Below are 144,179 nucleotides of genomic sequence, written 5' to 3' on the forward strand. Positions count from 1 at the left end.
CTGTCGGAGAGACGCCGGAGAAGGGAGAAGAGGGAGAAGGGAGAAGGAGAGAAGAAGGGGAGAAAGGAGAAAACGCAGTTCCCTTTGGTATTTTTTTATTCTTTTTCTTTTTTTTTAATTTTTTTAAATTTTTTTCATAATTTGTTTAATTATTTTTTTCTATTTTTTTTAATTTATTAAATTTTTTAATGAGGATAGTAATTTGAATGATAATTTTTAATTTAAATTAAAGTTAATTTTTTTTATTTATAATTATAATTTCTATTTTATTACCATTTTTTCTTTTTTATTTACTTCTTTTATGATATATTTTTCTAATTTAATTTATAATTTTTATAATTTAAAATTATAATTTTAGTTTTCTTCCATTTTTATCTTTTTGACATTCTAATTCTTTTCCTTTATTTAAAATATTTTTTAAATATTTATATTTAAATTTATTTAGTTATTTAAAATGTTATTTTTTATTTCAATTAAAATTATAATTTTTATTTCTTAAAATTAAAAATTATAAAATTTGCTCTTAAATTACAATTATAATTTCTATTCTTTTTCAATTCTATTTTTTTCTTTTTTTTTAGGATATTTTTATTTATTTACAATATTTTTTTTCTTTTCTTGAGATTATTTTTTAAAAAGTATTTTGAAATGGACAACATAATTTGAAATTATATTTTTTATTTGAATTATAATTAAAATTCTTTTTTTTGGAAATTTAATTTACAAATTTCTTTTTTTCAAACTTTTTCCTCATTTTTATTTTTTAAAATTTTTTTTACACATTCTTTTAAAAAAAATTGAAAAAAAATATCTAAAATTATTTTTTTAATTGGAATTACAAATTCAAAACTTTATATTTTAAATTTCAATCAAAATTAAAATTTATTTATTAATTTATAATTATAATTTCTATTTTATTACTATTTATTTATTTATTTTTTATGATATTTTTTTTAAATTTATTTTAAAATTTATATCATTTGAAATTATAATTTTAGTTTTCTTCCATTTTTATCTTTTTAGCATTCTATTACGTATTCTTTTCCTTTACTTAAAATAATTTTTAAACAATTATATTTAAATTAATTTAATTATTTAAAATGGTATTTTTTATTTCAATTATAATTATCATTTCTATTTTTTAAAATTAAAAATTTTGTTTTTCAATTACAATTACAATTCCTATTTTTTTTCAATTCTATTTTTTTCCTTTCTTTCTTTTTTAGGATATTTTTTATTTTTTTACAATATTTTTTCTTTTCTTGAGATAATTTTTTTTACAATAATTAATAAAAATATATATTTTTAAAGTTCAATTTACAAACTTTATTTTTGACATTTTTCCTCATTTTTTAACTTTTTAATGTATTTTTTTTTTATCAAAATTTAATTCAAATTAAATTTTTTTAAGTCACATTTATAAAATACCTTAAAAAAGAAATTGTAATTAATTTAATTTAATTTTATTCTTTTATGATATATTTTTTTTAATCTAATTTATAATTTTTATAATTTTAAATTTTTATTTTAGTTTTCTTCCATTTTTATCTTTTTAACATTCTATTATGTATTTTTTTTCTTTTATTTAAAATATTTCTTAAAAAATTATATTTAAATTAATTTAGTTATTTAAAATATAATTTTTAATTTCAATTACAATTATAGTTCTTATTTCTTAAAATAAAAAAATTATAAACTTTGTTCTTCAATTACAATTATAATTTCTATTTTTTTTTCAATTCTTTATGTTTTTATAAAATTTTTTTAGGCTATTTTTAAAATTTTTTTGAATCTTTTTAAAATAAATTAATTTTAATTAGAGAAAGTAATTTGAAATAATATTTTTATTTTAATTAATCTTTAAAATTTTATTTTTTTTAAATTTTAAATTATAATTCTTTTTTTTGATTATTTAAAAATTTTTATTTTTTTATTTTTTTTTAAAATTTTTGGGATAAGTATTTGGAATGATGTTTTTCAATTAAATTTCAAATTTTTATTTCTTTCATATTTCTTTCTCTTTTTTTTCATTTTCTATGATAATTTTTTTTTATTTCTTAAGATTTTTTTTGACATTTTTTAAAAAAAATTCGAAAAAAAAATCTAAATTTATTTTTTTAATGAATTACAAATTCAAATCTTTATATTTTAAATTTTAATTAAAATTAAAATTTTAATTTATTTATTAATTTCAAATTTAAAAAAAAAATTTTTTCCATTATTTCACGATTTTTTTCTTTTTTTTTTTGTGGGAAAAATTGAAAATGCCATCTTGAATGGCGTTTTTAAAAACGCCATTCAAAATGGCGTTTTTAAAGATGCCATTTCATTTGGTGTTTCATTTTTTTTTTTTTTTTTGGGACGATGCCATCGTGGAAAAAATTGGTGACGTGGAAGAGGGAAAAACGCCATTCAAAATGGCGTTTTTCTCTTTTGCATTAGTTTGGTAAAAAAGTTGGCTTTTGAATTATTTTGATATTTAAATTTTTTTTTTGTATTATTCTGAAAAAGTACTCTATACCTATGGTACTTTACCCTTTTCCAGTTCGTTTTTTATCCATTGGCCCCTCACTCCTTCACATGCTGAGCACGTGCTGATTCTAGTGCAGCTAACCTACAACTTACCTAGAGAGGCAATTCTAGGCAGTTAAAAATATGATATAATATGCTATTTAGTGAATTAACTCTGGTCTGATCTAAAAATAAATATGAATATTGTTTGATTTCAATTGCACCCTGCACAAGTGCAAGTGAAAAGAAAGATACCATTATCTTTATTGCATCTGAGAGAACTATAATAGGTGACACTGGATCCATCTGCCGGGTCCGGCTTGTCACACAGTTTTGTAATTCAGATGAATCATTAAGAACAAGTAGATGATCCTGCAGTGAAGTTGAATCGAGGATAGATTTCTGGCAAGCCATATTCTGCGCAGCCCTCACACAGGCAAACTATTTGAAGGTTCTCTATTACAATCCAACCCAACCATGGGAATCTGACACTGGTGATTTCTGATCTTCATTCCTCAAGTTGTTTTTTTATTGTACTTCGGTTTTCTGGCAGCTTTCTTCATCAATTTGACATAAATCTGGGAACTCTAATCCCAGTCGTGAAGATCATCGTTGCTTCCCTAAAGATCATGGATGAAAGATCATGACATCTTGGCTTGAAGGGCCTGTTTGGGAGAAATCCTGTGGGATCCAACAGGTGAGGGGAGCTTGGAGAAGAAAGAGGGCATTAGAAAGAAATCGGGAGGGTTACTGTGGGAGACGCAGAGCACGATCTTAGTGGGATCAAAAAATATGTCATAAGGACCTCGTCCGTAGGGCTGAGCAAATAACTGAAATCCGAAAAAATTGATCCAATCCAATAAACATCAGTTTCGGTCTGTTGAAAAATATAAATCGGATAGAATCGGATTAGAGTTTGTAAAAAATTGATTATTTACGATCACGTGCAGTTTCATATGGGTTAAAATAAATATTAGATCAGATTAGAGTTGGTAAAAAATTAGTTATTTACAGTCAGATTAGATTCCTACACTTTTAATCCGTATGAAATCGAATCTAACTGATGTAGTATTTCATAAACTCACTTTCATTTTTTGGACGGCGTCGTTTAGACTTCAATATTTTAAAAAATATCCCATCACTTATTTAGATTTATGCAAATATTAATGTTGAATTATTGAAGCACATCAATTTGAGATAATTCTAAAATAAAAATTTTCAAATATAATTATTTTTTGATAAGTAAATCTTCATTATTTTTATTTTATTTGATACTGTTTAAAAAATAAGATCAAAATTTGTAACTCATAAGATTTAGATTTTTTTTATATTAAATTGATTAAAAAAAATATATAAACTTAAATAGACTAACGTTGAATTTAAAATCAATATTGAATCAATATTGATGTTCAAACCGACACAACCCATCCAAACCCATTACAAACCATTCTTTTGGTTTCAAACAGTTTATACATGGTAAACGGTCGGCAGCGGGTTGAATTTTCTTCAACCCAATTGAATTCGATCAGATAAAATTTTTCTCACAATCCAATCAAATCTGATCCATGCTCAGCTCTACTCGTCCGGCTCTCTTGGGGCCGACACTTTCTTCTTCAAAATCCCCGTTCCCAACCAATCCCAGCACATCCGATAGCAAGTTTCCAAACACGTGAGGAGTCAATGCCTGCAAGATTTTTATTGTGTTTCGCATGAGATTCATAATGCATGATAGATTTACATTGAGCACATGACTCCAAATTCTCATGAAGAACTGCTTCCATAAATCCATTCCAATATATTCTAGCGAGATAAGTTGCTGATGGGAAAACTCTGACAGATCTCCATGACCACCCCCTGCATGCCCCGCCCACCCTCTGTTCCTCTTCGCCAAGCAACACTCGTCCTTTGTGATTCTAGCTGGGTAACCAAATTTGTTTTATTTGAAAAAAGGCTAAACAAGTTTGTAAGGGTAAGTTGCTGCAATTCCTCCAATTCAGCCAATTTCAGTAGTGAAGTACTTCGTAAGGAACTACAGTATTCATATTGGTTTCATCTGAAAACAATTGGAATTTTTTGGCGAGGGAACAAAAAGGATACAATGTCCTGACAAACCAAAAAGTACAAGGTCAGTCTTGTTACAGAGCTTGACCAGAAAATCATTGAAATGATAAAGAAAGTGCTATACTCATTAACATCCCTATTAAACAATACCCATCATCATTCCGATGCAGGTGGCCAACTTACTCGGATGAAATCAGTGAGAAGGCTTGGGAGATTTGTCTGGCAGGACATTAGCAGGAAGAATCAGCTCTGGAGGAACTTCATGAATTACTCCAAGCATCGAGTCATACTCCTCATCTCGGCGAGTGAACTTCTTACGCAATACCATCTCAAACTCGATCTCATCCAATGGTTTACCATTCTCAGAAGCATGCACCTGGGCCAAATTGGAATAGTTTGTTGCAGATTGAGAAATGAAAGCTATTTCTTCCTCAGGAACTTTGCTGGATTACCTGCCCATACCTGTCATTTAATTTAAAGAGTTCCGTCAACCAACAATTTTACAGTAAAACTGGAAGGCAGTCTATCAGACTAAAGCTAAACAAACAAATAATCTTTGAAGAGCTGTTTCTGTGCTGATAAGGTTTATTTGAACAGTTGAAGATTAACAAAAAAAATGCTTGAGATCTTAGAAATAGAGATTGGGAATTTCAGATATTTCTGATTAATCAAATACTTCTAAAATTTGTGTAAATATGAACAGCGTGTGAGAATGTATCACCACCAACCAAAGGTTTCCAAGAGTTGAATGATCAGGACAAACTTGCTGATAAGGAATATCAATTAGAACAACAATGATATATTTGTAACTGCAATAAATAAGAGGACTCTAGCTAAGCACAAATATTTTTGACAATAGTTAAAGAACAAATATTTGATTCTTGGGCTCTTCTGATCAGTGCAAGGCTGGGGAGATATGATTTTCAAAACAACAACTACTATATCATGCTTTGTCGAAAGCACCAGCATTTGTGGGGGTGGGGGTGGGGGGAGGGAGGGAGGGGGGAAACATAATTTATTCAGAAAGAAGAAGTTTGACGAAGAAACAGTTGACAACCTCCCCGCCTGGGATTTTTTGTATTCTGCCTTACAAGGGCCCGACCAGCAACCATGCCATGTTTCTCCACAACCACTCCGTCAAGCAGGGTTGCCCCAGTGCCAACGAAAGCTTCATCCTCCACAGTGCATCCATGTAAGACAGAACTATGACCTGTCGTCCAAGCTCAAAAACATAATGCGGAATCTTCTGAGCAGTTTTGTTAGTTAAATAAAGTATTGCAATTCGGATGTCAATTCAACACCAGAAAAATTATGAATATAGATTAGTCAAATCCGCTAAATTTATATCTTGTTACGTATGAATGCATGTGTCACGCCCCCGACCCGAGATTTGAATCGAGGGTCATGGCAACCGCCGCATACTTATAGAATACTTTTCCCATAAGCATGCAAGGCATCTCATCATGATATCTTCACAAACAGTTAAATAAATTTTTCTTTATTCAATAATCAAACCTTGGTTCAAATAACAAATCAAAACTAAGTGTTCAAAAGAAAGTAACTGTCTGACAAAGTCAATACTAAAAACAAAACTAAAGGTCTTGAATCAATTCTGAGAAAAATCCTAAATCAATGAGTTAACTCCATCTCTAATCGCTCTCCCAACCGAAATCCCGCATCATGCTAATTTTCTGGATCTGTAAGAAAAACATAAAACTTATCATGAGCTAAATAGCCCAGTAAGCAGTGTATACCTTTAACCGAATAATCAGGCAAATAATACTATGCATAACAAATCAATATGTAATTTCATGAAATCATAATCATACTGTCAATCATATATAAAAGTCAATTCATCATAATTTTTAATTATGCTTTTCTTCTTAAATTCATCAATTTCTTAAATTCTTCTTACCAACCATGACTATGACCACATTATCCCTGTGGCAGGGTCATAATACCGCGTATCTGCTTGCGGTGAGCTGCGAATCATCTGGCAGCCAAGTCCTTTGGAACCGCTGGTCTAACTGGCGGTTTTATCGCTGGTCTATCTGGCGACATGTCGCTGGTCTTACTGGCGACGTAAACCCTCAGGACAGTCAATTGCCAACGTATATGCCCCCATTGGCGGGGTCCTCAACACAGTCAGGTTGTCAATTTCATATTGTCTTCCAATTCATATATTATTTTCAAGAATAATAAAATTAATTGATATTCGAATCAAATCAATTATAACATTCTTTGAGATCATATATCATCAAAATAATTGTTCCACAAATAACTTCAATCATAAATAATTTTCTACAATTAACTTTCATCATAAATAATTTTCAACAATTATTTCAATAAATAATTACAATCGCAAGCATACATAAATTTATTTAATTCATAATTTATCAGATAAATTCAGTAAAAGTAAACTCTACTTACCTCAAACGTATTCCAATAAATCCACATAATTCTATAAAATTTCTTCCAAAAATTCTGTTCGTAGATCATATCGCGATATCTCATGATCAAATATCCACAATCCTATACAGAATCAATTTCAATAATTAGAAAGAATACGAATACCATATTTCAACGGTTTAGATTGGGTCCGATCATCTAATTTTATCTAATCAAAATCTAATTAGGACCTAAACGATCCAAAGTTTGACTATCAGATCAAATCAGATTCGAAGTGATAGGATCGAGGTTTCTTCATCGATTTCATAAAATCAAGTGGAGAGAGAGAATCAGAGGAGAGAGAATTCATGAGGTACAATTCGAATTGATCAAGTGACACAATCCAACATTACGATTGGTCCAATATCTCAATTGGTGAAATCAATCATGATCAAATCAAATCATGGCTAGATTGAAATCATGGATGATCAAATCTAAAGATTCATGGTCTGATTAATGTGGTTGCTAGTATGCTGTCTGACAATCATGGATCAGGATTCTTCATTAGAATCAGATCAGACTTATTAAAAGAAATTTCTTCATTCACTAACCTTTTTTTAGAGAGAGAATCAATCAAGAGAAAAAATATTTTAGAGAGAGAAAATTCTAGAGAGAGAAAACTCATCTTGAATTCTTCAGACAATATGATTCAACAAATTCTGATTGATCAGATCAAATCATGCTAAAATTATCATGTGGACAATTCAATAAGATCATGAGAAATAAAATCTAAAAATACTTGATCTGATCAAAGTGGATGTCGGTGTACCATCCGACGATCACGGATCAAAAAAATCCATCACGAGGATCATTTAAATTCATCATCATTCTTCTCAAAATTCTAGAAATCTTAGGAGAGATAATCTAGAGAGAGAATTCTAGAGAGAGAAAGTAGAGAGAGAAAGTCCAATTCTAGAGAGAGAAAATACCAGTTCAGGCTGAAGAGAGAGGAAAGAGAGAGAAACTCTCTTTCTCATATTTTATTATTTATATCATTATTTATTAATTAATTTAATGATTTTTCTTTTCTTTTCTTTTCTCTCTCTCTTTTTTTTTTCTTTTCTTTTTCTTCATGGAAGAGAGAGGAGAGAAAATCCTATTTATTATTATTATATTATTATTATTTTATTTTTCTATTTTATTTTTCCTTTTCCTTTTTCTTTTTTTTTCTTCTTTTTCTTTTCTTTTTCTTCTTTTTCTTTTCTTTTTCTTTTCTTTTCCTTCTTCTTCTTTTCTTTTTCTTTTTCTTTTCCTTCTTCTTCTTCTTCTTCTTTCCTCTTCTTTGGCCGAACGGGAGGGGAACAGAGGGGCGTCGCCCGTGGTCCGGCGGGCTGCAGCGGCACGGTCGATGGTCCGGCAACGGCGGCCGACAGCAGGGAGCAACAGAACGCCGGCGGTGAGGCTCGGCCGATGGGAGATTTAGAAAAAAAACGAAAAACAGGGGACCGCCTCCTTTCCACGGATTTCTTCGGTCATTGGCCTATCACCGGCGGCCATGACTTTTGGAAAAGACAGATAGAGGGGTGGGGGTCCAAACCTAAGGGTGAGATGCCGCAAACGACGGCGTCGATGGTCGGAAAAGGGTGAAAGATGACTCGGCCGAACAGGGAAAAAACAGGGCATCATTTTCTTCTCGATTTCCGACAAAGTCGGCGACCGACAATGATGTTTGGGGCCAGAGGGGAAACGGAAGAAGGAGAGGAAGAAAGGTTGGAGCCTTACCTGAGCTCCGACGGCGTCTTCGGCCTCTGTTTTCCGACGAGCACAAGAATAGGAGGCCGCGGCTTCAATCGGGAAAATCGGAGAAAAATCTCCGGCAATCATCGGTGGCTGCAGGGTCTACCCATAGAGGAGAGGGGAAGGGTTCTTATAGAGCTCGTCCTAGGGTCTTTCAATGGCCCTAGGACTCCGATTCTTGATCGGAGAAGAGGAAGACTCTGATCCGGAGTCTCCCTGCTCTGTTATTTTTTTTTTTTTTTTTTTTTTGGGCTTTGATCTGCTGGGCTGGGCTTTGGGCTTGGTTTGGGATATAACATTCTTCACCCCTAAAAAGAAATTTCGTCCTCGAAATTTTCATACCTGTAGTCTCGAAGAGCTGGGGATATTTTTGCTTGAGTCTTCATAGTTTCTTACTTGAATCTCATCCTCAAACATTTCAAAATTCTAATTCTTAATACAAATTCATTCTTAAATCATTTCATAAGAAAAAAGTCAATACATTAATATCAATCTGATACGGAACCATTTATTTTCTTATTCATCAAGATCAACATCTCAAAGATTTTCATATTTCAAGATTTCAAAATTATGATCTCATTTTCTGTAAAAATTAATGTTCAATATCTCATGACTCAAATTAAAATCAAATCTATCTCTTGTGAATAGAAGAGGATCAATGTCTCTATTCTTGCATAAGAACTTCATTCATCATCATCATTCATTTTTTTTTTTCAAAATATTAATCACTCTTAATTTCAACCCATCATAAGATAGGAAAAACATACTTCTTATGAATCATATGATGACATCCTAATCAATCAAAATTCAAAAATATTTTCTCTTATTCGTACTTTCAAAGGTTAAATATTTATCATTTCAATCTCATTCTCGAACTTTTGATATTTTATTTCTCGATGCAACTTCATCATTAAGTCATTTCATAAAGATTGAATCAATATCACCATTGTTGATTGAATCAATATCACTATTTCTAGTCATCAAAATTTTCTTACTCAAACCCTCAAACTCTTAATTAATCAATTCATTATCAAATTAAATTATAAATAACTCCAATCCATCTTTTGTTGAACAATCATCAATATCAATAGATAACCTCAATCTTTTTCATTCAGTCTGAGAAATAATAATAATCAAAAGAGTTCTAACTTCAAATTTCATTATACCCTGGAGATAATTATTTGAGTATACTAATCTAAGATCAAAATCATCATTCGATAAATAATCTCAAATTCTTTCTAATAAATAGAGAATTATAAAATTTAATTCTAAGATAGAAAAAAATTATCTCTAAATATTCTAAATCTAAAATCAAAAATCAAAGGTCCACTCATCCTAGAATTAGGATGCTAATTATTTTTGTAGCATAGTAGGTGGAAGCTCTACTTTTGAAAATCATATTAGGGATATCCAAAAATAATTTAAAATTTTAAAATATTATTCTTTCTAATATCAATAAATTTTTTGTATTAAGCCATATCATCTATCATAATTCTTTAACTCAAAGGGTCAACATTCCTGACTTACTCAAAGTAGTTCAGATTACCATGCTTCTACTGTGCACTCTGATCTAACAATCAAAATTTCTTAGGTTCACCAAAAAAAAAATTGGATCAAATTATTTTTTTATCCTCAAATTTCAATTGAAATCAAAGATTAACTTTCGATTCTCATTCATACCTTTACTGGTGTACAATAATCTTGATTAACCCTTGAGTCCAATATCATATTTAAACCATCATATAGATTTACTATAATCAATATGAATCAAATCTCAATTCTCATATCAATTCAATTCGATAATTTTCAAACCAAAAATCTTTATAAGTCAAATTAATGAAAAAAAAATCCTTCGATGCTCCACCAAATTTGGACATAATCAAAATATATAAGAATTTCAAATCATTATTTTTTTCTAAAATTTCTATCATCAGGATCTTCAATATCTATCAAATATCCTTTCATAACAATCATACAAGCTTCAAAAAAAATCAAATCTCCATTTAATAGTAGATTCAATTAGGGACCTTGTTAACAAAAGCAAAGGAACTCCATATCAATTTCTAAATCCAAAATTTTTAAATTGTAAATTCACATGGATCCCTTAATCTGAAATAAATATAAATCAGATCTTTTATCTTAATCTGAAGATATCAATTTTTCATTAACAACCTCAACAATAATATCAGAAAATCTCTTGATCAACTTAGATACGAAGTCTTTAAATTAAAATTTCATACACATCATGTAGTCTCTAAGAGACATAATAAGATCCATTATTTAGATCTAAGGATGATGATTAAAGATTCCAGTATGATGAATATTCTACAACCTCATAATCGATTTCATCAATAAGAAATAGGTTTCTTTACAATATCCTCAAATATACATTCATCCTAATATGCCACTTTATATATAATCCACATATCAAATTCAATTTCGATAAATATTCCAATCAAGCATCATAAAAAAAACTTTCTTAGCCCATTCTGGAATAACATTTTATCGTCAAGTCTTTATCTTGCTAATAATAGTCAACTTCTCAACTAGAAGTAATATCATAGTATTATTCTCACATCGAATTTGAACTTACGATTCACTTGAATAACCAATGATCAAATTAATAACCATAATGCACAATAAAATTTTATATCAATCCTTTTGTGATTACTTTCGATCAAGATCTAACTAATCATATCATGATCTATAGATCATCCATCATATTTCAAACTGCATATGTCATAATCTCTTGCGATCCTTTTATACATAATCTCATTATTTAATCAAAAATTTTAAATATTTCTCCCACTACAATCATCAAAGATCTACACTATAATGTCCCTGGTGTCTATCCACTTACACCCATTCTATATCTGATTCTATGTTTCATAATTAATCTACTTATGCTCTGATACCATATTAATTGTCACGCCCCCGACCTGAGATTTGAATCGAGGGTCATGGCAACCGCCGCATACTTATAGAATACTTTTCCCATAAGCATGCAAGGCATCTCATCATGATATCTTCACAAACAGTTAAATAAATTTTTTTTATTCAATAATCAAACCTTGGTTCAAATAACAAATCAAAACTAAGTGTTCAAAAGAAAGTAACTGTCTGACAAAGTCAATACTAAAAACAAAACTAAAGGTCTTGAATCAATTCTGAGAAAAATCTTAAATCAATGAGTTAACTCCATCTCTAATCGCTCTCCCAACCGAAATCCCGCATCATGCTAATTTTCTGGATCTGTAAGAAAAACATAAAACTTATCATGAGCTAAATAGCCCAGTAAGCAGTGTATACCTTTAACCGAATAATCAGGCAAATAATACTATGCATAACAAATCAATATGTAATTTCATGAAATCATAATCATACTGTCAATCATATATAAAAGTCAATTCATCATAATTTTTAATTATGCTTTTCTTCTTAAATTCATCAATTTCTTAAATTCTTCTTACCAACCATGACTATGACCACATTATCCCTGTGGCAGGGTCATAATACCGCGTATCTGCTTGCGGTGAGCTGCGAATCATCTGGCAGCCAAGTCCTTTGGAACCGCTGGTCTAACTGACGGTTTTATCGCTGATCTATCTGGCGACATGTCGCTGGTCTTACTGACGACGTAAACCCTCAAGACAGTCAATTGCCAACGTATATGCCCCCATTGGCGGGGTCCTCAACACAGTCAGGTTGTCAATTTCATATTGTCTTCCAATTCATATATTATTTTCAAGAATAATAAAATTAATTGATATTCGAATCAAATCAATTATAACATTCTTTGAGATCATATATCATCAAAATAATTGTTCCACAAATAACTTCAATCATAAATAATTTTCTACAATTAACTTTCATCATAAATAATTTTCAACAATTATTTCAATAAATAATTACAATCGCAAGCATGCATAAATTTATTTAATTCATAATTTATCAGATAAATTCAGTAAAAGTAAACTCTACTTACCTCAAACGTATTTCAATAAATCCACATAATTCTATAAAATTTCTTCCAAAAATTCTGTTCGTAGATCATATCGCGATATCCCATGATCAAATATCCACAATCCTATACAGAATCAATTTCAATAATTAGAAAGAATACGAATACCATATTTCAACGGTTTAGATTGGGTCCGATCATCTAATTTTATCTAATCAAAATCTAATTAGGACCTAAACGATCCAAAGTTTGACTATCAGATCAAATCAGATTCGAAGTGATAGGATCGAGGTTTCTTCATCGATTTCATAAAATCAAGTGGAGAGAGAGAATCAGAGGAGAGAGAATTCATGAGGTACAATTCGAATTGATCAAGTGACACAATCCAACATTACGATTGGTCCAATATCTCAATTGGTGAAATCAATCATGATCAAATCAAATCATGGCTAGATCGAAATCATGGATGATCAAATCTAAAGATTCATGGTCTGATTAAGGTGGTTGCTAGTATGCTGTCTGACAATCATGGATCAGGATTCTTCATTAGAATCAGATCAGACTTATTAAAAAAAATTTCTTCATTCACTAACCTTTTTTTAGAGAGAGAATCAATCAAGAGAGAAAATATTTTAGAGAGAGAAAATTCTAGAGAGAGAAAACTCATCTTGAATTCTTCAGACAATATGATTCAACAAATTCTGATCGATCAGATCAAATCATGCTAAAATTATCATGTGGACAATTCAATAAGATCATGAGAAATAAAATCTAAAAATACTTGATCTGATCAAAGTGGATGTCGGTGTACCGTCCGACGATCACGGATCAAAAAAATCCATCACGAGGATCATTTAAATTCATCATCATTCTTCTCAAAATTCTAGAAATCTTAAGAGAGATAATCTAGAGAGAGAATTCTAGAGAGAGAAAGTAGAGAGAGAAAGTCCAATTCTAGAGAGAGAAAATACCAGTTCAGGCTGAAGAGAGAGGAAAGAGAGAGAAACTCTCTTTCTCATATTTTATTATTTATATCATTATTTATTAATTAATTTAATGATTTTTCTTTTCTTTTCTTTTCTCTCTCTTTTTTTTTTCTTTTCTTTTTCTTCATGGAAGAGAGAGGAGAGAAAATCCTATTTATTATTATTATATTATTATTATTTTATTTTTCTTTTTTTTTTTTCCTTTTCCTTTTTCTTTTTTTTTTCTTTTTTTTTTTTCTTTTTCTTTTCTTTTCCTTCTTCTTCTTTTCTTTTTCTTTTTCTTTTCCTTCTTCTTCTTCTTCTTCTTCTTTCCTCTTCTTTGGCCGAACGGGAGGGGAACAGAGGGGCATCGCCCATGGTCCGGTGGGCTGCAGCGGCACGGTCGATGGTCCGGCAACGGCGGCCGACAGCAGGGAGCAACAGAACGCCGGCGGTGAGGCTCGGCCGACGGGAGATTTAGAAAAAAAATGAAAAACAGGAGACCGCCTCCTTTCCACGGATTTCTCCGGTCATTGGCCTATCACCGGCGGCCATGACTTTCGAAAAAGACAGATAGAGGGGTGGGGGTCCAAACCTAAGGGTGAGATGCCGCAAACGACGGCGTCGATGGTCGGAAAAGGGTGAAAGATGACTCGGCCGAACAGGGGAAAAACAGGGCATCATTTTCTTCTCGATTTCCGGCAAAGTCAGCGACCGACAATGATGTTTGGGGCCAGAGGGGAAACGGAAGAAGGAGAGGAAGAAAGGTTGGAGCCTTACCTGAGCTCCGACGGCATCTTCGGCCTCTGTTTTCCGGCGAGCACAAGAATAGGAGGCCGCGGCTTCAATCGGGAAAATCGGAGAAAAATCTCCGGCAATCATCGGTGGCTGCAGGGTCTACCCATAGAGGAGAGGGGAAGGGTTCTTATAGAGCTCGTCCTAGGGTCTTTCAATGGCCCTAGGACTCCGATTCTTGATCGGAGAAGAGGAAGACTCCGATCCGGAGTCTCCCTGCTCTGTTATTTTTTTTTTTTTTTTGGGCTTTGATCTGCTGGGCTGGACTTTGGGCTTGGTTTGGGCTATAACTGCATGAGAGTCAAATTTGAAGATTTTAGACTCCAAGGAGCATGCACCGTCAACAATTTGCGGATACACTCAACAAATATCAATCAGAGGAAGAAACAAATGAGAAAAAAATGAAGATATAACATGCAAAACATTAGAAAAGCTTAGTTGGATCAGTTGGTATAAGACGGTAAAGGAAATAGGCAACAGTTTACTTACCTACTGTAACATTATCTCCAATGACAGTTGGTAGGACCTTCCCACTTATGTTAGATTTTGCTACATGCACCAGAGAATTATCTTGTATGTTAGTTCCAGATCCAATGCAGATGCTGTTAACATCACCTGGAGAGAAAAAAATATTACAGAAGAGGTGACGATTGTGATTAGAACCAAGTAGACATAATCCAAATACAACTTATCCTTAATCACAATTTTGGGAAATCATTAGCTGGAAAGCATATGTAAGGGAGGGAATGAACAAGGTTTTTCCATCCAATTCGATTCTTTATGATCATGTTTGATTTTTTTTTTTTTTTGAAATAAGAAATTCAAGAAAAAAGAGTGCAAGTGACCAATATGCTCCCATTTAGATCAATTTTCCATGTTACCCACCATACCTGAGTAGTACCTACTGGCTTTGAGATGGGAGTGGAGTTATCAAGATACAAGCTTATTACAGGAGGCGATCCATGGCAAATCTCCATAATTTATATGGACATCCATCATTATCACATGTCAAATGAAGAGCATCAGTACTCTCTCCCTCTCTCTGGTCAAGGCTACCAATTTTGCAGTTGCATGAGATTTTTATATTCGTATAAATATGGGCTAACACCTAAGACTGTAACAACTCAAATTCAGATTTCCTATCTTCCTCCACACTGCTGCCAAAGCATTCAATACTATTGAGTTGAAGAAACCTGCAAATTAATTTTCACAATTTGAGAAACCATTGGTCAAAGACGTGTCCTCCAACACAACAATGGAAATCCAATCTATTGTGATCACGCTTGGAGAATAAATGCCAGATCATGTTCCAATTGAGCGATCAAGGGCCTGTCAGAATGCGAGTATAGATCATCATGCAATGAACTAATCCTTCGACTGGAAGTGAGGGGAAGGCCAGCAATGGGAAAGAAGAATTTCAGGGAAGAAGCTCACCTCACGGTCTCCACGGAGCCCACAATCGAAGAAAACCTGATTCCGTAGGCAAGGTATTTTACTTGATCTTGATTTTTTGTTGGAATCCCATGATCTCTAGACCACCCAGTGATTCTTCCGTCCCACCATTAACTCATTCCTAACAGCAACCTTAAATGGAAAAGTTTCAAGGACATTTTAGACCAAAATCCAAACAGCACGAGGGAGTATCTATTGGATCCAATTGCTTACAAGAAGATAAATGCATGCCCAAAAGTTGGGAACAAAATCCAACACTTTTAAGGACCTGGCATTTGTTGATTCTCTAGATCCGTTAATGTATGTCATCCAATATATTGTTAGCCTCAAGTTTCTGGAACAAGGTGCACCAGAGCTATCATCTGATTGTCTTTTTGCAAGGGAGATGTTTGTTCATCTCCCTCATCAAGTTCTGGAAATTTAATGGTGGGATACATGCCACACCATTGAGAAGTATTTTGGGACATGATCTGAGCAGTGGAAGCAATTAATGCATATATGTTGTGAATTGACAGGAATGCCTCTGGATCTTTTTAATTTTTTACCTTTTAATTTGCTATAATTAATTTTTTCTGCCGATTTTCCCAATTTCATTTTATCTTATTCAGTTCACATAATAAAAATATCCCAGACTCATACGAAATGTCAGCTGGTTGCGACGTGGCAGAACTTAACATAAAAATGGAAAAAAGGTTGAAGGCAAACTAGTAAGTATTAGGGCCCATAGACGGGCCAGCCATCAAGACAAAAGGAAAGGAGGGGAGGCACATCTCCCACTACACATCCTAAAACCCTAGGAAGAGCACCCATCTCTCCTTTCCCGAGAGGTTGAGAACATCATCATGTTTTGGGAGTCAATGAGTTGGTCTACATCTTTTCTAATTTTATTATAAGTCGTTTATGAGACCCTTGCAAGCTTAGCATTGAAGATTGGAAGTTACAAAAAAAGGCTCTTCTCCTTAGTTTTTTCTCAAATTAACACTGAAATCTATTTTTATACTTAACTAGATACTTAAATTTCATTAACTCTTGATTATTCTTCCATGATATGCAATACCTTGATTCATTACATATTATTTTTCTGTTTCATGCATGACAATCCTGAAATTCCACATTCCGAAGCTACAGATTCGCAATTCATTACACTTAAAACATCCTAATCTAGTGGCTCTGACCTCCATTGCAGGAATTTTCCAGGTTGGGTGGCACATCCACTTCAGAATCTTCTAGAAAACTCTTCCCTGCAACCACTTCCTAAGTGGTTTTTATTAACTTTTTTCCACTTTTTTTGCCATGAGAGTTGCTTCTCCATACCTTCTTTTGGTAACTAAGGTTCTGACACATTGAGTGAACTTTGGTGTTACCGAAATTTTTGGACAGCACTTAGAATTTTTCTGAAACCCTAATTTAATAATCCACTCTTAAGCAACATTGAGTCTACATCAGTAATCAGACTATATTAATTTGTTTCAAAGTGGTATGTTTCGATAATAATTGATATGCATCACCATACTAGCATATAATATAGAGGTCTAATCCAAAGTTTGCTGAATCAATACCAGAGGTTGTTCTAGCTGGCAACTGATTCCGTACAATATGGGTTCGTACCATATTATTCCGTAGAATATTGAAAATAGAGAGAAGAAGGGGGAGAGGGAGAATAGGAGAGAGGAATAGTGAGAGAGAGTGGGAGAGGGTGGAAGGAAGAGGGAGGGCTAATGGAAACCCAAACCCCAACCCTAATCCTAGTGGAGCAAGAGTGAGAGGGAGGGCGGGTGGGAGGGAGGGGGAGGGCCAATGGAAAGCCTAACCCGAACCCAAATGAAGGGAGAGAGAGAGGGGGGATGGAGGCAGGAACTTACCGAAACCCTTAAATGGGGAGGGCCGGAGGGGTTAATAAGTGAACTAAGAGGTTTAACCCTAAACCAGCCCCATCTCAAAATTATAGGCTGAAGGGCTGAACCATGTCGGTCCCTAACTAGTCCATTCAATACACACCAAACTAGTGTTAGAAAATTGATGTTTTCATCCATGCAGATTTTAAAATTAAAATACAGCAGAAAATTAGATTAAAACTTCTTTTAATCTAATTAGCATGCATTAGATCTGATCTACAAAATACCTAAACAAGATCCTTCATATGAGAGATAAGATTTAGAGATATGAAAATATGAAATATAAAGAATAAGATCCGATCTTATAACTTTGCGCGGGTAGTTCTTCACCACGATCTGAGATTCGTGGATGTTTTCAAGATTCCTCAAAGTTGCACATGTGTCCGATCTCTATAAGTATCTACACGGGACTGATCTCCATTTGGAGCCTCCAAAATCATCGGGGTGCAAGCTCCCTTGCAGGTTTCTCTCCTTCAGCAATTAGATTTGTCTTCTTCTTTCCATCTTTTTCCTTCACAAGTCCAAGGAAAAAGACAAGAAGATAAAGAGAGGAAGATGCGTGAACACCTTCACGCGAAAGAGGAGGAAGAAGAGAGGAAGTGATCCTCTTTTTCACTCTCTATGGCATCAAGAAAGGGTTGGCATTTTTTTTTCACCGTGAAAAGTTTCTCACGTTCCACTTTTTTTCTCACACGAGAATAGCCCCTTTTTTAATCCCCACACCCACCCTATCTCAAGTTTAATTTTAAGTTTGAATCAAATTCAAATTTTAAATAGGATAAGGATAGAGAGGAAAGAGAAACTCAGGTGCCCAATACTTGGGATGCACATCCTAACCTTTTTTCACGCACACATGAAGAGGAGGCACGCTCTCTTCCGCACTCCTTTCTTTCTTAGGTGTGGATAAGATAAGAGAGTCTCCAATCCGATGAGTCTTTGAAATCCTAATCCAATTCAAACTTGATTCAGTCCAATTCGAGTCAAATTCAATTAGAAATTAAAAGAATAATGTCCTATAAGCTAATCGCATATGAGATACGATCAGATATTTTCTGTATTTTATCTTCCAAACTCATATAATTGATATTGTTATTTAATAAAATAGGCTTCTCGATGCATTATATGCTGTATCTTATTATTATTTTTAAGATTATAATGAACTCCATAGGTCTGGATAATGATTTAAGGGCCGTGATGAGATCACGCCAGTGAGACCTAAATTCTTAATAGCCACGATCTAAAATATTCTCAATCATTGGTTCATTGAGTCGGGATTCAATGATATCGGTAAGACTGGCATGTCCTATGTATGCTCAATAATGAGGGTGGTTGATCTCATAATCACTTGTGTGGTGACACTAAAGGATGTGGATGCTTATTAGAGAATGAGTTCACTGAATAGACCTACGAGAAAATATCTAATAGAGTCTTATTTATATGTCAGCTAATAATTCTCTAGTGGGAGTTGTGTAAGTGATTATTTGACCTGAGATCGTCATAGTATCTTGTGTACATGAATCCATATTTTAGTTCACTTCCTAACTTGATTCTCTGATCCTTATGTGGGGTGTTCTGGATATGGTGAAGTATCCATAGAGATTGTGAGTGATCAATAAGAGATCAGTCACTCCTAATAAGGGGAGCGAACATCTTATGTAATCTCATAGGTCGATGATTCTAGAAGTCTTTGACCAAAGTAGGATGATAATTAGAAAGTGATTTCTAATGTATCATCATCTGAATCATCATCTTCTGATCGAGATACATTTAGATAAGCAATTGGGTTTGACATGTTTCCATACCCATAGCTTATCTGGGATGTTGTTTGACTGAAAGATTGAATTACACGGTAACTTACCATTGAAGGATATTTTGATAATTTCTATCAAATTTTAAATCTTTCGGATAGTCATGACACATTGCTAGATGTCAATTTTTACTTATGAACTCATTAAAATTAAAAAAAATTAATTAAAAAATTAATTAAGAAGAGTCCTAGTTGATTGAGACTCTTGAGCTGACCTAATCTGATCGGATTAGGATTAGGTCAAGAGTCTGTGTCTATTACTGACTAGATTTAGAACCCAATGGATCACATATTTTGAAATTTGATCTTAATCTGATTTAATTAAAATTTAATATAAATTATAGGGGTTAATTTGATATGCTAGCACATTGTGTCAACCCAAGTTTCTAATTTGGTTAAGTTCAAAGTGTTTGAGCTAAACTAGACTTGTTGCCTTTGACCTGATTGGATTGGGTCTATTTTAATTGGACTTTTATCCAACTTAAAAGTATTTCAAGTGTGGAAGGAGATCTCCACACCCACTAGGTTCCATGCTAAAAAATAATTGCCGCCCACCCTTTATTGCATTGAGAAGTGGAAGAGTCTTTCTTCATGAAGACTCTAATCCATCTCCTCATTTTTCTCTAGTTTCTTAATTATCACACACTGATTTTTTATGTGGGATTTATGAGATGCAGAAGAGGAGGAGTCCTTCTGTGTGAAGGCTCTTCTGTGCCACTTAAAGCCATGGAGAATTAATTCTCTATGTGAAGACTTAGAGCGCCAAGAGTTGGCGCCCCTTGGTGCTTCTTCACATCCTTTCCTAACCTATATATATGGGGCATCCCATATGGGTTAGGTGCTGAATTTTAGATGAAAACCAGAGCTATTTGGTGTGTGATAAGATAAAAAAATTTTGAGAAAAAGATAAAAAAATTGAGAGAAAAAATAGTAAGAAGGGTGGTGAGAAAAAATAGCAAGTGTTGCTAGCTTGTCTTAGGGTTTGATTTTTTCATATGTTGGAGCATAAAATCAAATCCTAGGTTGTGAGACTTTTGGAGAGAATTCTCTTGGTATGATCTTAGTGGCAAAATCAAAGACAATTGGATATTGGTGCGATCGTTCTTCGAGTTCGAAGCCGGCAGTCTTCTTGTGAAGAAAAGGCTGCGGTAGTACACTGATTAGGAAGGACCTTAATGAACTTTCGTATGGATCATCATTGGAGGACTTCTATTTTGGAGTCTTGTAAAGATCACCATCTTATCATACTGCTCGTTGGAGAAAGTATAAATTTTTATCTCATTGCTGAAGTAAATTTCAGTGTAGGGGTAAAACGGTAATTTTAAAACTTTTTCAAAATTATAATTTTATAGTAAAAATTATTAATTAATCTAATTAATTAATATATATTAACTCTACACAAGGATCTAAATATGATATATATAGCATGCATTTAAATCTGAAATTTTGAATTCTATAGTAAACATTTTACTGTTATGTGTTCAGAACACATTATCATTGTGTAGGTAATTGATCGCTGCAGTCTGATCACCATCAGGAAGGTCAGATCATCATAATGCAGCCACATAGTATGTCTGACCTCCATGGATCATCCACACGAAGCTTCCGATCTGATCGGCTCCTCACGAATGTTAGTTCGTTGCAGAACCCTTTCGATGGCCGATGCTGATCGAACTCCTTCGATCGGTGTTTGCCGACTCCTCGGATGCTCTGAATCATCAGCAAAAGAACTTGAGAGATTGATAAAGCTCTCCCTAAAGTTTGATGGGCTCACGATACTCGTAGCTCATTTTCTCACTTTCCAAACCCTAGGCAGAAACCCTAGGGTACTCTCAGAAAAACCCTGTGCCCTTTCTGTTTCTTTTCTTTTCTCTTCTTTTCTTTTCTCATGCACAGAGCCTTTCTCATGCCACCCTTTCTCTCTCAAAAAGTTGTGTGCATGCCCCACCTTCTCTTCCCTTTTTAAAACAGTGCAAGACCGCATCTTCACCGCATCTTCACCACGTGAGAGGATAAAGCTAGGTGGTTGCTCACTTGAATTCAAATCGAATTTGAATTTAAATGCCAACCAACCTATCCTTATCCACTCAAGGCAAGAGAAGAAGGGGGCATGGGTTCTTTGTGCGTGGAGAGTTTACACGAGAAAGTTTTTTTCGTGTAGAGCAAGTGGCGCACAAGTGGATAAGGTGGCGCATGGGATTAGTTGCTCATTCAAATTCAAACATCATTTGAATTTGAATGGCCAACTAATCAATCTTTATCCACACAAATGGTGCATAATGGAGGGGCTTGGGAAGGCTTCTGCATGTGAGAAAATTCACAAGAACTCATTTCTCGTGAATTCAAATAGGCGCAGGTGAGGTGAGGTGGCGCAGGGAGATAAGTCAAAGTGGTTTCAAAATTAAATCAACCTAATTGAACCATCCTTATTAAAATAGGTTAGGCAAAATTAGACTAAATTAAACCCAACACAATTAGGCTTAATAAGGCTCAATAAAATTTTAATCAAATCAAGAATTGACTAAGCCCAACCCCTGATCAGATCAGGGACCAAACCACCTTGACGATTAGGTTAACTCTTAACCTAATTGGGTCAAATCCAACTGAATCCAATTCAATTGAACTTGATCCAAAAATAATTACTCAATCAAATTGAGTTAATTAGCGATCAAATTACTAATTAAACCTCTCATAAATACTGAGTCCAAATTCGATGGGCAATCGGGCATCAAAGTCCATCGATATGAAACCCTGATCGAAGAGTCCCAAATCAGTGGGACTCTTGACCCCGGTACCCAAAATGTGTGAAACTCATGATCAGAGAATCCTGATTCTCGATCACAGAGTCCCAGATACGTAGGACTCAGAGTCTCTAAGTATTAGGACTCTTGATCGAAGAGTCTCAGTCCAGTGGGACTCTTCACCAGCCATCAGATCAGATAGGAACCTCTAATGTGTGTGACCCCGCAGGTTCGAACCTAAGCCGGTAGCACAGGAACCAATTCCTGTACTAATCAAAATGATCAACTAGCAATGATACCCGACATCTGGATAGATCGAATAGTCACAATCGCAACATTCAAAACCTACGCGAATATGGTTACTGTATAATTCATCCCTTTTGACCCCTGTGTATAGGACGACTCAGGATTAAACTGTCAACCCTGATCAAATCATCCGAATCATGCTCAACTCAAATAGTCCTGTGACTCCTCACTAGGACTATCCTGGTCAAGGTTTTGCTAAATTGAAACAAAACTGTACACAGCTCCTGAACTGGAGTGGTCAATCCCATCTTGACACACGCACCGACAAGTCAAGTACTTGACTACACCCAGCAGCCTTCCATCACTGAATTAGAAATTCAGGTAGTCCAGTGCCTAAGTGCAGTGAGTTGCTTTCAAGTCACTGTGGCAGTCTCAGGTTGGAGGGACAGTTATACCCATATCCCATCGGAGCAAATCTTGACAGCAGAAAAAAGCTTCGGAGTCGATCACGTTCAGTGCAGACGTACCCTTACATCTCACCTGTATGCCATACTAGTGTCTCCACACTCCGTGGTTAAGAGGACAACCAACCCATATAGCAGATAATGACCTATGCTTGATAAACATTGTTGTCATTGGTAACAATGTATCATTTGATCACGAACAGGTTTAAGGACTAAACAATAAATCCTCCTTTGTCGAGTCTAAATAGTCCTAAGGACTTTACCACAACACAGGAGTTCATTAGAAGATGAAATAATTTATGATGAAAAATATCAAAATAATTTTTATTAATTTATAATTTATATACTAATATAAGAAAGAGCACAACCGTCAACAGGCTGACGATTGGCTTTGGGATACTATTCCCAACAATCTCCCGCTTGGCCTAAAGCCAATCGGTGCAGTATCTAATATCCATCTTTGACTTGAAGTCGTCAAACTCCTTCATTGCAATGGCTTTAGTGAATGGGACGGTCAGGTTCACCTTTCTGTCGATCTTCTGAAGGTCGACGTCACCTCTATCCATGATTTTTCGGATAAGATGGTAGCGGCACAGAATATGTTTCGTCCACTAGTGTGCCTTTGGTTCCTTCACCTGAGCAATGGCTCCAGAGCTGTCACAGTAGAGCAGAACTGAACCAACAAGGGAGGGTGCTACTCCGAGCTTGGTGAGAAATTTTTTCAGTCACACCGCTTCTTTGACAGCATCTGATGCAGCGACATACTCTGCCTCGCAAACTGAATCAGCCACAGTGTGCTGCTTAAAACTCTTCCAGCAGACAGCCCCATCATTAAGGATAAAAATAAATCTCGACACACTTTTACTGTCATCATGATCAGACTAGAAACTGGAGTCTGTAAACCCCATAAGTCTCAAGTTCGATTCACCATAAACAAGCCACTAGTCCTTAGTATTTCTTAAATACTTCAGGATGGTTTTAACAACTTTTCAGTGATTTTCTCCTGGATCAGATTGGTATCTACTCACTACCCCTAGTGAGTATGCCACATCTGGTCGTGTACATGTCATGGCGTACATGATAGATCCCACTACCGAAGTATATGGAATACTACCCATACGCTCTCTCTCTTGAGGTGTTGACGGACAATCCCTCTTCGAGAGAGAAATTTCATGGCCTATCAGTAGATAGCCTTTCTTGGAATTCTCCATACTGAACCTCTTCAGTATAGTATCAATGTATGTGGACTGGGATAAGCCAAGCAACCTTTTAGATCTATTCCTATAGATCCTCATCCCTAGAATGTAGGAAGCTTCTCCCAGATCCTTCATGGAGAACTGTGACAACAGCCAAATCCTTATTCCTTGTAATGCAAGGACATCATTCTCGATTAAGAGAATATCATCCACATACAATACAAGAAATACCACTACTGGACCATTAGCCCACTTATAAATGCTGGACTCTTCTCCATTCTTAACGAAGCCATACGTCTTGATCGTTCTATCAAAACATATGTTCCAACTCCGGGATGCCTGCTTAAGTCCATAAATGGACCTCTGTAGTCTGCACACCTTAGACTCATCTGTGGATGTGAACCCTTCAGGTTGTATCATATAGACCTCTTCGTCTAGCTCTCTATTTAGGAAAGCTATCTTCACATCCATTTGTCAGATTTCATAGTCCAGATGGGCAGCTATCGCAAGCATAATCCGAATGGATTTGAGCATTGCCACAGGAGAAAATATCTCATCATAGTCTATACCATAACGTTGACGATATCCCTTGACAACCGACAAACTTTATAGGTCTCCACCTTTTCGTCTGCGCCCCTCTTCCTCTTGAAGACCCACTTACACCCTATGGGTTTTACTCCTTCGGGTGGGTCAACCAATGTCCACACATCGTTGACCTTCATGGACTCCATTTCGAATTTCATAGCCTCTAGCCATTTCTCAGAGTCAGATCTCTGCATTGCATCCATGTAGGTGATCGGATCCTCATCGTTTTCATCAAGTTCAACAGGATCGCCGTTCCGGACCAAGAAACCATAGTATCTGTCCGGTTGATGTGGTGCTCTACCAAACTGCCTTAAGGGTGCAGGAACAATGGGCTCCGGATCTGATCTAACCAAATCTGATTCAGGTTTAGCAACTTGTGTCGATTTTTTCATCTACCGAACTTCCTCAAGTTCGACCTTAGAGGCAATAGTCCCTTCACCAAGGAACTCTTTTTCCAAAAAGATTGCCTTAAGGCGGACAAACACCTTTTGCTCATTAGCTAGGTAGAAATAATACCCTTTGATCTCTTTTGGGTACCCTATGAAATAATACTTGTCAGACCTAGGTCCAAACTTGTCCGTAATTAAATGTTTAACATAAGTCGGACACCCCCAAACCTTAAGGTGCGAGAGTACTGGCTTACGTCCTATCCATATCTCATATGGCATTTTGGTTACAGACTTACTCAGAATCCTATTTAGAAGATAACAAGCTGATTCGAGCGCATATCCCCAAAGGGAGATCGACAGACCAGCAAACCCCATCATGAATTGAACCATGTCCAACAAAGTCCGATTCCTCCTTTCAGACACACCATTATGCTGTGGTGTTCCAGGAGGAGTCCACTGAGAGAGAATCCCATTCTCCCCAAGATATGTCAAAAACTCATTGGAAAGGTATTCACCTCCTCGATCAGATCGAAGAGTTTTAATACACTTTTCAGTTTATTTTTCTACCTCATTTCAGAATAGTTTGAACATTTCAAATGACTCCGACTTATGCTTCATTAGGTAGACATACCCATACCTCGATAGGTCATCTGTGAAGGTTATGAAGTAGAAATATCCACCTCTTGCACTTGAGCTCATGGGTCCACATACATCAGAATGTATCAGACCCAAGAGTTTACTAGCTCGCTCACCTTTTTCAGTAAAAGATGATTTGGTTATCTTTCCAAAAAGACAGGACTCACAGGTTAGAAGTGATTCACAATCACCAACTTTAAGAATTCCTTCTTGAGCCAACTTGTTTATCCTATTCTTATTGATATGACCTAGCCTACAGTGCCAAAGGTAGACTTCTGATATATTATCCATTCTAGGATATTTACCAGAGGTTTGAACCATATTAACAGGCTGTGATAGTAAGTAAATTTTATTATTTAGTTGTCCAACAAATATTGTAATACTATTTAAAATGATATTGCAAACATTTTTTTTATTAAAAATTTATAACTGTACATGGCCAAAAGGCCTACAGAAATAATATTTAATAAAAAACTTGGACAATAGTGACATTCACTCAAAATTATATTACGAGAGTTGATTACAAGGTTCATGATTCCTAAAGCTAGAACTGGAACTTTGCTTCTATCTCCAACGTTCAGGAACCTCTCGCCTTCATCAAATCTCCTACTGATCTGCAAACCCTGCATCGAATTACAGATATGATAAGGGCTTTCGGTATACAATATCCAGGCAGTAGTATCACAAATGGAAAAGTTGCAAGGTATTGTCATATAATTATCTTGCTTCCTCTTCGGCCTATTCGAATCCAGGGAGGCAATGTATAGAGGATGGTTCCTCTTCCAGTGCCCTTGCTTCTTGCAAAAGAAGCACTCCACCTGGCTCTGGTCGGACTTGCATTTCTTGGTCTAACCCTGTGCAGACGACCCAACATGCGGCTGCATCTTCTTATTCTTCTTCTTCTTATTCTTCTTCCCTTTCTTAAAGGGTTGACGACCAGAAGAAGACCCTCCCACAACATTCACCGACTCCTTATGGAGCTGGTGGTCCTTCTCAAAATTCTACAGCAACCCCATCAAGCTGTGGTAGTTCACTGCAGGTTTTGTCATCCAAAAATGAGTAAGGAAGGAGAGGAAGGACTTGGGCAAAGAATTAAGGATCGCATCCTTACTGAGCTACTCGTGCAAGGGAAAGTCCAGTTTACTTAGGTGCTCAATCATTTCGATCATGTATAGTATATGATCAGTGAATGAGGCCCCATCCCTCATCCGAGCATTAAAAATGGCACAACTAGTTTTATACCTTTCAACATCGTCAGGCGTGCCAAAGGAATCGTTCAACATTTGAAGCATCTCCTGCGGCTGGGCATTCTCGAACCTGCGGCTGAACTCATCATTCATTGCCGCCAGCATTATGCACCAAATGATGGTGCGGTCGTTGAGCCACTTCTGGTAAGTATCTTAGACCGTCCCTCTAGCGTTCGGGACTGGCTCCTCAGGTGCCAGATTCGTTACTACATAAAGGATCCATTCATGCTCAAGGATGATTTTTAATTTTCGATACCAGCTATCGAAATTAGGTCCCATGAGCTTGTCATTATCTAATAATGACCGGAGTGACAGGATAGTGGCCATAGCTGCATAAACAAAAATCAGATCTTTATTAGTACATAAATTATTAATACTAAAGACTTGGACTTTAGTCTAAAATTTTTTCCAGTATTTTTACGAACTAGTAGCCTCAACCTCTAATTCGAGAAATTACTTTAATTCCTTAGTGGGTACTGTTGGGAAATGTGTCCCAAAAAGCCAATCGTCAAGCTGTTGACGGTTGAGCAACCAAGTATTGTAATTGATTTGTTAATAAATAAAATATATTTGACATTTTCATCATAAGCTTTTATCTTCTAATGAACTCCGTTGTTATGATGAAGTCCTTAGGACTATTTAGATTCGATAAAGAGAGGATTTATCGATTAGTCCTTAAAACTGTTCACGACCAAATGATAGGCTGTTAATAAGGACGACAGCTTCTATCGAGCATAGGTCGCTGTAGGCCATATGGGTTGGTTATCCTCTTAACCAAAGAGTGTGGAGACACTGGTATGGCATACAGGTGAGATGTAAGGGTACATCATCATTGAACGTGACCAACTCCAGAGCATTCTGCTGTCGAGAATGTCTCTGATGGGATATAGGTATAAGTGTCCCCTTAGACTTGAGATCGCCTTAGTGACTTGCAAGCAACTCACTGTGCTTTGGTACTGGACTAACTGAATTTCTAATTCAGGGACGGAAGGCTTCTGGGCACAGTCAAGTACTTGCGAAGTCAGAGTGTGATCGAGATGGGATTGACCACTCCAAGAGTTGGAGAAGAATGAGTCGCTGTATTTCAATTTAGCAAAACCTTGGCCAGGGTAATCCATCAGATGGATTTGATATTTTGAAATACAATGTGGACAACCTGATCAGAGTTGACAGTTAAACTCTGGGGTCTCCTATGATCATTTTGGTCAAGGGGATGAATTATATGAAAACTATATCCGCATGGGTTCTAAGGATGTTGTTCTACACATTCGACCTATCCGATCGTCGGGTACCATTGCTAGACGGTCACTTCGATTGGTATAGGAATTTGTTCCTATGCTACCGGCTTAGGTTTGGACCTATGAGGTCACACACATTAGAGTTCATGATCCGATCGGATGGTTGATCAACGATTAAGAATCGTTCTAGGGTTAGATGATCAATACGATTGATATTTAACCCAGTGCAAGTGTTGCAGGAGGATCGATTAGTAATTCGATTGCTAATTGGCTTAATTTGATTAAGCCAATGGGCTGAGATTAAGTCTAATTAAATATGATTTAATTAGATTTGGTTTGGGCTTGATTGGATCAAGTCCAATTGGTTTATTGGATAAGCCAAGTGCAAGGAAAAACTAGTCCTAGTTCAACTAGGACTTGGGTCAATCTAATTTCTAATTTGATTAGAAAATTAAATCAGATTTAAATATAATTTAATCTAATTAAATTAGGTTCTTAATTGGGTTAAGACCTATTTTAATTGGGTTGATCTAATTTTGATTTGATTTGGTTTGGGAAACCAAATTAAAATAAGTCATGAGACAAAATCCTAGTAGGACTAGGATTCCACCTTGTGCCACATAAGCCTTCTCCATGCCCTCTCTCTTATTCAACGTCAATCTCCACTTATTTTGTGCGACAAAAGCCCTCTCCCAGATCTCTCTCACATTCACAAAAGGTCTCTTCTCTTCTTTCTTACATGGAAGGTGGTTTGGATCAAATCTAAAAGGAATAAGTTTGGATTTTGAATTCTATGAGATAGAGTTTTAGAAATCCAAAACTCTTTCAATTTTGCACCGAATTTATCCAAATTTTTTTTTGGAATTTTCATGGCCTTTAGGGTTTACATTGTGAATCCTTTGCTGGTGATCCATGCACGAAAATATGGAGGATGTGCTCAAGAGTTGGACGTCCCTTAACTTGCCATGTTTGGATAAGCCTTGACTAGGTGTTTGACCTAGACAAGGACTCTATCATATCTCTCTATATAAGATGAGTTTCTTTGTGAAATTTTAGAAGGAGATAGAGATATGAGAGACCTTTGTGCCATCTAAAAATCAGGGAGAAATACCTTTGGATCGTGGAGATATAAAAGACGCAAGTTAGGGCATTTAGAGAGAAAAACGTGAAGAAGAAGAGGGTCTTCTTCTAAGCTTTTTGTTTTCATATCTTTCCTCCCTCCATCTTGATTTTCCTGAGAGTGGCTCAGATCTGAAACTCCTCCTTCTACTTTTCATCTTTGGAAGAGTCCAAATCAAGAAGAAGGAGGTACCTGATCAACCATCAAAGAAGGATCAGCGCAGTACTAGCATACTGTGCTGATTTCCTGAAGCAGAACTTCTGATCGAGATTCGTGGGCTCGTGTGGACGACTCCTAGAGGTCGGACGCGTGTGCGGCTTGCAACATCATCCTTAAGCCCGGATCAGCGAGGTTAGAGCATCTAACTTGCAAGGTAATAGATCTGATCTATTGTTTAATACATACATGAGATGTGGTATAAAAACATGTTGATATGATCAACATGTAGTTCATGCTATATTTATATATTTTAATTTCTGATTTAATGCCATGTAATAATTATGTAATAGGATCTTAGATCTAAGAATTTTTTGATCTTAAAAAATAAATTTTGATTTATTTTAGTCTTCCGCTGTATGATCTTGAAAAAGTTTCAAGATCTAATCCTCTTTTTCAAGATCTAACCCTGAAACCCTAGATTTGGTTCCTACAGGTACTAGAATCCACACAGACCACACACGAGCCCAACTTTGGTTGGTCAACCCATGTGCATCTATGGGTAGGTTCATAACCAGTTATTTTTCTAAATAACTTCTAGTAATTAATTTTTCCCCAGATCCTAATCAGTAGGCTTTGGCCTCCACTGAAAAGATTTGGTTAGGTCCAACCATTAACATGACTTGATTTGGTGAATCTAACCAATAAATGATCAGGCCCGACTTTGGTCGGCCAACCTGACCACCATCAGAAAGACTCAACCAAATGATCATATTATGAATGATAATTTCATTAGTCAATAAGCACCGGCCTTTGGGCCTTCAGTGATTATTAAACTAATGGACTCATTATCACTCACTTAATGGGAGGCTATGACTTAGTTATCACTATAACTTAATCATTTTTAAGGACCTAATAATTTTTGAAGATTTTATTAAAGGATAGAAGAGAAGAAATTAACCAGCCAATTTCAATCCTCCCACTGACTTCACCAAGTCAGATTAAAAAAGATTTAATTAAAGCCGGCATTACGAGCACCTAAATCAGTCACACTGATTTACCTAATGACATGGGTGAGCCCTAATCACCAAGTGATCTAATCAAAACCTAACTCACCAGGTTGGCTAGGTAAGTGAGATCAGTGGAAGGGATATGCCATTAACTCATCAGATACCGAATCGATGCGAGTAGCTCCCAGTTAAAAACCACTGGTCAGACTGTCGAACTTACCTTAAACACCAACTGGTTCATTAGTTTTAATTTGATCAACTTAGTAAATAGGGTTTCACCGCATAGCCATGAATTAAGTCCATCTTGGTCTAGTTAAAGACATGGACCCATTCAACTACAACTATTGGAGTTGAGTCTAGAGTGTCCTTGACCTAATCTAATTCAACTTTTGATTAGATTTGACCAATTACTCTAATTTAGTCCATTTCTTTAAGCTAACCTTAGCTTTAACCCAATTATGGACTTAATCCATCTAACCCATTGATCCACAAGTTTATGTAATTATCTTAGATCTTAATTTATAATTCTAGACCAACTAGACAATACTTAATTCTTTTAATTAAGTATTTGGGCTGATGGGTCAGGGTTTGGCATTTCAAAAATAATTTTTAAATTTGAAAGATTTTATTTTCTGTTCACCAAATGTGTTGACTTATTTCACAAACGGATCAGCACATTTCATAAACAGCAATCCTATTGCTAATTATATAACAGAAAATAACTCAATCAAAATAAATTATGAATATTCCTTTAAATCTAATCTACCACATTCATGATAAATTTTATAATTGAACCTTTACAATTAAGTCCTTTCGTTGCTTTGTCTGCATGGGATATAATCGCTCGGCACCCCTACCGCCATAGGAGAACCCCATCAAATGGGAGGAGAGAGCCTTTAAACCCTACTTTTCTCTTATGACCGGACGACCATGGCAACCAACCCAATTAGACTACTTGCTACTTGGATCAAGTATATCTAAATATACCAATTTTAAAATTTAAATTTTAAATTTCAAATTTTAAATTTTGAATTTCAAATTTCAAACAAATTTTAAATTTCAAATTTCAAATTTTTGAATTTTAAATTTTAAATTTTGAATTTTGAATTTAAAATTTTAAATAAATTTTAAATTTTAAATTTCAAATTTAAACTTTTAGATTACTACTTAATCAGTGCATGCAAATGTATATCATATTTTAGAACCTGCTCTGATACTATTTGAAGTGAATTTCAGTGTAGGGGTAAAACGATAATTTTAAAACTTTTTTAAAATTATAATTTTACAGTAAAAATTATTAATAAATCTAATTAATTAACATATATTAACCCTACACAAAGATCTAAATATGATATATATAGCATGTATTTAAATCTAAAATTTTGAATTCTACAGTAAACGTTTTACTGTTATGTGTTTAGAACACATTACCTTTGTACAGGTAGTTGATCGCTGTAGTTTGATCACCATCAGAAAGGTCTGATCATCGTAATATAGTCACACAGTATGTTTAGCCTCCGCGGATCGTCCATGCGAAGCTCCCGGTCTGATCGGCTCCTCACAAATGCTAGTTCGTTGCAGAATCTTTTCGATGGCTGATGCTGATCGAACTCCTTCGATCGATGTCTACCGACTCTTTGGATGCTCCGAATCATCAGAAAAGAAACTTGAGAGATTAATAAAGCTCTCTCTAAAGTTTGGTGGGCTCATGATACTCGTAACTCACCTTCTCACTTCTCGAACCCTAAGCAGAAACCCTAGGATACTCTCAGAAAAACCCTGCGCCCTTTCTGTTTCTTTTCTTTTCTCTTCTTTTCTTTTCTTTTCTCATGCACAGAGCCTTTCTCACGCCACCCTTTCTCTCTTAGAAAGTCATTGCATGCCCCACCTTCTCTTCCCTTTTTAAAACAGTGCAAGACCGCGTCTTCACCACATCTTCACCGCGTGAGAGGATAAAGCTAGGTGGTTGCTCACTTGAATTCAAATCGAATTTGAATTCAAATGCCAACCAACCTATCCTTATCCACTCAAGGTGAGAGAAGAAGGGGGCATGGGTTCTTTGTGCATGGAGAGTTTACACGAGAAACTTTTTCTCGTGTGGAGCTAGTGGCGCACAAGTGGATAAGGTGGCGCATGGGATTAGTTGCTCATTCAAATTCAAACATCATTTGAATTTGAATGGCCAACTAATCAATCTTTATCCACTCAAATGGCGCACAAGGGAGGGGCATGGGAAGGCTTCTGTATGGGAGAAAATTCATGAGAACTTATTTCTTATGAATTCAAATAGGCACAGGTGAGGTGAGGTGGCGCAGGGAGATAAGTCAAAGTGGTTTCAAATATTAAATCATCCTAATTGAACCATCCTTATTAAAATAGGTTAGGCACAATTAGACTAAATTAAATCCAACATAATTAGGCTTAATTAGGCTCAATAAAATTTTAATCAAATTAGAAATTGACTAAGCCCAATCTCTGATCAGATCAGGGACCAAACCACCTTGGCGATTAGGTCAACTCTTAACCTAATCGGGTCAAATCCAACTGAATTCAATTCAATTGGACTTGATCCAAAAATAATTACTCAATCAAATTGAGTTAATTAGTGATCAAATCACTAATTAAACTTTTCATAAATACTGAGTCTAAATTCGATGGGCAATCGGGCATCAAAGTCTATCGATATGAAACCCTGATCGAAGGGTCCCAAACCAATGGGACTCTTGACCCTGGTACCCAAAATGTGTGAAACTCATGATCAGAGAATCCTGATTCTTGATCACAGAGTCTCAAAGATGTAGGACTCAGAGTTTCCAAGTATTAGGACTCTTGGTCGAAGAGTCCCAGTCCAGTGGGACTCTTCACCAGCCATCAGATCAGATAGGAACCTCTAATGTGTGTGACCCCACAGGTTCGAACCTAAGCCGGTAGCACAGAAATCAATTCCTGTTTTAATCAAAGTGACCATCTAGCAATGGTATCCAACATTCGGATAGGTCGAATAGTCGCAATCACAACATTCAGAACCTATGCGAATATGGTTACTGTATAATTCATCCCTTTTGACCCCTGTATATAGGATGACTCAGGGTTAAACTATCAACCCTGATCAGATCATCTGAATCATGCTCAACTCAAACAGTCCTATGACTCCTCACTAGGACTACCCTTGCCAAGGTTTTGCTAAATTGAAATATGACTGTACACAGCTCCTGAACTGGAGTGGTCAATCCCATCTTGACACACGTACCGACAAGTCAAGTACTTGACTACACCTAGTAGCCTTCCGTCACTGAATTAGAAATTTAGATAGTCTAGTGCTTAAGTGCAATGAGTTGCTTGCAAGTCACTGTGGCAGTCTCAGATCGGAGGGACAGTTATACCCATATCCCATCGGAGCAAATCTTGACAGCAGAAAAAAGCTCCAGAGTCGGTCACATTCAGTGCAGATGTACCCTTACATCTCACCTGTATGCCATACCAGTGTCTCCACACTTCTTGGTTAAGAGGACAACCAACGCATATGGCAGACAACGACCTATGCTTGATAAACATTGTTGTTCTTGGTAACAACATATCATTTGATCGCGAACAGGTTTAAGGACTAAATGACAAATCTTCCTTTGTTGAGTCTAAATAGTCCTAAGGACTTCACCACAACATAGGAGTTCATTAGAAGATGAAATAATTTATGATGAAAAATACTAAAATAATTTTTAATAATTTATAATTCATATACTAATACAAGAAAGAGTACAACCGTCAACAGGCTGACGATTGACTTTGAGACATTATTCCTAACAATTGCATGCTTGATTTTATTTTATTCGACATCTACAAGATGATTCTAGGATTTGGATTTTGGTTCAACAGTTTTAATTGTTAAAGCTTTCGATATGCATGTTTTAAAATTTTTTAAAATTCACTTTTCACTGCATGACTGAAACTCAATAGTGGTATCAGAATCACTCTTATTAGATTCGATCAAACAAGTACAAAAGTTATACTATAGAATTGTACTAGTTTATATATTATCAAAAATATTGCATCGATTTCTAGCATCATTCTTAAAATTAAAAATTATTCTTTACTTGAACCATGGATTTAAATTTTAGTTATTAAAATTTTAAAGTTATAATAATATGAAATTTATTGATTCATGGTTGCTTGATGTTTAAATCAAATTTTTTATTAAGGGTGTAATGTATGCCTAATTTGATTAGGATTTGTTTCTATTTTGACTAAACTTGTTATATATGTTAAGTCATTTGTGCACCCTTATATAATTATTGTAATCATTTTTTGCATGTCAATATGATTGATATTATAACTTGAAAAGCATGTTGAATTGCATAATTTGTATGTTACATTTTATGTAGTTGCAGTTAGGATGTACCGAGACCAGTTCAAAGACCTTTTATAAAATTATATTAAGTTGTAATGTCGGGATTCACTTATAAATCAAATGTTGAATTCATTTGATCAATTGGTGTCTAGGTAAGTAAGAAGGTAATTTTCTAATTAAGTCTGTATGCTGGCCTGGCTAACTTTTTTGGTGTCTAAGAAAAGCTACGGGGAGCCTCTCACCTACTGACCTGGTCAATTTGATCTTATTGAGTTTCGGACTTAGATTGAGTAGTGATTTAGACACTATAAGGGCCTTCCTTCGTGCTTGGTCAATAGAGTATGTCAAGATCTTAGTGTGCTTATTACGCTATCCACAAGGCTTACTATAGAAATTGATATGATGTTAACTAAGTGCATATTGATGCTTATGGCATATTTGAATAGTGTTGCTTTGTCGTGCTATCCACAAGGGCAACATTGTTTAAGTATGGCTATACCGGATTGGAGGGTTAACCTAACTAGAACACTATAGTTTGTTGTGCTATCCACAAGACTAAGAATAATTTAGAGGCAAAAGAGAAAAATATTGAGAATTGTATGAAGTATGATTGGTAAAGAGTTACCTACTCTTGAACTCATGAATGCTTGTTGTGCTATCCACAAAGTATTTGTAAGGAATATGGATCTCAACCCCACTTAGAAACATAAGGATATTTCTCATTTTTCATATTTGAGGGCTATGAAATTCGTTAAAATAGTGAGAGACATAATTAGATAAAAATCTTAATCTAGTTATGCATGTTATCATGAGTTATCTGCTTATATTATGTTCTTGTTATTATAGATTAACTGCATAAATGACATCCTTACTATTACTGCGAGGCATATTAGATGCTAATAAATTGATCAGAACAAAATATATAGACTAATTGAGAAATCTAAGAATAGTTCTCACACAGGAGAAAGTCTCCTATATATTGGATTCACCTGCATCCAATACGATCGGAGAAGATGCATCTGAGGAGGAAAGAGCCATATATAAGATATGGAAGGATGATAGTGTGACTATCAAGTGCATCATGCTTGCCTCGATGAACAATGAGTTTTAGAGGCAGCATGAGGATATGGTGTTGGGAATAGTATCCCAAAGCCAATCGTCAGCCTGTTGACGGTTGTGCTTTTTCTTGTATTAGTATATAAATTATAAATTAATAAAAATTATTTTGATATTTTTCATTACAAATTATTTCATCTTCTAATGAACTCCTGTGTTGTGGTAAAGTCCTTAGGACTATTTAGACTCGATAAAGGAGGATTTGTTGTTTAGTCCTTAAACCTGTTCGCGATCAAATGATACGTTGTTACCAAGGACAACAATGTTTATCAAGCATAGGTCGTTGTGTACCATATGGATTGGTTATCCTCTTAACCAAGGAGTGTGGAGACACTGGTATGGCATACAGGTGAGATATAAGGGTACATCTGCACTGAACGTGACCGACTCCAGAGCTTTTTCTGCTGTCAAGATTTGCTCCGATGGGATATGGGTATAACTATCCCTCCGACCTGAGACTGCCACAGTGACTTGTAAGCAACTCACTGTACTTAGGCACTGGACTACCTGAATTTCTAATTCAGTGACGGAAGACTGCTGGGTGTAGTCAAGTACTTGGCTTATCGGTGCGTGTGTCAAGATAGGATTGACCACTCCAATTCAAAAGCTGTATACAATCGTGTTATAATTTAGCAAAACTTTGGCCAGGGTAGTTCTAGTGAGGAGTCACAGGACTGTTTGAGTTGAGCACGATTCGGATGATCTGATCAGGGTTGACAGTTTAACCCTGAGTCATCCTACACACAGGGGTCAAAGGGGATAAATTATATAGTAACCATATTCGCGTAGGTTTTGAATATTGTGAATATGACTATTTGATCTATCCAAACATCGGGTACCATTGCTAGATGGTCACTTCAATTAGTACAGGAATTGGTTCCTGTGCTACCGGCTTAGGTTCGAACCTGTGGAGTCACACACATTAGAGGTTCCTATCTGATCTGATGGCTGGTGAAGAATCCCACTGGACTGAAACTCTTCGACCAAGAGTCCTATTGCTCAGGGACTCTATGATTGAAAATTAGAATTCTCTGATCATGAGTTCCATACATTTTGGGTACCAGGGTCAAAAGTCCCACTGGCTTGGGACTCTTCGATCAAGGTTTCATATCGATGGACTTTGATGTCTGATTGTCCATCAGATTTGGACTCAGTATTTATGAGAGATTTAATTAGTAATTTGATCGCTAATTAACTCAATTTGATTGAGTAATTATTTTTGGATCAAGTCCAATTGAATTGGATTCAGTTGGGTTTGATCCGATTAGGTTAAGAGTTGACCTAATCGCCAAGGTGGTTTGGTCCCTGATCTGATCAAGGATTGGGCTTAGTCAATTCCTAATTTGATTAGGATTTTATTGAGCCTAATTAAGCCTAATTGTGTTGGATTTAATTTAGTCTAATTGTGCCTAATCTATTTTGATAAGGTTGGTTCAATTAGATTTGAAACCACCTTGACTCATGTCCCTGCACCACCTCACCTCATCCTGTGCCCATTTGAATTCACGAGAAATGAGTTCTCATGAATTTTCTCCCACACAGAAGGCTTTCCACGCCCCACCTGTGTGTACCATCTGAGTGGATAAAGGGAGATTGGTTGGCCATTCAAATTCAAAGAAAGTTTGAATTTGAATGGGCAACTAATCCATGCGCCATCCCTTTCTTTTGTGCGCCACTTATTCTACACGAGAAAAGATTTCTCATGAAAACTCTCTATGCACAAAGAAGCCCATGCCACTCTCTTCTCACATCAAGAGTGGATAAAGATTGGTTGGTCGGCATTTGAATTCAAATTCAATTTGAATTCAAATGAGCAACCACCTAGCTTTATCCTCTCACACTGTAAAAATGCTGTAAAGACATGTTTTGCACTGTTTTAAAAGAAATGAGAAGGTGGGGCATGCAAGATCGGATCTCAGAGAAAAAAGGGGGTGTCAGATAGACCCTCTGCATGAGAAAAGAAAAGAAAAGAAGAGAAAAGAAAAGAGAAAGTGGGCGCAGGGTTTTCTGAGAGTACCATAGGGTTTCTACCTAGGGTTCGAAAAGTGAGAAGGTAAGCTACGAGTGTCGTGAGCCCACCAAACTTTAGGGAGAGCTTCATAAACCTCTCAAGTATATCTGTTGATGATCTGAAGTATCTAAAAAGTCGGCAGATCAAGATCGAAGGAGTTCGATCAGCATCAGCCGTCGAAAGGATTCTGCAATAAACTAGCATTCGTGAGGGGCCGATCAGACGAAAGCTTCGTGTGGACAATCCATAGAGGTCAGACATACTGTGTGGCTGTATTGCGATGATCAAACCATCCCGACGGTGATTAGACTACGGCGATCGACTACCTGCATGAAGGTAATGTGTTCTGAACACATAACAGTAAATATTTACAGTAGAAGTTTAAATTTAAATACATGCTATATATATCATATTTAGATCCTTATATAGGATTAATACATATTAATTAATTAGATTAATTAATAATTTTTATTATAAAATTGATATTTTGAAAAAAATTTAAAATTACCATTTTACCCCTGCACAAAAATACTCCATAAATGGTATCAGAGCAAGTTCTAAAATATGATATACATTTGCATGCATAGATTAAGAAGTAATCTAAAAGTTTAAATTTAAAATTTGAATTTAAAATTTGAAATTTAAAATTTAAAATTTGAATTTTGAAATTTGAAATTCAAAATTCAAAATTCAAAAATTTGAAATTCAAAATTTAAAATTTAAAATTTGGTTGAAATTTTAAATTTAAAATTCAAAATTTAAAATTCAAAAATTTAAAATTTGAAATTTATTTGAAATTTAAAATTTAAAATTTAAAATTTGAAATTGGTATATTTAGATATACTTGATCCAAGTAGCAAGTAGTCTAATTGGGTTGGTTTCCATGGTCGTCCGATCATAGGAGAAAAATAGAGTTTAAAGGCCCTCTCCTCCCATTCAATGGGGTTCTCCTATGGCGGTAGGGGTGCCGATGCAATTATATCTCATGCAGATGAAGCAACGAAAGGACTTAATTATAAAAGTTCAATTGTAGAATTTATCATGAATGTGTTAGATTAGATCTAAAGGAATATTTATGATTTATTTTGATTGAGTTATTTTCTGTTATGTAATTAGCAATAGGATTGCTATTTATGAAATGTGCTGATCTGTTTGTGAAATGAGTCAACACATTTGGTGAGTAGAAAATAAAACCTTTCAAATTTAAAAATTATTTTTGAAATGCCAAATCCTGACCCATCAGCCCAAATACTTAATTAAAAGAATTAAGTATTATCTAGTTGGTCTAGAATTGTGAATTAAGACCTAAGACAATTACATAAACTTTTGGGTCAATGGGTTAGATGGATTAGATCCATAATTGGGTTAGACCTAAGGTTAGCTTAAAGAAATGAACAAAATTAGAGTAATTGATCAAATCTAATCAAAAATTGAATTAGATTAGGTCAAGGATACTCTAGACTCAACTCCAATAGTTGTAGTTGAATTGGTCTATGTCTTTAACTAGACCAAGATGGACTTAATTCATGGCTACGCAGTGGAACCCTATTTACTAAGTTGATCAAATTAAAACTAATGAACCAGTTGGTGTCTAAGGTAAGTTTGACAGTCTGACCAGTGGTTTTTAACTGGGAGCTACTCGCATTGATTCGATCTCTGACGAGTTAATGGCATATCCCTTCCACTGTTCTCACTTACCTGGCCAACCTGATAAGTTAGATTTTGATTAGATCACTTGGTGATTAGGGCTCACCCATGTCATTAGGTAAATCAGTGTGACTGATTTATGGTGCTCCTAATGCCGGCTTTAATTAAATCCTTTTTATATTGACTTGGTGAAGTAAGTCGGAGGATTGAAATTGACTGGTTAATTTCTTCTCTTCTATCCTTTAATAAAATCCTCAAAAACTATTAGGTCCTTAAAAATGATTAAGTTATAGTGATAACTAAGTCATAGCCTCCCATTAAGTGAGTTGTAATGAGTCCATTAGTTTAATAATCACTGGAGGCCCAAAGGCCTGGTGCTTATTGACTAATAGAATTATCATTCATAATATGATCATTTGGTTGAGTCTTTATGATGGTGGTCAGGTTGGCCGGCCAAAGTCAGGCCTGATCATTTATTGATCAGATTCACCAAATCAAATCATGTTAATGGTTGGACCTAACCAGATCTTTTCAGTGGAGGCCAAAGCCTACTGATTAGGTTCTGGGGCAAAATTAATTACTAGAAGTTGTTTAGAGAAACAACTGGTTATGAACCTACCCATAGATGCATATGGGTTGACCAACCAAAGTTGGGCTCGTGTGTAGTCTGTGTGGATTCTAGTACAACTAAGGAATTAAAGTAATTCTTCGAATTGGAGGTTGAGGCTACCAGTTCGTAAAAATACTGAAAGAAACTTTAGACTAAAGTCCAAGTCTTTAGTATTAATAATTTATGTACTAATAAAGGTCTGATTTTTCTTTATATAGCTATGGCCACTACCCTGTCGCTCTGGTCATTATTAGATAATGACAAGCTTATGGGACCTAATTTCGATAGCTGGTATCGAAAATTGAAAATCGTCCTTGAGCATGAGCGGATCCTTTATGTAGTAACGGATCTGGCACCTGAGAAGCCAGCTCTGAACGCTAGAGAGATGATCCGAGATACTTATCAGAAGTGGCTCAACGACCGCACCATCGTTCTGTGCATAATGCTGGCGGTAATGAATGTTGAGTTCAGCCGCAGGTTCGAGAATGTCCAGCCGCAGGAGATGCTTCAAATGTTGAACGGCTCCTTTGGCACGCCTGACAACGTTGAAAGGCACAAAACTAGTTGTGCCATTTTCAATGCTCGGATGAGGGATGGGGCCTCAGTCACCGATCATGTACTATACATGATCGAATTGATTGAGCACCTAAGTAAACTGGGCTTTCCCTTGCATGAGCAACTCGGTAAGGATGCGATCCTTAATTCTTTGCCCAAATCCTTCCTCCCCTTCCTTACTTATTTTCGGATGATAAAGCCTGCAGTGAACTACCACGGCTTGTTGGGGTTGCTGCAGAACTTTGAGAAAGACCACCAGCTCCATAAGGAGTCGGTGAATGTTGTGGGAGGATTTTCTTCTGGTCATCGACCCTTTAAGAAAGGGAAGAAGAACAAGAAGAAGAAGAATAAGAAGGTGCAGCCACATGCTGGGATGTCTGCACAGGGTCAGACTAAGAAATGCAAGCCCGATTAGAGCTAGGTGGAGTGCTTCTTTTGCAAGAAGCAGAGGCACTGGAAGAGAAACTGTCCCCTATACATTGCCTCCCTAGATCCGAACAGGCCGAAGAAGAAGCAAGATAATTATATGATAATACCTTGTAATTTTTTTATTTGTGATACTACTGCCTGAGTATTGGATACCGGAAGCCCTTATCATATTTGTAATTCGATGCAGGGTCTGCAGGTCAGTAGGAGATTTGATGAAGGTGAGAGGTTCCTGAACGTTGGAGATGGAAGCAAAGTTTCAGTTCTAGCTTTAGGAATCATGAACCTTGTAATCAACTCTCGTATTATAATTTTGAGTGAATGTCACTATTGTCCAAGTTTTTTATTAAATATTATTTCTGTAGGCCTTTTGGCCATGTACAGTTATGAATTTTTAATAAAAAAAAATATTTGCAATATCATTTCGAATGGTGTTACAATATTTATTGGACAACTAAATAATAGAATTTGCTTACTATCACAGCTTGTTAATGTGGTTCAAACCTTCGATAAATATCCTAGAATGAAAAATATGTCAGAGGTCTATCTTTGGCACTGTAGGCTAGGTCATATCAATAAGAACAGGATAAACAAGTTGGCTCAAGAAGAAATTTTTGAAGTTGGTGATTGTGAATCACTTCCAACCTGTGAGTCCTGTCTTCTTGGGAGGATGATCAAATCACCTTTTACTAAAAAAGGTGAGTGAGCCAGTGAATTCTTGGATCTGATACATTCTGATGTATGTGGACCCATGAGCTCAAGTGCAAGAGGTGGATATTTCTACTTCATAACCTTCACAGACGATCTATCGAGGTATGGATATGTCTACTTAATGAAGCATAAGTTGGAGTCGTTTGAAATGTTCAAACTATTCCAAAATGAGGTAGAAAAATAAACTGAAAAGTGTATTAAAACTCTTCGATCTGATCGAGGAGGTGAATACTTTTCCAATGAGTTTCTGACATATCTTGGGGAGAATGGGATTCTCTCTCAGTGGACTCCTTCTGGAACACCACAGCATAATGGTATGTCTGAAAGGAGGAATCGGACCTTATTGGACATGGTTCGATCCATGATGGGATTTGCTGGTCTGCCGATCTCCCTTTGGGGATATGCGCTCGAATCGGCTTATTATCTTTTAAATAGGGTTTCGAGTAAGTCTGTGACCAAAACACCATATGAGATATGGATAGGACGTAAGCCAATACTCTCGTACTTTAGGATTTGGGGGTGTCCGGCTTAGGTTAAACATTTAATTACGGATAAGCTTGGACCTAGGTCTGACAAGTATTTTTTCATAGGGTACCCAAAAGAGACCAAAGGATATTATTTCTACCTAGCTGATGAGCAAAAGGTGTTTGTCAACCTTAAGGCAATCTTTTTGAAAAAGGAGTTCCTTGGTGAAGGGACTGTTGCCTCTAAAATTGAACTTGAGGAAGTTCGACAGGTGGAAAAATTGACACAAGTTGCTGAACCTGAATCAGATTTGGTTAGATCAGATCCAGATCCTATTGTTCCTGCACCCTTAAGGCAGTCTGGTAGAGTACCATGTCAACCGGACTGATACTATGATTTCTTGGTCCGAGACGATGATCCTGTCAAACTTGATAAAAATGATGAGGATCCGATCACCTATATGGATGCAATGCAGAGACCTGACTCTGAGAAATAGCTAGAGGCCATGAAATCCGAAATGGAGTCCATGAAGGTCAATGATGTGTGGATATTGGTTGACCCACCTGAAGGAGTAAAACCCATAGGGTGTAAGTGGGTCTTCAAGAGGAAGAGGGGCATAGATAGAAAAGTGGAGACCTATAAAGCCCGTCTGGTTGCCAAGGGATATCGTCAACGTTATGGTATAGACTATGATGAGACGTTTTCTTCTGTGGCAATGCTCAAATCCATTCGGATTATGCTTGTGATAGCTGCCATCTGGACTATAAAATCTGGCAGATGGATGTGAAGACAGCTTTTCTAAATGGAGAGCTGGACGAAGAGGTGTATATGATACAACCTGAAGGGTTCACATCCATAGATGAGTCTAAGGTGTGCAGACTGCAGAGGTCCATTTATAGACTTAAGCAGGCATCCCAGAGTTGGAACATACATTTTGATAGGACGATCAAGATGTATGGCTTCGTTAAGAATGGAGAAGAGCCCTGCATTTATAAGTGGGCTAATGGTCCATTAATGGTATTTCTTGTATTGTATGTGGATGATATTCTCTTAATCGGGAATGATGTCCCTGCATTACAAGGAATAAAGATTTGGCTGTCATCACAGTTCTCCATGAAGGATCTGGGAGAAGCTTCCTACATCCTAGGGATGAGGATCTATAAGAATAGATCTAAAAGGTTGCTTGGCTTATGCCAGTCCACGTACATTGATACTATGCTGAAGAGGTTCAGTATGGAGAATTTCAAGAAAGGCTATCTACCAATAGGCCATGGAATTTCTCTCTCGAAAAGGGATTGTCCAACAACACCTCAAGAGAGAGAGCGTATGGGTAGAATTCCATATGCTTCGATAGTGGGATCTATCATGTACGCCATGACATGTACATGACCAGATATGGCATACTCACTAGGGGTAGTGAGTAGAGACCAATCTGATCTAGGGAAAAATCACTAGAAAGTTGTTAAAACCATTATGAAGTATTTAAGAAATACTAAGGATCAATGGCTTGTTTATGGTAAATCGGACTTGAGACTTATGGGGTTTACAGACTTCAGTTTCCAGTCTGATCATGATGACAACAAAAGAGTGTCAGGATTTATTTTTATCCTTAACGGTGGGGCTATCTACTAGAAGAGTTCCAAGCAGCACACTGTGGTTGATTCAGTTTGCGAGGCAGAGTATGTCGCTGCATCAGATGCTGCCAAAGAAGCGGTGTGGCTGAGAAAATTTATCATCGAGCTCGAAGTAGCACCCTCTCTTGTTGGTCTAGTTCTGCTCTATTATGATAGCTCTCGAGCCATTGCTCAGGCGAAGGAACTGAAGGTACACCAGCGGATGAAACATATTCTGCGTCGCTACCATCTTATCTGAAAAATCATGGATAGAGGTGACGTCGACCTTCAGAAGATCGACGAAAAAGAGAACCTGACCAACCCATTCACTAAAGCCATTGCGGTGAAGGAGTTCAATGACTTCAAGTTGAAGATGGGTATTAGATACTGCACCGATTGGCTTTAGGCCAAGTGGGAGATTGTTGGGAATAGTGTCTCAAAGTCAATCGTCAGCCTGTTGACGGTTGTGCTCTTTCTTGTATTAGTATATGAATTATAAATTAATAAATATTATTTTGATATTTTTCATCATAAATTATTTCATTTTCTAATGAACTCCTGTGTTGCGGTAAAGTCCTTAGGACTATTTAGACTCGATAAAAGAGGATTTGTCGTTTAGTCCTTAAACCTGTTCGCGACCAAATGATACATTGTTACCAAGGACAACAACATTTATCAAGCATAGATCATTGTGTGCCATATGGGTTGGTTGTCCTTTTAACCAAGGAGTGTGGAGACACTGGTATGGCATACAGGTGAGATGTAAGGGTACATCTGCACTGAACGTGACCGACTCCGGAGCTTTTTCTACTATCAAGATTTGCTCCATTGGGATATGGGTATAACTGTCCCTCCGACTTAAGACTGCCATAGTGACTTGCAAGCAACTCACTGCACTTAGACACTGGACTACTTGAATTTCTAATTCAGTGACGGAAAGCTGTTGGGTGTAGTCAAGTACTTGACTTGTCGGTGCGTGTGTCAAGATGGGATTAACCACTCCAGTTCAGGAGCTGTGTACAATCATGTTATAATTTAGCAAAATCTTGACCAGGGTAGTCCTAGTGAGGAGTCACAGGACTGTTTTAGTTGAGCACGATTCGGATGATCTGATCAGGGTTGACAGTTTAATCCTGAGTCATCCTACACACAGGGGTCAAAAGGGATGAATTATACAGTAACCATATTCACGTAGGTTCTGAATATTGTGATTGTGACTATTCGACCTATCCAAATATCAGGTACCATTGCTAGATGGTCACTTCGATTAGTACAAGAATTGATTCCTGTGCTACCGGCTTAGGTTCGAACCTGCGGAGTCACACACATTAGAGGTTTTTATCTGATCTGATGGCTGGTGAAGAGTCTCACTGGACTGGTACTCTTCGACCAAGAGTTCTATTGCTCAAAGATTCTATGATTGAGAATCAGGATTCTCTGATCATGAGTTCCACACATTTTGGGTACTGGGGTTAAGAGTCCCACTGGTTTGGGACTCTTCGATCAAGATTTCATATCGATGGACTTTGATGCCCGATTGCCCATCGAATTTGGACTCAATATTTATGAGAGGTTTAATTAGTAATTTGATCACTAATTAACTCAATTTGATTGAGTAATTATTTTTGGATCAAGTCCAATTGAATTGGATTCAGTTGGGTTTGACCCGATTAGGTTAAGAGTTGACCTAATCACCAAGGTGGTTTGGTCCCTGATCTGATCAAGGGTTGGGCTTAGTCAATTTCTGATTTGATTAGAATTTTATTGAGCCTAATTAAACCTAATTGTGTTGGGTTTAATTTATTCTAATTGTGCCTAACCTTTTTGATAAGGTTGGTTCAATTAGATTTGAAACCACCTTGACTCATCTCCCTGCGCCATCTCACCTCATCCTGCGTCCATTTGAATTCATGAGAAATGAGTTCTCATAAATTTTTTCCCATGCAAAAGCCTTCCCACACCCCACCTGTGTGCACCATTTGAGTGGATAAAGAGAGATTGGTTGGCCATTCAAATTCAATGGAAGTTTGAATTTGAATGGGCAACTAATCCATGCGCCACCCCTTTCTTTTGTGCGCCACTTTTTCTACACGAGAAAAGATTTCTCGTAAAAACTCTCCACGCACAAAGAAGCCCATGCCCCTCTCTTCTCATATCAAGAGTGGATAAAGATTGGTTGGTTGGCATTTGAATTCAAATTTGATTTGAATTTAAGTGAGCAACCACCTAGCTTTATCCTCTCATGCTGTAAAAATACTGTAAAGATGCATTTTGCACTATTTTAAAAGAAATGAGAAGGTGGGGTGTGCGAGATCGGATCTCAAAGAAAAAAGGGGGCATCAGATAGACCCTCTGTGTGAGAAAAGAAGAGAAGAAAAGAGAAAAGAAAAGAGAAAATGGGCGCAGGGTTTTCTGAGAGTACCCTAGGGTTCGGGAAGTGAGAAGGTGAGCTACGAATGTTGTGAGCCCACCAAACTTTAGGAAGAGCTTCATCAACCTCTCAAGTATATCTACTGATGATCCGAAGTATTCAAAGAGTCGACAGATCGAGATCGAAGGAGTTCGATCAGTATCAGCCGTCGAAAGGGTTTTGCAACGAACTAGCATTCGTGAGGAGCCGATCAGATCGAAAGCTTCATGTGGATGGTCCGTAGAGGCCAGACATACTGTGTGACTATATTACGATGATCAGACCATCCCGACGGTGATCAGACTGCGACGATCGACTACCTACACGAAGATAATGTGTTCTGAACACATAACAGTAAAATATTTACTGTAGAAGTTTAAATTTTAAATTTAAATACATGCTATATATATCATATTTATATCCTTGTGTAGGGTTAATATATATTAATTAATTAGATTAATTAATAATTTCTACTGTAAAATTATAATTTTGAAAAAAATTTAAAATTATCGTTTTACCCCTGCACAGAAATTCTCCACATATGGATGTTCCTTCTATACTTTTTAATCTTAAGGAGTTATATGGGGAACAAAGTTAAGCTGTTAGATATGAGAAATCTAAGCAGTTGTTCCATACCCAGTTGACTGAAGGCATGTTTGTGCAAACTCATGTCCTTAAAATGATTGATTTGATCACTCATCTGGGATAGTTGGATTTTGCTATGGATGGTGAACTCAGCCAGAATTTGATCTTACAGTCACTCCCTGATTTCTTCTCTCAGTTTGTTATTAACTATCATATGAACAAAGTGAATATCAGCCTACCTGAACTACTGAATATGCTCAAAATAGCAGAGCCATTTCAAAGATAAAAAAGCTCCAGTTCTTCTTATTGATAAGATCAATAAGAAGAAAGACAAGAAAGGTTCCAAGAAAAAGTGAATCCTAAGGCTGACATCTCCAATAAGAAGATGAAGAAGGTCTCCGCCAAAGGTACTTGCTATCATTTTGGCAAGGATGGGCACTGGAAGAGGAATTGCAAGGAATATCTTGCAACTGTGAAACAAGTGTTGCTAAAAGTTTGTATATGATACATACAAACTTATTATTAAGTATTTTAATTTCAGATTCTTGGGTGTTGGATATCATCTGTGGCTCATACTTTTGTAAATCATTGCAGAATCCGTAGGAAATAAAGAATCTGAATAAGGAGATTTTGAGCTGTTCGATACTAACGGAGAGTCCATTTAGGTCAAAGCTGTGGGAATCAAGATTTTGAAGCTGTCTTCGGATAAAATTTTGGAATTGAAGATCTGTTATTATGTTCCTAAAGTTGTTAAAAATATTATTTCTGCACCCTTGTTATTAGAACAAGACTTTGAAATAAAAGCTAAGAACAATGGTTGTTCTATCTATTTTTCTAACAAATTTTATGAAAATATTTTTGTTGATAATGGTCTTTTATTCCTATCACTTAATGATAATATACTTCATGTTGATAATATGAAGAAAAAAAAGAGAGAGGATGTGAATGTCACATATCTCTGGTACTGCCGACTTGATCATATAAATGAGTCAAGGATTAACAAGTTATATAAAGTTAAATTTTTTTATCCTTATGATTTTGAATCATATAAAACTTGTGAATCTTGTCTCATTGATAAAATGATCAAGACTCTATTTACTGGACATGGAGAAAGGATGAGTGACATCTTGGACCTCGTATATATTGATGTTAGTGATCCAATGTCGACTTAAGCCAGAGGTGGATACTCTTACTTCATCACATTTATTGATGATATGTCTAGGTTTGGATATGTATATTTAATAAAATATAAATCCGTAGTCTTTGATAAATTTAAAGAGTATCAAAAAATGGTTGAGAAACAAACTGGTAAAAGTATTAAAGCTCTTTGATCTGATCGAAGAGGAGAATACTTGACTAGTAAATTTTTTGATCATTTAAAATAAAATGATATACTCTCTAAGTGGACACCTCCTTACACTCTACAATTAAGTGGTATTGTAGAAAGGAGGAATCACATCCTATTGGATATGATGCGGTCCATGATATGTTTCACAGATCTTTCGATCTCCTTTTGAAGATATGCTCTTGAGGCTGTAGCGTATGTTTTAAACAACATGCCATCCAAGTCTGTCTCTAGCATTCCATATGAGATATGGAAAGGAAAGAGATCCAGTCTTAAATATCTTAAGATTTGGAGTTGCCCTGCTTATGTGAAAAATATTGATGGACATAAGCTTAGTGCTAGATCAGAAAAATATAGATTTGTGGGTTATCTCAAGGAGAGTATAGAATACTACTTCTACCATCCTACTCCACAAAAAGTATTTGTTGGTAGGCATGCCATTTTCTTGGAGAAAGATTTGATCAAAAAAGGAGGTAGTTGGAGGTCTATTGAACTTGAGAAAGTTCAAAATTTATAACTTATCCAGAATTCACAAGTTGATTCTCAATCAGATGTACCCATTGTTGAGACACAGCCACTACACATACCTCCTTTCTAAAGGTTAAGTAGAGTGCATAATGTACCACTCAAGCATGGATTTGTCATTGAGAATGACAACATATTCCACATCATTGAGAATGATGACCCCACGACCTATTTAGAAGCTGTCATGAGTAGTGACTTTGATAAATAGCTCAATGCCATGAAATCTGAAATGGACTCCATGTATACCAACCAAGTTTGGACTTTGGTTGATGCGCTTGAAGGTGTGATCCTAATAGGCTACAAATAGATCTTCAAGAAGAAGAATGGAGCAGATGGTCAGGTTGAGACCTATAAGGCCAGGCTGGTGGCAAAAGATTTTAAACAAAAATAAGATGTTGATTATTGTTGGTGCAAAAATTCGCTTGCACCGGAGAAGCTGGAGTCGGGGAAGTCGCGGTTGCCGCAGGGACCTGCAAGGAAAGTCTAAATCGGAGGTGGGGTTGCTCCGGCAAGACCCTCCGACGCTCAAGTCAGTTCTTTGCCTCAACAAGAATGGAGCACTCGAACGAAGAATTTAGCAGAGTTTTGAGATAAGAAATGAGCTTATAGAATAACGTATCTGGGTCCCCCTTTTTATAGGCGGGGGAGATAACGGATTGATGGCAGTATCTGTAACCGTCTGGCATTGGGCTGCCCAGGGTCAGGCGGAGTTTGCTGCGAAGAGTAGTGGAATGGACCCATGGCTATCACTGGGGCGTGCCACGTGGAGTCTGCCGCGTGAAGTGGGGCGGCGTTTGTTGTCGTGACTTGCCAGCAGATGGGAGAATCGTGCGGTATCCATTGCAGGAGGTGGAGCAGGATTGCGGTCGTTTATCGTGGCCTGTCAGGTAGTAATGGAGCCGCGTAGGATCCGTCATAGGGAGTGGAGCAGTGCTGCGATCGTTACTGCAGCCTGTCAGGGAGTGGTGGAGCTGCACGGAATCCGCCGCAGGAAGTGTAGTAGAATCGTGGCCGTGACTGTGGCCTGGGAGTGCAGATCTGTCGGCTGAAGTTTGGCTGTGGTCGGAGTCTGACCCCACGTAGGGGTCCGGGCGGAGTCCTCCTTGCGGTTGGGGTAGTGGGTGGAGCCCGGCTCCTGTGGGAGTCCGGGTGGAATCCCCTGCAATCAAAATCAGATGCAAAGTCTGGCTCTCGTAGGAGTCCGGACAAGGCTTACCGGCAGCTGATGTCGAGGATGGAGCCCGGCTCCCATAGGAGTCCGGGCGGAGTCCACTTGCGGTTGAAGTTGTTGACGGAGTCCGGCTCCCGTAGGAATCCGGACGAAGTCTGCTTGTAGCTGTTGGAGTTGAGGACGAAACCCGGCTCCCGTAGGAGTCTGGGTGGAGTCTCCCTGCAATCAAAGTCAAAGGAGAGGTCCGGCTCCCGTAGGAGTCCGGACGAGATTTACCAGCGGTTGATGTTGAGGACGGAGTCCGGCTCCCGTAGGAGTCCGGACGGAGTCAACTTGAGGTCGGAGTTGTCCTCGGAGTCCGGCTCCCGTAGGAGTCCGGACGAAGTCTGTCTGCAGCCGTTGGAGTCGAGGACGAAGCCCGACTCCCGTAGGAGTCCGGGTGGAGTCTCCCTGCAATCAAAATTAAAGGCGAAGTCCGACTCCCGTAGGAGTCCGGACGGGGCTTACCAGCAGTTGACGTTGAGGACGGAGCCCGACTCCCGTAGGAGTTTGGGCGGAGCAGTTGACGTTGAGGATGGAGCCCGACTCCCGTAGGAGTCCGGACGGAGTCTACTTGCTGTTGAAGTCATCGGCAGAGTTCGGCTCCCGTAGGACTCCGGACGCAGTCTGTCTTGCAGCCGTTGGAGTCGAGGATGAAGTCCGGCTTCCGTAAGAGTCCGGGCGGAGTCTTCTTTTAAGGTCGGCCTTGTTGGCGGAGTCGTTGATTCTGTTGAGGACTTCGGCTGGGGGTATTTTATACCCAACACCAGTCCCCCTACTTTCGAGTTTGAATTTCGAATGAAGGAAGTACAGAGGGATGGGCACAGTCGAAGCCGTCCCTTCGAATCCCGCGCACTGCCGCCCCCAGATATTTTGGCCTTTAACCTATGCACGTCAGAGCCCATTTTTCGGTGAAGGTGACCTGAAGAGTCTTTTCGAAACCCCCATCGGAACGCGATCCCAAGCGTCGTGCTATAGAAATTTGTGAACGGTCAACCCTCGATAGCGGTGAGGGGGACATGCGGGACACGTGGCACGCACCAGTTGGCCCAGGAACACCCGCCGCCATAACTGCGCTAGGATCCGTCGGCTATTTAAACCCCCTAATCTCCCTTCGTGGCTTCATCCTGTTGATAGGATGGTACCTTTCTTTCGCCTGAGAGCCTAGCTACTCAGCTACTTCCCTCGCACCAGTCCTTGCCTTCTTCAGCTCCCCAATTCTTCTTTGAGGGTTCCCACACCATGTCCTCTACCCCGGAGGCCATTCTTGAAGGGATGTCTAGGGCTTGGAGGAAGGTGAGGAGGAGAACGGCGGCCGGTGAGGATCTCCGTCGTTTTAAAGGGGGCTCAAGGAAGAATTCCTTCAACAACAGGGGTTTAATAACGGGGGCCGTCGGTAATGTTATTCTGCCCGAGAATTTTGGAGTAGCAAGGCGGGGTGATACCGGTCAAGAGGGCAGAGCTGTCGTCACAAGCTGTGGCGGGATCCTTGATGCCGTCGGGGCCGAGGAACCAGAAGCGGTCGGCGTCGACGGTGGGGCAGCAAAATCTATTGCGGGGATGGTTGAAGTAGCGCATGCCGACCTTGCCGGAGCATTTTGGGTGGCGGCTGTCGTGGAGCATTCGGAGATGGAGCATATCTCTGGCGTCACCGCTGCCTCCAAGGTGACTCCAGCTCTTCTTGAAACAGGTCTTCATCACTGCTGTCGTTGCCCTTATCACCCTCGAAAATCTATCCCACCCTTTTCTCCCTAGGGTTGGGACTTCGGAGATGGAGCGAAGTGAGGCGAGGCGAGGGCCGATAGGTCCGTTACACGCACTGGAGAATGCGGCTGAGAAGGACAGAGATGGGGAGAGGAGTTTGCAGCTGGGAGCGGCCTCCGGTATATCCTTCCCGAACCGTGTTCGTGAGGCTTGCAACGATGTATATCTTCTTTTTTTTTTTTTTTTCTTGACCCACCGGGTCTTGTAACGTATATCTTGTTAAATGAAAAGGAGATTTTGCTACCTTGTCTGCATCTTGCATCGAATAGTTGTTTGTCGAGCTTCTTCATTTTCCTTTCCTCTTTCTTCCTCCTTTTCTTCTCTTTTTCTCTTTTTTTTTTTTTTTTTTTTTTTACGTCATCCTAAGGTCATCGACGACTTCTTTTATCCGTGTAGGGTTGTTATCTGCCGAGCTCCTTTTCGACTTTTACGCCGTTCAAAGATACCCGGTTGTCATTTTTCCGTCAATGGCTGCAGGTTCGCGTGGCGTCATTCGGGCCCGGGGTCCCTCCTAGGGCTTGAATTCGGGGATCCGAGCTTCAGTTGCCCTCGGGCGCTGTTTGTTTTCCAATCATCACTGTTGCGATCCATTATCTTCCTTTATTGCTTGGAGTTTTTTCTCCACTGAAGTCGAGGCTAAGTTCGACTCCGTGGGAGTCCGAACGGAGAATTCCTCTTGAAGTTGGAGTTGTGGGCGGAGCCCGACTCTCGTAGGAGTCCGGGCGGAGCCTTCCTTGGCATCGTGGACAGAGCCCGGCTCCCATAGGAGTCAGGGCGAAGTCTTCCTGCAATCAAAGTCATAGGCAAAGTCCGGCTCCCGTAGGAGTCCGGACAAGGTTTATCGGTAGTTGCTGTTGTCAGCGGAGACTGGCTCCCGTAGGAGTCCGGGCGGGGTTGTCCTATAGTTGATGTCGGCGATGGAGCCTGGCTCCCGTAGGAGTCCGGGCTGGGCTTAGTTTTCCTCTTGGGGGGCGCATATGGGTGTTGCAGGGCCTTCCCCCCATCCGGTCTAAAAGGACCGGGCCTTCGACTTTGCTCAGGTTAGGGCGAGGTTCTCCTCCTGTCCTTAACAGGGCTGTGGGGGCACATATGGGCATTGTAAGGCCTCTCCCCCCACCCGGTCTAAATAGAACCGGGCCTTCGACTTTGCTCAAGTTAGGGCGAGGTTCTCCTCCTGTCCCTAACAGGGCTGTGGGGGCACAAATGGGCGTTGTAAGGCCTCTCCCCCATCCGGTCTAAATGGAACCGGGCCTTCGACTTTGCTCAAGTTAGGGCGAGGTTCTCCTCCTGTCCCTAACAAGGCTGTTGGGGCACAAATGGGCGTTGTAAGGCCTCTCCCCCCATCCGGTCTAAATAGAACCGGGCCTTCGACTTTGCTCAAGTTAGGGCGAGGTTCTCCTCCTGTCCCTAACAGGGCTGTGGGGGCACAAATGGGCGTTGCAAGGCCTCTCCCCCCATCCGGTCTAAACGGAACCGGGCCTTCGACTTTGCTCAAGTTAGGGTGAGGTTCTCCTCCTGTCCCTAACAGGGCTGTGGGGGCACAAATGGGCGTTGTAAGGCCTCTCCCCCCATCCGGTCTAAATGGAACCGGGCCTTCGACTTTGCTCAAGTTAGGGCGAGGTTCTCCTCCTGTCCCTAACAGGGCTGTGGGGGCACAAATGGGCGTTGTAAGGCCTCTCCCCCCATCCAATCTAAATGGAACCGGGCCTTCGACTTTATGAGGTTGCCCTTTTGTTTTTGATACAGTTTGTTTGAATTGTCCAAAGACATGTGGATATGCGGTTTTCGATTAAAACGAAGTCACTGGTAGTACATCCATAAGTTTTCTGAGCTCCACGGCCGCAGGAGGTCGGCTCCTCCTTGAGGCCCTCTGGTGATGGAGTCAATGGTCCCGATGGGAGGCCGGTCTCCGGGTTGCTCCTCCCTTCTCGGCGGTTCAGGCTGTGGAAGGGCTCTTGGCCGGTCTCCTCTACCCTCAGGCCTGCGGTGGATGAATCTGTCAAGTCGACCTCGCCGAATGAGCTCCTCGATCTCATCCTGGAGCTGGATACATTCCTCTATGTCGTGGCCGTGGTCGCGGTGGTAGAGGCAGAACTTGTTGGGGTTGCGCTTTTCGGGGTGTGTGCGCATCCTCTCCGGCCTAGGGAGCTGCTCCCTGACCTCCATTAATACCTGGGCCTTCGAGGCGTTGAGGGGGGCGTAGTTGCGGAATCTCCCTGGTGGGGAACCCCGCCGAACCCCATGGTCCGAGCTTCTCTGCCTGCATGCCCGGGGTGGAGTATGGGCGCGCTTATGCCCAGGAGGGGATCGAGAATGCGGCTGGACTTCCTTTGGCCTTTTCTCAACTGCGGGCTTACTCGAATCTCCCGCTTGCCGCTCCCTTGCTGTCTCTTCATCCTTCATTTTGAAGGCTTCTTCCGCTCGGGCGTATCCCTCAGCCCGAGCCAGCAAATCGGCAAAATTTCTGGGATACTTCTTCTCCAGGGAGAACAAAAGATCATTCTTCTGAAGGCCGCCTTTCAGGGCGGCCATGGCAACTGATTGGTCCAAGTTTCGGACCTCCAGCACCGCGATGTTGAAGCGATTGATGTAGGCCCGTATGGACTCCCCTTTCCTCTGCTTGATGTTGATGAGGGACTCCGAACCCTTCCGAGGGTGCCGGCTGCTGACAAAATGGGCCACAAATTGATGGCTCATTTGATCGAAGGAGAAGATGGTACCCGGTTTCAAAGCCGAATACCAGTTCCTCGCTGCTCCCTTTAAAGTAGATGGGAAAGCCCGGCATAAGATGGCGTCAGGAGCACCGTGAATTAGCATCATCATCCGGAAGGCCTCCAGATGATCAACCGGGTCCGAAGTCCCGTCGTAGCTTTCGAACTGGGGAAGCTTGAAGTTTGGCGGGATCGGTTCCTGCATGATCGTTTGGGAGAAGGGAGGGTCAGTACAAATGTCCTCACCATAAGCGGGGGGCGCATGGTGGAGTTCTTCAATCCGCCGGTTCATCTCCTGGAGCCTCCGATTCAGGAAATCCTCTCGACTTCGAGTCTCGAGGGTCCTCTGGTAGAACGGAGGAAGGGATCTTCCAGGGGTGGAGTCGTGGTCCGATTGAGGGCTCTCTACCCTCGGGTTTGTTTTCCCAGGAAGGACGGGGCGGCTGGCCCAGGTGGCCCGCCCCACCGTCGGGTTCTGGCATTCCGAAGATGCCCTTTCCGGGTGCGCTGACGCCTGCGGCTGCTGCTGCTGTATTGCTTGCACAGCTTCGACGAGGCCTCTGACCTGCTGTGCCAGCAAGTCAAACTGCTCCGCGCCGACCGCCGCCGCTGGAGGAGGAGGTTGAGAAATAGGAGGGGAGGCTGGAGCCTGAGATCTGGCCGCGGAGGCCGTGGACCGTCGCGTGGACGCCTTGCGTGGAGGCATCGAGTGTGGACCCAGCGGAGGAAAATAAGGAGTGGGTGTCGGAGGAGATGATCGGAGGCGGCTCTGTTGAACGCTCCTTTAAGAACAAGGGTACTGCGAAGGTTCGCGCCCCTTCCTCTAGCGCCAATCCTGTTGGTGCAAAAATCCGCTTGCGCCGGAGAAGCTGGAGTCGGAGAAGTCGCGGTCGCCGCAGGGACCTGCAAGGAAAGTCTAAACCGAAGGTGGGGTTGCTCCGGCAAGACCCTCCGACGCTCAAGTCAGTTCTCTGCCTCAACAAGAATGGAGCGCTCGAACGGAGAATTTAGCAGAGTTTTGAGATAAGAAATGAGCTTATAGAATAACGTATCTGGGTCCCCCTTTTTATAGGCGGGGGAGATAACGGATTGATGGCGGTATCTGTAACCGTCTGGCATTGGGCTGCCCAGGGTCAGGCGGAGTTTGCTGCGAAGAGTAGTGGAATGGACCCGTGGCTATCACTGGGGCGTGCCACGTGGAGTCTGCCGCGTGAAGTGGGGTGGCGTTTGTTGTCGTGACTTGCCAGCGGATGGGAGAATCGTGCGATATCCGTTGCAGGAGGTGGAGCAGGATCGCGGCCGTTTATCGTGGCCTGTCAGGTAGTAATGGAGCCGCGTAGGATCCGTCGTAGGGAGTGGAGCAGTGCTGCGATCGTTACTGCGGCCTGTCAGGGAGTGGTGGAGCTGCACGAAATCCGCCGCAGGAAGTGTAGCAGAATCGTGGCCGTGACTGTGGCCTAGGAGTGCAGATCTGTCGGCTGAAGTTCGGTTGTGGTCGGAGTCTGACCCCACGTAGGGGTCCGGGCGGAGTCCTCCTTGCGGTTGGGGTAGTGGGTGGAGCCCGGCTCCCATGGGAGTCCGGGTGGAATCCCCTGCAATCAAAATCAGATGCAAAGTCTGGCTCCCGTAGGAGTCCGGACAAGGCTTACCGACAGCTGACGTCGAGGACGGAGCCCGGCTCCCATAGGAGTCCGGGCGGAGTCCACTTGCGGTTGAAGTTGTTGACGGAGTCCGGCTCCCGTAAAAATTCAGATGAAGTCTGCTTGTAGCTGTTGGAGTTGAGGACGAAACCCGGCTCCCGTAGGAGTCTGGGTGGAGTCTCCCTGCAATCAAAGTCAAAGGAGAGGTCCGGCTCCCATAGGAGTCCGGATGAGATTTACCAGCGATCGATGTTGAGGACGGAGTCCGGCTCTCGTAGGAGTCCGGACGGAGTCAACTTGAGGTCGGAGTTGTCGTCGGAGTCCGACTCCCGTAGGAGTCCGGACGAAGTCTGTCTGCAGCCGTTGGAGTCGAGGATGAAGCCCGGCTCCCGTAGGAGTCCGGGTGGAGTCTCCCTGCAATCAAAATTAAAGGCGAAGTCCGGCTCCCGTAGGAGTCCGGACGGGGCTTACCAGCAGTTGACGTTGAGGACGGAGCCCGGCTCCCGTAGGAGTCCGGGCAGAGTAGTTGACGTTGAGGATGGAGCCCGGCTCCCGTAGGAGTCCGGGCGGAGTCTACTTGCTGTTGAAGTCGTCGATGGAGTCTGGCTCCCGTAGGAGTCCGAACGCAGTCTGTCTTGCAGCCGTTGGAGTCGAGGATGAAGCCTGGCTTCCGTAAGAGTTCGGGCGGAGTCTTCTTTTAAGGTCGGCCTTGTTGGCGGAGTCGTTGATTCTGTTGAGGACTTCGGCTGGGGGTATTTTATACCCAACAATTATGAAATTTTTTTTTCACTTATAACCATGCTCAAGTCTATTTGGATTATGCTTGCTATTGCTACATACCATGACTATGAGATCTGATAGATGGATGTCAATACTGCCTTTCTCAATGAAAATCTTGAGAAAGAAGTCTATATGACTTAGCTAAAGGGATTTATCTCTAGTGGGAGAGCAAATCAAGTATGTCAGCTAAATAGATCCATTTATGGATTAAAGCAAGCATTAAGGAGCTAGAACATTCATTTTGATGAGATAGTCAAATCATTTAGCTTTATCAAAAATATGGATGAACCTTGTGTATACAAAAATACTAGTGGGAGTGCTGTTATCTTCTTGATCTTGTATGTGGATGACATACTGCTCATTGAGAATAATATTCTTATGTTGCAATTGGTCAAGACAGGGCTCTCACAAAAGTTTTCCAAAAAAGACTTGGGTGAAACATCTTATAATACTTTGTATAAAGATCTATAGGGATAGATCAAAGAGGATGCTTGGCTTGTCCCAGTCTAAGTACATAGACCTTATGTTGAAGAAGTTTAACATGGGGGGAAGTAAAAGAGGTTTCTTGCCCATGGGTCATGGCATACAACTCTCTAAGAAGATGTCTCCTAAGACACCTAAAGAGAGAAATAGAATGAGTTCTATTCCTTATGCTTCGGCTGTAGGATCAATAATGTATGCTATGCTGTGTACCAGGCCTAACGTGGCTTATGCCTCGGATATTGTAAGTAGATTTTAAGCTGATATCGGGGAGGATCATTAGAAAGCTATGAAAAATAGATTCAAGTACTTGAGAAGAACTAGAGATATTTTTCTCATATACGGTGGATATGATTTAAAACTAGAAGGTTATACTGATTTTAGTTTTCAATCAGATTTGGATGATAGCAAATCTATATGTGGGTATGTGTTCACCATGTATGGTGGAGAAGTAAGTTGGAAGAGTTTCAAATAGCAAACTGTTGCTGACTCAGTCACTGAGGCTGAGTACATTGCTGCTAGTGAGGCTCCTAAAGAGATCGTTTGGATGAAGAAGTTCATCTCAAAATTGGGTGTGGTTCCAGGGACTGAACAACCAGTGCCCCTTTATTGTGACAATACTGGAGCAGTTGCTCAAGTCAAAGAACTGAGGCCTCATCATAAATCCAAGCACATCTTAAGATAGTTCTACTTCGTTCGGAAGATAATCGAAAGATGCGATGTGATTGTGGAGCGAATTGATACCAAGAATAATATAACGGACCCATAAACTAAGGCCTTGTCATTGCAGTAGTTTGATCGCCACCTTGATTGCATGGGCATCAAGTATAGAGGTGATTGGCTTTAGTGCAAGTGGGATATTGAAAGAATGATGCCTTGTAAGCCAATCACATATGGGATGCGATCGGATATTTTCTGTATTTTATCTTTCAAACTCATATAATTGATATTGTTATTTAATAAAATAAATTTTTTGATTCATTATATGCTGCATCTTATTATTATTTTTAAGATTATAATAAACTTCATAGGTTTGGGTAATGATTTTAGGGTCCTGATGAGATCATGTCAGTGAAACCTAAATCTTTGATAGCTATGACCTAAAATATTTTCAATCATTGGTTCATTAAGTCGAGGATCAATGATATCGATAAGACTAGCATGTCCTATGTATGCTCAGTGATGAGGGTGGTTGATCTCACAATCACTTGTGTGGTGACACTAATACAAGGATATGGATGCTCATTAGAGAATGAGTTCACTGAATAGACTTATAAGAGAACATCTGATGGAGTCTTATTTATATATCAGCTGATGATTCTCCAATGGGAGTTGTGTAATTGATCCTTGGATCTGAGATCGCCATGGTACCTTGTGTATATGAATCCATATTTTGGTTTACTTTCTAACTTGGTTCTCTGATCCTTATGTGAGATTTTTTGGATGTAGTGAAGTGTGCATGAAGGTTGTGAGTGATCAATAAGGGATCAGTTACTCCTAATAAGGGGAGCAAACATCCTATGTGATCTCATAGGTCGATGATTTTGAAAGTCTTTGTCCAAAGTAGGATAACAATTATAAAGAAGTTTCTAATATATCATCATCTGAATCATTACCTTCTAATCGAGATACATTTAGATAAGCAATTACATTTGACATGTTTTCATGTTCACAGCTCATCTGGGATATTATTTGACTGAAGGATTGAATTACAAGGCAACTTACCATTGAAGGATATTTTGATAATTTTTATCAAAATTTTAAATCTTTTGGGTAGTCATGATACATTGTTAGATATCAATCTTGACTTGTGAACTTACCATAATTAAAAGAGTTTAATTCAAAAATTAGTTAGGAAGAGTCCTAGTTGATTGGGACTCTTGAGCTGACCTAATCTGATCGGATTAGGATTAGGTCAAAAGCTATGTCCACTATTGACTAGATTTGAAATCTAATGGGTCACACACTTTGAGATTTGATCTTAGTCTGATTTAATTAAGATTTAATATAAATTCTAAGGGTTAATTTGATATGCTAGCACATTGTGTTAACCCAAGTTTCTAATTTGGTTAAGTTTAAAGTGTTTGTGCTAAACTAGATCTGTTGCCTTTGACCTGATTGGATTGAGTCTATTTTAATTGGACTCTTATCCAACTTGAAAGTATTTCAAGTGTGGATGGAGACCTCCAAGCCCACCAGGTTTCATGCCAAAAAATAATTGTCACCCATGCTTTATTGCATTAAGAAGTGGAAGTATCCTTCTTCATGAAGACTCTTATCCATCCCCTCGTTTTCCTCTGATTTCTTAATTATCATATGCTAATTTTTTATATGGGATTTATGGGGCATAGAAGAGGAGGAGTCTTTCTATGTGAAGGCTCTTCTATGCCACTTAAAGCCACGAAGAATTAATTCTCCATGTGAAGACTTGGAGTGTCAAGAGTTGGCACCCCTTGGTGCTTCTTCACGTCCTTTGTTAACATATATATATGGGGCATCCCATATGGGTTAGGTGCTAGATTTTGGGTGAAAACTAGAGCTATTTGGCATGTGATAAGGGAGAAAAAATCTAAAAAAATCTAAGAAAAAGATAAGAAAAATATTGAGAGAAAAAATAGTAAGAAGGGTGGTGAGAAAAAATAGCAAGTGTTGCTAGCTTGTCCTAATGTTTGATTTTTCTATGTATTGGAGCACAAAATCAAATCTTAGGTTGTGAGACTTCTGGTGAGAATTTTTTTGGCAGGATCCTAGTGGCAAAATCGAAGGCAATTGGATGTTGGTGCGATCGTTCTTCGAGTTCGAAGCCGGTAGTGTTCTTGTAAATAAAAGGCTGTGGCAGCGCACTGATTAGGAAGGACCTTGATTAACTTCCGGATGGATCACCATTGGAGGACTTCTATTTTGGAGTCTCGTGGAGATCACTATCTTACCATTGCTCATTGGAGACCTTGCTCATTGGAGAAAGTATTGAAAGAATAGTGCCCTACAAGCCAATCGCATATGGAATGTGATAGGATATTTTCTGTAATTTTTCTTTCAGACTTATGTAATTGACATTAATATATTAATATATAGATATTTTTTGATTCATTATATGCTGCATCTTTTTATTCTGAAGATTGTAATGAATCCGATAGGTCTGGACAATGGTTTTAGGATCGTAATGAGATTATACCAGTGATCTAAATCTTTGATAGCCATGAGCTAAAATATTTTCAGTCATTGGTTCATTGAGTCGGGGATCAATGATATCGGTAAGACTGATATGTCCTACGTATGCTCAGAAATGAGGATGGTTAATCTCACAACCACTTGTGTGGTGACACTAATATAAAGATATGAATACTCATTAAAGAATGAGTTCACTGAATAGACCTGCGAGAGAACATCAGATGGAGTCTTATTTACATGTGAGCTGATGATTCTCTAGTGGAAGTTGTGTAAGTGATCCTTTGACCTGAGATCGCCATGGTACCTTGTGTACATGAATCCATATTTTGGTTCACCTTCTAACTTGATTCTTTGATCTTTGTCTGTGGTGTTTTGGATGTGGTGAAGTATGCATGGAGATTGTGAGTGATCAATAAGGGAGCAGTCACTCTTAATAAGAGGAGCAAACATCCTATGTTATCTTATAGGTCGATGATTCTAAAAGTCTTTGGCCAAAATAGAATGATAATTAAAAAAAAAATTCTAATATATCATCAACTAAATCATCACTTTTCGATCGAGATATATAAAGATAAGTGATTGAGTTTGATATATTTCTATACCCACAGCTCATTTGGGATGTTGTTTGACTAAAAGATTGAATTACATGATAACTTACCACTGAAGGATATTTTGATAATTTTTTATCAAAATTTTAAATTTTTTTGATAGTCATGACATATTACTAGACATCAATCTGAACTTGTGGATTCATCAAAATTAAAAGAGTTTAATTCAGAAATTAATTAGGAAGAGTCCTAGTTGATTGGGACTCTTCAGTGACCTAATCTGATTGCATTAGGGTTACGTCGAAAGTCTGGATCCACTGTTGACTAGATTTGAAACCCAATAGGTCACACACTTTGAAATTTAATCTTGATCTAATTTAATTAGGATTTAATATAAATTTTAAGGGTTAATTTGATATGCTATCACATTGTATTAACCCAAGTTCCTAAATTAGTTTAGATCAAAGTGTTTGAGCTAACCTAGACCAGTTGTCTTTGACTTAATGGGATTAGATCAATTTTGATTGGATTCTTATCCAATTTAGAACAGTTTCAAGTAGAGAAGGACTCCTCTATGCCCACCAGATTTCACACCAAAATAAAATTACTACCCCACTCTAATTAGCATGTGAAGTTGTAGAGTCCTTCTTAATGAAGGCTCTTATCATTATGCATTGCCTTAAATTCTCATCCAGATTTCCATTGAATTCATGCCAAATTAATATAAATTTTTTATGAGGCATAGAAGAGGAGGAGTCCTTCTATGTGAAGGCTCTCCTGTGCTAAAAATCCTACACAGTGAATTTATTCACTATGTGAGAAAGTGGAGCACCAAAAGTTGGCGCCCCTTGGTCCTTCTCACATCCCTTAGTCTCCTATTTAAATGGGGCATCCCATATGGTCCAAGTGCTAGGTTTTTGGATAGAAACTTGAGATAAGTGGCATGTAAATCAAAAAAAAATTTTTGAAAAAAAAGCTAAGAAAAAGACAAGGAGAAATTAAGTGGCAAAAGTTGTAAGAAGGGTGGTGAGAGAATTAGCAAGTGTTGCTAGTGTGCCCTAGGATTTGGTTTTTTTATGTGTTGGAGCCCAAAATCAAATTCTAGATTGTGAGACATTTGAAGAGTATCATCTTGGCATAATTTTGGTGGCAAGATCAGAGGTGACTGAGTTTTGGTGTGATCGATTCTCAAGTTCGAAGCCGGCAGTATTCTTGGGAAGACAAGACTGCGGTGGTGCATCGGTTAGAAAAGATCTAGGCCAACTTTCGTGTAGATCACCATTGGAGAGCTTCTACTTTGGAGTCTCATGGAAATCACCAACATGCCACATTATCTTTTTGGTCAAAGTAAAAATTCTATCCCTTTTGCATGCTTATTTTGTTTTGATCGATATTAGCAAGATGATTCTAGGATTTGAATTTCAGCTTGATAGTTTTAATCGTTAAAGCTATTGACTTATTTGATTTTAAAATTTTAAAAATTATTTTTAGCTATGTGGTCGGAACCCAACAATGGTATCAGAGCTATCCTTATTAGATTCGATCAAATAAGTTCAAAGTAGTAGTATAGAATTATTCTTGTTCATATATTGCTAAGAATAATGCATCAATACTTAGCATTGGTCTTTAAAATTAAAAATTATTTTTGACTTTATAAGAACCATAGATTTAAATTTTAATTATTAAATTATGAATTTATGATAATTTGAAATTTATATTTTTATGGTAGCTTGATGCTTAAATCGATTTATGGTTAAGGGTGTTTTTGCATGCCTAATATGATTAGGGTTTGCTTGATTACTTGGATATGCTTGACATATGTTATATCTTTTATAGCAACCTTATATTATTTTTGGCATGATTATATGATTACTATTATGACTTGTAGATGTATGTCGAATTACATAATATGTTTAGCACATTTTATGTAGTTGTAGTTAGGATGTGCCGAGATCAGTTCAAAGATCCTCTTAAAAATTATATTAAATTGTAATATCAGGATTCACTTTCAATTCAAATATTGAATTCATTTGATCAATTGGTGTCGAAAAAAGTATAAAAAGTAATTTTCTAATTAAGTTCGTATGTTGGCTTGGCCAACTTTGTTGATGTCTAAGAAAAGCTACGGAGAGCCTCCCACCTACTGACTTGGCTAATTTGGTCTTTTTAAATTTTGGACTTAGATTGATTAGTGATGTAGACACTACAAGGGCCTTCCTTCAAACTTGGTCAATAGAGTATGTCAAGATCTTAGTGAGCTTGTTGTGTTATCCACAAAGCTTGCTATAGAAATTGATATGATGTTGACTAAGTGCATATTGATGCTTATGATATATTTGAATAGTGTTGTTTTGTTGTGCTATCCACAAAGGTAGTATTGTTTTAAGTATGACCATATGGGATTGAAGGGTTAACTAGAATAATATAGTTTGTTGTGCTATTCACAAGACTATATGTGATCAGAGGCAAAAGAAAAAAATATTGAGAATTGTATAAGTACAATTGGTAAAGAGTTACCTACTCTTGAATTAATGAATGCTTGTTGTACTATCGACAAGATGTTTGTGAGGAATAAAGATCTCAACCCCACTAAGAAACATTAGTATGTTTTTCAATTTTCATACTTGAGGGCTATGAAGTTCTATAAAATAATGGAAGATACAATTAGACAAAAGTCCTAATTTAGTTATGCATATCATCATGAGTTATCTGTTTATATTATGTTCTTATTATTGTAGATTAACTACACATATGGCATCCTCACTATCACTTAGAGGCATACTAGATGCAAATAAATTAATCGGACCTAACTACGTCGACTGGTTAAGAAACTTAAGAATAGTTCTCACTCAGGAGAAGATCTCCTACATTTTAGATACATCTGCACTCGATATGATCGAGGAAGATGCTTCTGAAGGGAAAAGGACCACATACAAGATGTGAAAAGAGGACAATGTGACTGTCAAATGCATCATGCTTGCCTCGATGAGTAATGAGCTTTAGAGGCAGCATGAGGATTTGGATGTTCTCTCTATACTCCTTAATCTTAAGGAGTTATATAGGGAACAAAGTAGAACTGCTAGATATGAGATATCTAAGTAGTTATTTCATGCCCGCATGACTAATGATACTTCTGTGCGAATGCATGTTCTGAAGATGATTGATGTAATCACTCACTGAGACAATTGGGCTTTGCCATGGACAATGAACTGAGCCAAAATTTAATCCTGCAGTCTCTTCCTGACTCCTTTTTTTAGTTTGTCATAAATTATCATATGAACAAACTGAACACTAGCCTGCCTGAGCTACTGAACATATTGAAGATAGCAGAGAGTCATTTCAAAGGTGAAAAGGCTCCGATACTTCTTGTCAATAAGATCAACAAGAAGAAAGACAAGAAGGGTTCTAAGAAAAAGATGAACCCTAAGGCTGGCATCTCTAAGAAGAAGGCGAAGAAGGTCTCCGCCAAAGGTACTTACTATCATTGTGGCAAGGAGGGCCACTGGAAGAGAAATTACAAGGAATATCTTGCAATCATAAAACAGACAAATATTATTAAAGATTTCTATATGATACAAACTAACTTATCATTAAGTACTTCATTTTCAGATTCTTGGGTATTAGATACTGTTTGTAGCTCACATCTTTACAAATCATTGCAGGATCTACGAAAATAAAGAGTCTGAACAAAGGTGACTTCGATCTATTCGGTGCTAATGGAGAGTCCATTCAGACCGAAGCCGTAAGAACCAGGGTTTTGAAGTTGCCTTCGGGCAAAATTTTGGAACTGAAGATCTGTTATTATATCCCTAATATTATTAGAAATATTATTTCTATACCATTATTATTGGAATAAAATTTTGAAATAAAAGTAAAAAATAATAGTTGTTCTATATATTTTTTTAATGAATATTATGAAAATGCTTATATTGATAATGGTATTTTGTTTTCTTTCACTTAATGATAATGTACTTCATATTGATAATATGAATAAAAGAAAGAGAGAGCATGTGAATGTCATATACTTTTGGCACTACCGACTTGGTCATATAAATGAGTCGAGAATTAACAAGTTATACAAAGATAAATTCTTTGATCCTTATGATTTTGAATCATATAGAACTTGTGAATCTTGTCTCATAGAAAAAATGATCAAGACTCCATTTACTAGACATGGAGAAAGAGCGAGTGATATATTGGACCTTATACATACTGATATTTGTGGTCTTATGTCGACTCAAGCTAAAGGCGAATACTCTTACTGTTGGAAAATATGTCCCAAAAGTCAATCATCAACTTGTTGACGATTGAGCAACCTTGTATTGTAATTGATTTGTTAATAAATAAAATATATTTTTGATATTTTCATCATAAGTTTTTATCTTCTAATGAACTCTATTGTTGTGATGAAGTCCTTAGGACTATTTAAGTTCGATAAAGAGAGGATTTATCGATTAGTCCTTAAAACTGTTCACGATCAAATGATAGGCTATTAATAAGGACGACAGCTTCTATTGAGCATAGGTCGCTGTAGGCCATATGGATTGGTTGTCTTCTTAACCAAGGAGTATGGAGACACTGGTATGGCATACAGGTGAGATGTAAGGGTACATTGTTATGGAACATGACCAACTCCAGAGCATTCTGCTGTCGAGAATGTCTCTGATGGGATATAGGTATAAGTGTCCCTTAGACCTGAGATCGCCTCAGTGACTTGCAAGCAACTCACTGCGCTTTGATACTGGACGAACTGATTTTCTAATTCAGTGATGAAAGACTTCTGGGCATAATCGAGTACTTGCGAAGTTAGAGTGTGATCGAGATGGGATTGACCACTTCAAGAGTTGGAGAAGAATGAGTCACTGTATTTTAATTTAGCAAAATCTTGACCAAGGTAATCCATCAGATAGATTTGATATTTTGAAATACAATGTGGACAACCTGATCAGAGTTGATAGTTGAACTCTGAGGTGTCCTATGAGCATTTTAGTCAAGGGGATGAATTATATGAAAAATATATCTGCATGGGTTCTAAGGATGTTGTTCTACACATTCGACCTATCCGACCGTCGGGTACCATATTGTTAGATGGTCACTTCAATTGGTACAAAAATTTATTTTCATGCTATTGGCTTAGATTTGAACCTATGAGGTTACACACATTAGAGTTCATGATCCGATCGGATGGTTGATCAACGATTAAGAATCGTTCTAGGGTTAAACGATCAATACGATTGACATTTAACCTAGTGCAAGTGTTGCAGGAGGATCGATTAGCAATTCAATTGCTAACTGGCTTAATTTGATTAAGTCAAAGGATTAAGATTAAGTCTAATTAAATATGATTTAATTAGATTTAATTTAGGCTTGATTGGATCAAGTCCAATTGGTTTATTGGATAAGCCAAGTGCAAGAAAAAATTAGTCCTAATTCAAATAGGACTTGGATCAACCTAATTTCTAATTTGATTAAAATATTAAATTAGATTTAAATTTAATTTAATTTGATTAAATTAGATTCTTAGTTGGGTTAAGACTTATTTTAATTAGGTTGATTTAGTTTTGGTTTGATTTAGTTTGAGAAATCAAATTTGAACAAGTCATAGATTGAATTCTAGTAAGACTAGGATTTCACCTTGCGCCACCTTAGCCCCCCATGCCCACTCCCTCTTATCCCATGCTCACTCTCTCTTATTTTGTGTGACAAAACCCTCTCTCCTAGGTCTTCACGCATGCCCAAAACTTTTCTTTCTCTCTCTCTTACATGGAATGTGGTTGTAGACCAAGTCAAAGTAGGAATTAGTTTGGATTTCAAATTCTATGAGATAGAGTTTTAGGAAACCAAAACTCTTTCCTTATGGCACTGATTTTATCTAATTTTTTTTTGAGATTTTTGTAGCTTTTACGGCACATAATATGTACCCTTTGCTGGTGGTCCATGGCAGAAAAAGAAGGAGGGGACACCCAAGAGTTGGGCACCCCTTGTCTTGCCTTGTTTGGATAATCCTTGACTAGGTATTTGACCTAGACAAGGACTCTTCATATCTCTCTTTTTAAAATAAATTTCTTTATGAAATTTTCATGGATTATAGATCATTGAGGGAGAAAGAGTCTTGGGGCATGGAGATCTAATAGACACAAAACTAGGTGTTTGGGTTAGAGCAAAGAGAGGAAGAAGAGGGTCTTCTTCTAGAGTTGCTGGGTTCATCTCTTCCCTTCCTCCATCTGTAAGTTTTCTGAGAGTGTCTCATCTAAAACTTCTTCTCCAACTTTTCATCTTCGGAAGAGTCCAAATCAAGAAGAAAGAGGCATCTGATCGACCATTAAGAAGGATCAGCGCAGTACTAGCATACTGTGCTGATTTCCTGGATCAGGACTTCTGATCGTGATTCGTGGGATCGTGTGAACGACTCCTCGAGGCTGGATGCATGTGTGGCTCACAACATTATCCTCAAGTCTGGATTAGCAAAGTTAGAATATCTAACTTGCATGGTAATAGATTTGATCTATTATATTTTACATACACTAGATGTAGTATAGAAACATGTTGATATGATCAATATGTACTTCTTGTTCTTTATATTTTAATTTTTAATTTAATATCATATAATAATTATGTAATAGTATCTTAGATCTAAAAATTTTTTAATTTTATAAGATAAATTTTGATTTATTTTAGTCTTCCGCTGTCTGATCTTGAAAAAGTTTCAAGGTCTAACCCTGAAACCTTAGATCTGGTTCCTTCAATTAGTATCAGAGTCCAGGTTGTTTATTAAATGATTATTAATACATACTTAGATTATTTCTTAGATTAGATCTAATTTATACTCTGATTGTTAAATCTAAAATTAAAATTTTTATATCAATCACGAACTGTAGGTTGTCCTGCTATAAGGTTTATCCCTTACAGTGCAAAGGTTGTCCTAGTTCGTGTAGATCTATCTTTAATCATAAATTTGTTAGGTGTGATCTAGATTAAATTTATAATTTATTAGATTTAAAAAATATTTAAATCTAAAATAAAATCTTTTTATAAATAATTTTTGTGCAAAGAACCATCATATATTTGTCTGAAAAATTTATACAGTTTAAAGTTAAAATTATTTCAATTATATGAACCAGTTTAGATTAGATCTAAAGAAGTTAGTTTCATGCTTTTTTTTTACTTGCATTTTGATTATGAATGAAACATGTAACTTGGTTGGTAGAATCATGTTGTAAAAATATTTTATAAATATAAAAATTATTTTTGAAAAGCCGAACCCCAACCCTCAGCCCAAAACTTAATTGAGAATTAACAAGTTGTCTGATTAGGTTCTAGGATTGTGAATTGAAGAACCTAAGACACAAACCATAACACATTGAGTTAATGGGTTAGTGAGAATTAGGTCCATTAATTGGGTTAGACCTAAGGTTAGATTAAAGATGGACTTAATTAGAGAATTGACTAAATCTAATCAATTGTTGTCTTAGATTAGGTCAAGGATTCTCTAGATCAATTATAATAGTTGTAGTTGGTCAAGTCCATATCTTTAATGAGAACCAAATGGACTTGATTCTTGGCTAAGCAGTCCAGCACGAACTGTTAGGTTGAGCTAATCGAAACTAATTAAACCAGTTGGTGTCTAAGGTAAACCAGACAAGTGATTTTTAATTGGTAGCCCGCTTGCCTAGCCATTTCTGATGGTGTCTAAGGCAAGCTTTGGCAGATCCTCCCATCGATCGAACTTATCTGACCTCTTGATGAAATTATGTTTTAATCAGATCACTTGACTATTCGAGCTGACCCATGTTAGCTAGGTAAATCAGTGTGACTGATTTAGGTGCTCCTAGGCCAGCTCTTTTAATGGTCTCCCTTAAGCTGACTTGGTGAAGCCAGTGGGAGGATTATGATAAGCTGGTTCATCTAACCTCATCCTCTAAATCAATTAAACCCTCTAAAATTATTAGGTCCTTAAAATGAAATAGTTATGGTGATAACTAGATCATAGCTTTCCATTAAGTGGATGATAATGGGTCCATCAATTAGATACTCATTGGAGGCCCAAAGGCCTGGTGCTTATCGGTTGATGGAATTATCATTCATAATATGATTTTTTGACTGTATCTTTTTAAATGGTGGTTAGGTTAGCCAACCAAAGTTGGGCCTAATCATTCATTGGCTAGATGGGCCAAGTATGGTCATGTTAATGGTTGGACCTAACCAGACCTTTTCAGTGGAGGCCAAAGCCTACTGATTAGGGACTAAGATAAAATTAAAAATACTAAAAATTATTTAGAGAAATAATTGGTTATGAACCTACCTTTAGATATACATGGGTTGGCCAACCAAAGTTGGGCTTGTGTGCAGTCTAAGTGGATTCTAGTACCCACTAAGAAATTTGGATAATTTCTCGAATTGGAGGTAAAGGCTACCAATTCGAATAAAATAGTGAGAAAAATTTTTTGATTAAAATTAAAATCTTTAGGTTTAATGAATCAATTACTAATTAGGTTATGATTTTTTTTTGTGCAGATATGGCCACTTCCCTATCGCTCTGAACATTGTTGGATAATGATAAGTTGGTGGGATCCAACTTCGGTAGTTGGTATCAAAAGTTGAAGATAGTCCTGGAGCATGAACGGATCCTATATGTGATAACAGATCCTGCACCTAAGGAGCCAGCTACCAATGCACGTGGAACAGTCAGAGATACTTACCAGAAGTGGCTCAGTGACTGGACCACGGTGCGCTATATCATGCTGGCTGCCATGAGCGATGAGTTCAGTCGTAGATGTGGAGAGGCACAAGACTAGTTGTGCCATCTTCAATGCCAAAATGTGGGATGGTGCCTCTGTCACTGATCATGTATTGTACATGATCGAGCTGACGGAGCATTTGAGCAAGCTTGGCTTTTTCTTGCATGAGTAGCTTGGGAAAGATGCAATACTGAACACACTGCCCAAGTCTTATCTCCCATTCCTCACTCATTATAGAATGACAAAGCCTGAAGTAAACTACACGGGTTACTGGGGTTGCTTTAGAACTTTGAGAAGGATCACCAACTCCACAAGGAGTCGGTGAACTTAGTGGGAGGTTCGTCTTCTGATTCTCGATCCTTTGAGAAAGGGAAGAAGAACAAGAAAAAGAATGTGAAGAAGGTGCAAGTTCAGGCTGGGACATCAGTGCAGGGCCAGACCAGAAAGATCAAGCCTGATAAGAGTCAAGCTGAATGCTTCTTTTGCAAGAAGTAGGGGCACTGAAAGAGGAACTATCCTTAGTATATTGCCTCTCTGGATCTGAACAGGTAGAGAAAAAAGCAAGCTGTTATTGAGCAAGGTATTTATATGATAACTCCTTGTAATTTCTCTATGTATGATATAACTGACTTGGTATTGGATACTGATAGCCCTTACCATATTCGTAATTCGTTGCAGAGGTTTCAGATCAGTAGGAGATTCGAGCAAGGTGAGAGGTTTCTGAACGTTGGAGATGGAAGATCAGTTCCAGTTCTAGCATTAAGAATCTTGAAACTTGTGTTTGAGTCCCATACCATTATTTTTAATGATTGTCATTTCTGTCTCAGTTTCTTTTTAAATATCATTTCTGTAGGCCTTCTGACCAAAAATGATTATGAAATTTCAATAAAAAAATAAATTTGTAATATCATTATGAATGGTGTTACTATTTTTTGTGGACATTTGAACAATGGTGTGTATATATTATCGCTACCTGTTAACGTAGTCTATTCCACTGGCAAGCACCCTAGATTAGATAGTGTATGAGATATCTACTAATGGCACTGTAGGCTAGGCCATATAAATAAGAACAGGCTAAACATGTTGACTCAAGAGAGAATCCTCGAAGTCAGTGATTGTAAATCACTTCCAACCTGTGAATCCTGTCTTCTTGGTAAAATGATCAAGTCACCTTTTACTGAAAAAGGTGAGAGAGCTACTGAGTTCTTGGGCCTAGTACATACTGATGTACGTGGGCCCTTGAGCACAAGTACTAGAGGTGGATATTTCTACTTCATCACTTTCACGGATGATCTATCCAGATATGAATATGTCTATCTGATGAAACATAAGTCAGATTCATTTGAAATGTTCAAACGATTTCGAAGTGAAGTAGAAAAATAAACTGAAAAGAGTATTAAAACTTTTCAATCTGATCGAGGAGAGGAATACCTTTCTGGTGAGTTTCTCACATATCTAGGAGAGAATGGGATTCTCTCCTAATGGACTCCTCCAGGAACACCACAGCATAATGGTGTGTCTGAAAGGAGAAATCGGACTCTGTTAGACATGGTCTGATCCATGATGGGTTTTGCCAGCTTGTCGATATCCTTCCGGGGATATACACTCGAATCAGGCTGTTATCTGTTAAATAGGGTTCCAAGTAAGTCTGTAATTAAGACTCCATATGAGATGTGGACAGGACGTAAGCCAGCACTTTCACACCATAGGGTTTGGGGGTGCCCGGCCTATGTCAAACGGTTAGTTACAGATAAATTTGGATCTAGGTCTGACAAATGCACATTCATAGGGTACCCCAAAGAGACCAAAGGATATTTTTTCTACCATGCTGATGAACAAAAGGTGTTCATCAGCCTTAAGGCAATTTTTTTAGAAAAGAAGTTTCTTGGTGAAGGAATCATTACCTCTAAGATTGAACTTGATGAAGTTCCATAGGTAGAAGGACCGACACCAATAGTTAAACTGGAGTCGGATTTGATTAGATTAGATCCAAAGCCCAATGTACTTGCACCATTAAGATGATCCGATAGAGTACCGCATCAATCGGACAGATACTATGATTTTTTGATCCGGGACGGTGATCCCATTGAACTCGATGAGAATGATGAAGATCCGATCACCTATATGGATGCAATGCAGAGATCTGATTTCGAGAAATGGCTTGAAGCCATGCAATCCGAAATGGAGTCCATGAAGGTCAATGATGTATGGACATTGGTTGACCCACCTGAAGGGATTAAACCCATTGGGTGTAAATGGATCTTCAAAAGGAAGAGAGGCGTAGATGGAAGGATGGAGACCTATAAAGCCCATCTGGTTGCCAAAGAGTATCATCAATGTTATGATATTGACTGTGATGAGATGTTCTTCCCTGTGGCAATGCTCAAATCCATTCGAATAATGCTTGCAATAGCTGCCCATCTGAATTATGAGATCTGGCAGATGGATGTAAAAATAGCTTTTCTGAATAGAGAGCTGACCGAAGAGGTGTATATGATACAACCTGAGGGGTTTACAAACACAGATGAATCCAAGGTGTGCAAGCTTCAGAGATCCATTTATAGATTGAAACAAGCTTCTCGGAGTTGGAATATGCATTTTGATAAGGTGATCAAAATATATGGCTTCGTTAAGAACGGAGAAGAGCCCTGCATCTATAAATGGGCAAATGGTCTAGTTGTGGTATTTTTTGTCTTGTACATGGATGATATTCTCTTAATCGGGAATGACATCCCTGCACTATAGGGAATAAAAGTTTGATTGTCATCGCAGTTCTCTATGAAGGACTTGGGTGAAGCATCCTACATCCTAGGGATGAAGATCTATAGGGATAGATCTAAAAAGATGCTTGGGTTATCTCAGTCCACATACATAGACACTGTGCTGAAGAGGTTCAGCATGAAAAATTTCAAGAAAGGCTATCTACCAATAGGCCATGAAATTTCTCTCTCTAAGAAGGATTGTCCGACAACTCCTGAAGAGAGAGAGCGTATGAGTAGAGTCCCATATGCTTCGACCGTGGGATCTATCATATACCCCATGACATGTACAAGGTCAGATGCGGCATACTCACTAGGAGTAGTGAGTAGATACCAATCTGATCCTGAAGAAAACCACTGGAAAGTGGTTAAAGCCATCATTAAGTATTTGAAAAATACTAAGGACCAATGGTTGGTTTATGACGAGTCAGATTTGAAACTTGTGGGGTTCACAGACTCCAGCTTTCAATCTGACCATGATGACAGCAGAAGCGTGTCGGGTTATATCTTTATTCTGAATGATGGAGCCATTTGCTGGAAGAGTTCCAAGCAGTATACTGTGGCAAACTCTATTTATGAGATAGAGTACATCACAGTATCGGATGCCGCGAAGGAAGCTATGTGGCTGAGAAAATTCATCACCGAGCCCGGAGTAGCATCCTCCCTAGATGGTCCGATCTTGCTCTACTATGACGGCACTGGTGCCATAGCTCAGGCGAAGGAACCCAAAGCACACCAGTGTACAAAGTATATTTTGCGCCGCTTCCACCTGGTCCGGGAGATCATGGATCGAGGTGACATCGACCTTCAGAAGATCGACAGAAAGGAGAACCTGACCGACCCGTTCACTAAAGCCCTTTGATAAAAGAGTTCGATAATCACAAGTCGAAGAAGGGTATTAGATATTGTGCCGAGTGGCTTTAGGACAAGTGGGAGTTGTTGGAAAATATGTCTCAAAAATCAATCATCAATCTGTTGACGGTTGAGCAACCTTGTATTGTAATTGATTTGTTAATAAATAAAATATATTTTTGATATTTTTCATTATAAGTTTTCATCTTCTATTGAACTCCGATGTTGTGATGAAGTTTTTAGGACTATTTAGGTTTGATAAAGAGAGAATTTATCGATTAGTCCTTAAAACTGTTCACAACCAAATGATAGGCTGTTAATAAAGACGACAGCTTCTATCGAGCATAGGTCGCTGTAGGCCATATGGGTTGGTTTTTCTCTTAACCAAGGAGTGTGGAGACACTGGTATGGCATACAGATGAGATGTAAGGGTACATCATCATTGAATGTGACCAACTTCAGAGTATTCTACTATCGAGAATGTCTTTAATGGGATATAAGTATAAGTATCCCTTAGATCTGAAATCGCCTCAGTGACTTGCAAGCAACTCACTGTGCTGTGGTACTAGACTAACTAAATTTCTAATTCAGTGATGGAAGGCTTCTGGGTATAGTCAAGTACTTGCGAAGTCAGAGTATGATCGAGATGGGATTGACCACTCCAAGAGTTAGAGAAGAATGAGTCGCTGTATTTCAATTTAGCAAAACCTTAGTCAGGGTAATCCATCAGATGGATTTGATATTTTGAAATACAATGTGGACAACCTGATCAAAGTTGACAGTTAAACTCTGAGGTGTCCTATGAGCATTTTGGTCAAGGGGATGAATTATATGGACACTATATCCGCATGGGTTCTAAGGATGTTATTCTACACATTCGACCTATCCGACCGTTGGGTACCATTGCTAGATGGTCACTTTGATTGGTATAAAAATTTATTCTCATACTACTGGCTTAGGTTCAGACCTATGAGATCACACACATTAGAGTTCATGATTCGATCGGATGGTTAATCAACGATTAAGAATCGCTCTAGGGTTAAACGATCAATACGATTGACATTTAACCTAGTGCAAGTGTTGCAGGAGGATAGATTAGCAATTTGATTGCTAATTGGCTTAATTTGATTAAGCCAAAGAACTGAGATTAAGTCTAATTAAATATGATTTTATTAGATTTAGTTTGGGTTTGATTGGATCAAGTCCAATTGATTTATTGGATAAGCCAAGTGCAAGAAAAAACTTGTCATAGTTCAAATAGGACTTGGGTCAACCTAATTTTTAATTTGATTAAAAAATTAAATCAGATTTAAATCTAATTTAATCTGATTAAATTATATTTTTAATTAGGTTAAGATCTATTTTAATTGGGTTAATTTGGTTTTGGTTTGATTTGGTTTGAGAAATCAAATTTGAACAAGTCATAGATTGAATCCTAGTAAGACTAGGATTCCACCTTGCGCCACCTTAGCCCCCCACGCCCACTCCCTCTTATCCCACGCCCACTCTCTCTTATTTTGTGTGATAAAACCCTCTCTCCTAGGTCTTCACACATGCCTAAAATTTTTCTCTCTTTCTCTCTTACATGGAATGTGGTTGTGGACCAAGTCAAAGTAGGAATTAGTTTGGATTTTAAATTCTATGAGGTAGAGTTTTAGGAAACCAAAACTCTTTCCTTATGGCTCTGATTTTATCTAAATTTTTTTTGAGATTTTCATGACTTTTATAGCACATAATATGTGCCCCTTGCTGGTGGTCCATGGCAGAAAAAGAAAGAGGAGACGCCCAAGAGTTGGATGCCCCTTGTCTTGCCTTGTTTGGATAATCCTTGACTAGGTATTTGACCTAAATAAGGACTCTTCATATCTCTCTATTTAAAATGAATTTCTTCATAAAATTTTTATGGATTATAGAGCATTGAAATACCTTTGGGACATCCAAAAATTAAGGAGAAAGAGTCTTGGGGCATGGAGATCTAATAGATACAAAACTAGGTGTCTGGGTTAGAGCAAAGAGAAGAAGAAGAGGATCTTCTTATAGAGTTGCTGGGTTCATCTCTTCCCTTCCTCCATCTGTAAGTTTTCTGAGAGTGTCTCATCTAAAACTTCTTCTCCTACTTTTCATCTTTGAAAGAGTCCAAATTAAGAAGAAGGAGGCATCTGATCGACCATCGAAGAAGGACAGTGTAGTACTAGCATACTATGCTGATTTCCTGGATCAGGACTTCTGATCGTGATTCGTGGGCTCATGTGGATGACTCCTAGAGGTCGGACATATGTGTGGCTCACAACATCATCCTCAAGCCCAGATCAGCAAAGTTAGAACGTCTAACTTGCAAGGTAAAAGATCTGATCTATTATATTTTACATACATTAGATGTAGTATAGAAATATGTTGATATAATCAACATGTAGTTCTTGCTCTTTATATTTTAATTTTTGATTTAATACTATATAATAATCATGTAATAGGATCTTAGATCTAGGGATTCTCTGATTTTATAAGATAAATTTTGATTTATTTTAGTCTTCCGCTGCCTGATCTTGAAAAAATTTCAAGATCTAACCCTGAAACCCTAGATCTGGTTCCTTCAACTAATACAAGAATATGGATGCTCATTAGAGAATGAGTTCACTGAATAGACCTATAAGAGAATATTAGATAGAGTCTTATTTATATGTCAGCTGATGATTCTCTTATGGGAGTTGTGTAAGTGATCCTTTGATCTGAGATTGCCATGATACCTTGTGTATATGAATTCATATTTTGGTTCGCTTCCTAACTAGATTCTTTGATCTTTGTATAGGATATTCTGAATGTGATGAAGTATTCATAGAGATTGTGAGTGATCAATAAGGGATTAGTCACTCCTAATAAGGAGAGCAAACATCCTATGTGATCTCATAGATCGATGATTCTGAAAGTCTTTGGCCAAAGTAGGATAATAATTAGAAAAAAAGTTTCTAACATATTATCAACTGAATCATCACCTTCTGATCGAGATATATAAAGATAAGTAATTGGGTTTGACATATTTCTATGCCCCCAGCTCATTTGGGATGTTGTTTGACTGAAGGGTTGAATTACATGGTAACTTGCCACTGAAGGATATTTTGATAATTTTTTATCAAAATTTTAAATCTTTCGGATCATCATGATATATTACTAGCTATCAATCTTGATTTTTGGACTTATCAAAATTAAAAAAATTTAATTCAAAAATCAATTAAGAAGAGTTCTAGTTGATTGGGACTCTTCGGATGACCTAATCTGATCGGATTAGGGTTACGTCGAAAGTCTGAGTCCACTATTGGCTAGATTTGGAACCCAATGGGTCACACACTTTAAGATTTAATCTTGATCTAATTTAATTAGGATTTAATATAAATTTTAAGTGTTAATTTAATGTGCCAGCACATTATATTAACCCAAGTTCCCAAATTGGTTTAGATCAAAGTGTTTGAGCTAACCTAGACCAGTTATTTTTGACTTAATGGGATTGGGTCAATTTTAATTAGATTCTTATCCAAGTTGGAATAGTTTCAAGTGGAGAAGGACTCCTCTGCATCCACCAGGTTTTATGCCAAAATAAAATTGCCACCCCACTCTAATTAGCGTGTGAACTTGTAGAGTCCTTCTTAATGAAGGCTCTTATCATTACGTGTTGCCTTAAATTCTCATCCAGATTCCTATTGAATTCATGCCAAATTAATATAAGATTTTTATGAGGCATAGAAGAGGATGTGTCCTTCTATCTGAAGGTTCTCCTGTGCCAAAAATTCTACATGGTGAATTAATTCATCGTATGAGAAAGTGGAGCACCAAAGGTTGGCACCCTTGGTCCTTCTCATGTCCCTTAGTCCCCTATTTAAATGGGACATCCCATATGGCCCAAGTGCTGCATTTCTAGATGGAATCTAGAGATAAGTGGCATGTAAATTAGAGAAAAAATTTTGAAAAAAAATTTGAGAAAAAGACAAGGAGAAATTGAGTTGCAAATGTTGTAAGAAAGGTGGTGAGAGAATTAGCAAGTATTGCTTTTGTGCCCTAGGATTTGATTTTTCCATGTGTTGGAACCCAAAATCAAATCCTAGATTGTGAGACATTTGAAGAGTGTCTTCTTGGTGTGATTTTGGTGGCAAGATTGAAGGTGACCGGGCTTTGGTATGATCGTTCCTCAAGTTCGAAGCCGGTAGTGTTCTTGAAAAGATAAGGTTGTGGCGGTGCACCGGTTAGGAAGGACCTTGGCCAACTTCCATGTGGATCACCATTGGAGGGCTTCTACTTTGGAGTTTCATAGAGATCACCAATGTGCCACATTATCTTTTCGGTGAAAGTAAAAATTGTATCCCTTTTGCATGCTTGTTTTGTTTTGATTAACATTGGCAAGGTAATTCTAGGGTTTGGATTTTGGTTCAATAGTTTTAATCATTAAAGCTATTGACTTGTTTGATTTTAAAATTTTAAAAATTACTTTTCACTGTGTGGTCAGAACCTGACAAGTATAAATTTCTATCTCATTGCATGCTTGATGTTGTTTTGTTCGATATCTGCAAGGTGATTCTAGGGTTTGAGTTTTGATTCAACAGTTTTAATTATTAAAGCTTTTGATATGCATGTTTTAAAATTTTTAAAATTCACTCTCCGCTGCATGATTGGAACCCTACATGAATTAAGTCCAAATCCTATTTGGACTAGAAAACCTAATAAACTAAATCCAATCAAATTAAATCTGATTTAATTTGATCCCAATTTGATCAAATTAAATTACATAGCAACAATTACAATTAAGTCTTCCATTAACTCACTAACTCTTAGCAAGTCCTCTCTTATAACTTTTACAAATCAGTCCAATCATCAATCATATTGATAATTGATTCCAATTGTGATTCAAAAATATGAATTATTTATTTGATCAAGTCAAAATCTCTATTGTGTGTGACCTCATAAGTTCTATTTTGTCTGGTAGTAGGATATATTGTGATCTCCATCATAGTATCATTGAAATCTTTTTCAATAAGTTAGAACAATTTCAACTCTCTCCAATCAAGATTATCGATCTCAAGATGATCCTCATGAGTCTCACAATCCACTAGTGATGCCTAGCAGCATTTAGTAGCAACCCAGCAGAATGGAAGGAAATGAACCTCTAGGTGTAGCTAACATATGATTCAGTTCTTTTATCGTGAGTCCCGACAAGATAGAGATTATGAAAAACTTGTCAAATCTAATTATCTATCATTTGTAAGATTTAATCAACTTGAATTCAAATTATGAAATCTCATGAAAATCTTTTTTCATTAATCACATCACCGTGGCCACAGTCTTAAGAACTCAGCTTCATAAATCACATAAGACAACTCTTCTACTAAGGTTGATAGATCCCATTTAAGTGCACACCCTACTCATATAATAAACCTACTGTAGTCAATATATACCACAAGGATCCATATAGCTAGGAGACTAAATATTTGTACAGTCAAACTACAGTAACCTCACTGTGAATAGTCGAAGCACTGCAGATTAAATAACTATTCATACAACTATAGCATCGAGAAAGTCATTGATGAGTGAGTAGACATCCAAATGACTTCTCATTGTTGGTCACGTTCAATACCATTATTCTCTAATAATCATCTGCACTCTCGCTCTAGTATTTTCATATTGTATATTCGAGACTTGTCTATCCAAAGAAAGTGATCCATCCATCAATCTCATTGGATCGATCATTGTTCCCGTGATGATCCATTGATTAGGAGCAATTTAGAAATAAACCATACACATCTTAAATTTTCAATTCTTAAGAATATGTGTCATTATTTTATTAATTTCTTGAATGATTCAAGGACACATAGGATAAGAATGGAATAAAAAATATCTATTTTATTAATAAATAAATAAGTTAAATATAAATTTATATCTTAAAATAAATACAATATATTAGCTGGATTGGCTTTAGGGTATACATCTAATAACCAGTTAGGTCAACACGGTTTGGCCATTTTTGGTCTACAACTTTCTATTCAACCAATAGTCAACCGACACGATACGTGATATAGATATGACATGAACAGGATCTTAGTTATTGACATTATTCTCTTGTTTAAGTCTCTGCAAACCCACCCTAGTTGAGCTTTATAATCCCATGTCACGTCCATTACAAATAGACAAATTCCAAAAAAGACTGCCCAAGGAAAGAACATTTGATTACTTTTCTCACATCCCAACTCTTATCCACCAAATCCAATCTAGGAAGGCCCACCATTTAATCCTTGGCAATCCCTTATAAGTCCTACAAAGGTCATCCATGCCCTTTCATTCAATGTGTCCTTCACCAAACTACCCTACAAAATTATCCAAGACACCTTCCCAAAAAGAGCTAGGGCTATCGTGCCCAATGTCCATCATTTATGAAAAGTATAGCTTTATCAGACCTTCAGAGTATTTTCCACTTTCATTTATTTATTATTATATATGAGACAGCTGGCTTTTATTACCATGGATAAATCTTCTTTATTTTTAAATTCTATAAATTTCATATCTTTGGAAGTCAGTGATATTATTCATGATAGAAATAATAGGCTTCAACCACCAGGTATGGTTTTTTCACATCCTTTTCTTTTTCAACTTTTAGTTTCCATAACTTAATAAACCATGCAGTAATCAACACCCATACATTCCTCCTAAAACATAAGTTTTCACAAAAGCCCTGCCCCATATTTATCACAGTGTGTCAGATATGTGATCATTCAATCCAAGTGCTTCTAAAGGCGCACCTTGGCACAGGCCATCTAGGCATATCCAGAATATTGTACAGGTAGGTATCCACTTGGACATCTGATATGCAGAAGTCTTAAACTGGACCAACCTGTTGAAATCCAAGTTCTCCTTGGATTAGGTTTTTCACGTTTCAGAGGTTGAAATTCAGCAAAGGAAAATGCCATCATGTTCCAGAGTATTGGTCTAAAAGTGGAGTAGAAAACGTTATTTAATCCCAGAGCACTCTTATTCTCCTTTCTAAGCACAACATGATACAAAAGCATTAATAGAAATATAAATATCAACTTTTTGATGAGTGCGCTGCCAGATCAAGAGAGGAAGAGGGATGACTATTTTGGGGAAAAAAATATCTCCTCTTTCATCATTTGTCTTTTATTCATTGTTTCTCTGTTATCTTTTCTTTTTCTCCTCCTTTCACTGTCTGGATTTTTTTTTAATAATATATTTTTAATAAAATATTTTTAAAATATCATGGTTCACAAACTATTTCTGAAACTATCATTGGGAGGGCACGCCGAATAAATTCGTAGGTTCAACCCATGAACTTATATTCCATGTGGGATAAATTCATGAGTTGAACCCATGAATTTTTAATCCACGTGGATGTTAGCACGAATTTTGATATTTGAATTCATGGGTTGAAGACACAAATTAAATGATTAATTCATGAGTTCAACACATAAATTCAAAAATTCGTGGCTTGAGCCTATGAATTATTTTTTTTTAATTCGTGACCCCAGGTCATGTTTTCTCCGCCCTAGGGCTTCTCCGCCCACGAATTCCCTCTCTTCCGACTGTCCAACCCCTCTCCCCCATGCCGTCCCGCGTTGTTCCCCTCCCCTCCGACAACAATCGTGCCTCTTGAGGCCCGCCCTCCCTCCACGGTTGTTGCTCCTAGATTGATTTTGATGATTACAAAGCAGATTGAAGGGATACAAATAATTTTAAAATGAAAAAGTCCTTATGCTCTTCAAGGGCAAAATTGTAATTTCACTAAAATCCTGATTTGATAGTATCATTTGATAGAACAAATGATTTGTAAACTATTGATGAAAATTTCATTGTATTTGGACTTTTATTTTTGAAGTTATGAAGGTTTGAAGTGCATGAGTCGACTCATGAGTCAACTCATGGCACTGTGAGCTGATTGGCACGCAAAAAATTTCCATGGCACGCTGGATTTTTGACTTGGCACGACCTGTGAGTCGACTTATGAGTCGATCCACAAGGCATGAGTCGACTCATGAGTCGACCTCTGCTGATTTGAGCCGAAAAATCCAGAAATCAGACCGTCTGGTCTGTGCAACAGAAGTCGACTAATGAGTCGACTCCTGATGCATGAGTCGACTCATGAGTCGACCCCTGCGATGGGAAATGTCAGCAACAGCTATTTTTTTGCCCATTTTAATTGCCATTTATGCTTCCTAAAATTGCTCTAACGACTCTTTATCTACCTAAATTGTTTTCTCTTGCTTCTAATGCTACAAAATGCTTAAAATAGTGAAAGAAATTGCAGATTAAATAGCGGATCAAACGTGAAATCAAAAACGAGAAGAACAGAAGAGAGGATCCGAAATTTGCAAGAAAAAGCCTGAGATCAACGAAAAATCCAAAAAGAAAAAGAGAGAGGATCCACAATATACCAGAGAGAGTGTGAAAGAGAAAAACAAGAGCTTTCAAGGAGAGAATTCTTCACGCCTATTGTTTCAACCTTGATCTAGAGATCGTTCAAAGCTTTCAAGAGATCTTCAATCAACAATCAACCTCTTCTCAAGCATTCAAGCGTTCATCCACTTTGAGAAAATCCGAAAAAGGGGTTCTTCATTTGAGTAAAGCTTTTATTGTTATATTCGCTCATTTAAGGAGCTGTTATTGTATTAATCTGTGCTCAAAATTTTCTAACTCTTTGTGAGTTTTTGTTCTTATTTTTGGAGGATTTCCAAAACAAGGAAAGGTTGATCCGAACCTGAAATCGGAGTATTTTGGGTTTACTTGTACCCGAGAAACAAGTGATCTAGCTTGGGATAGCTAGTGTCGGAGTTTCCGATATTTTGTATTCGGGTTGAATACAAAGGATAGTGGATTGAAATTCCCAAGTAGGATCTTGGGGAGTGGATGTAGGTGCAAGGTTAGCACCGAACCACTATAAATCTTTGTGTTTGTGGTGTGCTTTATCGCTTCACTTTATTTCTTTATTATATTCTTGCATTCCTGCTTTAGGTAATTAATATTGAATTAAAGTCTTTGTTTTGTTCTTCATAAGTAATCTGTTGGGCTTAAAATTTTTTAGAAACCCAATTCACCCCCCCTCTTGGATTGCATAGCTGGGCAACAAGTGGTATCAGAGCCGGTGCTCTAGCCCTTCTTTGATCCAATAATCAAAGAGCCAAAGATCTATGGCAACCCATGTTGGTACTTCTCTAGCCGAGGGGCAATCAACAAACCGACCTTCACTTTTCAATGGGTCTAATTACATCTATTGGAAAGCTCGGATGAAGATTTTCATACAAGCACTCGACTATGATATGTGGAGTATCATAGTGAATGGTCCTCACACACCCACCAAGATTATAGATGGTGAGGAATCAACCAAACCCGAGAAAGAATGGGATGAGGTTGACAAGAAATTGGCACAATTAAATGCCAAAGCCATGAATGTTCTCTATTGTGCACTAGATGCAAGTGAATTTAATCGCATTTCTACTTGTGCATCTGCTAAAGAAATATGGAATAGGTTAGAAGTAACTCATGAGGGAACAAATCAAGTAAAAGAGTCTAAAATAAACATGCTTGTACATAAATATGAATTGTTCAAAATTGAGCATGATGAGTCCATAACTGCTATGTTTACTCGTTTTACTGATATAATCAATGGTTTAAAGAGTCTTGGCAAATCTTATACTAACAGTGAACTTGTAAGGAAGATTCTCAAGTCACTGCCAAGAACTTGGGAAGCCAAGGTGACTACCATCCAAGAAGCAAAGGACTTGAACACTCTACCTCTAGAAGAGCTTCTTGGATCCTTGATGACTCATGAACTTAGCATAAAGCAACATCAAGAGGATGAAGTCAAAAAGAAAAGAACCATTGCCCTCAAATCCACAACTTCGCCTGATTATGAAATGGATGACTCTGAAGATGAAGATCAGGATGAAGAGATGGCTTTCATCACCCGAAAATTTAAGAAGTTTTAAGAAAAAGGAAACAGGGGATGAGAAAGAAATTCACAAAAGGGGATCAAAGCAAAGAAAAGGAGAAAGATCAACCCCCTATATGCTACGAGTGCAAGAAGCCAGGACATTTCAGATCCGAATATCCACAATTGAAGAAAGGTCCAAAGAAGTTCAAAAAGAAGGCAATGATGGCGACCTGGAGTGCGAGTGATGACTCAAGCTCCGACGAGGAAACCTCAACAGAACAAGCCAACCTGTGCCTGATGGCACATGAAAATGAGGTAACTTCTGAATCCACTAGTGAATTTACTTTTAAAGAATTGCATGAAGCTCTCTATGATTCAATTGAGGAATTAAAGAAACTAGGGAAGAAAAACAAAGAGCTGAAATTGGAAAATCAGTCCTTAGTGAAACAAGCTGAAAACCTGTCAATTGAAAAATTCACCTTGATTCAGGAAAATCAAAACTTAAAGGATGAAATAACAAGCTGAAATCTATAGTTGATAAGTTCACCTTAAGTTCAAACAAACTAAATATGATTCTTGATAATCAGAAAGCTATATATGATAAGGCTGGACTTGGCTATAATCCTCTGAAGAAACAAAAATTTTGAAGGATATTTATGTAAATTATTCAAGTAACAAGTCTACAAATATTACTTGTTTCAACTGTGGTAGGATAGGACATAAATCATACGCATGTCTTATTAACAAATATGCAAACACAAAAAAAATATGGGTTCCAAAAGGAACCATTCTGACTAACCTAAAGGACCCAAGAAAGCTTGGGTACCTAAGACAGAAACTTGACTTTGCTTGCAGGTGTGTCTAGCATCCCAAGAAGGAAACAGGAAATGGTATCTTGACAGTGGATGCTCGAGACACATGACTGGTGATGAATCACAATTCATCACGCTTGATGCTAAGGATGGAGGGATGGTCACCTTTGGAGATAATGGCAAAGGAAAGATCATCGGGATAGGTAACATTGGTATCACTCCCTCCAAATACATTGAGAATATTTTATTAGTTAAAGGTTTAAAGCATAACTTACTTAGCATTAGTCAATTCTGTGATAAAGGGTATAAAGTAAGTTTTGAATCATCTGTTTGTATTGTGACGAGTCCTATTAATGATGGCATTAAATTTATAGGACATAGGCATGGCAATGTTTATATGGTAGACTTGAATGATTTAACTAAATTAGACATGCAATGCCTAGTTTCCTTAAATACTAAAATAAATGAGACTAGTTGGCTGTGGCATCGTAGACTTGCACACATTAGCATGCATTCTCTCTCAAAATTAATTAAAAAGGATTTAGTTCTCGGTTTGCCAAAACTGAATTTTGAAAAGGATAGAATTTGTGATGCATGCCAATTAGGTAAACAAACTAGAGTATCATTTAAATCCAAAAATACTGTTTCAACTTCTAGACCTTTAGAGCTCTTACATATGGATTTATTTGGACCAACTAGAACCACTAGTCTAGGAGGAAAACGATATGAATTTGTAATAATAGATGATTACTCTCGTTTTACTTGGGTTTTCTTTTTAGCTCACAAAAATAAAACTTTTCAAATTTTCACTAAATTTCATCGAAAAGTCACTAATGAAAAAGGGTTTTCAATTCAAAATATTAGAAGTGATCATGGAACAGAATTTGAAAATCATGACTTTGAAAATTTTTGTGATGAAAATGGAATTGGCCATAACTTCTCTGCTCCTAGGACACCCCAACAGAATGGGGTAGTTGAAAGGAAAAATAGAATCTTAGAAGAAATGGCCCGTACCATACTTTGTGAAAGCAATCTTCCAAGATATTTTTGGGCAGAAGCTATTAACACAGCATGTTATATTTTAAATCGTGCTTTAATTAGACAATTTTTAAAGAAAACCCCCTATGAACTTTGGAAAGGAAGAAAACCAAATATTGCATATTTTCATGTCTTTGGTTGCCGATGTTTTGTATTAAATAATGGAAAAGAAAAACTTGGTAAATTTGATGCAAAATCAGATGAAGCAATCTTTTTAGGTTACTCCTCCACTAGTAAAGCATTTAGAGTTTTCAACAAAAGAACTTTAGTAGTTGAGGAGTCCATACATGTTGTTTTTGATGAATCTAACGATCTTCCTTCAAGGAAGAATGAGGGTGTTGATGATGCAGATCCACTAATAGAAGGTATGAAGGAGATCACTCTGAAAGATTCAGCAACTCCAGAAGACAAGGATCAAGAAGACGAACAAAATGAAAAAGGTGAAGAAATTCAAGAACAACCCCAAGGTACAAATGACTTACCCAAGGAATGGAGGTATGTTCACAACCACCCTAAGGAGTTAATAATTGGTGATCCTATGCATGGGGTAAAAACCCGTTCTTCACTTAGAGATGTACTTAATCATTGTGCTTTTGTATCTCAACTTGAACCTAAAACTTTTGAAGAAGCTGAAAATGATCATAACTGGATTAATGCTATGCAAGAAGAACTTAATCAATTTGAAAGAAATAATGTTTGGACCTTAGTGACAAGACCTAAAGATTATTCAATAATTGGCACAAAATGGGTCTTTAGAAATAAATTAGATGAGCATGGAAACGTAATTAGAAATAAAGCAAGACTGGTTGCTAAGGGATATAATCAAGAAGAAAGAATTGATTTTGATGAAACCTTTGCACCTGTTGCTAGATTAGAAGCCATTAGACTTCTACTTGCTTATGCTTGCTTTATGAAATTCAAACTATTTCAAATGGATGTTAAAAGTGTATTTTTAAATAGATATATTTCTGAAGAAGTATATGTAGAACAACCCCCTGGATTTGAAAATCATGCTTTTCCCAATCATGTCTTTAGATTAAATAAAGCTTTATATGGTCTAAAACAAGCACCTAGAGCATGGTATGAAAGGCTAAGCAAATTTCTACTGAATAATGATTTCTCAAGAGGCAATGTAGATACAACTCTATTTATTAAAAGAAACCAAAATGATATGCTAATTATACAAATTTATATTGATGACATAATTTTTGGGTCTACTAATGAATCCCTTTGTCAAGACTTTGCTAAACTTATGCAGGGAGAGTTCGAGATGAGCATGATGGGAGAACTCACCTTCTTTCTCGGACTCCAAATCAAACAATCAAAAGAGGAAATCTCCATCACCCAAAGCAAGTACACCAAGGAACTACTCAAAAGATTTGGAATGGAGAACTGCAAACCAATTGGCACACCAATGAGTCCCTCAAGTAAGCTTGACAAGGATGATGAAGGTAAAAGCGTAGACTTAAAATACTATAGAGGTATGATTGGCTCATTATTATATCTAACTGCAAGTAGGCCTGATATCATGTTTAGTGTTTGCTTATGTGCTAGATATCAATCTAATCCTAAAGAATCTCATTTGAATGCTGTTAAAAGAATCCTTAGATACTTAAATGGTACACAAACTATAGGGTTATGGTACTCTAAGGACTCACAAATTAATTTGTTAGGATATTCAGATGCTGATTTTGCTGGATGTAAATTAGATAGAAAAAGCACAAGTGGAACTTGCCAATTTCTTGGAGTTAACCTAATCTCATGGTTTAGCAAGAAACAAAATTCGGTGGCACTGTCTACGGCTGAGGCCGAATACATTGCAGCCGGAAGTTGTTGTGCTCAAATCTTGTGGATTAAGCAGCAACTCGAAGATTTTGGAATCAAACTTAATGAAACACCAATAAAATATGATAATACAAGTGCCATAAATCTATCTAAAAATCCAATACAACACTCAAGATCCAAACATATTGAAATAAGACATCATTTTATAAGAGAACATGTTCAAAACAAAAATGTAATTCTTGAATATATTTGCACTGAAAATCAATTAGCCGATATCTTTACAAAGGCCCTTAGTGAGGATAGATTCTGTGAAATTAAGAGAAATCTAGGAATTCTAGATCCATTTGCCTAAAATTTCTTAATTTTCAAAGAATTGATTAGAGCTCAATTTTCAACATCCATCCTGATCCCAAAAGCTCAGATTTATCACTCTAAAAACTTATCATTGAGCAAAATTCCTTCTCCCAAAATTTCGAATTTTTTTAGAATTTATTTGCATTTTTCCTGAATTTCTGAACTTCATGAGTCGACCCCCATGAGTCGACTCAATGGCAAACTTGTAAATCCCACAAACTTCCCATGGGCTCATTGTTTTTAAATGGGAACCCTGTTTGTGAGACGACTCATCTTCTCATCGTCTTCCTTTCGAAAGCCGTTCTTTCCAACTCTTTTTTGCTCCAAATCCAAGGATTTATCTCGAGGCAATTCTCCCTCCTACTCTCCACCAAAAATCGCCTCCTTGGAAAAGAGATTTCTCGTGCTTTCTCACATTGCTTGGCGTGGTTGGAACGTGCCCTAGCACTTCACCGAACTTCCAAAATCCACTTCTTTTCTCCACTAAAATTTCTCTTTACTCTCTTGTGATCCCTCCTCCTCTCAATTCAAGTCTTCTTGTCTGCTACTTTATTGGATATGGCTCCAAAGATGAAACTTTCCCAAAGAAGGAAATCAATCTGTGAGCCTGAGGAAATTGTCCGAAAGAAAAGGCATGTTCAGTCTTCCAGTGTTCCCACTCCAGTTTCAGTACCTGCTCAAGGTCCCTCTCAATCCTCCATAAGCCCCAGTGTAAATCCTCTTTCTGATAGAAAAGTAGAAACCGGGAAAAATATAGATTTTCGGTTCATTGAGAAAGAAGGCTTTACTTTTGCTACCAAGATCAAAAATCAAGGATGGGAACTCTACTGCTCCCTTAAGGAAGTCACCTATGTTGATCTAGTTAGAGAGTTCTACCAGAACCTACATTATGGAAACGGGTCAGTGACTTCAACAGTCAAGGGGATTGACATTTGCTTGGATTCTAGGATATTAGGAGATATACTTCAGTTGCCTAGTGAAGGATACTCATATATGGAACTCCCAATTAAAGAAGAAGGGATTAGAATTATCTTAGGAGAAGCTTTTTCAGGAAATTTAAACAAATTGGAAGCAAAGCTTTTATCCATTGAGATGAGGGTCCTGCATCAGATTGTAACAAAACTCTTCTTTCCTAGGAGTGGTAGGCGTGATCTACTATCTGGCAGAGATGTATGTGTCATGTTTCATATCATCACTCAGACCCCCCTAAACCTCCCTGCACTTATGATAGAGGCCATGAGAGAAACTTTGAACAGATCCAAGGCACACTTGCCTTATGGTATGGCCCTTACTAGAGTATTTAGGAGGTTTGGAGTTAGCTGTGAGGGGGAGGCTGCTACTAAGCTCTCTCATGTGGACACTTTCAACCAACACAGCCTGCACCGAATGGGAATTACAAAGACTGTTGGTGGTTGGATCAAGGGCTCTGAAGAAAAAGCTGAGGATAGAGCTGAAATAAGAGCTGAGGACAGAACTGAAGGCAGAGTAGAAGAAGAAGGTCCATCTTCTCCTGTACATGACTTCAGGGCAGCTTCACCAGATACCCAGTTCATTCCTGATACTGAGGCTGGCCCTTCAGAGTTTACTAGGATGCCCATACCAGTGTATCAGCCAGAGAGCAGAGCACCTCATTCAGAGTTTAGACTGGCTGACGATCAGATCGAGCATAAATCTCAGCGTGTGGCTTCTTTGCTGTCTAGCCAGTGGGGTAGTACTTCTTTTGCACCTGGAGCCACCTCTTCTGATCAGACCATTACTCCCCACATCTCCACTGTGTTTCAGATGATATCAGATCAGTCCATCAGGATACAGCAGCTTGAGGACACAGTCTGGAGACTGACTGGCAGAGTTCTTGACTTGCAGGGACAAGTCCTTGCATTGGCCCATCCCAAGCCACAGGAGTCTACCATTGAGGTCACAGACCTCACTGCAGAGGCTGGCAGGCTCAGAGGAGCACTAGAAGGTGGATATGAATTACTGAGGAAAGAGATCCGAGGATCGAGTGAGCATGCTACCATCCAGTTCACTGCTCTACTTCAATCTATTTTCAGAGCACTGAACGTACTTGATTCTATTAGACTCACCCTTTCTGTTCAGTCCCTAGCATCTCAGCGTTCTCAGCCACCCAGTTCATCTCGCTCTCCTGCTCGTGGCAGAGGCAGACGGGGTAGAGGACGCACTTTTGATCCATCATCTCCTCACCCTATATCTGATGACTCCGATCATTGACTTATCTTGATCTTTATTAGATCCTAGGTGTTAGTGTCTTGTTCTAGGATCTATACCTTGGGGCCATGTATTGACAATTAGCTGGTTGAATTTTATTTTTAAGAACTATGTATTGAAACAATTATGATATTAATGGAATCATCTTTTACCTATATTTCTACCTTTTTGTAATGATATCGATCATATTTTGGTTATATATTTTCTTCTTGTTGAAATATTGTCTTCTCCTTGTTGTTGTTTGCTGTTGATAATTGCTATATTAAGGGGGAGCAAACATCTGTGAAAAACTCTAAAGGGGAAGAAATTAAAGAATGTTTCAAAAAAAAAAGAAGAGTTAACTATGTTTGATGATGTCAAAAAGGGGAAGAAATTAAACAAAAATAAAAATTGAAATTAAACAAAAAAAAGCAAAACCCTAAATTATGAGAAAAAGGGGGAGAAATTAAACAAAAATAAAGATTGGAAGATTAAACCAAACTTGAGAAATTAAACAAAAATTGGAAGATTAAAAAAAATATTGGGAAACAAATATTGGAGAAATTAAACAAAACTTTGAGAAATTTGGTATCAAAATTTGGTATCAGACAGAAATTAAACAAAAAGCCATCCATCAAAAGCAAAATCATAAGTACAATGTAAATAAGTATTTTTTTATATGCTCTGATATATTTCAAAATTCAAACTTGCTCTGATACATCTTTTGAAATTTTATTTACCTTGATACAACTTAAGAAATTTGATTTACTATGATACACCCTAAAATTTCTTTTAACTTGCTCTGATACATGATAAAATTTGCTCTGATACAGTGTGAAATTTTTTCTGACATTTGATCTGATACAGTGTGAAATTTTCTCTGATATATTATAACATTTACTCTGATACATTATAAAATCTTTTCTGATATCATTGTAAAAATTATTTTTCTTGCTCTGATACATTGCAAAATTTATTTATCTTCTCTTGCTCTGATATATCTTAAACTCAAAATGATCTAATACCCTTTTCAAATCTTTAAGAAAATGGACAAACTATTTTTGCATTTATATTACATGCCAAAAGAATCATACTCTTTTCAAGCATAAACACCTATAATGGATTCTTTTGAAATTAATGCATTAACATAAATATTTTTGTTCAAATATTTTGTCATCATCAAAAAGGGGGAGATTGTTGCTCCTAGATTGATTTTGATGATTACAAAGCAGATTGAAGGGATACAAATAATTTTAAAATGAAAAAGTCCTTATGCTCTTCAAGGGCAAAATCGTAATTTTACTAAAATCCTGATTTGATAGTATCATTTGATAGAACAAATGATTTGTAAACTATTGGTGAAAATTTCATTGTATTTGGACTTATATTTTTGAAGTTATGAAGGTTTGAAGTGCATGAGTTGACTCATGAGTCAACTCATGGCACTGTGAGCTGATTGGCACGCAAAAAATTTCCATGGCACGCTGGATTTTTGACTTGGCACGACCTGTGAGTCGACTCATGAGTCGACCCACAAGGCATGAGTCGACTCATGAGTCGACCTCTGCTGATTTGAGCCGAAAAATCCAGAAATCAGACCGTCTGGTCTGTGCAACAGAAGTCGACTCATGAGTCGACTCCTGATGCATGAGTCGACTCATGAGTCGACCCCTGCGACGGAAAATGTCAGCAACGGCTATTTTTTTGCCCATTTTAATTGCCATTTATGCTTCCTAAAATTGCTCTAACGGCTCTTTATCTACCTAAATTATTTTCTCTTGCTTCTAATGCTACAAAATGCTTAAAATGGTGAAAGAAATTGCAGATTAAATAGCGGATCAAATGTGAAATCAAAAACGAGAAGAACAGAAGAGAGGATCCGAAATTTGTAAGAAAAAGCCTGAGATCAACGAAAAATCCAAAAAGAAAAAGAGAGAGGATCCACAATATACCAGAGAGAGTGTGAAAGAGAAAAACAAGAGCTTTCAAGGAGAGAATTCTTCACGCCTATTGTTTCAACCTTGATCTAGAGATCGTTCAAAGCTTTCAAGAGATCTTCAATCAACAATCAACCTCTTCTCAAGCATTCAAGCGTTCATCCACTTTGAGAAAATCCGAAAAAGGGGTTCTTCATTTGAGTAAAGCTTTTATTGTTATATTCGCTCATTTAAGGAGCTGTTATTGTATTAATCTGTGCTCAAAATTTTCTAACTCTTTGTGAGTTTTTGTTCTTATTTTTGGAGGATTTCCAAAATAAGGAAAGGTTGATCCGAACCTGAAATCGGAGTATTTTGGGTTTACTTGTACCCGAAAAATAAGTGATCTAGCTTGGGATAGCTAGTGTCGGAGTTTCCGACGTTTTGTATTCGGGTTGAATACAAAGGATAGTGGATTGAAATTCCCAAGTAGGATCTTGGGGAGTGGATGTAGGTGCAAGGTTAGCACCGAACCACTATAAATCTTTGTGTTTGTGGTGTGCTTTATCGCTTCACTTTATTTCTTTATTATATTCTTGCATTCCTGCTTTAGGTAATTAATATTGAATTAAAGTCTTTGTTTTGTTCTTCATAAGTAATCTGTTGGGCTTAAAATTTTTTAGAAACCCAATTCACCCCCCCCTCTTGGGTTGCATAGCTGGGCAACAACGGTCCCCCCCAGCTGTCTTTGTGTCGTCACCCTCGGATTGCGCCCCCCGGATACCCCCTCCCCCTGTCCCTTGCTGCTTCCCTCCCCTCTGACAACGATCACGCCCCTTGGGCTCCGGCCCCCCTCGACAGTCCCCCCCAGCTATCTTTGTGTTGTCACCCTCGGATCGCACCCCCTGGACTCCCCCACCCCCCCTCCACAGTCTCCACTCTACTCCCGTTCTCTCGGACCATTGGATCGCACCCCCCAGCCCCACCCCCTCCCCTCCCTTTTTTTTTGACACTCAGATCACGGTCTCCAACCCCCCATCACCACCCCCCGACCCTGGTCGGTCCCCATGCTGCTCCCCTTCTCTCCCATCGTGGATCCCCCCTCACCTCCTTCCCCCACACCCTCGCTTTCTCATCTCTCCGATCATCTTCTGATCACCAGGCCACTCCCCATCTTCGACTGCTCCCTCTGTTGGATCCTCGATCCGACTGTTTTTCGCCAGTCCGATCATCAGTGTTCCCATCATCCCCCCTCTGATAATTTTTTTTTTATATTATTATCTAATTTTTTTTGAATTGTTACAAGTGAAAAAGAAAAAAATTAATAATTGTAAAATTTTTTTTAGTATGTAAAACTTTACAATATTGTAAAAAATTATTGAGTCACATAATTTGTTCAAGTGAATTATTATTAGAAGATTTTATTTTAATTTTTGACCTTGAGTCATGTAGTTTACTTTATTTTGTATTTAATTAGTGATTTTATGTAGAGCATGCTAAAATTACTGTATTTGTTATATATGTAGTGATGGAACGAAATATCACACCCTTATTGTAGGGTTTTAGGGAGAACATGCACAGCGAAAGTATAATGAATTTCAAAAATTTAAATTAAAAAATTTTAAATATTAAATCCTTAAACTAGCATCTCCTTGATGATTAACAATCCTATAATATATATTCATAACAAAACTTAAAGTATAGAAGAATACCTGCAATGCTTATTCCAAAAATCCGACAGAACCTCCACCAGGTGCCGAAGCATTTGCCCTCCAACGATGATCCACACAGGGCTATAATCGGGACACCAACTCCTTAGGATGATTTCTCCTCCAAAATTCTCACTCTGAGAATTTTTTTGGACAGCAGAACCTCAAGACCTTCTTTCTCTCTTCCTAGCCTTCCTATCTCCATATTTTTTCTCTCCTTATCTTCCTTATATCTCTTCCTAGGCCCTTGTCTTAAAATCAAACTTGTCCTTACTGCTTTTAGACTTGCCCTAACAAGGGAAGGAAGAGAATAATTAGATAATAGGGAGAGGAATGTAAGAAAGAAGAGATGGAATTAGAAATCTGAATGAATAAAATCCCGCCGTAGCCCCCTTTATATAGTTAGCGATGGGATGCATTCAGATTTGACTCACGCCCTTTCCACGCGACATCTTGTGCCCATTCAAATTTTCTCACACCCCAAGTCAAATTCTCACACCCATCTAGAAGCACATGACACATGGCAAACATTAGAAAAGGTATCCAAGAGTTGCTTCGCATAGAAAGTCTCTTCGAAAAAAATTTTCTGATGTTTCTCCGATGCATCGCGAGGCTTCATTGGGTGGTATTTTTGTTACTCCAAGAATTGATTTTGATGATCAAAAACCAATTGAGAGGACTACTAATGTATTTTTTGTCCTTAGAGATTACTTTTATGATATTTCAGGTAGTCCAAGAAATTGAGTTTAAAAAGCCTCATCTAGCATGCCAAAGTTGAAGTTTCTGCAAGATGGAGAAGTTTTCGAAGGCTTTTGAGAGTGTCTAAGTCATTTGAAAGTATTTGAAAGTATTCTGATAAGTTTTGAACTTTAAAAATATGAAAAATTGGATTGACACAAAATAGGACGACCCATCTGGGTCATCCCCTTTCATTGAGTAGCCGACATGTCTATTTTTGGCTCATGGCATGCAGTGGGATAACCCACTTGGGATGACCCATGCAGTGGGATGACCCACCTGGGATGACTCTTGAGACTCTGAGATCAAAATAGAAAGCTAAACTTTCTGTCTGGCCAAATGAGGTATTCCATGGGACTTCTCAGTCACAGTAGGATGACCCACCTAGGAGGATCCATTCTGGATGAGTTCGTAACAGCTAGTTTTCAGTTCATTTTTTATGTATTTAATGTGCATTAAATACTCTCTAACAGCTCAAAACCAACTCTAAGACATTCTCAAAGGTAAATGGTGACTATAAATGCTCTCTTGAAGTAGAAAATCATAAGATTTTGCAAGCATTCAATTTCAAATCCGAGAAAAGCTCATTCAGCCCTAAAAGAGAGAAAAAAATTATTTAATCACTTCACCAACCATTCTCCAGCAGCAATCAAGTATGGAATTCTTTGAGGGTGTTCAACAAAAATTTTTTTTCCTTGAGTATTGTATTTTCATTACATTTATTGTATCTATTAAAGAAGATTGTGTGCTAAATTTTCTATATCCTATTTTTTTGAAATTATATTTGGATTTTTAAGTTTTGGGAGGTTTCAAAACTTGGTTGGGTTGATCCGGACCTTGAATCAGATTGTTGAGGGTTGGCTTGTACCTAGAAAATAAGTGTTCTTACTTGGATAGTAAGGGTCGGAGGTGTCTGACATGGTGTACTCTTTTGAATCCATTTAGTGGATTGAATTCTCAAGTAGGGACTTGGGGAGTGGATGTGGGTGCAAGGTTGGCACTGAACCACTATAAATTCTTTGTGTTTATTGTGCTTGCCTGTCTTTACTTATTTTTTATACCTTATACTTGCAATCTTATCATTTGTATTTGAATTTATTTTTATTAAAAATCAACTCTCTCCACTCAAACACTTTAGTACATTATTTTAGTGTACTAATCTTTAAAATTTTAAAAAGACCCAATTCATCCTCCCTCTTGGGCTCCATATCTGGGCAACAAGTGGTATCAGAGCTCGGTGCTCTAGTTCTTGCTTGATTTAACCATCAAGAGCTAAAGATCAATGGCAGCCCAATTTGACACATCCCTAGCCAAGAGGCAATCTACAAACCGACCTCCACTTTTCAATGGGTCAAACTATATCTATTGAAAAGCTCAGATGAGAATTTTTATTCAAACACTTGACTATGATATGTGGAGTGTCATAGTAAATGGACTATACATGTCTACTAAATTGATTGATGGTGTATCTCTCTCTAAGTCGGAAGGTAAATGGGATGAACTTGATAAGAAAATGACTCAGCTCAATACTAAAACCATGAATATTTTATATTGAGCTTTGGATGCTAATGAATTTAATCATATTTTCACATGCAACTTAGCTAAAGAGATTTGGGATAGATTAGAAATCACACACGAAGGCACAAACCAAGTAAAAGAATCTAAGATCAATATGCTTGTGCACAACTATGAACTGTTTAAAATGAAACCTAAAGAAATAATAACTCAAATGTTCACTAATTTCACTGACATCATAAATGGTTTAAAACATCTTGGCAAATATTATTCTAATAGTGATCTTATGAGAAAAGTGCTCAAATCTTTACCAAGATCATGGGAGGTAAAAGTCACTATAATCCAAGAGGCCAAGGATTTGAATACTCTATCATTGGAGGAGCTGCTTGGATCCCTCATGACTCACAAACTAACCATGAAGCAACACACTGAGGAGAAAACTAAAAGAAAGAGGACCTAGCTCTCAAGTCGACAATTCAGGAAGAAGAAGATACAGAAAAATCAAACAATAGCGAGGAAGATGAGGACTTGGCCTTGATTACCAAAAAATTTAGATACTTCATAAGGAGAAAAAGACAAGGGACCAAGAGAAGACCACCAATCAAGAGGGAGTCGAGCAGAAAAAAAGAAAAGAAACTATCCATCATCTGCTATGAATGCAAGAAGCCGTGCCACTTCAGATCAGAATGCCCCTAGCTCAAGAAAGGCCAAAAAAAGTTCAAGAAGAAGAAGGTCATGATGGCTACATAGAGTGACAGTGATGACTCTACCACTAACAAAGAAACTCATGAAGAAGCCAACCTGTGCCTTATGGCACATAAAAATGAGGTATCACCTGAAACTCAAAGTGAATTTACTTATGATGAACTGTTAGAAATTTTTTATTAACTTTTGAATGACCTAAAAGAATTAGAAACAAAAAATAAAAATCTGAAATCAAGAAACCATGCATTAGCTAAGGAAAAAAAAGAAGTTGATAAGAAAAATAAAAAATTTCAACTAAAGAATCAGTCTCTAATAAAAGAAAAAGGATAAACTTTTTAGTCAAAATGAAACTCTTGTGAAAGAAAATCAAAAACCAGAGGAAGAGGTAACCAAGTTAAAATCTATAGTTGACAGATTTATATTAAGCTCAAACAAACTTCAGATGATCATTGACAGTCAAAAAGCTATATATGATAAAGCTGGACTTGGCTATAATACTCTAAGAAAGCAAAAATTTTTGAAAAATATTTTTGTCAATCATCTACAAGAAAACTGCCAAATATTACTTGTTTTAGATGTGGCAAGGTAGGGCATAAAGCTTATTCATGTTTATCAAATAAATTTGATACTAAAAATATTAAGAAAATATGGGTTCCAAAAGGAACCATTGTGACTAACTCTAAAGGATCCAAGTTAGTTTGGGTACCTAAGGTTAAAAATTGATTTCATGTGTGTAGGTGTGTCTTGCATCTCAAGCAACAAAATAGAAGTGGTATCTCGACAATGGATGCTCAAGACACATGACTGGTGATGAATCTCAATTCATCACATTGGAAGCCAAAAATGAAGGGATGGTCATCTTTGGAGATAATGGCAAAGGGAAGATCATCGGTATTAGTAACATTGGTATCACTCCCTCCACTTGTATTGAAAATGTATTACTTGTAGATGTTCTTAAGCATAATCTTTTAAGTATTAGCCAATTATGTAATAAAGATTATAAAATAATTTTTGAATCATCTATGTGCATAGTAACTAGTCCCATTGATGTTAGCATTAGATTCATTAGACATAGGCATGACAATATATACATAGTTGATTTGGATGATCCATCCTTACGAAATATGCAATGTCTTGTGGCCATGAATGCTAAAATTAATGAGACTGGTTGGCTTTGGCACTGTAGGCTTGCACATATTAGTATGCATACACTTTCTAAAATCATTAAAAAGGATTTAGTTTTTGGTTTGCCAAAAATTAATTTTGACAAAGATAAAATTTGTGATGCATGTCAATTAGGTAAGCAAACAAGAGTTTTTTTTAAATCTAAAAATATTGTTTCAACTTCTAAATCTTTAGAACTCTTGCATATGGATTTATTTGATCCTACAAGGACAACTAGTCTAGGAGGAAAGAGATATGGTTTTGTAATCATTGATGATTTTTTGCATTTCACTTAAGTTTTGTTTTTAGCTTCTAAGGATGTATTTTTAGCATTCTCTAAGTTTTGTCGAAAGATTTTGAATGAAAAAGGTTTACCAATTGTTTCTATTCGGAGTGACCATGACACTGAATTTGAAAACAAAGATTTTGAAAAGTTTTTTGATGAAAATGGCATAGATCATAACTTCTCAGTACTTAGAACACCACAACAAAATGGAGTTGTTGAAAAAAAAATAGAATCCTAGAAGAAATGACCCGTACCATACTATGTGAAAGCAAACTCCCAAAATATTTTTGGGCAGAGGTAATTAACACAGCATATTATATTTTAGACCATACTTTAATAAGACCTATTTTAAAGAAAATACCTTATGAATTATGAAAAGATAGAAAATCTAATATAGGTTATTTTCATATTTTTGGTTATCGGTGTTTTGTTTTGAATAATAGTAAAAATAGCTTAGGCAAATTTGATGCTAAATTTAATGAAGCTATCTTTCTTGGCTATTTCACTTCTAGCAAAGCCTTTAGAGTATTCAATAAAAGAACACTAGTAGTAGAAGAGTCAATTCATGTTGTTTTTGATAAAATTAATGATCTTCCATCAAAGAAAAGAGAGGGTATTGATGATGTAGGTATCATAGAAGATGAGATGAAAGAACTCACCCTCAATGACTCAAATGAGCAAAATAAAGATCAATTGGATGAAAGCATCAATGATTAGAATATTCAAGAACAGCCTCAAGACACAGGTAATCTTCCAAGAGAATGGAGGTATGTCCACAATCATCCTAAAGAATTAATAATTGGTGATATGGTACAAAGAGTAAGAACTAGATCTTCACTCAGAGATATTTGTAATTAGGTAGCTTTTGTTTCACATCTAGAACCTAAAACAATAGATGAAGCTAAAAAGGACCATAATTGGATAATTGCCATGCAAGAAGAGCTAAATCAATTTGAAAGAAACAATGTATGAATACTAATTGCTAGACCTAAAAATCACCTCATAATAGGAACTAAATGGGTATGTAGGAACAAATTAGATGAAGATGGAAATGTTATAAGAAACAAAGCAAGATTAGTTGCTAAAAGATACAATCAACAAGAAGGAATAGATTTTGATGAAATATTTACTCCTGTTGCTAGACTAGAAGCAATAAGAATGCTACTTATTTTTGCTTATTTTATGAACTTTAAATTATTTCAAATGGATGTTAAGAGTGCTTTTCTTTATGATTATATTACTGAAGTAGTATATGTAGAACAACCTTCTAATTTTGAAAATCATAAATTTTTAAATCATGTGTTTAAGTTAAACAAAGCTTTATATGGATTAAAACAGGCTCCTAGGGCATGGTATGAAAGATTAAGCAAGTTTTTATTAGAAAATAATTTTTTAAAAGAAAATATTGATACTACTCTTTTTATAAAAAAAATAAAAAATTTTTAGTTATACAGATATATGTTGATGATATTATATTTGAGTCTACTAATAAAAATTTATGCCAAGAGTTTGCCAAGCTCATGCAGGGGGAGTTCGAGATGAGCATGATGGGAGAACTCAATTTCTTCCTTGAATTTCAGATTAAATAAACAAAGGAAAGGATCTCCATCACCCGAAGTAAGTACATAAGAGAATTGTTAAAGAAATTTGGAATGGAGAGCTCAAAAATTGTAAGGACACCTATGACCCCTTATAAATTAGATAAAGATGAGCATGGTAAAAAATATTGATTCAAAGCTCTATAGAGGTATGATAGGCTCTCTGTTGTATCTGACTGCTAGTAGACCTGATATAATGTTCAATGTATGCATGTGTGCTTGATGTCAATCTAATCCTAAGGAATCTCACTTAAATACTGTTAAGAGAATTTTTAGATACTTAAAAAGAACACAAAATCTAGGTCTTTGGTTTTCAAAGCAATCTTCTATGGACCTAATAGGTTACTCAGATACAGATTTTACTGGATGTAAACTAGATAGAAAAAGTACTAGTGGAACTTGTCAATTTTTAAGAGTAAACTTAATCACTTGATTCAGCAAGAAGCAAAATTCAGTGGCATTGTCTATAGCCGAGGCTGAATACACTGCAGCTGAAAGTTGTTGTGCTCAAATCCTGTGGATTAAGCAATAATTCATAGATTTTGGTATTGAACTTAAAAATATCTCCATAAAATGTGATAATACTAGTGCCATCAATTTGACCAAAAATCTAATTCAACACTCTAGGTCAAAATATATTGAAATTAGACATCATTTCATAAGAGAACATGTTCAAAATAATGATATAACACTTGAATGCATAAACACTGAAAAATAACTAGATGATATTTTCATTAAAATATTAAATAAAAATAAATTTTATGAAATTAGAAGAGAATTAGGCATCTTAGATCTTTCTACTTGAATTTCAATCATAATTTTACTCCCAAAATTCTTTTAACATCTCCTGACATCATTATCTTAATTTTGGGAGTCATCTATCCTTTTTTTGAGATTTTTACAAGTCAATTAAAAATCATCAGTGCTATTCAGATACCTTCTTGAATTTTTTTTCCATTGAAATATTCAATCAAAAATCATATCAAAATTTATCTAGACTTTTCATGATCATCTCAACTCGATATGATCAATTTTAAATTTTTTCTTTTCATTTTTTTTTATTTTTAAATCTTTTCTCATCATTTGAATCTTTCCTGGATGGGACAACCCATGTGGGACGTCCCAATTGATCGGGTAAACTTTTTTCAAGTGAGCCGACTCGAACCCTGTTTCATTAAAAAGAGGTTCTGAGATGTCTCAAATCCAAAGATTCTTCTTGTCCCTCTCATCTCAACCTAGGAACCTCATCCTAGATCTTCCAAAAACCCCAAAATCTCTTAAAATTGAGGTCTACTCTCCTCAAATTTCTTGATCTCATGGCTCATTCTCTTGTTTTCCCTAAATTCCAAATCCTAACCCACAAATCCATGAGAAACTCTCCAAAAATCATCTTCTCTTCTTAAGTTTCACTTCAATCCGCATCCTTTTCTATCCTCTTGACCATTATTCATCCTCTTCTTAGGACATGGCCCCTAAAATAAGAATGCCACAAAAAAGGAAGTCCGTTAGATCCTTAGAGGCAGACGAAAGGAGGAAGAAGGTAGCACATGAGCCGACCCAAGCATCTCCACCGATCACTCCAAGTAAGATTTCTCTATCTACAAGGAAGGTTGCTTTGGGTAGAAACGTAGACTTCAAATTTTTGAGGCATGATGGTTTTTCTATTGGAGAAAAACTAATTAAGCAAGGGTGGAAGTCTTTGTTAAGTTTGTCTAAGCTAGTGTATATTGATTTGGTTAAAGAATTTTATTCAAATCTGGTTTTCTCTGATGGTATTTTGAGGTCTACTATGAAGGAAGTCCAAATTATCTTAAATGCAACTAGGCTAGGAAGATTCCTTCAGATGCTTTATGAGGGTAGTTGCCTAGATGAGCTACCCAAAAAGAAAATTGGACTTAGAACTATTTTTGGAAGAGATGATGTGGAAGGTTTTCTGAAAATTGAAGCCAAAGATCTGAGTGTGGAAATGAGGTTGCTCCACCATATGGTGTTTAGGATTTTCTTCCCAAAGGGGGAAGATATGATTTGATGACTGGTAGAGATATTTGTCTGATGCACCATGTAGTTTCTGAGACTCCCCTGAACCTATCTTTCTTGATGATCGATGCTATGAGGGAAGCCTTGAACAGATCCAAGGCTCTCTTGCCATATGGCATGGCTCTCACTGTGATTTTTAGGGAGTTTGGAGTGAGTTTCGAGGGGGAGGTTGTCTGTAGATTGTCATATACTGACACCTACAACAACTATTCTCTTAGGCACATGGGTTTTGTGAGAGTTGGTAGCCGTTGGGCCAAGGGATGAGCTGCAGCAGTTGAGAAGGAGGATGATGAGTAGAAGGAGCATACTAAGAGGGAGGGTCCATCTTCTCCTATGCCCAGGCCGAGTCCAGTTGTTCACTATGTTTTAGAGCCTGAGGCAGGATCCTCGATCAGAGTACCCCTATTGAGTCGTACCGTGCCTACTTTTAACTTGGAGGATGTTGATATGGAAGCTGAGAGAGTGGCAGAGATTTTATCTATTTAGCTGTAGTAGTTTCAGGATTAGCTTCTTTAGCAGTCTTACCAATTTTAGCAATAGATTTTACAGCAGGTTCTCCAACAGCAGGCACAGTAACAGCCACAACAGTTTCATCCAGCTCCATCGAGTGCCTTCTCTGATCCTTCCTTGGACTCTTCTATTGTGCCACACATTTTCTATTTGATGGAGCTCTTGTCTGACTTGAGTACTAGACTGGAGGGTGTGGAGAGCTCCCTTCTCAGATTCAGTGGCAGAATTTTGATATAGAGAGGGAGGTCAGATGGGTTGTAGTCTCTCTTTCTATTGCAGTGGGCACATTGACTTCTTCTGCACCGTAGATGGATGACCTGGCTCAAAGATAGAGAGACTCCACATCCAGCTTCGTTCCTCTCTTGAGCTGCTTCAGACAGACATCAGAGACTCTAGAGACTATGTATCTGCTGATCTAGATGGGCTCCGACTTACTGTGAGGGGGATCTTGTCTCAGCTTGATGCCACAGGACTCAACTTCAGTCTAGACCCTCTGCATTTAGTGAGCCAGCCTTTGTTCAGCCTATTATTTTCCATCCTCTGGTATCTTTCTCTCGGACCAGACCCTTCGATCAAGGATGGGGCTGATCATGTCTCACCTTTCTTGATCTCGTGCTCGATGCCTAGTCTTACTGATTTCATCATTTTGTATTAGATTACTTAGTTATATTTTGTAGATTGGATGTATGAGAGCTTTATGCTCTTCATGACTCTTGTAACCTCTCTTTTTATTGTTAATGAATGAGGTTTTTATCATTTTATTTGGCTCATTTATTTTTTGGATGAATGAATGGATGAATTCCTATTATACTTGAATGAATGTACTATTACATTGATACCTGATTTGGAATCATGAAAAATCTTACTCTCTTTAGTCTATTTTTTTGATGATGTCAAAAAGGGGGAGAATGGTATCATAATGGAGAAAGTAGTGTATCGTCTATCTAAATTTTTTTACATTTACATGCTCTTTTGTATCGTCTATTTAATTTTTTTTTATATTTACATGCTCTTTTAAATTTTTTGCTCTGATATAGTATTTGGCATTGATACACCTCTGATACGTCTATATTTTTTTTACTCTGATACATCTATTTTTATCCTCATTTTGATACTATTTGAAAATTGCTCTGATACGTCAATTTTTTTTGAGTGCTTTGGTATTTCTGATAATTTTATTTTTGCATGAATACCAAAATGCCTTGACACATTCATTTTTGATTTTACAAAATATTCTAATTTCTTCTCTTTTAATTTTTGTTCAAATGGTGTCATTCTTGCTTTAAGATCAAAACAAAATAAAGAGAAAGAAACATTCTTTCACATTTATTGCTCTAATAACTAAAAACAAGCAAGAAAAGAATAAAAAATTTTTATGAATCATCTGTGCTTTAATAAATTTTTTTTTTTAAATTGAACACTCTTTATATAAGAACGGGGGAGATTTTTTTTTTTTTCAAAATGATCAAAATAATCTAATTCATACAAGAAAGGAGAAGATTTTGATTGAATAAGAATAATTTTTTGAAATACTCTGATACCTTCACAAATAGATTCAGCAAAATGAATTAAATCATTAAAGTTTGCTAAAAATATGTATATCATGATCTTCTATGTTGAATCTTTGGCATAATTCTACTAGTGCTTCATAAACCCAAACTCTTTAAGCTTTAAAGATATATTTTATGAACACTCAAATATTTTGTCATCATCAAAAAGGGAGTGATTGTTGCTCCAAGAATTGATTTTGATGATCACAAACTATTTGAGGGGACTACTAATGTGTTTCTTATCCTTAGAGATTATTTTTGTGATATTTCAGATAGTCCAAGAAATTAAGTTTAAAAAGCCTCATCTAGCATGCCAAAGTTGAAGTTTTTACAAGATGGAGAGATTTTTGAAGGCTTTTGAGAGTGCCCAAGTTATTTGAAAGTGTTTGAAAGTGTTTTGGTAAGTTTCGAACTTTAAATATATAAAAAATTAAGTTGGCACAAAATAAGGCGACCCATCTGGATCATCCCCTTTCATTGGGTAGCCAGCACACCTATTTTTGACTGATGGCACATAGTGGAATGACCCACTTGGGATGACCCATGCAGTGAGGTGATCCACTTGGGATGACTTCTGAGATCCTGAGATCAAAATAGAAAGTTGCACTTTCTGTTTGGCCAAATGAGGCATCCCATGGGACTTCTTAGTCACAGTGGGACGACCTATTCTGAGTGAGTTCGTAATGGCTTGTTTTCAACTCATTTTTGGTACATTTAATGCATATTAAATACTCTCCAACGGCTCAAAATTGACTATAACACATTGTCAAGGGTAAATGGTGACTATAAATGCTCTTTTGAAGTAGAAAATCATAAGATTTTGCAAGCATTCAATTTCAAATCCGAGAAAAACTCATTCAGCCCTAAAAGAGAGAAAAGAAGCATTTAATCACTTCACCAACCACTCTCCGATAGCAATCATGTATGAAATTCTTTAAGAGTGTTTAGCAAAAGCTTCTTCTCCTTGAGTATTATATTTTCATTATATTTATTGTATTTATTAAAGGAGATTGTTTGCTGAATTTTTTGTACCTTATTTTTCTGAAATTGTATTTGGATTTTTGAGTTTTGGGGGGTTCCAAAACTCGATTGAGTTGATCTGAACCTTGAATCAGATTGTTGAAAGTTGGCTTGTACCTAAAAAATAAGTGTTCTTTCTTGGATAGCAAGGGTTGGAGGTGTCCGATGTAGTGTAATCCTTTGAATCCATTTAGTGGATTGAATTTTTAAGTAGGGACTTGAGGAGTGGATATAGGTGCAAGGTTGGCACCGAACCACTATAAATTCTTTGTGTTTGTTGTGCTTGCCTCTCTTTACTTATTCTTTATGCCTTATACTTACAATCTTATCATTTGTGTTTGAATTTATTTTTATTAGAAATCAACCCTCCCTACTCAAATACTTTAGCACATTATTTTAGTGCACTAATCTTTAAAATTTTAAAAAGATCCAATTCACCCCTCCTCTTGGGCTCTATATCTGGGCAACAATTTTTCTCTACCATAGATCAGCGTATTTTGGCCATCCAAGGGACCACAATTAAGGTACTAATCAGAATATGGCATGGAGAAAAAATCAAGATTAAAGGAGGTGTGAGTCAATTTTAAGAGTCCTTAACAGATTGGACTCTAGGTGGCACATGAATTGACTTGGCTAGGTTTCCAATCTCTATCAAATTTCTACATTTAAACCATGAAGTGATTTAGCCATAGAATAACTTTTCTACACCTAGAATTAAATCATGATTCTCTGTAAAATTTCTTCATCCTGGAACCAAGAGATAAATACGAGGAAGGGGCATCCCATCTCATGGGATGCCAACACATCTTTTGCGCACAAAACAAATCCCACACGTAAGAAAAAATTCTTGGCATGTGGAGAGCTGATTTCATGGTACCTAATCCCTAGTTTATCCAGCCATGGATTGATCCAACTCAAACCCAAAATTATTTTGACTCAATTTGGATTTAATTAGCCCAATCTGGAATCAATTTCGAACCTGATTCGAAATAAGGAGCTAGGATTTGCAACATGTGCTAGCATGTCTATCTTGCAAATATGATCTAATCCAATTAGACTCCTGATCAATTTTCTTTATGTGTGACCCATTATTCTACATCTAGCCAGTAGTGGATTCGAGTGTAAGTCAATATGATTTGATTAAAATTTAATCTAATCGATCTAGATCTAATCGAGCTAATCCGATTTCAGCAATTAGAATCTTTTCTAATTGATAATCGAATTAAACTCTTTAATTCGATCAAACCCACAAGACAAGATTAACATCTAGTAATGTATCATGTCTACCAGAAAGATATAGAATTTTAATAGAAATATCAAAAATATCCTTCAGTGAAAAGTTACCATGTAATTCGATCCTGCGATCAACCTGCATCTTGAATATGACTCTGGATATGGAAAGATGCCAAATCTATTATCATATTCATATTTCTCTTAATCTTTAATGATGATTCAATTAATGAAATATTAGAAACTCTTTCTAATTTTTATTCTACTTTGATCAAAGACTTTCTGAATCATCAATCAATTAGAACAAGTAGGATGCAATCTCCTTTTACCAGGAGTGATCGATTTCATATTGACCTACTCACAACCTCCATATACATTCCACCATATCCAGATCACCTTGTATATGACTAAGTCATGAATGAGTATGAATCAAAATATGGATTCATGTATATAAAGTTCTATGGTAGTCTCAGGTCAAAGGATTATATGCACAACTCCCATTATAAGAAAATATCTTTTGACGGATAAGTAGATTCCATAAGATATTTCTTAAATTAGATTAATTCAGTGAACTCATGCTCTAATAAGCACCCACATCTTTGTATTAATATCTCACACAAGTGGCTTATGAGATTAGCCACCCTCTCCATCGAGCATACATAGGAAGTGCCAGTCTATCCGGAACATTGATCCCCTGCTCAATGCTTCTATGACTAGGAATATTCTAAATCAAGATTTTTAAGATTTTAGATCTCATAGGTATGATCTTATCATAACCCTGAAGCCATTATCCTGATTTTTGGAGTTTATCATAATTATTACAAAAGTAAGATGCAGCATATGATGAAAAAATAAATACCTTATATTTATAAAATATCAATTACATGAGTCTAGAAGATTACAAGAAAAAATCCATCAAAATATAAATTTCAATGGGCTTGGAGGGCACATTCCTTTCAATCTCCAACTTGCACTAAAGCCAATCACCCTTATATTTTATCCCCATACAATCGAGGTGACGATCGAACCATTGCTATAGTAGAGTCTTAGTGAATGGGTCTTCTATGTTGTTCTTTATTTCTACTCGTTCAATGACTGCATCTTATTTTTCAATTATTTCACGAACGAGATGGAACTGCCTTAGAATGTGCTTGGATTTATGATGAGACCTCAGTTCCTTTGCTTGAGCAACTACTCCAGTATTATCACAGTAAAGTGGTACTGAATTCTCAATCTCAAGAATGACACCCAACTCAGTGATGAACTTCTTCATCCAGACAACTTTTTTGACAGCTTCACTTGCAGCTATGTATTCTACTTTAGTGGTTGAGTCAGCTACAGTTTGTTGCTTAAATTTTTTTTAACTTACTGCTCCACCATTTAGAGTAAAGACATACCCTGAAGTGGACTTGCTATCATCAGGGTCTGATTGAAAACTGGAGTCAGAATAACCTTCTAGTTTCAGATCAGATCCTCCATATACCAGAAAAATATCTTTAGTCCTTCTCAAGTACTTAAAAATATTTTTCACTACTTTTCAATGATCCTCTCTTGGATCAGTCAGAAATCTACTAACTATGCCTAAGGCATAGGCAACATCAGGCTTGGTACATAGCATAGCATACATGATTGATCCTACTATCGAAGCATAGGGAATAGAACTCATTCTATTTCTCTTTTCTGGTGTTTTAGGAGACATCCTTTTATAGAGATGTATGTCTTGACTCATGGATAAGTAACCTCTTTTACTCCCATCCATGCTAAACCTTTTTAGCACTAAATCTATGTACCTGGATTGGGATAAGCCTAACATCCTCTTAAAAGAAGAGTGCCCTATAAGCCAATCGTAAGTGTATTGCGATGGGATTTTCTTTAAAATTTTTGAACTCATGAAACGATATTTATTATTTGAGGTATTGATTCATCATATTAGCTGCATCTTAATATATCTAAGATTATGATGAACCCCAAAGATTAAGATAATGATTTTAGGAGATATGAATGGGTCATGCTAGTGAGACCTAAAATCCTAAAATCTTAGTCTTAAATATTTCTGGCTGTAGGAGCATTGAGTCGGGGATCAATGTTCCAGATAGACTGGCACATCCTATGCATGCTCAATGGAGAGGATGGCAGATCTCATTAGCCACTTGTGTGAGACACTAATACAAGGATGTGGGTGCTCATTTCAGAAATGAGTCCACTAAATTGACTCGATGAAAGAGAACATCTAATGAAAGTTTTATTTGTATGTCAAAGTTGGTTCTCTAAGTGGGAGTTGTGCAAGTGATCCTTAGACCTGAAACTACCATGGAATCTTATGCACATGAATCCATATTTTGGTTCATACCCAGGCATAGCATTAAGACAAGTACGGAGTGTTCTGGATATGGTGGAGTGTGTATGAAGGTTGTGAGTAGGACAATATGGAATCGATCACTCCTAGTAAGAGGAGATCGCATCCTGTGTATTCTCAATCCTAGATGACTCAGAAAAGTCTTTTGGCCAAAAGTAGGAAGGAGATTAGAAAGAGTTTCTAATGCTTCTTCATTGGAGTCATTATTGGTTAATTGAGAATCGATATGAATATGTGTTTGAGTTTGACATAATTCCATACTCATGAACATATTCAGGGTGCAAGGATGATCGAAGGATTGAATTGTACGGTAATTTGTCACTGAAGGATAGATTTAATTTTTTCATCAAATTTTATATCTTCTGGGTAGTCATGATACGTTGCTAGATATCAATCTTGACTTGTAGGTTTTTGACTGAATTAAAGAGTTTAATTCGATTGCCAGTTAGAAATGATTCTAATTATTGAACTCGGGTTAGCTCGATTGGACCAAAATTGATTAGATTAAAATCTAATCAAATTTGATCAACTTATACCTGGACCTACTACCAGCTAGATGTGGAACCCAATGGATCACACACATATAGAAATTGGCCAAGGACCCTTTTGAAAAAGGTTGATTGGAATTTTGGATTCAATCAGGGTTCCAATAAGCATGCTAGCACGTGTGGAAACCCTTGCTCCTTTGGAGACCAATTTGGTCCCATCCCTTGTTAATTAGCTAGCCCAATTTGATAGACATTTGGATCAGGTCATATCACCTAGAAGCAGCCCAAATTGGGGCACCACATCCCATGTTAACACCAATTATGAAGAGTCCAAGTTGTGGTGGACTCTTGGTGTAAAACAGGTTCTGCGTACAAATGTTGGCGTGGGCAGAAGAAAAAATATTATTCTTTATGGGACTAAAATATGTGTGGTAGCCCACATCACCTTCCATCTTCTGGTACATATCTCAAAGCATGAGGTATATTTTTTCTAATATTTTTGGGGAAGAGAAAAAATTGGAAAAAGAAGGATGTCTCGCGTGCGTGCGCAGAAGCATCGCATCTCTCTATGATTTGGAGAGTCTTTCTCCCTATCAAATACTTTTAGATTAGAATGATTTTTGATGATAACATTTTACATTTAATAAGCTATGTTTGATAATTTTTTTAGAATTTTTTCAGACTTATCTGGATGCCAAACGGATGCCATAGGTCGGTCCTGATGCTTGCATGCATGATGATCAGCACTTGCGTGAAGAGGTGCAAGGATAGCATCCTTTCATGAGAATTTTATCACCATTTTTAGTTTTCTAGAATTTAAATTGAATCTCCAATCCATAAAGATTTTTGAGAATTTTTCTGATTTGAGAAGGGACATAAAAACATTCCTTCTTTGGTTGCATGCGCACAGACCAGGGTGCTGATCGACGTATCATGGATAAGAGTCCTTCTGCTTGAAAGAACTCTTATCTCTGATAATCAGATCAGATATGCCTTTTGGATAAGGCATGTCCCTCTCTTTTGGCATCCCTCTGGTGGCTATAAATAGGCCAGGGTGCTGAGTATCTGAGGAATCGAAGAGGGGTTTCCAATTTCTCTCCTGTTGCTCTCCTTTCTTTCTTACAACCTATCTTAGTTTTAGGACAAGGCTTTGGGATTTAAGACAAAGCCTTATTTGATCCTAACAAGGGTTGTAAGGGTTATAAAGAAGGAGAATCAGAAGTTTAGAGGAGGTTCTAAGAGGGTGAGGTCAGGTTCTTGATGAAACTTGATTGGTACGAGGCTAGTCGAGTTCTAGGGGCTAGAACTTTTGAAGCAAGGTGAAGAAGGAGCGCTGTCTTTGGTTCAATTTTTATGTGGATCATCATTGGAGGGCAGACACTTGGACACCTTATGAAAATTGAGATTAGTGCTATAAGTATTCTTCTTATCTTAATTTATATTTATTATACTTTGATTATTATAGTCAAGAGTTTCTGGGCATTAAGGCTTCTGGTGCATTGGGTGTTTTGAATGAAAATTTTAAACACCTAACCCTTTCACTGTACCACCGGAACCCAATAGTGGTATCAGAGCCTATCTTGATTTATACAATTAAATATTAAATTATTATCTTGATTGTGATCAAACATGAGTTTTTGGTTTGGTTCAAGTTGGGTCAAGGGTTGAACCTGATTGAACATCCAAACCCTATCATGTCTTAGAGATATGTTTTAAATATAAAATGCATGATGTATGTGTAGAATTTTTTTAGTAGCTTAGTACTCTAATTGGAGTTCATCACCAGACCGTCCGATCATAAGAGCAAGTAGGGTTCAAAGACCCTCTCTTTCTATGCAATAGAGTACTCTTATGGCGTATAGGGGTGCCACTGTGATGTTCCAAGAAGAAGAACCATGAAAAGAGTGTTTTATATTCATGCATGTTATTAGAACTTCATGCATATATGATATGCTTGAGATATTTAGTTATAATCATATTGTATGATTCTGCTTCCATATCTTAGAGATATGATAAGATGCCATAATTAGTTGTTATGATTATTAAGATACAACTATTATAGTGCATTCTTGTGATCGATTAAATTAGGATGTGTTTGAGACCATTAAAGCTCTCATAAAAATCATATTAAGTTGTAGTGTTGTGAACCGAAGCTAACCTATTTTTTTGAATCGATTAATTAATTGGTGTCTAAGGAGTGTTTCAAGTGTGGTGGTTATTTAATTAGTTCTGTTGCTGATCTAGCTAATTTTATTGGTGTCTAAGAAAAGCAATGGGGGGACCCCCACCAATCTTAACACTTTTCTGGCCAATTAGATTAGTTTGAATCTTGAATGAAGGTAGTTTAGTATTTTAAACACTACTAAGGGCCTTCCTTCATGCTAGGTTAATGTTACATCATGAACTATGGCTAGTTTGTTGTGTTACCATAAGGCTTATCATAAGGATTGATATAACATAATCCTAGTGCATAAAAGATGCTTACGGCAATTTTGGATATACTGCTTTGTTGTGCTAACACAAGGGCAATTATATTCGATTTTGATTGTATTGAAATGAAGGATCTTACTTAACTAAAATATTATAGCTTGTTGTGTTAACACAAGGCTAATAATATTTTAGAGGCCAAGATAAAATATTGAGAATTGCATGAGATGTAAATGGAAAGAGTTTCCTACCTATGAACTCCTAAGGGTTTGTTGTGTTAACATAAGATCATTATGAGAAATTAGGATCTCAATTTCACTAAGATAAATATAAAATATATCTCATTTACCATAGGAGAGGACTATGGTATCTGATAAAATAGTGGGAGACATAACTAGTTTTAAAAGTCCTCATTTAGTTATGTATGTCAAACATGAGTGGTCTGCTTATACTATTATTTTATGTAGATTTAAGTCTACATTATGGCTTCTTTATTTTCACCCCATGATATAATAAATAAAACTATGTTGATCGATACAACTATGTGGATGGGTTGAGGAACTTACAAATTAAATTTATATCAAAAAAGAACTCCGATATTCTAGATATTTCTGACCTTAGTTTGGTCAGTAATAATGAGAAGGTAATGACATCCATATGGATATTATTTGTGATAAATTTAAAAATTGAGAGTATAATTACAGGAATAATCTTGTAAGATTGAAGTAGGGTGCAAGTGTAACACCAAAAGGTATGTATATGATACAGAGTTATTTTTCAATTGAGTAATTCAGACTCTGATATTTGGGTATTGGATACCACCTGTGGATCGTACTTTTATAGTTCATTACTGTAACTATAGAATATCAAAGATCTGAAAAAAGTAATCTTGAGCTTTATGGCGCAAGTGGAGAGTCCATTAGCGCAGAGGCTGTGGGAACCTGTATACTTGATTTACATTCGGGCAAAATTTTAGAATTAAAAAACTGTTATTCATGCCAAAGGTCATTAGAAATATTATTTCTATACCTTTGTTATTAAAACAAGGTTATGAAATAAAGCTAATGGAAAATGGATACTCTATTTTTTTTCTAATAAATTTTATAGCAGTGGTTATATTGATAACAATCTTTTAATTCTTGCACTCAATAAAATATTTTTTATATTGAAAGAAATATGAAAAGAAAGAGAAAAAATATGAATGTCACATATCTCTGGTATTGTCGCCTTGGTTATATTAGTGAGTCAAGGATAAACAAGTTATACAAAGAAGAATTCTTTGACCCAAATGATTATGAATCATTGGAAACTTATAAATCTTGTCTCATGGGTAAGATGACCAAGACTCCATTTTATGGATATGGAGAGAGGACAGGTGAGTTGTTAGCTCTAGTACATATAGATGTATATGGACTGATAACAACTTAGGTCAGAAGAAGATACTCCGATCTTTACAGATGATTTATTAAGGTTCGGATCTATGTATCTTATGAAACATAAATTCGAAGCTTTTAATAAGTTCAAGGAGTACCAAGGTATGGTCGAGAAATAAACTGAAAAAAAGTATTAAGCTTCTTCGCTCTGATCGAGGAGGAGAATACTTATCTATTGAATTTCTTGATCATCTTAAAAGTAAAGGTATTCTCTCTGAATGGATCCCTCCTAATACGTCTAGGTTAAATGGTGTAGCAGAAAGAAAAAATCATACTGTGATGGATATGATGCGGTCCATGATATGCTTCATTGATCTCCCAATATCTTTCTAAGGATAATGCCCTAGAGACTGCCACATATATATTAAACAGAATGCCTTCAAAGTCTATTGCAAGCACTCCATATGAGATATGGAATGGAAGGAAGCCTAATCTTAAACATCTTAAGACTTTGGGCTGTCTCACTTATGTCAAAAATATTTTTAGACATAAGCTTAATGCTAGATCAGACAAGTGTAGGTTTGTAGAGTATCTTAATGAAATTAATAGATATTATTTCAACTACCCTACTGAATAAAAGATGTTTGTTAGTAGGCACGCCACTTTCTTGAAACATAAATTTATCCAAGAAGGAGGCAGTGGGAGAAATATTGAATTTATGAAAGTTTATGATCTACAAACCAATCCAGAAATACCAGTGGTTGGACCACAAGAAGATCCTCAATCAAAAGTACCCAAGGATGAGGTACATCTACTATACACACCTCCTCTCTGAAGGTCAGATAGAGTGCATCAAGCATCTCTGAGATATAATTTTATCATTGAGAATAATAATTCTATCAACATCATTTAGAATGTTGATCCACTGACCTATTCGGAAGCTATCATGAATAGAGTCTCAAATAGATAACTGAAAGCTATAAAATCTGAGATGGACTCGATGAATACCAATCAAGTGTAGACCTTGGTTGATGCACCTGAGGGTGTGACCCCAATAGGGTGCAAGTGAATCTTCAAAAGGAAGATCAGAGTAGATGGCCAAGTAGAAACCTACAAAGTTAGGTTAGTGGCGAAGAGTTTCAGTCAAAGGCAAGGAATTGACTATGATGAAACCTTCTCACTAGTGGCTATGCTCAAGTCCGTCTGGATTTTGCTTGCTATAGTAGTATACTACGACTATGAAATCTGGTAGATGGATGTCAAGATCGATTTTTAATAGTAATCTAGAGGAAGAGGTCTATATGACTCAGCCAAAGAGATTTATCTCAAGTGGGAGAGTAAATCAAGTTTGCAGGCTAATGAGATCCATCTATGGATTGAAGCAGATTTTGAGGAGCTGGAACATCCAATTTGATATGACAGTCAAAGAGTTTGGCTTTATCAAAAATACAGATGAACCATGTGTATATAAGAAGATAAGTGGGAGTGTTATTGTCTTCTTGGTTCTGTATGTCGGTGACATACTGCTCATTGGGAATGATATCCCAATGATGCAATCGGTCAAAACTTGGCTATCAAATAAATTTTTCATAAAAGACCAGGGTGAAGCATCCTATATATTGGGTATAAAGATCTATAGAGATAGATCTAAAAGGATGTTAGGCTTATCCTAGTCACGGTACATAGACCTCATATTAAAGAGATTTAATATGGAGTCAAGTAAGAAAGGTTACTTGTCTGTAAGTTATGGTATATGTCTCTAAGAAAATATGTCTTAAAGACACCAAAAGAGAGGAAAAGGATGAATGAAATCTCTTATGCTTCGGCTGTGAGATCAATTATGTATGCCATGCTATGTACCAAGCCTGATGTAGCTTATGCTTTGGGCATAGCTAGTAGATTTCAGGCTGATCTAAGGAAGGATCATTAAAAAGCAGATGATAGCAAGTCAATATCAGGGTATGTGTTTATCCTAATTGATAGGGCAGTGAGTTAGAAGATTTCCAAACAGCAGATAGTAGCTGACTCAACTACTGAGCCAGAGTATGTTGCTGCTAGTGAAGCCATTGAGGAAGCTGTCTAGATGAAGAAACTCATCATGGATTTAAGAGTCGTTCCTAAGATTGAAGGATCGGTGTCACTCTATAGTGATAACACTGGGGCCGTTATTCAAAATAAGGAACCTAGGTCTCATTATAGATCCAAGCACATCCTCAGACATTTTTATCTCGTTAAAGATAAGATGTTGTCTTTGAACGAGTAGACAAAAAGAATAATATAGCAGATCTATTCACTAAGGCCATACCACAGCAGCTATATGATCGCCATCTTAATTATATGAGATACAAAGGCGATTGGCTTTAGTGCAAGTAAGAGATTGAAAGAAAAATGTCCTATAAGCCAATCGTAAGTGTGTTGTGATGGAACTTTCTTTAAAATTTTCTAACTCATGAAACGATATTTATTATTTGAGGCATTGATTCATCATATTAGCTTCATCTTAATATATCTAAGATTATGATGAATCCCAAAGATTAGGATAATGATTTTAGGAGATATGAATGGGTCATGCTAGTGAGACCTAAAATTCTAAAATCTTAATCTTAAATATTCCTGGTTGTAGGAGCATAGAGTCGAAGATCAATATTTTAGATAGACTGGCACATCCTATGTATGCTCAATGGAGAGGGTGGTAGATCTCACTAGTCACCTGTATGAGACACTAATACAAGGATGTGGATGCTCATTTGAGAAATGAGTCCACTGAATTGACTCGATGAAAGAGAACATCTAATGAAAGCCTTATTTGTATGTCAAAGATGGTTCTCTAAGTGGGAGTTGTGCAAATGATCCTTAGACCTGAAACTACCATGAAATCTTGTGCACATGAACCTATATTTTGGATCATACCCAGGCATGGCATTAAGACATATATGGGGTGTTCTGGATATGGTGGAGTGTGTATGAAGGTTATGAGTAGGTTAATATGGAATCGATCACTCCTAGTAAGAGGAGATCGCATCCTGTGTATTCTCAATCCTAGATGACTCAAAAAAATCTTTTGGCCAAAAGCAGAAAGGAGATTAGAAAGAGTTTCTAATGCTTCTTCATTGGAGTCATTATTGGTTAACTGAGAATCAATATGAATATGTGTTTGAGTTTGACATGATTCCATACTCATGAACATATTCAGGGTGCAAGGATGATCGAAGGATTGAATTACGTGGTAATTTGCAATTGAAGGGTAGATTTGGTATTTTCATCAAATTCTATATTTTCTGGGTAGTCATGATACGTTGCTAGACATCAATCTTGACTTATAAGTTTTTGACTGAATTAAAGAGTTTAATTCGATTGCCAATTAGAAATGATTCTAATTATTGAACTCGGGTTAGCTCGATTGGACCAAAATCGATTAGATTGAAATCTAATCAAATTTGATCAACTTATACCTGGACCTACTACTAGCTAGATGTGGAACCCAATGGGTCATAGACATATAAAAATTAGCCAAGGATTCTTTTAAAAAAGGTTGATTGAAATTTTGGATTCAATCAGGGTTCCGGTAAGCATGCTAGCACGTGTGGAAACCCTTGCTCCTTTGGAGACCAATTTGGTCCCATCCCTTGCTAATTAGCTAGCCCAATTTGGTAGACATTTGGGTCAGGTCATATCACCTGGAAGTTGCCCAAATTGGGGCACCACATCTCATGTTAACACCAATTATGAAGAGTCCAAGTTGTGGTGGACTCTTGGTGTAAAATAGGTTCTGCGTACAAATGTTGGCGTGGGCAGAAGAAAAAATATTATTTTTTATAGAATTAAAATATGTGTGATAGCCCACATTTCCCTTCATCCTCTAGTACATATCTCAAAGTATGAGATATATTTTTTCTGAAATTTTTGGAGAAGATAAAAAATTGGAAAAAGAAGGATGTCTCGCACGTGCGCATAGAAGCGTCGTGTCTCTTTGTGATTTGGAGAGTCCTTCTCCCTATTAAATACTTTTATATTAGAATAATTTTTGATGATAACATTCTACATTTGATAATATATGTTTGATAATTTTTTTGGAATTTTTTCAGACTTATCTGGATGTCAAATGAATGTCATAAGTCGGTCCTGATGCTTGCATGCATAGTGATCAGCACTTGCATGAAGAGGTGCAAGGATAGCATCCTTTCATGAGAATTTTATCACCATTTTTAGTTTTCTAGAATCTAGATTGAATTTTCAATCCACATAAATTTTTGAGGATTTTTCTAATTTCAGAAGGGATGTAAAAATATTTCTTCTTTGGTTGCATGCACGCAGACCAGGGTGCTGATCGATGTGTCATGGATAAGAGTCTTTTTGCTTGAAGGAACTCTTATCTCTGATAATCAGATCAGATATGCCTTTTGGATAAGGCATGTCTCTCTCTTTTGGTGTCCCTCTAGTGGCTATAAATAGGCTGGGGTGCTGGGTATCCGAGGAATTGAAGAGGGATTTCCAATTTCTCTCCTGTTGCTCTCCTTTCTTTCTTACAACCTATCTTAGTTTTAGGACAAGGCTTTGGGATTTAAGACAAAGCCTTATTTGGTCCTAACAAGGGTTGTAAGGGTCCTAAAAAAGGAGAATCAAAAGTTCAGAGGAGGTTCTAAGAGGATGAGATCAGGTTCTTGAAGAAACTTGACCAGTACGAGGCTAGTCGAGTTCTAGAGGCTAGAACTCTTGAAGCAAGGTGAAGAAGGAGCGCTGTCTTTGGTTCAATTTTTGTGTGGATCACCATTGGAGGGCGGACACTTGGATGCCATGTGAAAATTAGGATGAGCACTACAGATATTCTTCTTATCCTAATTTATATTTATTATACTTTGATTATTATAGTCAAGAGTTTCTGGGCATTAAGGCTTCCGGTGCATTGGGTGTTTTGAATGAAAATTTTAAACACCTAACCCTTCCGCTGTGCCACTGGAACCCAACACCTCTTAGATCTTTATTCCTTGTATATAGGATGTTTCGACCAAATCTTTTATGAAAAACTTACTTGATAGCCATGTCTTGACCGATTGTAACATTGGAATATCATTTTCATTGAGAAGTATGTCATCCACATATAAAACTAAGAAGATAATTGCACTCCCACTAGTCTTTTTGTATACATAAAGTTCATCCATATTTTTGATAAAGCCAAACTCTTTGACTATAATATTAAAGTGGATGTTCCAACTCCTCGAAGTCTGCTTTAATCCATAAATAGATTTTTTAAGCTTGCATACCTGATTTGTTATTTTTTTTGAGATAAATCCTTCTGGCTGAGACATGTAAACCTCTTCCTTAAGATAACCATTAAGGAAGGTGGTCTTCACATCCATTTGTCAAATCTCATAATTATGATATGTTGCTATTGTAAGCATAATTTGTATAAATTTGAGCATGACAATAGGTGAAAATATTTCATCATAATCAATATCCTATTTCTGTCAGAAATCTTTAGCCACCAATCTGGCTTTATAGGTTTCAACTTGGCCATCTGCTCCAATCTTTTTCTTATAGACCTATTTGCATCCAATAGGGGTCACACCCTCTAGTGCATCAATCAAAGTCCACTCTTGGTTGGAATATATAGAGTCCATTTTAGATTTCATAGCCTCTAGCCATTTGTCTGAGTTCCTACTCATGACAGCTTCCGTATAGGTCAAAGATTCATCATTCTCAATGATGTGGGTTCATTATTCTCAACAATGAACCCATACCTTAGAAGTGCATTTCACACTCTATCCGACCATTGGAGAAGAGGTGTGTTTTATGGTTGTACCTCATCAATGGGTGTTTCTGGTTGAGGATTATCTTGTGCTTCTATTTGTAGGTCTTGAACTTCTCCAAGTTCAATTTTCTTTCCTGCCTCTTTTTAGGATAAACTTTTTTTTATAAAAGTGGCATGTTTACTAACAAATATTTTTTGTTCAGTAGGATGGTAAAAGAGATATTCTATACTCTCTTTAGGATAACCTATAAATAAGTATTTTTTTGTCTTAGCACTCAGTTTATGTCCAAGGTTTCTTTTAATATAAGCTGGACAGCCCCATATCTTAAGATACTTAAGATTAGGCTTCTTTTCTCTCCATATCTCATATAGAGTGGTTGGCACAGATTTTGAGAGTATTTTATTTAGGATATATATAGCAGTCTCTAGGGCATATCTTCAAAAAAAAATAGACAAGTCCGTAAGGTACATCATGGACTGCACCATATCTAATAAAGTGTGATTCCTCCTTTCTGTTACACCATTTAGCTGTGGTGTATAAGGAGAGGTCCACTCTGAGAGAATTTTTTTTCTTTAAGATGATCTAGAAATTTATTGGATAAGTATTCTCCTCTTCGATCAGATCGAAGAATTTTAATATTTTTTTCAGTTTGTTTCTCGACCATACTTTGATACTCTTTAAATTTATCAAAGACTTCGGATTTATATTTCATAAGATATACATATCCAAATCTAGATAAATCATCAGTGAATATAATAAAATAAAAATATCCTTCTCTGTCTTCAGTTGTCATAGGATCACATACATCAGTATGTACAAGTCCTAATAACTCACTTGTCCTTTCTTCATATCCACTAAATGAAGTCTTGGTCATTTTACCCATAAGACAAGATTCACAAGTTCCTAATGATTCATAATCATAAGGATCAAAGAACTCTTCTTTATATAACTTGTTAATTCTCGTCTTACTTATATGACTAAGTCGACAATATCAAATTAAAGTATTATTTATTTCTTTTCTCTTTCGCTTTCTACTTTCATTAATATGAAAGACATTGTCATTAGATAGACTCAGAAGATCATTATTAACAATGCCATGATAGAGAATTTTATTAAAAAAAAAATTGAGTAACTATTGCTTTTTCTATTTATTTCAAAACTTCATTGCAATAGCAACGGTACAGAAATAATATTCCTAATGATCTTAGGGATATAATAACAGTTTTCTAGCTCAAGATCTTTCCAGAAGGTAACTTCAAGATATATGTCCCCACAGCTTCTGTCTGGATGGATCTCCTCCAACATCATAGAGCTCGAAGTCACCCTTCTTCAACACTCTAATATTTCACAGCCCCTGCAATGACTTACATATATGAGAACCGCAGGTGGTATCTAATACCCTAGAGTTTGAATTAGAAGAACTTAATGACAAAATTGTATGTATCTCATACGTACCTTTTAGTGCATCGCTTGCACCAGCCTTTACAGTTGCAAGATAAGACTTGCAATTTCTTTTCTAGTATCCTGCCTTGCCACAGTGAAAGTAGGTACCTTGTCTGGAGACTTTTTTTTCCTTCTTCATCTTGCCACCCTTAGGGTTCAATGCTTTCTTTGAACCCTTATAGCATGATTTTTTCTTAGAGATTTTACCCATAAGAAGAAGTGGAGTTTTTTTCTTTTTAATATAGCTCTCAGCTATTTTAAGCATATTTAACAGCTTAGGCAAGAAGGTATTCAGTTTGTTCATGTGATAATTCATGACAAACTGAGTGAATGATTCAGGAAGAGATTGCAGGATCAAATCTTGACTTAATTCTCCATCCATCGCAAAACTCAATTGATCCAATATGGTGATTAGGTCAATGACCTTTAGGATTGGTCTCGTACGGATGACCCCTCAGTGATTCTAGCATGGAATAACTACTTAAATATCTCATACCTAGCAGTCCTACTCTGTTCTCCATACAACTCTTTAAGATTGAGAAGTATGGATTGAGTATCCATGCTCTCATGCTGCCTCTGCAATTCATTGCTTAAAGAGGCCAGTATGATGCATTTGATAGTTAAACTAATATTCTTTCACATCCTATATATGGATACCTCTTCCTTAGTGGCATCATCTGTAAGATTGCGCAGGGGTTTCATGCGTGCATTTAAAAAATTTTTAGTAGAAGAATATTATATTAAACTATTTAATCTACAAATGCATGCATAAGATCTGATCTTAAAACTCTTACAAATAGATCTATAACATGATTTTATATGCATAAAAATCTGAAACTAAAATGACAAGCATGTGAACAAAAAAATAGTATTTAATAATAGATCTAATCTACCACTTCTAGGATTTTGAACCCAATACCTGAGCATGGGTAGTCAAACTCCATGATCGAGTATGTAGATGTAGAAGTCTTCTCTGGTTGCTCACAGTTGCACAAGCATCTGGCCTCTATGGATGGTCCACATGAAGTCTTCAGACTGATCAGCCCTCTACGAGAGGCTAGCTCGCACAGTCAGCTTCTGATAGCAGATCTGATTTGATCTATTCCTTCGATCATCTTAGACCTTTTCAATGTCGAAGATGGATTAGTGGAGGATACTGGATGGTGGAGAAAAATCAAATGAAGACTCTCTTTTCTTTGATTTTTCTCTCATCCAAAAATCCTAGAACAGTTCTAGGTCTCTCACCCGAGAGGAGATCGGTCTCCTCTTTTGTTCATGCCAAGAAAGAAAGAAACCCACCCAAACCTCACACTCCAAAGAAGATTTTAAGCCCTTCTTTCTCTTTGGTATCTCACAATGAAAAGCTTTCTCTTGTTGGTGCATAAAATTATGGCCTTTTTATGGTTGTCGCACAAACTAGGTAAGATAGGCTAAGAGCTGGAGTTTGTTACAATTCAAACCATTTTGAACTTCAATTTGAATCGAACATTTTCTTACCCTTATCTAACTTAAAGAGAGACTTACCAGAGAAATTTGGGCATGGAAAACAATCAGGAACACTTCCTTTTCTCACACACAATGGGTACCTTCAAAAGAAGCCGATGTGTGGAAGGATAAGGATAGAATTTTAGGTTAAAATTCAAACCATTTTGAATTCAATTCAAAACCAATCAAAACCTATCTCTAATAGGTGACAAAAGAAGGGTTAGCTTCTAGTTTTTCACACACAAACTAATTTTGTATGGTGAGAAAAGGTGTGAGACCTTTTGTGTGGCGCAAGGGAGAGAGTCCCACTCATTTGGGACTCTAGGGTTTAATCAATTGGATTTTTTTCAAATCCAAACCAATTAGATCTAAATAAAATATGATGAATTTAATCTAATTAGACTTCTATAATTTTAATTAAATTTAATCAAATTAATAAATTAATTGAGCTATAGATCCGATCAAATCAGGATCAGTTCTTCCTTACCGATTAGGTCATCTCATAACCTAATCAGACTTGACCTGATTGAATCCAATTAAATCAGACTTGATCCAAACTTTAATACTCGATTAAATTGAGCTAATTAGTAATCTAATCACTAAGTAGTCCTCCATTAATGATAGAGTCCAAGTCTAGTGGGACTCTTCACCAGAGTTCTCATCTAGTGGGACTCTTCACCAGAGTCTCCATCCACTGAGACTCTTCAGATTAGCCATGTGATCGGAGAGAAACTTTTAATGTGTGTAACCCCATATGTTCGAACTAAAATTAGTAGCACAAGAATAGATTTTTATACCAATCAGAGTAATCATCTAGCAATGGTACCCAACGTCCGAATAGACCAAATGTATGCAAAGCAACACTCAAGAACCTACTTAGATATAGTTACTGTATAATTCATCCCTTTGATCCATGATGCTAGGATGATATAAAGTTTAAATTGTCAACTCTTAACAGTACATCCATTATGTGTCTCAACATAAAAAATCCTATGACTTCTCATAAAGATTGTCCTGGCTAAGGTTTTACTAAATTGAAACACAAAGCATTCTCTCCAATCCTTTGGAGTGGTCAATTCCATCTTGATTCACACATCGACTTCACAAGTACTTGACTGTGCCTAAAAATCTTTCGATCTTGAATTAAAAATTTAGGTAGTTCGACATCAAAGCACCATGAGTTGCTTGCAAGTCACCATGGTGATCTCAGGTCGGAGGGACACTTATACCCATATCCTTTGGGAGTGACTCTTGATAGTAGAGTGCTTTGGAGTTGGTCACGTTTAGTGAAATGTACTCCAACATTTCACCTACATGTCATACCAGTGTCTCTACGCTCCTTGGTTAAGAGGACAATCAACCTATATGGCACACAACGACCTATACTTGATATGTCTATCATCCTAGTAATAGCATATCATTTGGTCGCAAACTCATTTAAGGAATAAACGATAAATCTTTCTTTATCGATTTAAAATAGTCCTAAAGGCTTTCATTATAACACAGAAGTTCGATATAGAAGATGTACAAGCTTATGATGAAAAATTATTAAATAAATATTTTATTAATTAATTCATATACAATTATATCAATAAGCTTAACTGTCAACAGATTAATGATTGCTTTGGGACACAATTCTCAACAACTTCCACTTGGACTAAAGCCCAATCGGTATTGTATCGTATACTCCTCTTTCATTTATAGTCTTCAAACTTCTTGACATGATGGCTTTAGTAAATGGGTCAGCCAGATTTTCTTTTCCGTCGATCTTCTGAAGCTCGATGTCACCTCGATCCACAATATTCCGAACCAGATGGTAGCGATGCAGAATGTGCTTGGTCTACTGATGTGACTTTGATTTCTTCGCTTGAGCAATAGCATCAGTGCTGTTGTAGTACAACAAGATGGGGCCATCAAGGGAGGGTGCCATTTCGAACTTGTTGATGAATTTCTACAACCACACAGCTTCTTTTGTAGCATCGGATGCTGCGATATATTCCATCTCGCAAGTAGAGTCGACCACAGTGTGCTGCTTAGAACTCTTCCAGTAGATTACTCCACCGTTCAAGGTATAAATATATTCTGACATGCTCTTACTGTCGTCATGATCCGATTAAAAATTGGAGTCTGTAAACCCCATAAGTTTTAAGTCGGATTCTTCATAGATAAGCCACTGATTCTTAATATTTTTCAAATACTTAAGGATGGTCTTTACGACCTTCCAGTGGTTCTCACCTAGATCGAACTGGTATCTTCTCACTACCCATAATGAGTATGCCACATCCGATCGCGTACATATCATGGTGTACATAATAATTTTTACTGTTGAAGCATATGAAATTTTACTCATATGCTCTCTCTTGAGGAGTTGTCAGATAATCACTCTTCGAGAGAGAAATTTTTTGGCCTATCAGAAGATAATCTTTCTTAAAATTTTCTATGCTAAATCTTTTCAGCACAGTATCAATATATATTGATTGGGATAATCCAAGCAACCTTTTATATCTATCTCTATAGATCTTCATCCTAAGGATGAAGGATGCTTCTCCCAAGTCCTTCATGGAGAACTGTGATGACAACTAAACTTTTATTTCTTGTAATGTAGGGACGTCATTTTCGATTAAGAAAATATCATCCACATACAAAACAAGAAATACTATCATCAAGTTATTAACCCACTTATATATGTAGGGTTCCTCTCCATTCTTAATGAAGCCATGCATTCTGATCACTTTATCAAAATGCATGTTTCAACTTCGAGATGCCTGTTTAAGTCCATAACTAGACCTCTGAAGTTTGCATACCTTAGACTCATCTGTAGAAATGAAACCTTCAGGTTGTATCATATACACCTCTTCTTCCAGCTCTCCATTTAGGAAGACTGTTTTCACATCTATTTGTCAGATTTCATAGTCTAGATATACTGCTATCGCAAACATGATTCGAATTGATTTAAGCATTGCCACAGAAAAAAATATCTCATCATAGTCAATACCATAATGCTGATGGTAACCCTTGACAACTAGAAGAGCTTTATAGATCTCCACCTTCCCATCTACGTCCCTCTTCCTTTTGAAGATCCACTTACACCTTATGGGTTTTACCCCTTCAGGTGGATCAACCAATGTTCATACATTGTTGACTTTTATAGACTCTATTTTGGATTTCATGGCTTTCAGCCACTTATTAGAGTCAGACCTCTGCATCGCATCCATATAGGTGATCGGATCTATTGCCCAGCTATGCAACCCAAGAGGGGGGGGGGTGAATTGGGTTTCTAAAAATTTAGACTTAATTTATAACTTATGATGAACAAGACAAAGATTTTAATTCAATATTAATTACCTGAAGCTGAATTGCAGGGATATAATAAAGAAATAAGGTAAAGCGATAAAGCACACCACAAACATAAGGATTTATAGTGGTTCGGTGCCAACCTTGCACCTACATCCACTCCCCAAGCTCCTACTTGGGAATTTCAATCCACTATCCTTTGTATTCAACCCGAATACAAAATGTCGGAAACTCCGACACTAGCTATCCCAAGCTAGATCACTTATTTCCTAGGTACAAGTAAACCCAAAATACTCTGATTTCAGGTTCGGATCAACCTTTCCTTGTTTTGGAAATCCTCCAAAAACAAGAACAAAAACTCACAAAGAGTTAGAAAATTTTGAGCACAGATTAATACAATAACAGCTCCTTAAATGAGCGAATATAACAATAAAAGCTTTACTCAAATGAAGAACCCCTTTTCGGATTTTCTCAAAATGGATGAACGCTTGAACGAATGCTTGAGAAGAGGTTGATTGTTGATTGAAGATCTCTTGAAAGCTTTGAAAGATCTCTAGATCAAGGTTGAACAATAGGCTTGAAAGATCCTCTTGAATGCTCTTGCTTTTCTCTTTCACAATCTCTCTTGTAGATTGTGGATCCTCTCTCTTTTTCTTTTTGGATATTTCGTTGATCTCAGGCTTTTTCGTGCAGATTTCGGATCCTCTCTTCTGTTTTTCTCATTTTTGATTTCACGTTTGATCTGCTATTTAATCTGCAATTTCTTTCACCATTTAAAGCATTTTATGACATTAGAAGCAAGAGAAAACAACTTAGGCAGATAAAGAGCCGTTAGAGCAATTTTAGGAAGCATAAAAGGCAATTAAAATGGGCAAAAAAATAGCCGTTGCTGACATTTTCCATCGCAGGGGTCGACTCACGAGTCGACTCATGCTTCAGGGGTCGACTCATGAGTCAACCTCTGTTGCAAAAACCAGAGAATGCATTTCTGGAAATTTTTGGCTCAAATCAGCAGGGGTCGACTCATGAGTCGACTCATGCCTTGTGGGTCGACTCATGAGTCGACTCACAGGTCGTGCCAAGCCAGAAAACTAGCGTGCCAAGGAGAATTTTTTGCGTGCCAATCAGCTCACAGTGCCATGAGTTGACTCATGAGTCGACTCATGCACTTCAAACCTTCATAACTTCAAAAATATAAGTCCAAACACAATGAAATTTTCACCAATAGATTTCAAATCATTTGTTCTACCAAATGGTACTATCAAATCAGGATTTTAGTAAAATTATGATTTTGCCCTTGAAGAGCATAAGGACTTTTTCATTTTAAAATTATTTGTATCCCTTCAATCTGCTTTCTAATCATCAAAATCAATCTAGGAGCAACAATCTCCCCCTTTTTGATGATGACAAAACATTTGAACAAAAAAATATTTATGTGAATCACTAATTTCAAAAGAATGCATTATAGGTGTATATGCTTGAAAAGAGTATGATTCTTTTGGCATGTGATATAAATGGTCATATGCAAAAATAGTTTGTCCATTTTCATAAAGATTTGAAAAGAGTATTAGATCATTTTGAGTTTAAGATATATCAGAGCAAGAGAGAAAAATAAATTTTGCAATATATCAGAGCAAGAAAAATAATTTTTACAATATTATCAGAGAAGATTTTACAATGTATCAGAGTAAATGTTATAATATAACAGAGAAAATTTCATACTGTATCAGAGCAAATATCAGAGAAACTTTCACACTGTATCAGATTAAATTTTATCATGTATCAGAGCAAGTTAAAAGAAATTTTAGGGTGTATCAGAGTAAATCAAATTTCTTAAGATGTATCAAGATAAATTTCATAAGATATATCAGAGCAAGTTTGAATTTTGAAATATATCAGAGCATATAAAAAATTACTTATTTGTATTGTACTTATGATTTTGCTTTTTGTTTAATTTCTGTCTGATATTAATTTTCTCAAAATTTTTGTTTAATTTCTCAAAATACCATTTTTGTTTAATTTCACAAATTTTGTTTAATTTCTCAATTTTTGTTTAATTTCTCCAAATATTTAATTTCTCTAATTTTTGTTTAATATCTCCAATATTGTTTTGTTTAATTTCTCAATAATTGAATTGCTTTTTGTTTAATTTCTGTTTGATGCCAAATTACTGTTTGATGCCAAATTTCTCATAATTTGTAATTTTGCTTTTGGGGTTTTGCCTTTGATGAGTTGCTTTTTGTTTAATTTCTCCCCCTTTTTCTTTCATAATTTAGGGTTTTGCTTTTAATGAGTTGCTTGCTTTTTGTTTAATTATTTACTTTCTCCCCCTTTTTGACATCATCAGACATGGTTAACTTTTCCTTTTTCAAAAATATTCTTTAATTTCTCCCCTTTTAGAGTATATCATAGATGTTTGCTCCCCCTTAATATAGCAATTATCAACAGCAAACAACAACAAAGAGAAGACAATATTTCAACAAGGAGAATATATATAACCATAATATGATCAACATCATTACAAAAGGTAGAAATATAAGCAAAAGATGATTCCATTAAAAACATAATTGTTTCAATACATAGTTCTTTAAAATAAAATTCAATCAGCTAATTGTCAATACATGGCCCCAAGGTATAGATCCTAGAACAAGATACTAACACCTAGGATCTAGTAATGATCAAGATAAGTCAATGATCGAAGTCATCAGAGATAGGGTGAGGAGATGATGGATCAGAAGTGCGTCCTCTACCCCGTCTGCCTCTGCCACGAGCAGGAGAGCGAGATGAACTGGGTGGCTGAGAACGCTGAGATGCTAAGGACTGAACAGAAAGGGTGAGTCTGATAGAATCAAGTACGTTCAGTGCTCTTGAAACAGATTGAAGTAGAGCAGTGAACTGAGTGGTAGCATGCTCACTCATCCTCGGATTTCTTTCCTCAGCAATTCATATCCACCTTCTAGTGCTCCTCTGAGCCTACCAGCCTCTGCAGTGAGGTCTGTGACCTCAATAGTAGACTCCTGTGGCTTGGGATGGGCCAAAGCAAGGACTTGCCCCTGCAAGTCTAGAACTCTGCCAGTCAATCTCCAGACTGTGTCTTCAAGTTGCTGTATCCTGATGGACTGATCTGAAATCATCTAAAATACAGTGGAGATGTGGGGAGTAATGGTCTGATCAGAAGAGGTAGCTCTAGGTGCAAAAGAAGTACTACTCCACTGGCTAGACAGCAAAGAAGCCACACGCTGAGATATATGCTCGATCTGATCGTCAGCCAGTCTGAACTCTAAATGAGGTGCTCTGCTCTCTAGCTGATACACTGGTGTGGGCATCCTAGTAAACTCTGAAGGGCCAACCTCAGTATCAGGAATGAACTGGGTATCTGGTGAAGCTGCCCTGAAGTCATGTACAGGAGAAGATGGACCTTCTTCTTCTACTCTGCCTTCAGTTCTGTCCTCAGCTCTTATTTCAGCTCTATCCTCAGTTCTTTCTTCAGAGCCCTTGATCCAACCACCATCAGTCTTTGTAATTTCCATTCGGTGCAGGCTGTGTTGGTTGAAAGTGTCCACATGAGAGAGCTTAGTAGCAGCCTCCCCCTCACAACTAACTCCAAACCTCCTGAATACTCTAGTAAGGGCCATACCATAAGGCAAGTGTGCCTTGGATCTATTCAAAGTTTCTCTCATGGCCTCTATCATAAGTGTAGGGAGGTTCAGGGGGGTCTGAGTGATGACATGAAACATGACACATACATCTCTGCTGGAAAGTAAGTCATGTCTACCACTCCTAGGAAAGAAGAGCTTTGTTACAATCTGATGCAGGACCCTCATCTCAATGGACAAAGTCTTTGCTTCCAATTTGTTTAAATTTCCTGAATAAGTTTCTCCTAAAATGATTCTGATCCCCTCTTCTTTAATTAGGAGTTCCATATATGAATATCCTTCACTAGGCAACTGAAGTATTTCTCCCAATATACTAGAATCCAGGCAGATATCAATTCCCTTTACAGTTGAAGTCACTGACCCACTTCCATAAAGTAGGTTTTGGTAGAATTCTCTAACAAGGTCAACATAGGTGACTTCCTTAAGAGAGCAATAGAGTTCCCATCCTTGGTTTTTAATTTTGGTAGCAAAAGTAAAACCTTCTTTCTCAAAGAACCGAAAATCTATATTTTTCCCGGTTTCTACTTTTCTATCAGAAAGAGGATTCACACTGGGGCTTAGGAGGGATTGAGAGGGACCTTGAGCAGATACTGAAACTGGAGTGGGAGCAGTTGAAGACTGAGCATGCCTTTTCTTTCTGACAATTTCTTCAGGCTCACGGATTGACTTTCTTCTTTGGGGAAGTTTCATCTTTGGAGCCATATCCACTATAGTAGCAGGCAAGGAGACTTGAATTGAGTGGATGAGTGATCACAAGAGAGTGAAGAAGGATTTTGGTGGAGAAAAGAAGCGGATTTTGAATTATCGGTGAAGTTCTAGGGCACGTTCCAACCGCGCCAAGCAATGCGAGAAAGCACAGAAAATCCTTTTCAAGGAGGCGATTTTTGGTGGAGAGGAGGAGGGAGAATTGCCACGAAATAAATCCTTGGATTTGGAGCAAGAAAGAGTTGGAGAAGACGGCTTTTAGAAGGAGAAGATGAGTCATCTCACGAACAGGGTTTCCCATTTAAAAATGATGAACCCGATGAAGTTGGTGGGATTTACAAGTTTGCCATTGAGTCGACTCATGGGGGTCGACTCATGAAGTTCAGAAAATCAGGAAAAATGTGAATAAATTCTAGAAAAATTTGAAATTTTGAGTGAAGGAATTTTGCTCAATGATAAGTTCTTAGAATGATAAATTTGAGCTTTTGGGACCAGGATAGATGTTGAAAATTGAGCTTTAATCAATTCTTTGGAAATTGAGAAATTTTAGGCAAATGGATCTAGAATTCCTAGATTTCTCCTAATTTCACAGAATCTATCCTCACTAAGGGCCTTTGTAAAGATATCAGCTAATTGATTCTCAGTGCAAACATATTCAAAAATTATATTTTTGTTTTGAACATGTTCTCTTATGAAATGATGTCTTATTTCAATATGTTTGGATCTTGAGTGTTGAATTGGATTTTTAGATAGATTTATGGCACTTGTGTTGTCACATCTTATTAGTGTTTCATTAAGTTTGATTCCAAAGTCTTCGAGTTGTTGCTTAATCCATAAGATTTGAGCACAACAACTTCCGACTGCAATGTATTCGGCCTCAGCCGTAGACAGTGCCACCGAATTTTGTTTCTTGCTAAACCATGAGATTAGGTTAACTCCAAGAAATTGGCAAGTTCCACTTGTGCTTTTTCTATCTAATTTACATCCAGCAAAATCAGCATCTGAATATCCTAATAAATTAATTTGTGAGTCCTTAGAGTACCATAACCCTAGAGTTTGAGTACCATTTAAGTATCTAAGGATTCTTTTAACAGCATTCAAATGAGATTCTTTAGGATTAGTTTGATATCTAGCACATAAACAAACACTAAACATGATATCAGGCCTACTTGCAGTTAAATATAATAATGAGCCAATCATACCTCTATAGTATTTTAAGTCTACGCTTTTACCTTCATCATCCTTGTCAAGCTTACATGAGGGACTCATTGGTGTGCCAATTGGTTTGCAGTTCTCCATTCCAAATCTTTTGAGTAGTTCCTTAGTGTACTTGCTTTGAGTGATGGAGATTCCCTCTTTTGATTGTTTGATTTGGAGTCCGAGGAAGAAGGTGAGTTCTCCCATCATGCTCATCTCGAACTCCCCCTGCATAAGCTTAGCGAAGTCTTGACAAAGGGATTCATTAGTAGACCCAAAAATTATGTCATCAACATAAATTTGTATAACTAGCATATCATTTTGATTTCTTTTAATAAATAAGGTTGTATCTACATTGCCTCTTGAAAAACCATTATTTAGTAGAAATTTGCTTAGCCTTTCATACCATGCTCTAGGTGCTTGTTTTAGACCATATAAAGCTTTATTTAATCTAAAGACATGATTAGGAAAAGCATGTTTTTCAAATCCAGAGGGTTGTTCTACATATACTTCTTCAGAGATATATCCATTTAAAAATACACTTTTAACATCCATTTGAAATAACTTAAAATTCATAAAGCAAGCATATGCAAGTAGAAGTCTAATAGCTTCTAATCTAGCAACAGGTGCAAAGGTTTCATCAAAATCAATTCCTTCTTCTTGATTATATCCCTTAGCAACCAGTCTTGCTTTATTTCTAATTATATTTCCATGCTCATCTAATTTGTTTCTAAAGACCCATTTTGTGCCAATTATTGAATAATCTTTAGGTCTTGATACTAAGGTCCAAACATTATTTCTTTCAAATTGATTAAGTTCCTCTTGCATAGCATTAATCCAGTTATGATCATTTTCAGCTTCTTCAAAAGTTTTAGGTTTATGTTGAGATACAAAAGCACAATGATTAAGTACATCTCTAAGTGAAGAACGTATTTTTACCCCATGCATAGGATCACCGATAATTAACTCCTTAGGGTGGTTGTGAACATACCTCCATTCCTTGGGTAGGTCATTTGTACCTTGAGGTTGTTCTTGAATTTCTTCACTTCTCTCATCTTGTTTATCTTCTTGATCCTTGTCTTCTGGAGTTGCTGAGTCTTTCAGAGTGATCTCCTTCATACCTTCTATTAGTGACTCTGCATCATCAACACCCTCATTCTTCCTTGAAGGAAGATCGTTAGATTCATCAAAAACAACATGTATGGACTCCTCAACTACTAAAGTTCTTTTGTTGAAAACTCTAAATGCTTTACTAGTGGAGGAGTAACCTAAAAAGATTGCTTCATCTGATTTTGCATCAAATTTACCAAGTTTTTCTTTTCCATTATTTAATACAAAATATCGACAACCAAAGACATGAAAATATGCAATATTTGGTTTTCTTCCTTTCCAAAGTTCATAGGGGGTTTTCTTTAAAAATTGTCTAATTAAAGCACGATTTAAAATGTAACATGCTGTGTTAATAGCTTCCGCCCAAAAATATCTTGGAAGGTTGCTTTCACAAAGCATGGTACGGGCCATTTCTTCTAAGGTTCTGTTTTTCCTTTCAACTACCCCATTTTGTTGGGGTGTCCTAGGAGCAGAGAAGTTATGGCCAATTCTATTTTCATCACAAAAATTTTCAAAATCTTGATTTTCAAATTCAGTTCCATGATCACTTCTAATATTTTGAATTGAAAACCCTTTTTCATTAGAAACTTTTCGATGAAATTTAGTGAAAATATGAAAAGTTTCATTTTTGTGAGCCAAAAAGAAAATCTAAGTAAAACGAGAGTAATCATCTATAATTACAAAGCCATATCTTTTTCCTCCTAGACTGGTGGTTCTTGTTGGTCCAAATAAGTCCATATGTAAGAGCTCTAATGGTCTAGAAGTTGAAACAGTATTTTTGGATTTAAATGATACTCTAGTTTGTTTACCTAATTGGCAAGCATCACAGATTCTATCCTTTTCAAAATTCAGTTTTGGCAAACCGAGAACTAAATCTTTCTTAATTAATTTTGAAAGAGAATGCATGCTGATATGTGCAAGTCTACGATGCCACAGCCAACTAGTCTCATTGATTTTAACATTCAAGGATACTAGGCATTGCATGTCTAATTTGGCTAAGTCATTCAAATCTATCATATAAACATTGCCATGCCTATGTCCTATAAATTTAATGCCATCGTTAATAGGACTAGTCACAATGCAAACAGATGATTCAAAAACTACTTTATACCCTTTATCACAGAATTGACTAATGCTAAGTAAGTTATGCTTTAAACCTTTAACTAGTAAAACATTCTCAATGTATTTGGAGGAAGTGATACCAATGTTACCTATCCCGATGATCTTTCCTTTGCCATTATCTCCAAAGGTGACCATCCCTCCATCCTTAGCATCAAGCATGATGAATTGTGATTCATCACCAGTCATGTGTCTCGAGCATCCACTGTCAAGATACCATTTCCTGTTTCCTTCTTGGGATGCTAGACACACCTGCAAGCAAAGGTCAAGTCTCTGTCTTAGGTACCCAAGCTTTCTTGGGTCCTTTTGGGTTAGTCAGAATGGTTCCTTTTGGAACCCATATTTTTTTTATAGTTGTATTGGTAGATTTAAGGCATGTGTATGATTTATGTCCTATTCTACCACATTTGAAACAAGTAATATTTGTAGACTTGTTACCTAAATAATTTACATAAATATCCTTCAGAAACTTTAGTTTCTTCAGAGGTTTATAGCCAAGTCCAGCCTTATCATATATAGCTTTCTGATTTTCAAGGATCATATTTAGTTTGTTTGAACTTAAGGTGAACTTATCTATTATAGATTTCAGCTTGTTAATTTCATCCTTTAAGTTTTGATTTTCTTGACTCAAGGTGAGTTTTTCAATTGAAAGAATTTCAGCTTGTTTCACTAAGGACTGATTTTCCAATTTCAGTTCTTTGTTTTTCTTCCCTAGTTTCTTTAATTCATCAATTGAGTCATAGAATGCTTCATGCAATTCTTCAAATGTGAATTCACTAGTGGATTCAGAAGTTACCTCATTTTCATGTGCCATCAGACACAGATTGGCTTGTTCTATTGAGGTTTCCTCGTCGGAGCTTGAGTCATCACTCGCACTCCAAGTCGCCATCATTGCCTTCTTTTTGAACTTTTTGAGACCTTTCTTCAGTTGTGGACATTCGGATCTGAAATGTCCCAGCTTCTTGCACTCGTAGCATGTAAGGAGTTGATCTTTCTCTTTTTCTTTGCTTTGTTCTCCTTTTGTGAATTTCTTTCTCATCCCCTGTTTTCTTTTTCTTAGAAACTTCTTAAATTTTCGGGTGATGAGTGCCATCTCTTCATCCTGTTCTTCATCTTCAGATTCATCCGTTTCATAATCAGGCGAAGTTATGGATTTGAGGGCAATGGTTCTTTTCTTTTTGACTTCATCCTCTTGATGTTGCTTCATGCTAAGTTCATGAGTCATCAAGGATCCAAGAAGCTCTTCTAGAGGTAGAGTGTTCAAGTCCTTTGCTTCTTGGATGGCAGTCACCTTGGCTTCCCAAGTTCTTGGCAGTGACCTGAGAATCTTCCTTACAAGTTCACTGTTAGTATAAGATTTGCCAAGACTCTTCAAACCATTAATTATATCAGTAAAATGAGTAAACATGGCAGTTATGGACTCATCATGCTCTATTTTGAACAATTCATATTTATGTACAAGCATGTTTATTTTAGACTCTTTTACTTGATTTGTTCCCTCATGAGTTACTTCTAACCTATCCCATATTTCTTTAGCAGATGCACAAGTAGAAATGCGATTGAATTCACTAGCATCTAGTGCACAATAAAGAACATTCATGGCTTTGGCATTTAATTGTGCCAATTTCTTGTCAACCTCATCCCATTCTTTTTTGGGTTTGGTTGACTCCTCACCATCTATAATCTTGGTGGGTGTGTGAGGACCGTTCACTATGATACTCCACATATCATAGTCGAGTGCTTGTATGAATATCTTCATCCAAGCTTTCCAATAGGTGTAATTAGACCCATTGAAAAGTGGAGGTCGGTTTGTAGATTGCCCCTCGGCTAGAGAAGTACCGACATGGGTTGCCATAGATCTTTGGCTCTTTGATTGTTAGATCAAAGAAGGGCTAGAGCACCGGCTCTGATACCACTTGTTGCCCAGCTATGCAACCCAAGAGGGGGGGGGTGAATTGGGTTTCTAAAAATTTAGACTTAATTTATAACTTATGATGAACAAGACAAAGATTTTAATTCAATATTAATTACCTGAAGCTGAATTGCAGGGATATAATAAAGAAATAAGGTAAAGCGATAAAGCACACCACAAACACAAGGATTTATAGTGGTTCGGTGCCAACCTTGCACCTACATCCACTCCCCAAGCTCCTACTTGGGAATTTCAATCCACTATCCTTTGTATTCAACCCGAATACAAAACGTCGGAAACTCCGACACTAGCTATCCCAAGCTAGATCACTTATTTTCCGAGTACAAGTAAACCCAAAACACTTCGATTTCAGGTTCGGATCAACCTTTTCTTGTTTTGGAAATCCTCCAAAAACAAGAACAAAAACTCACAAAGAGTTAGAAAATTTTGAGCACAGATTAATACAATAACAGCTCCTTAAATGAGCGAATACAACAATAAAAGCTTTACTCAAATGAAGAACCCCTTTTCGGATTTTCTCAAGATGGATGAACGCTTGAACGAATGCTTGAGAAGAGGTTGATTGTTGATTGAAGATCTCTTGAAAGCTTTGAAAGATCTCTAGATCAAGGTTGAACAATAGGCTTGAAAGATCCTCTTGAATGCTCTTGCTTTTCTCTTTCACTATCTCTCTTGTAGATTGTGGATCCTCTCTCTTTTTCTTTTTGGATATTTCGTTGATCTCAGGCTTTTTTGTGCAGATTTTGGATCCTCTCTTCTGTTTTTCTCATTTTTGATTTCACATTTGATCTGCTATTTAATCTGTAATTTTTTTCACCATTTAAAGCATTTTATGACATTAGAAGCAAGAGAAAACAACTTAGGCAGATAAAGAGCCGTTAGAGCAATTTTAGGAAGCATAAAAGGCAATTAAAATGGGCAAAAAAATAGCCGTTGCTGACATTTTCCGTCGCAGGGGTCGACTCACGAGTCGACTCATGCTTCAGGGGTCGACTCATGAGTCGACCTCTGTTGCAAAAACCAGAGAATGCGTTTCTGGAAATTCTTGGCTCAAATCAGCAGGGGTCGACTCATGAGTCGACTCATGCCTTGTGGGTCGACTCATGAGTCGACTCACAGGTCGTGCCAAGCCAGAAAACTAACGTGCCAAGGAGAATTTTTTGCGTGCCAATCAGCTCACAGTGCCATGAGTTGACTCATGAGTCGACTCATGCACTTCAAACCTTCATAACTTCAAAAATATAAGTCCAAACACAATGAAATTTTCACCAATAGATTTCAAATCATTTGTTCTACCAAATGGTACTATCAAATCAGGATTTTAGTGAAATTATGATTTTGCCCTTGAAGAGCATAAGGATTTTTTCATTTTAAAATTATTTGTATCCCTTCAATCTGCTTTCTAATCATCAAAATCAATCTAGGAGCAACAGGATCCTCATTGTTCTCATTGAGTTCAAGTGGATCACTATCCCAGATCAAGAAATCATAGTATCTATCCGGTTGATGCGGTACTCTATCAAATCTCCTTAAAGATGTTTTTATAGTAGGTTTTAGATTTGATCTAATCAAATCCAACTCTATGGGTTTACTAGATTGTGTGGATTCTTCTACCGATCGAACTTCATCAAGTTCTATCTTTGAGGCATTAGTTCCTTTTTCAAGAAACTCTTTTTCTAAAAAGACTGTCCTATTGCAGACGAACACCTTCTATTCATCAGCAAGATAGAAGTAATATCTCTTGATCTCTTTTGAGTATCCTACGAATAGACAGTTGTCAGACCTAGGTTCAAGCTTGTTAGTTTTCAAACATTTGACATAAGCCAGACATCTCCAAACCCTAAGGTGAGAGAGTGCTGGCTTATGCCCTGTCTACATCTTATGTGGTGTTTTAGTTATAAACTTACTCAAAACTTTATTTAAAATATAATAAGCCGACTCGAGTGCATATCCCTAAAAAGAGATCGACAGACTTGTAAAGTCCATCATGGGCTGAACCACAACTAACAAGGTTCGATTTTTCCTTTCTAATACACCATTATGCTGTGGTGTTTCAGGAGGGGTCCATTACGAAAGAATCCCATTCTCTTCTAAGTATGTCAGAAACTCACTGGAGAGGTATTCTCCTCCTCAATCAGATAGAAGAGTTTTAATACTCTTTCTAGTTTATTTTTCTACTTCATTACGAAATCGTTTAAATATTTCAAATAATTCTGACTTATGTATCATTAAGTAGACATGCCCATACATCAATAGGTCATCTGTAAACATAATAAAATAATAATATCTATCTCTGATACTGGTGTTCATCGATCTACATACATCAGTATGTATCAGATTTAGAACATCACTAGCTCGCTCACCTTTTCTAGTAAAAAGTGACTTGGTCATTTTTTCAAGAAGACAGGACTCACAGGTTGGAAGTGATTCATAATCACTGCCTTTGAGGATTCCCTCTTGTGTCAACCTATTTATTCTATTCTTGTTAACATGACCTAACCTACAGTGTCAAAGGTAAATATCGGAGATATTAATAATTCTAGGGCATTTGCTGGATGTGTACATTATACTAACAGGTTGTGATAATATGTAAATATCATTGTTCAGGTGTTCATTCATCACATTAATACTATTCATAATGATATTAAAATTATTTTTTTTTATTAAAATTTCATAACCATACATGGTCAAGAGGCCTACAGAAATAATGTTCAATAAAAAGGTAGGATAAAAGTGACATTCACTAAGAACAATTATATTTGACTTGAATACAAGCTTAATAATTCCTAACGCTAGAACTAAAACTGATCTTCCATCTCCAACATTGAGGAATCTTTTGAAGGAACCAGATCTAGGGTTTCAGGGTTAGATCTTGAAACTTTTTCAAGATCAGGCAGTGGAAGACTAAAATAAATCAAAATTTATCTTATAAAACTAGAGAATCCTTAGATCTAAAATCTTATTACATGATTATTACATGACATTAAATAAAAAATTAAAATATAAAAAGCAAGAACTACATGTTGATCATATCAACATGTTTCTATACTACATCTAATGTATGTAAAATATAATAGATCAGATCTATTACCTTGCAAGTTAGATGTTCTAACTTTGCTGATCCGGGCTTGAGGATGATGTTGTGAGCTGCACATGCATCCGACCTCTAAGAGTCATCCACACGAGCCCATGAATCATGATCAGAAGTTCGGGCCTAGGAAATCAGCACAGTATGCTAGTACTGTGCTGATCCTTCTTCGATGGTTGATCAGATGCCTCATTCTTCTTGATTTGGACTCTTCCAAAGATGAGAAGTAGGAAAGGAGTTTTAGATGTGAGACACTCTTAGAAAACTCACAGATGGAGGAAAAAAAGAGGTGAACACAGCAACCCTAGAAGAAGATCCTCTACTTCTTCTCTTTGCTCTAACTCAAACACTTAGTTTTGTGTCTATTATATCTCCATGCCCCAACACTCTTTCTTCCTAATTTTCACATGCCCTTCAATGCTCTATAATTCATAAAAGTTTCAAGAAAAGATTCATCTTAAATAATGAGATATGAAGAATCTTTGTCTAGGTCAAATACCTAGTCAAGAAAAGTCCAAACAGGACAAGACAAGTGGTGCCCAACTCTTGGGCACCCTCTCTTTTTTCTATCATGGACCACCAGCTAAGGGCACACAAGATGTGCCATAAAAGCCACAAAAATCTCAAAAAAAATCTAGATAAAATCAGTGCCATAAGGAAAGAGTTTTGGTTTCCTAAAATTCTATCTCATAGAATTTGAAATCCAAACTAATTCCTACTTTGACTTGGTTCACAACCACATTCCATGTAAGAGAGAAAGAGTGGAAAGCTTTGGGAATGCATGAAGGCCTGGGAGAGAAGATTTTGTCGCACAAAATAAGAGAGAGTGGGCGTGGGGGGCTAAGGTGGTGCAAGATAGAATCCTAGTCTTATTAGGATTCAATCTATGACTTATTTAAATTTGGTTTCTCAAACCAAATCAAACCAAAATCAAATCAACTCAATTAAAATAGGTCTTAACCTAATTAAGAATCTAATTTAATTAGAGTAAATTAGATTTAAATCTGATTTAATTTTTTAATCGAATTAAAAATTAGGTTGACCCAAGTCTTAATTGAATTAGGACTAGTTTTTCCTTGCACTTGGCTTATCCAATAAATCAATTGGACTTCATCTAATCAAGCCCAAACTAAATTTAATTAAATCATATTCAATTAGACTTAATCTCAATCCATTGGCTTAATCAAATTAAGCTAATGAGCAATCAAATTGCTAATCGATCTTCCTGCAACACTTGCACTAGATTAAATGTCAATCGTATTGATCGTTTAACCAACAATTTTTAATCATTGATCAACCATCCGATCGGATCGTGAACTCTAATGTGTGTGACCTCATAGGTCCGAACCTAAGTCGGTAGCACAGGAATAAATTTTTGTATCAATCGAAGTGACCATCTAGCAATGGTACCCGACGGTCGGATAGGTCGAATGTGTAGAACAACATCCTTAGAACCCATATGGATATAGTTTCCATATAATTCATCTCTTTGACCAAAATGCTCATAGGACACCTCAGAGTTCAACTGTCAACTCTGATCAGGTTGTCTACATTATATTTTAAAATATCAAATCCATCTGATGGATTATCTTGGCCAAGATTTTGCTAAATTAAAATACAGTGACTTATTCTTCTTCAACTCTTGGAGTGGTCAATCCCATCTTGATCACACTCTGACTTTGCAAGTACTTGACTATGCCATGAAGCCTTCCATCATTGAATTAAAAATTTAGTTAATCTAGTACCAAAGCACAGTGAGTTGCTTGCAAGTCACTGAGGCAATCTCAGGTCTAAGGGACTGTTGGTGCAGAATTCTGTCGAAGTCAGAGTTGCTGGAGTCGAGATGACAGCGGCCACCGTCGGGACCTGCAAGGAAAGTCTAAACCAGAGTTGGGGGTGCTCCGGCAAGACCCTCCGATGCTCAAGTCAGTACTCTGCTTCAACAAAAATGGAGTGCTCGAGTGAGAATTTCAGCAGAGTTTTGAGATAGAGTTTTGAGCTTAGAGAAGAACGTATCTGAGGGTCCTTATTTATAGATGGAGAGCATAACCGATTGATAGCGACATCTGTAACCATCTGGTAGTGGGCCGTTCAGAGTCGCATGGAGTTTGTTATGGAGAGTAGTGGCATCGGGGGCCATTCTGGGCCACGTGGAGTTTGTTACGGAGAGTGGTGTCCGTTGTCATGACTTGCCAGAGAGTGGAGCAGGGTAGCGGCCCTCGTTGTGGCTTGCTAGAGAGTGGTAGAGCCACGTGAAATCCATCGCAGAGAGTGGAGCAGGGTAGTGGCCCTCATCGTGGCTTGCCAGAGAGTGGTGGAGCCGTGTGGAATCCGTTGTAGAGAGTGGAGCAGGGTAAAGGCCCTCGTTGTGGCTTGCCAGAGAGTGGAGCAGGGTAGCAGCCCTCATTGTGGCTTGCCAGAGAGTGGTGGAGCCGCATGGAATCCATCGCAGAGAGTGGAGCAGGGTAGCGGCCCTCATCGTGGCTTGCCAGAGAATTTGGATCTGTCAGCTGAAGCTCGACTGAGATGTCTGATGGAGCGGAATGGCTCTCTGTCTCATCGATCTAGGAGAAGCTCGGATGTTTTTGAGGTCGCTGACAAGTCTACTATTGTCAGAGGCCTTGGGCGCTGAGGCTACAGGTGAGAACCATATGTTGTAGAGACTCGGATGAAGACTTTCTATTGGCGAAGTCCGATAGGAGTCCAATTTTGCCAGGGAAGTTCGTTTGGGATTTGCCTGATGCGGAAGCTTGTCTGAAGATTATCCACCGGAGGAGTCCGATTTCATGAGGAATCTGACGGAAGGTCGGTCGGTGGTGGACTTCGGATGGCGTTGGGGAGGCTCGTCTGCTGGAGGAGTCTGAGGGATCCAGAGGTGATCGACCGTTGTAGAAATCCAGCTGCTGAAGCCCGTCCATTGTAAAAGCTCTTCCAAAATCCATCCATGTGGAAGTTTGGATGGAGTCTGATTCTTGCAGAAGTTCATCTGAAATCCATCCATTATGGAAGTTCGGACGGAGTCCGATTCTTGCAGGAGCTCGTTCGAAATCCATCCACTGTGAAAGTTTAGACAGAGTCCGATCCTTGCAGAAGCTCATCCGAAATCCATCAGCTATGGAAGTTCGAACGGAGTTCGATTCTTGCAGGAGCTCGTCCAAAATTCATCCACTGTGGAAGTTCGGACAGAGTCCGGCTCTTGTGGGAGGCCGAAAGGAGGTCGCTTATTGTAGGAGCTCGATCGAAGATCGATTATCGTGGGAGCTCGGAGTAACGACCTGGCCGATGGATCCTGCCCCATGGTAGAAGCTCGTCTGGGATCCAGCTATGAAGAAGCACGACTGAAGTCTACCTGTAATAGAAGTTTGAAAGAAATTTGTTTACAGTAGAGGCTCGAATAGAATTTGATTACAGTAGATATCTGGGGTAGACAGCCCGCTATAGGAATTCGGAGTAGACCGCTCGTAGTAGAAGTTCGACTCTCGCGGGAGCTCGGTTAAGATCCAGAAGGTGGTCGACCGCTATAGAAACTTAGATGGAGTCTGGTTACTGTAGAAATCTTATTATCGGAGAAGCTCGGATGCTGAAGAAGTTTGGAAGAAGTTCGGAGTAGGGTTGTCCGCGGTCGGAAGAAGTCTGGAAGGGATTCGGAGAATAGTCGATTACTGCAGAAGGTCAGCTAGTAGTGAGGCCCAGAGAGCTTTTGGGGTGGCCCAGTAGATGAATGCAGAAGTTCATTATCAAAAAAGTTCAGACGGTCGAGGGGGTTCGGAGAGATGCCACACACAAGGTCGGAAGCTGGAAGAGCCCTGGAAGGGTCGGTCTTTTACAAACTTTGGCCGGGGGGTATTTTATACCCAACACCAGTCTCCCTACTTTCGAGTTCGGATTCTGAATGAAAGAAGTACAGAAAAATTCTCACGATCGAAGTTGCTCCCCTCGATTTCCGCACTCGATGGTTGTCAGATATTTTGACGTTCGGCATGCTGGTACTAGAGCCTTTTCGAAAAAGATTTCTTCTTTTTGAAATTCCCACTGGAGTGTGGCTCTAGGTATGGCGTAATAATGACTTTGTCAGCTGCCAGTCATTTCCAACAGTCTGTCAAGGTGAGTGGGACACGCAGCAAGTGCAGGCCGGCCAGAGAAGATCCACAATCATTATTGTGCCAGATCTCGGGGTCTATTTAAACACGTTCTCCTCCTTCAGGGGTTTCATTTTGCCTGAGAGAATCCCTCAGTTCCCCTCCTCTTCCTCGAGAGCTTCAGCTTCCTCTAGCATCCTTCCTGGCCTTAGGCATCCTCCGGATCGACTTCCATCATCCTTGCCGTCTTCCTGCACTCTTGGGGCCGATCTAGGTTAGTTCTGAAACTTCTTATCATTTTCCTATCCTTTCTTCTTCGTATTCTGTTCGTTTAGCTTCCTCGAGGGCTTGTTTACAATTTTTCTCAATTTTTTTGGGATTTTGTGGCTTCCATTTGATCCAAAATGTCTTCTGATATCTCCTCTTCTAGCAGTTCTAGGAGTTCGTCAGCCTCAGTTCTCCAAAATCCTTGTACCGTAGACGAACACGTAGCTAGGACCGAACCTTGTTTGGCCTTTGCGCCAGACACCATCCCCGGCTCCTTGACTCCGGATGAACTCTCACTGATAAGGATTCAGTATGGAGTTCCTCCGGAGTACGAGCTGGTGCTTCCCGAGCCAACTGACCGGGCTAGCGTCCCTCCTCCTGGCCGCTTCTGTCTGTACCAGGAGGCCTTCCGTGCCAGACTTCGGCTTCCATTGCTGTCCCTTATCATCGCTCTCTTTCATTTTCTGAATATTTCTCTAGTTCCGTCGTACCGAACTCCTTTAGATTTTTGATAAGGTTTCTTTCTCTTTGTAGTTTAGCTGAAGTTTGATCGACTCTTCTTTGTTTAGAAATTTCTACACCTTCAAGCGTCATCCCTCGGCAAAGGACTGATGGTACTTCTCCCCTTAGTTCGGTAGAAAGGGGTTGCTGAAAGGCACCCCTTCTTCTATCCACAACTGGAAGAAGAGGTTCTTCTATGTCCGATGCCCGACCTTGGAGCTAGGATTACTCCCTTGGGGCTCTCTGAGGGATTCCGTCCGTCGGACTTCTAGCCTGAAAAGGGACGACCTCGAAGCCTCTAAAAAGCTCGAGGCCTATTGAGCCCCCCTCCTCCCCGAACTTCTGAAGGAACAACTTTTGTTCAATATCGGCCTGAGTTCTCTTAACCCTGACGGTACCTTTTTTCTTTTTGCTTCCCCTTTTTCTTATTCCATCTCTAAGCCGTGTTGATTTTCTTTTATCGCAGACATGGATGCAAGCGTGGCTCGGAGGTTTCTCGAATTGGATCTCGGCTTCCTGAACGAGGCGTCTGATGATGAAGCCGGGCCATCTGAAGCCGCTGCCGGTCCTCCCCCAGTCGGGACCTCGTCGACCATCATGGCTGTCGCTAACAATCTTCCAGGGATGCCGAGCCCCTCTACTTCTGCCCTAGAGATCTGGAACCTCTAGCTTTGTATTTTTCCTTTGTAGTGATTTTTTTTCGTTCTCTTGTACTTGAAAATTATTTAATCAATGAAATTGGATCCTTTTTTATAGGGGTCCCCCCTTCTTTTTGTATTCTTTTCCTTATCTTTTATCTTCTTGTACTAATCTGAGCCACGGTGCTTTTGTCTTCCAACGATAATGTCCTGTCGAAGCTCTCCCCCTGCCACAGGGGATTCCTCTGAAGTCGACGATCCGAGACCTCAGAAGGGAAGTTCGTCAATTGATGAAAAAATTTAAGAAGGTGGAAGATGAACTTCACCGACTGAGGAAGAGCCATTCAGAAGTCACTACAGAGGCTGTTCGCCTTCAGGACCTCCATAGAAAGGGTCTCATGGAATTCACCCGAAAGAAGGCCGACTTCATGATGGAGCTGGAGGAACTCTGAAAATATGCCAGCGATCGATCTTGGGCTCAGGCTTCCAAGATCAGCTCCCTTGAAGTCGAGCTGATGGCCGCACGGGAGAAGATCGGCCAGTTGGAAGAGAGCTCGTCCTGGCTCACAGTCCAAACTGACCGTGATCGAGACTGGTCGAAGAAGTTCTCCGACCTTCAAAAGCAGCTGCAGGATGCTGAGGCGAACTACAACACCTACCGAGTCAGTTAGAGCGGACAAGTAGAGGACTATCGAAGGAAGCTCCAGACGGCGACCGACGAAGTTGCCCGCCTTCGGAGGCAGTTATCTGAGAGAGTCCAGTTCATCTCTGCATAAGGCTCCAACGAGCTCCGCTCCTTAAGGGGGACCATGGCAAAATTATCTGTGGCCCTTGGGTGGGAGGAGGCTGAACTGCAGCAGCTGAAGATTCAACTGGTCCACGAGCAGCAAGCGGTCAAAGATGCCGAGGCAGAGTCCGAGGTCCTGAGGAAGAAGCTTTGAGAGTCGGAGGGCGAGAGCCGGTGGTTCCACCAGATGTATCGAGATATGCTGCTGAGAAAGATGGAACTAGAGGAAGAAGTTGAAAACTTAAGGCAATCCCTAATAAAGACTAAAATCAAGAGCTCGAAGTTGGAAGAAGCTGGGCTTCCTTAGAGCTCCTTTCTTCTTCTTTTTTTTATATATTCTTTTTTTTCTCTGGTCGTTTCTCTTTTTATTTTTGGCCTTCGGGGCTTTGTAATGTGTACTTCACCAATGAAATGAAAATAAAATTGTCTATTACCTTGTCCATTTTAGTATTGAATTATCGTTTACCGAACTTCTTTTGTCTTTCGTCCTATTTGACATCGATGTTGTTTGAAGATTCCTGGTCGTCGTTGTGCTGATTTGCCCTTTGGGATCGAAGATTTTCGATAAGGGTTTTCTTCCTCGTTGAGATGAGGTCTCCTGAGTCTTGGCCTTCAAAGGCTTCGTAATGCATGCTTTACTAATGAAATGAAATGGAATTTTTCTCATTACCTTGTCTATTCTTGCTTTGAGTCGTTGTTTACCGAGCTTCTTTTG

At 37.4% G+C, this 144,179-nt stretch overlaps 1 pseudogene; it reads right to left on the minus strand.

Moving 5' to 3' along the window:
- Positions 1 to 4,765: 4,765 nt before the first annotated feature.
- On the minus strand, positions 4,766 to 102,062 carry LOC105034897 (gamma carbonic anhydrase 1, mitochondrial-like; annotated as a pseudogene).
- Between the last annotated feature and the right edge of the window lie 42,117 nt (positions 102,063 to 144,179).

This window comes from Elaeis guineensis, chromosome 1, assembly GCF_000442705.2.
Source record: "Elaeis guineensis isolate ETL-2024a chromosome 1, EG11, whole genome shotgun sequence".
Taxonomy (NCBI): Eukaryota; Viridiplantae; Streptophyta; class Magnoliopsida; order Arecales; family Arecaceae; genus Elaeis; species Elaeis guineensis.